This window comes from Ovis canadensis, chromosome 11 (assembly GCF_042477335.2).
Source record: "Ovis canadensis isolate MfBH-ARS-UI-01 breed Bighorn chromosome 11, ARS-UI_OviCan_v2, whole genome shotgun sequence".
NCBI lineage: Eukaryota > Metazoa > Chordata > Mammalia > Artiodactyla > Bovidae > Ovis > Ovis canadensis.
Window position 1 is genome coordinate 59,719,241 of NC_091255.1, and position 137,966 is coordinate 59,857,206.

General features: G+C 58.8%; 3 protein-coding genes and 3 long non-coding RNA genes across 16 annotated transcripts in view; 4 read left to right on the plus strand and 2 right to left on the minus strand.

The window, feature by feature from the left end:
* Positions 1-5,360: 5,360 nt before the first annotated feature.
* AATK (apoptosis associated tyrosine kinase) lies at positions 5,361-45,082 on the plus strand. Of its 6 annotated transcripts, none has more exons than XM_069543821.1 (14): positions 5,361-5,468; positions 28,741-28,874; positions 31,840-31,987; positions 34,248-34,327; positions 34,955-35,073; positions 35,248-35,335; positions 36,254-36,387; positions 37,658-37,742; positions 37,815-37,936; positions 39,311-39,460; positions 39,904-42,559; positions 42,652-42,799; positions 42,936-43,142; positions 44,610-45,082. In XM_069543821.1, the coding sequence occupies exons 1-14, from the start codon at positions 5,414-5,416 to the stop codon at positions 44,876-44,878; spliced, it is 4,395 nt and encodes a 1,464-aa protein (XP_069399922.1). In that variant the 5' UTR covers positions 5,361-5,413; the 3' UTR covers positions 44,879-45,082. The 6 variants fall into 6 exon arrangements, with proteins under 6 accessions (XP_069399922.1, XP_069399919.1, XP_069399920.1 ...); XM_069543818.1 differs by lacking the exon at positions 5,361-5,468 and adding an exon at positions 11,134-11,352 and having other exon boundaries at positions 42,957-43,142; XM_069543819.1 differs by lacking the exons at positions 5,361-5,468; positions 28,741-28,874 and having other exon boundaries at positions 31,304-31,987; positions 43,993-45,082.
* Positions 45,083-45,783: 701 nt separating this feature from the next.
* BAIAP2 (BAR/IMD domain containing adaptor protein 2) lies at positions 45,784-109,715 on the minus strand. Of its 6 annotated transcripts, none has more exons than XR_011247187.1 (16): positions 109,539-109,692; positions 95,116-95,191; positions 93,520-93,606; positions 71,949-72,010; positions 71,387-71,458; positions 70,699-70,836; positions 61,911-62,063; positions 58,972-59,196; positions 58,624-58,825; positions 57,769-57,970; positions 56,753-56,821; positions 56,245-56,407; positions 54,428-54,462; positions 51,911-51,958; positions 47,378-47,509; positions 45,784-46,552 (listed from the first exon to the last, which is right to left on the minus strand). XR_011247187.1 is itself a non-coding variant. In XM_069543826.1 (15 exons), the coding sequence occupies exons 1-14, from the start codon at positions 109,590-109,592 to the stop codon at positions 51,931-51,933; spliced, it is 1,566 nt and encodes a 521-aa protein (XP_069399927.1). In that variant the 5' UTR covers positions 109,593-109,692; the 3' UTR covers positions 45,784-46,552; positions 51,915-51,930. The 6 variants fall into 6 exon arrangements, 4 of the variants coding, with proteins under 4 accessions (XP_069399927.1, XP_069399926.1, XP_069399924.1 ...); XR_011247186.1 differs by having other exon boundaries at positions 47,378-50,258; XM_069543826.1 differs by lacking the exon at positions 47,378-47,509 and having other exon boundaries at positions 51,915-51,958.
* LOC138415338 (uncharacterized) lies at positions 101,346-103,765 on the plus strand. Its single transcript, XR_011247188.1, has 2 exons — positions 101,346-103,184; positions 103,325-103,765. It is a non-coding gene; the product is annotated as an uncharacterized lncRNA (long non-coding RNA).
* Positions 109,716-110,135: 420 nt separating the features above from the next.
* Positions 110,136-111,330, plus strand: LOC138415340 (uncharacterized). Its single transcript, XR_011247190.1, has 2 exons — positions 110,136-110,348; positions 111,045-111,330. It is a non-coding gene; the product is annotated as an uncharacterized lncRNA (long non-coding RNA).
* Positions 111,331-116,306: 4,976 nt separating this feature from the next.
* Positions 116,307-118,971, plus strand: LOC138415339 (uncharacterized). Its single transcript, XR_011247189.1, has 3 exons — positions 116,307-116,674; positions 116,802-116,921; positions 118,198-118,971. It is a non-coding gene; the product is annotated as an uncharacterized lncRNA (long non-coding RNA).
* A 17,026-nt stretch (positions 118,972-135,997) lies between these two features.
* CHMP6 (charged multivesicular body protein 6) overlaps positions 135,998-137,966 on the minus strand; it is a 7,580-nt gene continuing 5,611 nt past the window's right edge. The window contains exons 7-8 of the mRNA XM_069543827.1: positions 137,545-137,599; positions 135,998-136,906 (exon numbers count right to left, since the gene is read on the minus strand). Of these exons, the coding sequence (XP_069399928.1) occupies positions 136,851-136,906; positions 137,545-137,599 (111 nt within the window). The 3' untranslated portion in view covers positions 135,998-136,850. The remainder of the gene's footprint in view (positions 136,907-137,544; positions 137,600-137,966) is intronic.

Here is a 137,966-nt window from a genome sequence, read left to right on the forward strand (position 1 = left end):
CCTAATCCCAGGACCTTGAATGGGGACTTGTTTGGAAACAGGGTCTTTGCCAATATGACCCTTAAGACAAGGTCACACTAGGGGAGGAGGAGCCCTGATCCAGCGACTGGGTCCTTATAAGAAGAGCGACACAGAGGAGAGGGGAGGGCCATGTGGTGGTGGAGGGATAGAGGCAGAGGTTGCGATGGTGTGGCCACCGGTCAAGGAGAGCCTGAAGCCACTGGGAGCTGGAAGAGGCAGGAAGGGCCCATCCCTGGACCTCTGGAGGGAGACCAGTCCTGCTCACACCTCGGTTTTAGATTCTGGCTTCCAGACTGAGAGAGCATCCATTTCAGTTGTTTGAAGCCCCACCCCAGCAGCCCCTTCTTTCCCAGGGACCCTCTCATGGGACCCTGCTTCTGGCCTGTCTCCCACCACTGTTGGGCCCCATCCCAGCCCGCTCTCCACTCTGATCCCCTTCCCAAGCCTCAGGTGAGGATATGAGTAGGATGCAGGCCTGGGGCCCGGAGGGACACAAAGGCAGCTGCGTCCCCCAGGCTGGCCGGGTGCCCCACAGGGCTGTGGCTTTTCTTTCTGTTTTTATGGCTCTGTCGGGTCTCTGCAGCCATACGGGCTCCTCTCTAGTCGTGGCGAGTGGGGCTGCTCTCTGGCTGCAGTGCACACAGGCTTCTCGCCGCAGTGGCTTCTCTTGTCGCAGAGCGTGGGCTCTAGGTGCACGGGCTGCAGCAGCTACGGCTCCCGGGCTCTGGAGGACAGGCTCGGCATTTCTGTGGTATGCACAGGCTTAGTTGCTCTGCAGCATGTGGGATCTTCCTGGATCAGGGATCAAACCCGTGTCTCCTGCACTGGCAGGCAGAGTCTACCACTGAGCCACCAGGGAAGCCTGGATTTTATTTTTTTAAGATCTATTTATTTTATTCTTTGGCTGTGCTGGGTCTTTGTTGCTGCATGCTGGTTTTCGCTAGTTGCCGTGAGTGGGGGCTGCTCTTCATTGCATCACACAGGCCTCTCATTGTGGCAGCTTCTCTCGTTGCAGAGCAATGGGCTCTAGGCGCTTGGGCTTCAGTAGCTGCAGCCCATGGGCTCTAGAGCGCAGGCTCAGTAATCCGTGGCATGCACAGGCTTAGTTGCTTGGCAGCATGTGGGATCCTCCCAGACCAGGGAGCAAAATGGTGTCCCCTGCATTGCAGGGTAGATTCCTAACCACTGGGCGCCAGGGAAGCCCCCGGGCTGTGGATTTAAGGGGTGTCAGGCTGACAGGTGAGCAGTCCTGAGCTTCCCTGGCCTCGGGCTCCAGGTCGCTCAGTAGTGTCTACTCCTGCCTTGGTTCAAATGTGGGATATGTTGCTCATCATGGATTTTTCTCAACAATTGTGATTCTCTACGATATTGCATAATATGCAGTATGTAGGATTTTCCTGGACCAGGGATGGAACCCATGTCTCCTGTCTCTAAGATACTACAAAAATAACAGTTACCTCGATGGCCAAGTTTGTTTTTTAACAGCTTTATTGAGATATAATTCACATGCTGTGAAGTTGACCATTTTAGAGCCTACATATCAGTGTTTTTTAGTCCCAGGTGGTGCAACCATCACCTCTATAAAATCCCAGAGCATTTTCAACACCCCAAAAGAGGCTCTATACTCCCATTTTCCCCTCCTCTGGACCTCTGACAAGCGTCAGCCCTCTTTCTGTCTCCATAGCTTTGAATAGGCTAGGTCTTTCCTATCAGCGGAATCCTGTGGGTTTTGCCCTTTTGCTGGTTTCACTGAGCACTGCTTCTGAGGTTTATCCATGCTGCAGTGCATGGAAGCGCTCCATTCCTCTAAGTTTCTCTCCCTTTCTTTCTGGCCGTGCTGCGTCTTTGCTGCCGTGTGGGCTTTGTCTCTGGCTGCAGTGAGCGGGGCTGCCCTCTGGCTGCAGTGAGCGGGGCTGCAGTGAGCAGGCTTCCCACTGCGGTGGCTTCTCGTTGCAGGACACAGCCTCCAGGTACATGGGCTTCAGCACTTGCGGCTCCCGGGCTCTAGAGCGCAGGCTCAGCAGTCGTGGTGCGCGGGCGCAGCTGCACCGCGGCCTGTGGGATCTCTCCGGACCAGGCATGGAACCCGTGTCTTCTGCTTTATCAGGTGGATTTTTTTTTTTTTTTTTGCCACTGAGCTACCAGGGAAGTCCCCGCTTCACTCCTTTTCACTGATTGCAACACTACCCTGTATGGACCCACCACGCTTTGTGTATCCATCTGTTGGTGGATGTTGTTAAAAGTTTCTGGTGCCCTGTGGTGCCTCCCTCACTCCCCTGATGCCCTAGTCTGGTGCCGGTGCCGTTCCTGACTCGGGAGGCCTCTCCCCTCTGTCCGCCTCTTGGACATTCTCTGGGCCCAGACCCCCTGGGGGGCAGCTCTTTCTAGGGAAGTTGCCCTCCCCCTACTATACCTGGCTTGTCCTTGACCCCATATTGTCTTCCCTGAGGCTCCTGCCCAAGGCCTCGGTCTCCATGGGCCCGGGTGCCTCAGGTCCACGAGAGAGAACCAGCAGCCCCACCAGCCTGGCCTTGAGGGTGGCGGTGCCTGAGGCAGTGGTCACTTGATGTGGGGCACCCAGCCCCCACCACTGTCGGGCCTGGCCCCCACCCGGGTAGCGGAGGGCTCCGGGGCTCCTTGCTTCCGTAGGGGGATGGCCACATCTTCAGGGATCTCTCTCAAGGGAGTCCTGAGGCAGGCTGACCACTGGGCACCCTGTGAGCCCTCACCCCTGCGCTCCCTGCCCCCAGCACTGGACAAGCCAGGCTCTCAGTTCAGGGGCCTTGCCCCTGGGGCTCGAGTTCCTACCTTCTCTGTCTTTTCTCAGAGACGTGTGTGAGCGCACGCATGCACCGGTGCTGGGGACAGGCCTTCAAGTCCTAAGGCTGAGGAGAGAGCCGCACACACTGAGCCGCTCACCTCTGCCCTGCCCAGGGCCCAGCACCCAGCACCCTGTCCTGTCCATTAGACCTTGTCATGCCAACGGAGGGTCAGGCTCATGGCTGGCCTGGAGGCCTTGGACTCAGGGGACCCTGCAAGCACAGCAGTTCTGTCCCAACCCCAGGAAGAGCACAGATAAGCCCTTCCCACTAAATTCCAGCCCGTCTTCCAGCACCCTCACTGGTTGTCAGTGAGTGCTGGTGGCCAGCCACACACCGGAATCACTGGTCAGAGGATTGGATTAATGGTAGGGGGGTTCAGGGCACCCCTGGTTCAATAGTCACCATGTCATGGAAACAGCAGGGCTCCTGGTTTGGGCGGGGGAAGGTGTCCCTCGGGTCAGATGGAGTGACAGTGCTGGGCCTGCAGCCCAGGTGGCCTTGTCCTGCCCTACCCGGACCCCGGAGGACATCTGCAACCCTAATGCTCCTGGGGTCTGGCCGTCTGCGTGCCCAGGTGTGCACACACATATGTGTTCACAGGTCAGCCTGTCACAGAGGTTTGCACAGAGGGTCTTCGGACCCTGGTCACTGAGGCTGGCCGTGAGAATCTGAATAGGGTCAACTTAGGGCCACTGGGCATTTCCCCTGCTTGTCCCCAGAGAGTCCCCCGGCTACATCGAGGTCCAGGTGTCTGGGGTGCCTTCCTGGTGGGCAGAGACAAGGCCCATGGTATGCGAGTGGGCAGTGTTGGGCTTTCCTCCTGGGTGGGGAGGGGAGACCTCCACTAGGGATCTAGCCCCTCAACACTGCACACTCCTGGATCACAGCCCTCAGCCATCCTTGCCCCCCAACCCGCCTGGGTCCCTGCCCCTCCCACTGGCCACCTTGGGGAGGAGCTCCTTCCACCCCAACTGCAGCCTGGAGGGCAAAGCTGCTTAGAGTAGTGGCCACACCATCAGGGACAGTAAGAAGGTTCTGGATGCCTCATGCTCCTCCATAGGCCTGAGGGGCCTGGGACTGCCCATGGCAGGGGACCCCACAAGTCTGAGAGCAAAGGAGGCCCCTTCCTTTGCCCATGGGGGAACTGTCTACACAACAAGCCCCCCTAGGGTAAGAAGAATGTGTCCTGGCACCCTCTCCTGAGGGCTGGCCCTCACCATCCTTTCTCTCCGTGCCCACCCCTGTGCCATTGATCCTTGCTCTCCCCAAAGGCTTCCGGGCCCCCACACCCCCTGTCCTCCCGCTGGGTCAACCAAGAGGCTTTGCTCATCTGGCCAGAGAATGAATGGATGGGTGCAGAGTGAGTGACTCAAGTTACATAAAACTCAAATCCCAGCTCCGCTGTAACTCTCTCCGCTCCCAGCGGGTGGGGAGGGGCCGAGCCCCAGCCCCCTGGGCTCTCAGCCGGCCGGGCCTCCCGCAGCCGCTGCAGCCGCTGCAGCCGCCGCAGCCGCGCAAGATGGCGCGGCAGGGCGCGCGGCCGGCGGGGAGGGGACTGTGCCTCGGTGCCCGGCGCCGCCGCGCCCGCCCTAAACGCCCGGCACTGTTCCCTCCCGGGCGGGGGCGGCCGCTCCTTCTCCACGGTTGTCGCAGAGTGGCACAGGCGCGGGCGGTTTGTGCAAAAATAGCACCCCCACCCCCCACCCCGCCGGCGCGGGCGCCGCCCAGAGGGCGCGGGGCAGGACCGGAGCTGCCTCGGAAACCGGCGTGTGCAGGCCGCGTGCCAGCCCCCGACCCTCGCGTGCCGGGGCCCGCGCCTCCCGGCCACCCCGCGCGCGCTTTCGTATTGCTCCTGCGTGCCACCGTGCCCACCCCCGTGCGCGCAGCCGTGCCCCCGCCTTCCCGCTCCTCCTCCCCACGCCTCTTTGCCCACCCCGCGCCTCCAGGTGGCCCCCTCCCGAGTCTCCGTCCCGCCCCCCCCCCCGCACCTTTCCCTCCACGGACCCCTCCCCCATTATCCGTGCCCCCGAGCCCTTGGGTCTCCCATCCCGCGTCACTGAGCCACCCTCGGGCTTCAGTATACCCCTCCCCGCGTTTCTGTGCACCTTCCGCCTCCCAGCGCCCCCCAGCCTCCGTGCCCCCCCATCCTCCGTGCCACCCCTGCGTCTCCGGATTTCCCATTCTGCATCTGTGTCCCCCCGTGCCTTTGTCCCCCCCGCATTTCCATGCCCCCTCAGCCTTCGGGTCCCCCCTGCGCGAGTCTCCGTGCCCCCCAGCCCGGTAGGGAACCCCCCCCCCCCCCCGCCACCCGACCCCGCGCGCGCGCTCCCGCCGGTGTTTTCGGACTGCACCGGCCGGGGGAGGCGCCTCGTCTGTCGCCGCCGCCCGCACCCGCACCCGCACCCCGCCGGCCCCGCGGCTGCGGCTGTGGGTGCTGAGCGGGCGCCGCGGCCAAGGCGCGCTCGCACCTGCGGCGGCCGCTCGGGTGATGGCGCGGTGCGGGCCTCGGGCGTCCTGAGCTGAACGCAGCGCCAGTCGGGGGATGCCAAGCCGCGCTGCTGGCCCTGGCCATGTCGTCGTCCTTCTTCAACCCCAGCTTCGCCTTCAGCTCGCACTTCGACCCTGGTGAGTCCCCTGGCCGCGCCCCTTGCCAGCCCTCTGCCCGCTGCGGCTGCCCCTAACCTGCTTAACTGCGGACATTGATGCTTCCTGAGCCGCTGGTTTTCTATTTCGCATGGAAATTAACCCTTTCCTCTCTCTGAGCGGAGCTGCAGACGTAACTGCTTTCCCGCAGGAACCCCTGGAGGCCCGGAGGTGGGCAGGCCTAGGGGTTGGCACCTGCTTGAGGCCTCCAGCAGCCGGGGTGGGCAGTGGGGGCACTGCCTGTCCCTGTGGAAGCTTCGATCTCGCGTATCTGGGGCAGGAGGGCCCGTGCTGGGCCAGGTGTCCAGGGGAGGAGGCAGCCAGGACTAAGGGCTCCAGGGAGGGGTGGGAGTGTTGCTCCCTCAGGCCCATGGACACCCTTGCTGGGACTAGGGTGGCAGGCTCCTCCCTAGGCTGGGAATGCGTTCTGGAGAGCCCTGCCGGGCCACCCAGCCGCCTGCATGGGGAGGTGGGACAGAGCACAGGCTCAGAAGAGATGGGCCTCAGTGGATGCCCAGGCCCTCAGGACAGGGATGAGGCCGAGGTGGCGCTGTCAAAGCTGGCTGCAGGAGACATGGGGCCAGGCCTCTTCCCCCCGCTTCCCCCAGGCTGGCAGCCCTGGCAGCTTGTTTACCCATGGCTGCCTGACCTCCTGGCAGGAGTGGGCCGCCATGGTGGGCAGTGGGGCCGGGGGCAGCTGGAGGCCTGCCTGCGTCGCCAGAAGGTGGTAGACTTTCTTCCCTCTGCTTTCATAGGCCCCGCCATCCGCCCCTCCTTGGCCCTAGTGGGAGATAAGCCCCTGCCCTGGAGCCGTGGCCTAAGGACCCAGAGTCCCACCCACTTGTCACTGGGGCTCTGGCACAGGCTAATCCAGCCAAAACAAAGCCGGGTGAGCACGTGATGGGCTCTCCTGGGTCTCCCTCCCTGGAGTAGGGCCCAGTTCATGCAGTGATGCACAGGGTCCCCTGGGTCCGGCCCCATCTGAAGGCATTTGCTCCTGAGGGAGGGGAGCAGACGGCAGGTTTCTCTACTGGACTGAGGATGTGGGTGTCCCTGGCTCAGAAATAACTTCCCAAGGCGACTCCCAGAGCTTGAAGAACATGGAGTCCCAGTGGATGGCCCCCAACCTGGCAGTGACAGCCCTGCTGGACTCTGAGGGCGGGGGTTGGAGGTGGGGGTGGAGGTGGCCCTGCTGAGCAGTCAGTCCCAGGCCCAGACAGCCTTTTGGGACAGGTATCCAGGTGGCTCCGGGCCAGTGTTCGAGGCAGCGTGGCTCCTGGGCAGCGAATGTCCAGCCTTGGAACCATAGGTAGGGTGAGTGTGTGTGTGGAAGGACTGACCCAGGGATGGGGGACACCCTTCCCCATGCCCTGCCTCTTGCACTCTTTGTAGGGCCCAGACCTGCCCTGTGTGGTTGGGTTCAGTACACTCCCCCACCAAACACACACTTGGGTGTGTCCCAGCACGAGACCCTTCCCCCATCTTAGAGAAACAACTAAGCTGGTTCCTCTTGCAAATGTTTCTGTTAACAGCTGTGATCAGTGTAATTATAATGTGTCAGTTTAAGGACTTAGCAGGGGAAAAAGTTGTCAGGAGGCAAGAGGAGGTCTGCTCTTTTCAGGCGGAATGGAGAGAGCCCTGCCTGGAGAGAGCCCTGCCCCACTGTGCGAGGGGCCCCTGGATGGTAGAGGTGTGTTGCGGGTGGGGTGTGGAACTCCAGGGCTCCATGCTGGCCCTCATGTGGGCATTGGGAAGGAGGAGAGATGGGGTCCTCTGCCCTCCCGCTAAATGCCTAGCATTCAGAGCCCGGCTCCCACCCCTTGGAGTCCCCCTGCCCACCCTTGCCTTCTCGAGTCTCAGTTTTCTCATCTGTAAAAGGGGATAGCAGCGCCTACACCAGGCTCAGTTAGGGGTTAAGCACCCAATGAAAACCTGACCCTCCATGAACACTGGCTGCTCTTTTGGAGGGGGTGGTGTATGGAGACAAGGCCACAGTGGCATGTGGCTTTCCTCTGTCCCCAAAATGGGGAGAGATGGGTTTTGAGGTTGACTCCTGTCTAAATGGGGACCCTGCTTGGGATCCACCACAGAGGGCAGGGGACAGTCATGTTTGTGGCTATCTCAGAGTTTGTTTCTGTGGTCGCTCAACACTCTGGGGTGGACAGAGGGACCCGGCCTGGGCGAAGGGTCCTCAGAGTGTCACCAGGCCAGTTTGTTGCCTACTGACAGTCCTGTGCCCATCATGGATGCTATGGTAGTTCTCCATAGAGGTGGTGACAATGGTGGCAGTTATGGAGAGTGAAGGGGGCTGAGTTTGAGGCTCCGGCTCTCGGCACGTGCTTGAGTGCAGTATGGGTGCTGGGGGACCTTATTTAAACTCAGCTCCTGCCTGGACCACCATCACCTATCAGAGATGGGCAGGGCAGGGCAGGCCACTGGAGGGGGCCAGGCCCAAGCATGTTCTTCTGGAATCACAGGCTGGCACAGGTGGGCATCTGGAAGGGCTGCCTCTTCTGGGGTTCAGCTCATCCCACGATGTGGGTAACTTTGGGGGATTTCTGGGCAGTCACAGACCTCTGACCTCAGTGCTGTGTGGCCTTGGGCCAGTCACTCAACCTCTCTGAGACTCAGCTCCACACAGGTGAAACTTCACTCTGAGGAGACTGGGTGGGTGGGATATGGAAGCCAAGAACTGAGGGGTGAGGAGGGTGCCATGTGGGAGCCAGGAGCACCTGGGCGGAGCTGGTGGGGAGGCGTGGCTTTGAGGGGGCGGGGCTTGCCTCTGTCACATGCTATCTTTGTCACCATTCCCAGGAGTGATCAAGGCCCCCCGGCGCTCACTGAGGCAGAGGGCCACCCTTGTTTCTCACCTTCTCAAGCCCTGGAGGGGCTGGGTGCAGCCCAGGCCCTCAGCAGGTGCCTGGCAGGCGCAGGCCTCAGTCAGAGCTCTGCAGCCCAGGGCTGGAGCTGCCTTAAGACCCCTGGGGCAAGTAGTGGACCAACCCCTCCCTGATCCCATGGCCCTCTCTGTGCCTCTGGTTCTTCATCTGGAACATTAATCTGGTTCATTAATCTGGAGGTGGGCATTACTGTGGTGCCCACCCCAGAGGGTGACTGGAGTGCTGGGTGCAGGCCAGTCCCCAGGCAGCGCCCGTCAAGGCTGACCTTGGGGCAGGGGTCACTGTGGACCATTTGGGGGGACTTGGAGTTTGAGGAAACTCATGGAAGCCAAGGCATCCCCCAGCCTCTTGGTCACGTCCTGCCGCCTGCCCACATTCTTGCCCTGAGCCTGGCTCTGTCGGGAGCACACTCCACTGGCATTAATACGTGTGCTGTGCTGGCTCAGGGCTGGGCAGGCTCGGGCTTTGGGGTGAAGGCATTGCTGGGGGACAGGGCGCAGGGAGGGCGTTCCGGCCAGGCGTGGTTTGACCTGCATGGGGGCAGGTACACTCGGCGACTTGAGTGCTGAGAAGGACCCCGGGAATGAGTTCTTGCGGCCCTGGGGGTCCCGCTCCATGGCTGATGGCCATGCGCTCATGGTAATTCTCGAAATTGGTGGCCCACCGTTCACTGCCTGATGCCAATGGGGCTTGGCTGAAGGCAGATGCTCCCAGACGGGCTTGGCCCAGTGTGGGGAGGGCATCAAGAGCCAACTCTTTGACATGTGTCACCGCCCCTCCCCACGCCCGAGAAAGGCTGGCCCCAGAGTGGAAGCTGCAGCTATTGGGCTGAATCTGGGGGTGTAGGCCAGCTCAGGGCAGGAGGAAGGTTGCAGTATCCCCAGGGCAATTTCTTTGTATTCTGGAACATTCTCTAAGAAGCCAGACTGTGCCTTTTTCTCAGAGGGGCTGTTTCTCCCCCACACATCCCTGTGCAGCTTTATACACGCAGGTGCTCAGGCTCACACACGCACTCACACACGTGAAACACACGAATGCTCGCAGATGCCTTCACGTGTGTGTAACGATGCACAGAGCCTAGGCCGGGCTGTGGTCTCCTGGGGGCGGGCGGTCAAGGGCTTGGCTTGGTGGGGGAACCCGACCCACCCTCACCTTTGACCCTCAGCCTCATCTCTGCTCTCACGTCTGTTGATGGACTGAGCCACCGGGTCCTGGTGGCCTGAGGCTTGGGGAGCCTGGAGCGGTCCCTCCCAGTGGCTGGGCCTGAAGGACTCCCTGCTGTCACCCGGCCACCTTTTTCCAGGGTGGGCCGAGCCTTGGCCCCTCCACCTGCCGTCACTGTCCTTGAGCATGTCCGCTGGTTCTCCATCCTCCTAATGCCCTACCTTCCCTAGGTGAGGGCGCCTGGGTGGAATGCGTGTGTGTGTGTGCCAAGTCGCTTCAGTTGTGTTCGACTCTGCAACCCTATAGCCTGCCGGGCTCCTCTGTCCATGGGATTCTTTCTCCAGACAAGAGTACTGGAGTGCGTTGCCATGACCTCTTCCAGGAGATCTTCGTGACCCAGGGGTCGAACCCACGTCCCTTATGTCTCCTGCACTGGCAGGCAGGTTCTTTACTGCTAGTGCCACCTGGGAAGCCCCTGGGTGGAATAGTATTCCCCCAGATTCATGCCCACCTGGAGTCTCAGGATGGGACCTTGTTTGTAAATAGGGCATTTGGAGCTGTTGTAAGTTAAGATGAAGCCATCCTGGCTTCATCACTCAGTCGTGTCCAACTCTTTGCGACCATGGACTGTAGCCCATCAGGCTCCTCTGCCATGGGATTCTCCAGGCAAGAATACTCGAGGGGGTTGCCATGCCCTCCTCTAGGGGATCTTGCCAACCCAGGGCTCCCGCATTGCAGATGGCTTCTTTACCATCTGAGCCACCAGGGAAGCCCCTCATCCTGGCTTCAGTTCAGTTCAGTCGCTCAGTCGTGTCCGACTCTTTGCAACCCCATGAATCACAGCACGCCTGGCCTCCCTGTCCATCACCAACTCCCGGAGTTCACTCAGACTCCCGTCCATCGAGTCAGTGATGCCATCCAGCCATCTCATCCTCTGTCGTCCCCTTCTCCTCCTGTCTCCAATCCCTCCCAGCTTAGGGAAGCCTAAATCTATGGCTGAGGTCCTTCCAAGAGAGCTGGGGGAGACGTGGGAGAGACGAGGATGTCCTGTGCCCTGTGATGATGGAGGCAAAGTGGGCTGATGGAGCCACGAGTCGAGGAAGGCCTGAAGCTGGGAGAGGTGGGGAGGGTCGTGCCCTGGAGCCTCTGGAGGGAGCGGGGCCCTCACGTGGGGTGTCGGCCTCCGAGCGTCAGACAGTCCTATGTGCTGAGGCCCCAGTCTATGGCACATTTTGACAGCAGCCCCAGGGCACTCCTGCAGGGCAGCTCTGAGCCCCGCGGGGCCTGGGCCGGGGCCGAGCCTGCCTCTGCCTTCATGCCAGCCTCCATCTCCTCTGTGTAAACTGGGCCAGCCCTGCCCACCTGGAGGCGTCTTTGGAGGCAAGCGAGGGAACACGTGTGTAGGCGCCTCTGAACACGCGCGTTCACTGGACCGCGGTGATGGGAGGCGGCTTCGGCCTGGACCAGCGCGCCCTCCTCTGGGCACCTTGGGCCTCGCTCTCCAACCTCTGGTTGCCTCTCGCAGAGGAACCAGCACCAGCAGGACAGGCGGCCGTGGCCTCCCCGCCCCCGGCAGAGGAAGCCGGCAAAGGAAATGAGGGCAGCGGACGCCGGGCCGGAGCCAGCTCCCAGGCGGCCTGTCTGGCACGTCGCGGTAGGCAGTGTCCACGCCGGGTCCCTGCCTTCCTCCACCAGGGCCAGGCTGGGGGGCCGGGGACCCGGGCTCCGGGAAGGTCTGCGAGGGGCGACTCTGGGGTCAGGCCAGCAGTCGGAGCCACACGGGAGCAGCCACCCAGAGCTGGGTATGTGGGGGTTTCTGGAGGCCTGTGGGCTCCCCTACAGCCAGCCTGGGGTTGCAGGGCAGTGAGCAGATGGGGGCTTGTACTCGAGAGGCCCCCAGTCCCTGCTCCGGCTCTGCCAGAGGAAGCGGTGGGACAGGAATGAACACGGCCAGGGCAGGGGGCGGTGCTGGGCGGCTTGGGGGGCACTTGTTGTGGGGTGTGTAAGGAGAGGTGGCAGGGTGCTGGCCAGCATCTGAAGGCTGGGGCAGAGTCACCTCTCATGGTGGGATGTGGCCGGGCCTGGCGTTGCTCACTCCTGGTGAAGTGCACTGGTGCCTTCTCGTCCTGCTGGGAGGGGGAGTGAGCACGTGGGCCAGCTGGCCATGGGTGGCCAGGGATACAGCCTGCCTGTTCTAGGAGCCAGCGCAGGGGTAGGGGACCTGAGCCCCAGACCCGGGCTCTGTGGAGGTCACTGCATGCTGAGGCTGGCGTGCGAGATGGGCAGCAGTATGATGTTTCGGATGCCGTCAGGCACCATGGGGGGGTCTTTGTACAGATGGGGTCATTGTGGAGAGGGTCCTGCAGGGCTCACGTCCTGCTCCTGCTGTTGTAAAATTCTGAATGATTTCACACTGGGCCTTCAGATTCTGACGGGTTTGGTTTCCCAGGTGGCGGCGCTAGTGGTTAAGAACTCACCTGCCAGTGCAGCAGACATAAAGATATGGGTTCGATCCCCGGGTCGGGAAGATCCCCTGGATGAGGGCATGGCAACCCATTCCAGTATTCTTACCTGGGGAATCCCGTGGACAGAGGAGCCTGGCGGACTACAGTCCATGGGGTCACAGAGAGTTGGACACGACTGGTCGACTTAGCACGGGTGCACGCTGCAGATTGTGCAGCTTGTCCTCCTGCTTGGGGACACCTGTCCAGTCTTAGGGTTCCCTTGGGAGGGCCCCGGGCAGGCGGTCACTCGTAGGGGGCCGTGGTGCCCGTGTCATAGGCTGGTTCCCGTCTTCCTGGTGGGAAGCTGCTGTGATCCCAGGCCAGTGGTTTGGCTCCGCTAGCTGTGAGGCCCACCTGGATGTCCTGGGACCACCCTGGGAAGAAGGAACCCCACTTTGAGGGGATGCCGTGCACACAGGGTGTACGTATGAATGCATTTCACTGGTCCTGCTGGTCCTCACCCCCGAGGTCGCTCCCTGCTGACAGTGAAACGCAGGGCTCTCGGCCCAGCCATCGATGGACACAGCCTTCTGCCCAGCTCTGGGCATCCTAACACCGTATCTTCCTGTCTGTCCAGGCTTTATTGAGATATGATTCCTGTACCGTACGATTCATCCACTTCCAGTGTGGTTTTCACCGTGCACACAGACACGTGCGGCCGTGACCATGGTTCAGAACACTTCTGTCCCCCTCGTGAAAGCCCCACACCCACCAGGTGCCCCTCGTCTGCTCTGCATCTCTGGAGGTCACCCATCTGGACACTTCCTACCTGCGGGCGTGCAGCTCAGGGTCGTCTGTGTCTCTCTCCATGTGGTTCTATGGTGGGAATGAGGGGAGTGGACCTGGATCCGGGGGTGGCTTTTGTCGAAACTGAAGGTGGGGCCACGCCACACAGACCCTTGCCCAGCACTCAGCCTCTCGGCCCTGTCCCCTGAGCCTTCCAGGAGCGCCACAAGGCAGCCTGACTCACCTTTTCCCGCAGCCTGACTCACACTTGAGGAGACGCCTCGAGTGCCCTTCTGGGGGCTTGTTGGCCGTTTGGAGTCATCGTCTGGGGTTGCCCGTGGGAGCCAGGCCTGCCCCGCTGTGGGTGGCATTTATATGCTCTGGAGCCAAGCCCTTGGTCAGAGATGGGCACTGGGATGGCATTTCCACGTCTTCACCATCTCGGTGGTCTGGGGCCCTAGTAGCTGCAGGGTGTGTAGGCGCCGCTGGCGTGAGTCTTTCCCAACCCCGTGCTCAGTGGCATCAGATTGGTGGGTTGAGAGGGGCTGTGGTGGGAGAATTTGCACCCCAGGAGCCTGCAAAGGCTCCATGTTGGAAATCCCCTTCTGTCTCTTTTTTCCAGAAAGCTGGTTGTTAAGCATTATGAGAAAATCAGGGGTGTAGGCCAGTTTTTTGTTTTTTAAAAAAATATGTATTTATTTGGCCGGTTCTTAGTTGCAGTGTGTGGAATCTTTCATTGTGGCATGCTGACTCTGAGTTGTGGCATGTGGGATCTGACGGGAGATCGAACCTGGGACCCCCGCATTGGGAGCACAGAGTCTTCGCCACTGGACCATCAGGGAAGTCCCTAGGCTAGCTTATTAACCCCAGGAAGCTGCCTGGAATCCTTTTGACATGAGGCAGGCATCCCCAAGAGGCAGTTTCTGGCCCCTGGGGATGAATGACTTAGAGGGATGGTCCTGCTTCCTCTTGGGGCCACTCAGCCTGGAGGGAGCCCCTGGGTGGGGCCTGCTCGGGCGCGCAGGGCCAGGGCCTGAATAGTCCTGCTCACGGCTGAGGCCACACCTGGCCTGGGCCCTGCCCTGCCTTCCTGCTTCCCCAGCTCGCCTCACACTACTTTCTGTCCCGCAGTGGGGTCCAGGCAGAAACTTGGAAACCAGGATGGCAGGAAGTTCTGGGCTTGGGCTGCCCACCCCTCCCTGAGCAGCTGGTGGTGGAGTGGGAGCCAGAGCATCAGATTCTGTTTTATTTTTCCTTCTCATGTCGGGTGGTCCTGCAAGTCCTCTCTAAGACTCGCTGTGGCTGTGCTGTGTTCCTGCGATGTCTCCTGGGTCTGGCGATGCGCCAGGTCTGAGCCTCGCCACCTCCAGCTTCTGCCCAGCTGCTCCCTGGATGCTCCCCCACCCAGGCTTGTGAGAGGGCCTCCTTTGTCTGACTCTGGACCCTCAGGGTGACCCCATGCCCCACAGGTGTCAGGGTAGGGTCCCCAAGTGAGCAGGATGGGCAGGTCTCACCCTCCCAGAGCGTTGTCCTCAGGCCCCTGCAGGGTTGCGGAGGGACCAGTGGGGAAGCAGTTTGGTGGCAGTGGCCCTGGGGACAGAGAGACAGGGACGTAGGGGGCAGTGTGTGGGTGGGAGTGGGTGAGCACGTGTGTAAACGTGTGAGTGCATGTGCGCATTCCTGTGCGTGAGTGTGAGGCTGTGGGGCGTGTGTGTGAGTGTGGCCTCTCCCTGTTTCTCTGGGGGGGAGGCCCCAGGCCCCTGGCTCTCCTCTGCCCCTGGGGGGTGAGACCCCTTGGGTTCCCTCTTAGGCTCTGGGTGATGTTGTAGCTCCTGACCCCGCTGGATGGCAGGAGCGGGGCTGACACCTGTCATGCCAACTGTCCAGCCACCTAAGCTAAGGGTCTGTGGTCCAGGGCTGAGGAAGGAGCCCTCCTGTGTGGGCAGCTGCCGTGACCCATGTGACCTGTGGCTGCTGCGGGGTGGCCCCTCCCAGCTGCTTTTTCTCGTGTCCGTGGACTTTGCTGGGTCTGGATCCCTCAATTCAGGTTGATTCTTTAGCTGGCAGGGCAGCTGCGTCCACTTAGCCGCCGGACACCTGACTTCCCTTCCCTGGAGGAAGCAGTACCCCTCACCTTCCAGCCCTCCTCTCAGCCCTTGGGGTGCGAGACCATCTGGATTACCTGCTCACCCGCCCCTTCCCTCTGTCCTTGCAGCAGTGGCGTCCACACCTGTCTCTGTACATTAGGCCATCCAGACTGGGCGGTGAGGGGGTCTGAAAGGTTCTGGGGTAGGGGCAGGGGGCACAGCTTCCCCACCCAAGTGCCCCTTCGGCCCCTCTCACCTGCTGGGGATGGAGTCGGGGCAGCTGTGGAGTGGGGGGGGGCTGCATCCCTGGTCAGAGCCGTATCCTGAGATGGGGTGGGTGAGCCTGGAGGGTGTCTATCAGCTGGGACTGCGGGCCATCCATGACTGCCCCGATGCAGTGCCAGTTCTTGGGGTGCGGGCCTCCTGCAGATGCGCCTTCATCCAGGGAGGCCCCCGGGGAGGCGGGGATGCAGGGGCCCAGCGACCAGTGCGTCTGAGCTGGCAGGGCTCTGAGTTCAGTCGCCAGCGTCCTTTCGTTTCTCCACCTGCCCGCGGACATCTGGGGAGGGAGGAGCAAGGACACAGATGGGTTGGGCCTGGGAACTGCCTCGGGGGCTCCACACAAGCGCAGTGACCTGCTTCCCTTCCTCTTCTGGGCAGAGGGCCGCCGCGTTCCCCATCTGAGGATTCTGTTCCTCTCGGGAGGAACTTCCATGTCTGGGCCCTTGGCCAAACCTTTGCCAAGAAATTGCCCCATGGGCCCCCTGGCACTGGGTGCACCTTCTGGATGGCTTGTGGGGTATGGACACCCCTCCTGCTGGCCCTGTCCTGGAAGCCCTAGACTCTTGCTACTTGCCTCAGCTGGGGTCAGGAGGTGGGGGCACCAGGGACAGCTGACGGGCTCCTGGCGGTCTGGGCAGGCCGAGCTCCTTCCCTCCCGCTGTCTGCTTGCCGCAGCCTCATAACTCAGAGATGCCTGCCTGGTTGCACAGCTCCTTCCTGTACAAGATCCTGTTTGCGTCACTGGGCTTGGGGGGCAGGGGCACTGGGTCAGCATGTCACCCAGGTGACGCTGGTGACGCCTGCTGGTGACGCTGAGGTGAGCCCCTATCAGTTGCACCTGCACCAGGCGGGGAGGCTGGGGCACTGGAAGTACTGGGGTGCATGGATGTCTTGCTGAAGCCAGGCTTACTGTTTGGGATTGGTGGAAAGGAGCTCTGGGGGGAGCAGTGGGTCATCTAGGGGCACATTGGGGGTACCCACTCTTGGGGGCCATCAGGGTTGGCACACCCCTGACTTGGTCTCTACAGGTGTCAGACTGCTAATTAACTTTTTAAATTAAGGTGAAATTCATGTGACATTCATATGCGTGCGTGCTAAGTTGCTTTGTTCATGTCTGACTCTTTGTGATCCTATGGACTGTAACCCACCAGGCTCCCCTTTCCATGGGATTCTCCAGGCAAGAATTCTGGATTGGGTTGCCATTTCCTTCTCCAGAGAGTCTTCCTGACCCAAGGATCAAACCCGTGTCTCTTAAGTCTCCTACATTGGCAGGTGGGTTTGTAACTAGAGCCACCTGGGAAGCCCTAAATTCATATGATGTGAAATGAACCACTTTGTAGGGTATGGTCCAGTGTTAGTACATTCATGGGGCTGTGCAGCTTCCATCTCTATTTCCAGAGCCTCCCACCACCCTGTGCCACTCCAGTGCCCCCAGCCCCTGCCCGCTGGACTTGCTTGTTCTGGACACACGGTGCCGTGGAGGAGCTGTGGAAATCACCCATCGCTCCTGCATCAGCTGTGCTGGGGTCCCTCTTTTTCTCACATCCTCACCAACACTGGTTATTTTCTGCTTTAACGATCATGGCTGTCCTAGTGGCTCAGATGGCTCACTTATTTTTCAGAGTGGTGGCCGGGCCCCTCCCAGCAGACTGGAAGACCGAGGCACGGGGCTAACTGGAAATGCTTCCTGAGTGCATGTGTCTTAGGCTCCCGGAGATGTTGAGATCGAGCCAAGCCGAGGGCACATCGAGGGTGAAGGAGCAGCAGAGGGATGGCCACCAAAGGGCAGGCAGGCAGGTAGAGGGCTCGGCGAGGACTTGGGTGGTGCTTTTGGAAGATGGCTTCAGTCCTGGGTGAAGAATCTGCTGGAAGCCACAGAGCCCCAAGGAGTTTGGGCAGGGTCGGGCCGTGGGTTGGAACTCAGTGGCCTCAGCGGGGCTGGACTTGGGCAGTGGACAAGAGGGATCCAGAGGCAGCTGGGGTATCCCACTTGGGGAAGGGATGGGAGGGACCCAGGGAGTGGGTTTGCCTTGAGGTGGACGTGGATTTTATGCTGTGTTTGGTTTGAGATGCCCCAGGACACCCAAGCGAAGGGCTGGGGCCAGGTGGCCGTTGGGGTCTGGGACCCCAGAGGAAAGTGGGGACCAGGGTAAGAGGTAGGGTTGGAGTTGGTCCTGATGGGGTCAGGGAAGGGGTGTAGGCCCAGCCTGGGCCCACTTGGGGAGGAGGGGGAAGGGGTCCAGCCAAGAACAGTGAAGGGAGTGGCTGAGAAGGTAGAGGGTGTGAGGGCCATCCCAGGACCCAGAACACAGCCCAACCTGCTGTCCTTGCTGCACTCTGGCCTTGAGATGAGGCCACAAACAGAGACCCTTTGAGTGGGTCCACTGACCTCAGGATGGCTGGAATCTCTGATCCTTCTCTTGGCTGATCAAGACCACCTCCACCTTCCACGTCTGTGTCCCTGGGGAAACCTTGCTTACCTCCAGCCAGGGAGGCTCCTCTGGGTGGGGGTTGAGTGTGGGAGTGGGGGACAGAAAGAGACCTGAAGAGACCCAGGACCCTGGGACATCAGAACAAGGTCTGGGCTCTAGTCTGTGTATGCTGAGGCCGTGGGCGTCTTTAAAGATGGCAGTGATGGGGATAGGCGTGGGTGACAATTAAATAAAATTATGCACATCTGATTCTAGACGTAGTCTATGCTTATTGTAGAAAATCTGAAAACTGCAGACGAGAAGGTATTAACCACCCAGAATTCTACCACCCAAGACAACAGCCACTGTTCACATTTTGAATTATTTTCTTCCAGGTTTTTTTTTTTTTTAACATGGTTGTGATCAGGACTTATAAACAATTCTATGTCCTGCCTCTTGTTTTCAGCTTTACTGAGGTATAATAGAAACAGACTAAACTGCACATGTTTAAAGTATGGGATTTGATGGATTTTGGTGTAGAGATATGTCAAAACTCATGAAATATATTTATTTGGGAGACCCCATGAACTCTTGACCCTATAGTCAAATAAAAGCATTTGCTTTGAGGCCAATTGTTTCCTTGTGTATCCTCCCCTTTAAAAAGAAAATACTTACTTATTTAGGCTGTGCTGGGTGCGCTGGGTCTTAGTTACGTCATGTGAGATCTTCTATTGCAGTTCCAGGGCTTAGCTGCTCCCTGGGTATGTGGGATCTTTGTTCCCTGATGAGGGATCAAACCCACCTCCCCTGCATGGCAAGGGAGACTCTTAACCCTGGATCATCAGGGAAATTCCCTTCCTTTTTAAAAATTAGCACAAAGTTGTTATTTCCTTGTTTATTTAAAACATTTCCTTAAATTCACTCTCTATGGCTTCTTTTGCAGATGTACCATTGTTTTTATTGAATCCTTCTTTTACTGTGACTATTTAGGCTGTCTTTTACTCTTATAAACACCACTGCAAGGAACATCTCTGTGAGATGTGATTCCTGCCTGCGTCAGTAACATGCTCCTTCCTTTGTTTTTATTCTGGATTTGTGTGCCATCCGGGCTGCTCTCTCATTTGAATTCCCAGACTGGGAATTACTTGGCCCGGGAGTTGGCAGGTCTCCCAGGGCCTTCTCGCACGTCTCCAAGTTGCTTTCTAAAGGCTGCTCTGACTTACATCCACCAGGGCGTCTGGGTAGCTAGCTGGTCCTGGTGTGCGGGCTTTGGCCAGACACCAACTTCTAAGAACTCCTGTGGTCGGGAAGCCGATATCCGGTGTGATTTCATTTCTTTGATTATGGATGAGGCTGCGCATTTTGTTGTGGACTAGACAGACTGTATTTCCTTATTTGTGGCCGACTGTGTGTAGTTTGTTTGTGTATGTTTTGAGATCTTAAAGTATTTTTATATCTTGTTGATTGTGTTCCCCCAAAAGTAGTAACATCAGTCTTTGACAAATTTTCCGTCAGTCATTCTTCCTGGTTTGTTGTTTGCCTCTAATTTGGAGCTCTATGGGGCTTCCCTGATAGGAAAGAATCCGCCTGCAATGCAGGAGACCCTGGTTTGATTCCTGGGTTGGGAAGATCTGCTAGAGAAGGGATAGGCTACCCACCCCAGTATTCTTGGGCTTCCCTTGCGGTTCAGCTGATAAAGAATCCACCTGCAATGCGGGAGACATGCGTTTGATCCCTGGATTGGGGAAGATCCCCTGCAGAAGGGAAAGGCTACCCATTCCAGTACTCTGGCCTGGAGAATTCCATGGGCTCTATAGTCCATGGGGTCGCAAGGAGTCAGACACGACTGAGCCACTTTCACTTATGGAACATACATTTTTATGTGGCCAAACCCGTCGATCTTTCATGATGCCTTCCATTGCTTTCAGCTTAAAAATCCCTCTCCATGAAGAAGGCTGATATTTACCTACTTTTTCTCAGATGCTATAATTTGACTCACTGATGTCGTATCTGAAGTTATTCTGGAGTGTGGTCTGAGATGAGACAGCTGATTTCCCTGGCCCGCTCAAGTCACGGGGCCAGGTGTTCTGTGCGGGTGGGGCTGGGCCTGGCTCTGGGCTGTGATTCTGTTCCTCACCTGTTGGCCCATCTCCGCCGCAGAACCATGTGGTTTTAATGATTGTAGCTTTTAGGCATGTTAAGACCTAGAAAGGCAAGATGCCTCTCTCTGCACATTTTCTAGCTTCTCTCTGCTGTTGAGAGCTTTGTCTGTTACAAGGCTGTGGATCTCGTTGACGGGCGCCTGGGAGGGGATGAGGGAGGTGGGGTGACCCAGGTCACGTGGCAGAGCCCTCTCATGGACGCCGCTCATCTGACTTTACCCCTACTCGTGGGCTGTGCAGGTCACTCTTTTTGAACTCCTATTTTTTTTAAAATTATTTTTAAAAATTTTGACCATGCCATGCAGCTTTGGGATCTTTGTTCCCTGGCCAAGGATTGGAACCCAGGTCCCCCCAGCAACAAAGTGCCAAGTCCCCACCCCTGGACTGCCAGGGAATTCCCACAAGTTGCTCCTTTTACCAGAAGCCTGGCCTGGCCCCTGGTTCCGGAGCGGCACCATACCCCACAGATGCTCTGTTCCCATCTTCCTGCCAGCCCCCCAGAGCCCTCCCTGGAGACAGACAGGCCAGGACCAGAGAACGCCAGCTCTGAGGGCTGTTCACCAGGGGGGCACTGACGGCCATCTGCTCAGGGGAGCACCGCTCCTATGCCGCTTGCAGGGCTGGGTCCCCCAAAACGGAAGCCCCTTGATGAAGGGCCCTGAGACCTCCAGTGTGGGCCATGGGAGGATCTGCTTTCTGCTAGGCATCCTCCCAAGGGACTCCCAGATCCTGGCCCTGCAGCCCCCACCCCAGGTTAAACCAGGCTCCCTCCTTCCTCCCCTTCCACGTGCATCTACTGAGGGCCAAGGGTTGGTGTGACTCGTGCCCAGTCCTGGAGCCCAGACCCCGCTCCAGCCCCTTAGTTACCTGCCCCCCCAGCAGGATTGGACTGGTCCTGGGGAGGGCCTGTCACATGGCAGGTGTTACTGTCATGCACTTGAGGGACAGGGCAGGGGCAGTGTCCCAGAGGCAACACCTGGCAGGCTTTATGGAGGGCTGTGGGATGTCCAGGAGGCAAAGAAGGCCAGGGGACACAGGACCCTGGTCCTGGGGGGTCTCCAGGCCCACCTGTCTCCCCTGGGTTCCCTACCCCAGTTGCGGGCCCTTGAGCTGATCTGGGGGGCAGCAGAGAAGATACAGGAGGGGGGAATCCTCAAAGGAATGTGTTGAACTTGAAAACAGAGCAGGAAAAGCAAAAAGGGGGACAGGGGAGGGAAAGGAGGAGTGGAGGCCCATCAGTGGACCCAGGGTCCCTGCTCTGGGAGGTGTGCCTGGCTGCAGCTGCATGGGGGGCTGTCACCCTGAAACAGGCTGTAGTCAGACCCCTATGTGTGCCTGGCTGAGTGGTGGTGGGGTGGGGCCAGAGAAGGGTAGTTCTAGGGGGGATGCTGGGTCCTCTCTGAGACCCCATTTGCTCATCATAAACTGGAAAGTGGCCCTTCCTGGCAGGGAAGGCATCCCTGGGAGACTGTTGGGACACCCAGTAAGCATGAGTCACTATTCCTAAACGTGGCCGTGCAGTTTTACAGAATATGGTGCTTCCTTGGAAACGGCTGGGCAGCGCCTGGCAGTGCTCAGGCCTCCAGCTGGCGATGAGGGCAGGGTCCCGTCTGAGTGACAGAGGCTGATGGAAGCCATGGGCCTGCTGGGTCTACAGGGAGTTTGCTGTCTGTGGTGCTTCTGCAGTGGATGGAATTATTATTTTTAAAACGGATAATGAGACAGGGTTCACAGCTATCAGTCGCCCACCCCGGAGGGCAAGGCTGAGGCAGGATCTCAGCTCAAGGGGTGGCCAGGGACGTGGGGCAGATCAGGCCCGCTTGCAGCTCTGGCCCGGACGCTGGGTGTGTCTGTGGGTGTTGTGGGAGGCTGGCAGGTGTCAGAGGTGAGCTGGTGAGCATTTGCCACCCCCCAGGGTGTGGACGCTCCCCCCCTACTGCCCTAGGCAGGCAGACGGGCAGGTGCAGAGCAGGTGCAGGGGGCTCAGACAGCAGGCATGCAAGGATTTAAAGAGCCAGCAGGGGGCACCAAGGGGGAGCAGGCGCCAGGGCGTGGGCACTCCCTCCCTACTGCCCTAGGCAGGCAGACGGGGCAGGCGCCTCTGGCTCCACACGCGCCGTGTTTGTTGTGATTGGTAGCGGGTGTTTGTGCTGCAGGATGGCGGCTTTTACAGCCTGTGTCTTACACGGAGGAACTGGACTCTCACTCCCTTCCCATGTCAATTTATCTGATTAAATAGAGCCTTAATCACAACAAAAAGGAACTGCTCTTACTCCTAGAGACATGGCCCCTGCTGGTGGGGAGGTGGGCTGGCAGCTGTGCTCAGGGAGCCCTGGCCCCAGAGACGCCCGCCCCCGCCCCCCCCGCCGTGAGGTTTCCTTCCAGAATCCCCGCCCAGCGCCTGCCTCTTCCAGGCCTACAGGCTGCTGTGGCCCCTCCAGGGGTTTGGGCCCAGGGTCTGCCCTGTGCTCTCAGCCACCCACAAGTACTGCTTCTCCCTGTGATGTCACCGCCCTGTTCCCAGTGTCCTGGCCCCCTGCTCCCAGTTCTGCCCGCAGAGCGGGCAGGGGTCCTGGCTCGGGGCCCTAGGCTCCTGTCTGTAGCTTTCTCACCCTGGCTTCTTTGTTTGGGTGAAGACAGGCAGGCTGTGTGCCTGTCTGGTGACCTTAGCTGCAAGTGCCCCGGAGGGGGAAGGGACTGGTTCATGCGAGTGAGCCCTACAGTGGTGGAGGGGTTTGTGCAGACACCCACGGTCGCTTGGCAGGAACCTCGCCCGTGGGGTTGACTTGCCACCCAGCCTCCTCCCGGTGAAGGGCTTCTATAGCCACCTGTCCCTGGTAAAGCAGCTCAGATCGAGGCCTCCCGCCCTGCCCAGAGTGGCTGTGATGGGGACCACATGCCGCTGCTTAAAGCGGCTCAGTTTGAGGCCACCTGCCCCTGCCCAGGGTGGCTCAGATGAAGGAAGCTTGCAGAGCAGCTCTGGTGTCACGGGCTGCTGGGGATTGGGGAGGAGGGTCCAGGGACTGAATGGGGCACACGATGAGTGAGTGGACCCCGGAGACCCTGGAAGGCAGGGTCCAGGGTTCAGGAGGCAGGCGTGAGTCGAAGCAGTGAGAGCCTCACCCCACTCCATGGGGGCCACACCCTGTGAGTGTCCTGGCCCTGCCTTGGTGGTGCTGAGGCTTAGACAAGCCAGGAGGAGCTCTGCATAGCCCCAGGGCAGACCTGGACAGCGAAATGGACCCTAAGAGAGAACTTTCCAGCACTCAGCCATCCTGCTGTCCTGCCAGCCTTGCCCTGTGTGTGCTGAGAGAGTCCTCCCCAATCCCAGCTGGATGGAGATTGGGGAAGTGGAGCCTGAAGGGGCTCTGGGATCTGGGTACCTGTGGGGGCTACGTTTCCTGCCTGGAGGTGGGCAGGTGCAGGGGTAGGGGGCTCACTGAATGGGGTACAACCAAGGGCTCAGGCTGCAGGGCCACCCCCGACCACTCCCAGCTGATCTCGGTGGTCTGAACTTCACCTGGGTCTGCAGATTTGTTTTTTTTTTTTAATTTAATTTAAAAATTTTTTGGCTGTGCCGGGTCTTCATTGCTGTTTGCGGGCTTTCTCTAGTTGCGATGAGTGGAGGCTACGCTTCGTTGCGGTGCCCGGGCTTCTCACTGCGCTGGCTTCTCTTGTTTCACAGCACGGGCTCTAGACACGCGGGCTTCAGTAGCTGCGACGCGTGGATGTGAGTGTGCCAGCAGTGCTGGTGCAGGGGCTCAGCTGCTCTGTGGCGTGAGGGATCGAATCTGTGTCCCCAGCACTGGCAGGCCGATTCTCCACCACTGGGCTTCCAGGAAGGTCCCATCTGTGGGTTATTTTTATAATCTTGGCGGGCCCTCTGGGCAGGAGTGTGCCCTCTGCTCAGCCAGTATTGTGCCTTTCAGCCCACCCTTCAACCCTTTGCCTGGGGCTGGACTGAAGTGGCGGAGAGCAGGGGGCACTCTACTGCACGCTCAGGGTCGGGTGGCTCCATTTCCAGACGAGGAAGCTGAGGCTCAGGACCCCACAGCTGGTGAGGGGCAGGGCTTCCAGCCCAGGGAAGCCCTGCTGCGCCGACCGCTGTCCTGCCTGTCCCTCCCAGCCTGGTTTGGAGCTGTCCAGCCCAGCCTGGGGAGGGTGAGCAAGTGGCCTCTTCCCACCACAACCCGGAGCCCCTTCATACTGGTACAAGCTCATGAGGGTATACAGGCACGCCAGGTGCCCATCTCTGGTGGGGAGGGCCAAAGGGCTGGGCCCCACAGTGCTGAGTGCCCCAGAAGACAGGGGAGGCTTCTCAGGGAGCTGGTCTTCCTCTGCCTAGCAGGGCCCCCATCACCCCTGGCCCTGGCCGCCCCTTCCTGGAGCTGCACTGGGTACCCTAGCCTGCGGGCCCTGACCATGAGCTGCCCTGGGAGCTACTGCCTCCACCCGCGCCCTCCGAGGTGGCGCCTGTCCACGCACGGCCACTGTGTCTGTGCAGCTTGGCCGCAGCTGTCGGCGCCAGGAGGGTCTGGCCTTGCCTTCCGCTTTGGGGGTAGGGTTTAGGGTCAGGGATGAGACCACTGGTGACGATGCTGCAGAGGTGGGTCCTGTGATGGTGAACAGGACCCATGGAGGCCTGAGGAAGCCCTGAGTGGGGCCCAGGCACAGCCAGCCAGCGGGGCAGCACCTTAGGGAACTCCTGTTAGCTGCGGCCGAATGCCAGGACTCTGGTGGGTCCCAGATACAGCAGCCCCAAGCTTGGACCCCCGAGCGGCATGCACCCCGCTATGTCAGCCACCCCCCCTAACCAAGCAGGGCATTTGTTTCCCACATCCAGGGACCTACCCTGGCCGCCCAAGGGGAGCCTGGCACCTGACACCCAGCCTTGCAGCCCCCAGCCCCAGTCCTGGAGCCCCTCATGGTCACAGAAGGGGGCGGGCGCGGTGATGTGTGTGCTGGCCTTTGCACCCACATCCAGGGCCTGGCGTTCCAATCCTTGCTCACCTGCCCAGTGTCTTCAGGAAGGCTCTCCCTGCTGAAGCCTTGGACATAAAACAGCCAGAGAGTGCCACCTGGTGGGCAGCAAGGACCCCACCAGCTGATGCCTCACTGCCAAGGGTCCCCTGGGCCACTGTGGTCACAGCTCAGGTGAGCTCTGCGGGAGCCAGGACCCAGCTGGCCTGCCCTCCTGCTGACCGTGTAGTCATCCCCCAGGCCAAGGCAGGGCGGCGGGCGTCTGGGCTTGGGGTCTGGTTGGAAGCGGGCCTTCTGTGCTGGGCTCGAGTGGGGTTAACAGTCACACTAGGGTGAGTGGCCACAGTAGGGCAAAGGGCTCAGAGTCTGGGAGCAAATCTGTGACTGGACACTCGCTGCTGCAGAGCTGGATGACCTGAGGTTTGTTCAAATGGGTTTTTCCTTCTTGAAACAAACAACAAAGCTGTTTGCTGCCTTTGTCTTCCTGGGCCCCCATGGTGTTGTGCTGGTGATGACATGATCATTCTGCTGTGTGCGTGGCCTGGCACTGGGGGGATGGATGTGGGGTCATGCTGGAAGTCTCCCTCCGTGGACGGAGCAAGGAGGGACGTGTGTGCAGGTGCGCAGGCACAGACACGCATCTGTACCTACCCGTGTGCCGTGGGTGTGCCAGGCGTTCACAGGCCCGGACACCTCCACCCATGGCGGGCACCTCGGGCTCTTCCTGCTCCCCGTCCTGCACTGGCCACAGGGTGCTGCTTATCTGCTCTGTGGAACGAGTCCCCGCCTGCAGCTGCTTTGCCCCCTCCTCGTCCCCCGCTGCCCCAGCGTCAGCCCTGACGGGCCGCGGCGCCCTTTGTGGCCCTGGCCCCCTTCCCTTTCTGCTGTCAGTCAGCACAGGCTTTTGGTATTTCCAGTCCTGGGTGTCCGCCTGGCCCTTGACACAGAGAGCATTCCTGGCAGTCACCCCTCTTGCTGAGGTTGTCACAAGAATGAAATGAGGTGCTGACTCCTCTTGCCCTCTGGGAAGAGGTGGGTCATGAAAAAGACCCCACACGGGTCTCCCTGGCTGTTAGTGGGTGTCCATCCTGAGGGTACATATGAGGTCTTCCCTGTAGGCGTCTTTAGTGGGTGGTGGAGGGGCAGCGAGCTGGAGTCAGGAATGGGCCCACTCGGGCCCTCAAGGACCATTCCTACTGGCATTCGGATGTGTCCATAGTCTCTCCAAGTCTCAGTTTTCTTACCTCTAAAGTGGGCATGATATCTCCTGAGCAGCCTTATTGAGGGGACTGGAAGAAAGGGTGTGTGTGAGTGTGCATGTGTGTGCACACACAGTACCTGTAGTGTGTTCACGCTGTGTTGACACAACAGACCTTGGTCTGTTTCACGAGTTCATGGCCAGCAGGGCCTGGGCTGTAGGCGCCTGCCTATGAGCACAGAGTAGGGCTCTGCAAGCCAGAGCCGGAGGTGCTGAGGGCGCTGGCGGCTCCCTCCTGGGGGTGGCCGGGGCGCGCGACTTGAGTGAGTGAAGCCTACGTGTGGGCAGGGGTTGAGTGGCCCCCCTGTGTGGCCTTGGGGTCTCTGGGGTGACCCTGGAGGGGACAGGACTGCCTGCTGCCCAGGGGCTGTTGGAACCCTCCTTCTCCCTTCAGGATGGGGGACCAAGAGCAGTCTCCTAGCCCCCACGGGCCTCATGACCTCATGTGCAAAGTGGCTATGAGGGTGCCACTCCTATCACCTGCTGCAGTCTCGGGAGCAGGGTTTTGACTGTTCCAGCATTGGCAGGGCTCCAGAAACTGGCTTGTTTTATAGATTTGAAAATTCAAGTCTGCAGCCTGTCAGAGCCACTCCTGGCTCTGCCCATCTGTTTGGTCTCCCCATCCCCGCAGGTCCACTTTCAGGGACGTGGGCATTGGGTGATGGGGGAGGCCCACCTGCCACCCTCCTTCTGCTGCTGAGTCTGGAATATCATGCTGAATAACCCCTACCCTCGGCCCAGTTCTGTGACTAGGGCCTGCAGAGGCATTGTGGGGTCCCATGGGAGGGCTGCACCCCAGGACTAGCACCATCAAGGAGACTGAGGGTGGAGGCTAAGGCTGGCCACCTGAGGTTGCCTGGTGCCTGCTGCCTCCTTCCAGGCCCTGGGACCAGCCAGGCTAGGGAGGTGCAGGGGTGTGTGTGCTGGCGGAGGTGGCTGGAGGGGAGCCTGCTGAGTGCCCATGGGTCACCATGGCAACGGCACATTCTTGGGGGCTTTTGCAGCTTCCTGCGGCAGCCAGTGCTGCTTGGCACCCTGCAAGTACAGGCTCTTTGGGTGGGAAAGCACAGTCAGGGGAGGGGGGCCTTACACAATGGGTAGGGGTTGTGTTTGCATATGTGCCCATGCACGTATGCATGTAAGCATGTAAGCCTTATGCACACACACCTGAAACCTGGCCTGTGGAGGCCCTTATAAAGGCATCTGCTTGCAGCCCCACAGAACTGAGGGACACAGCCCACGTTCCGAGGTCTTTTGGGGGAGCAGGCTGAGCTGGTTTCCCTTGCCATGGTGACTCTTCCTACCTGATCCCCCCAGCCCTGCCTCTCTTCCCTGTATGTGGATATCCAGAATGAGCTCAGAGGCTTGAGCAGGAGTCCAGGCTGCACTTGCCATTGTTCCAGCCTCTTGGGCTCACACTGCCTCCAGAAGCCCTCCCAGATACCCCATTAGCTGGGAGCGCAGAAGGGCCAGGAGCAGAGGCACATCAATGAGAGGTCAGCTGTGACGCCTCGGGCAGTCTCCTGGCCCTCACTGAGCTTCCATTTCTTCCTGTTCAGTGGACAGGCATGGCAGCCACCTCGGTGCCCATTAGTACCCAGTGAGGTGCTGCTGAGACCTGCTGTGACCTGAGGGACCAGTGATGGCAGGTGGGGTGCCATGGCCCTGAGGGATCAGCTATTGGGAACTGAGGGGTTGGGGTGCTTAGTGGGCAGAGGAGCTGGGGGCAGGCAGGAAACCTCAGGGGCTGAATGGTAGATGGGCAGACAAAGTCCTTGGGGAAGGGGCCTGCATTGGAGCTGGAGTGGAGGGACAGGGGTGCAGTCCAGGGGTGGGGCTGCCAGCCCAGAGTTTAGGGGACACCTGGCTGGCCCCACCATGACATCCTAACCACAGCGTCCTGTGGGCACCAGATGATCTGAGCTTCCCCAGAGCTCTGGCTCAGCGGGGGCATGAGGGCAGCTTGGAACCCTATCTTGGGGGCCATGCTTGTGTGTTGGGGAGTCATGTTCTGCTGTCCTGGGCACTATAGTTTCCCCATCTGGTGAGGGTGAGCCAAGAGGGACTCACATGGAACAGGTGTTGCAGAAGACAGGATCCCACTGTCCTCAGAACAGAAACAGCACTGGGGGCCCCTCGATGGGCAGTCAGTAAGAGGGTGACTTGGAAATGCCAGGCTGCATGGAGGAACTCTACCGTCTGTCCTCCTTGGGGAAAATGACATCCCCGTCCCCAGAGATCGTACAGGTCTTGTGTCTCCTGGCCCAGAGCCTGGCATGTGGCCAGCAGCCCTCAATCTCTCCCACTTAGTGGGGCCTGGGTCCCCCTCCTACACCCTCAGGGTCTCATGGCCTCTACCGTGCTACCCCAGAGCTAGGGCAATGTGACAGCCCCAGGGGCCCGCTCCAGAGGGCGGTGTGGGAGGGGGTTCCTGCAGTCCTGAGAGCCTGAGCTCCCGGGGGGCTGTCCACGAACCCCCAGAAATGGGAGCTCTGCCAGCCCTCTATCCCCTGGCGAGGCCAGTGCGGTGTCCAGGGGCCAGATGGCAGGCTTGGGCTGCTGTGGTCGCCCCCAGGGTCCACCTGCCCTGGGCCTGGCGGCTGTGCCTCCGAGCACCGGGTCTTGGAGCAAGGGTGAGGGTGCCAAGGCTCAGACCGCAGCAAGTCGGGGAGGCTCAGAGCCAGGGATAGGGTCCAGCTGGCCCCTGGGTGCCCCTGGGGGCCGGGTGCAGGTGGGGACGGGGACGCAGAGCTGCTCGTCACCGCTCTCTCCCTTGGCAGACGGCGCCCCACTCAGCGAGTTCTCCTGGTCATCCTCCCTGTCTGTGGTGGCCGTGTCCTTCTCCGGGCTCTTCACCGTCGTCGCCCTCATGCTGGCTTGCCTGTGCTGTAAGAAGGGCGGCATCGGGTTCAAGGTGAGGGCTGGGGGCGGGAGGCCGAGGACGGGATTCCCAGGGCCGGCCCTCTGGCGTCCACTCGGCACTGGCCTGCCTTCCCTCCTGGGGCTGCCTGGGGATCATGGAGACCCAGGCCTGGGACCCCATAAGCCCCTCTTCTGGGGGCAGCTGACAGGCGTAGGGGTTGTCGGGAACCTCTCCCACTGCCTCCCCCAGTTTGAGTCCCCCCCCATGGGGACAGGGGCTCATTACCATCACCCCCCAGCTCAGGGCCAGGCCTCCGTGGGCAGTGCCTCCAGGGACAGTGAGGAGGGGCCTGGGGAGGGGGGCGGGGGCTCTGTGCTCAGCAATTCTTTGAATATCTGCTCATTCGAATCAGCAAAGGAAGACCAAAGTTGCCCAGACACACTTGCCGTCCTACCAAGCGGCTCTCTGGCTGGGATCACCTTACCCTGGGGTTTTTCTGCCCATGAGGAAAGGATTGTGTGCTGCGTAGGAATCGCGGAGCAGGGATAGCAGGGGTCATCACTGCTGCTTCTGGAGCATCGGCTGGATGCTGGGCTGGCTTTCCTCAGGCTGCTGCCCTGGCGGGGCTAAGCTCCCGGGTCATCCTGGGCTGCATCCCAGGGCCGAGGTGCCCTCCTAAGGAGGGTAGCCAAGGGCCATCCCCTGGGGTGCTGTTCCTCAATCCTACAAGTGCTCTCGGCTGCCCCCATGCTCAGCTTCTGGTCCTCTGAGCGTGGAGGACAAGGGGAAAAAGCTGGGAACTGCAGAGCCCATCCAGGCCCCCCGGCCCCAGCTCCGTGGGCCGGGTTCTGCAGACTTAGCACATAGTGCCGCCTGTGGTCATTCCCCCGCCCCCTTGGCTGCCCCACCCTGGGCTGGAGGTCAGATTCCAGGGCCGGCAAGGTTGGGGGCAGGGCTGTCCTGTGGCCCAGCATAGCGCCACTCCCCACCGCCGTTCCCATTCCGAGTGACCCACACTGCAGCCACGCCACCCTCATTTTAGAAGATAGTGCCCTTCCCACGTGTGTCTCCTCACCTGGGGGCCGGGAGAGCTGAATCCGCCTGGTGCTTGCCTTTTACCAGGGTGTCTCTGCCACACTCCATGGCCGGGTCATCCTCCCAGAGCCCTCTGAGGGGTGGGCCAGGGAAGCTCAGGGCCTGGGCAGCCAGGCCATGGCCCCAGGAGCTTTGGGTCCACGTCCAGGCCCCTGCGCTGTCTCCCTGATCGGCAGGCAGTGGGCTGGGCCAGGCGATGCTGGCATTTTCCTGGAGGATCCTGGCGCCAGGCGAGGTGGAGGGGGGGAGGGCTGGGCTGGGGGTGGGGGCCCGGGTCGGGTTGTATAAGTCAGCCCCTCCTCAGGGTGCTGTGAGAACAAGGCCTCAAACAAGGGCCAGTGCGGCCCCCTCCTACCCGTGCCCTCCTCACCTCCTGGGAACATGGTGCCCGGAACATTCCAGCACCAGCGCGCCTCTGTGGGAGGGCCGGCCTGTGCAGCAGGCTCCTGCCTGGGCTCCCCCACCTGGAGCTGCACTGGGGGAAGGGGCTGGGCCACGATGCTCACACTGTCCTACCTGATCACCCGCTGCGCTGGCTCCATCCGGCGGGCCTCCAGGTGGCAGCGTCAGGTAACCAGCTGGGGCTGGGGTCAGGCCCCTGGGGGTGGGGGTGGGCATCTGTGCCTCTTCAGAGTCCCATCTGGGATTACAGGGCGAGGAGAGTGGTTCTGACTGCCCCAGGGTGGTCGCCTGGGGAGGGGGAATCCCTTGTAGACCTCGTCCCCAGCGGCTCCATTGTCTCAGGGTGCAGTCCAGGACAGGTCCACAGGGACACCCCCAGAGGGCTCCCAGCCTCCTCCTTGCAGCCGAGGAAGTCGAGCCCCAAAGAAAGCAAGGTCCTTGGGTCTGAGCACTGGGGGAGGAACCCAGGCCTCCTGGCTCCCAGGCCGGCTGCCTGTTCACAGGGGCGGTCCCACTGCAGCTCCGGGGAAGTCCTGCAACCCTTGGCTTCTGTTTCCTGCCTGGCAGTGGTCAGTCTGGGTCAGATCGGCCTGTGGCGCTGGAACTGGGGTTCTGCTTCTGGCCCGGGGCTCCTGGGGGACTTGGCTATGGCTCAGGAATGTGAGGGGGCTTCCTCAGACAGAGGTGGGTGGTAGGTAGTGAAGTTCAACATAGCAGCCAGGCCCAGGAGGGACCCAGCCTGGTGCCCAGGGCCAGGCTCTTAAGGAGTCCGGGGAGAGGACAGATGCTGGCCTGCCTGGGTCAAGATCCTGGGGCCCTGCAGGCAGACGGCTGTAGCAAATGACAGCGCCTGTCTGGGTGTGAAACTGGTTGGGGAGATGGGCTGTCAGGAATGCTTCTTGTCTGGGAGGGGTGGGGCACTTAGTTGCTTGTTCACTGGGGCAGGGTTGGGGGGATGATGGATCTCCAGCCATGACCCTGAAGCGACTGACCGTGGGTGCCCCACCCAGGGCGAAGGCTGCAGGGAAGTCGGGGTGCTGAGACGAGTGGGGGCTGACTCTGGATGGGCCAGGGCAGCTGGCCTCCAGCCGCACCCCACCCTACTCCCTGCCGCTGGTGCTGCCCGCCTCAGCCTGAGCCTGGTAGGCCTGGTGTGGACGGGCTGAGGCCGGGGGAGGCGTGGCTGCCCTGGGGCTCATGGCCCCCAACCTTGAGGCTCTGCCTGTGGGAGACAAACTGTCACCCCCCGCAACCAACACAAAACAAACCCTGCCCTCCTGGGGCAGCTGGTGTCCCTGGGGGAGGGGGGTGGCAGGGAGTGGGGTCTGTTCTCTGCCCCGAGGAGAGGAGGTGGGTGGAGGAGGCAGCTGGCAGGGGTGCTGGTGGGAGCTGGGCCCTGGGAAGAAAGGGGCCTTTGAGAGCTGGCCTGCACCCCTTGTTCCCTCCCTGCCCTGCCCCTCGACCCTCCCCATTCTGGGGAGCCCTGGAGCTCACCGCGTGCGTCGCCTGCTTGGCCCAGGAGTTTGAGAATGCCGAGGGGGAAGAGTACGCGGCCGACTTCTCGGCACAGGGCTCCCCGGCCGCAGCGGCTCAGAACGGGCCTGACGTGTACGTCCTGCCGCTCACCGAGGTCTCCCTGCCCATGGCCAAGCAGCCTGGGCGCTCAGGTGAGTGACGCCCCCCTGCCCTGTGGGCCCAGGTGGGAGGCTCAGGGGAGGCACGGGATTGGTTGTATCCCCTTCTGCTGGGACCTGGGGTGCTGTGAGCAGGCTTGGGCCAGCGGGGGCTGCTGGGCGAAGGGGCAGGGGTTGCCCCGTCTGGTCCTGGGATAGGCACTGGTGTGCTGGGAGGAGGGGCTTCTCTGTGGTTCCTAGGACATGGGCTCCGGGAGCAGGGCCCACCCATTGCAAGGAGGGGCTCTTCGGGGTGGAGCCTCTCGCTCAGGACCCTGGGTGGGGGCAGGAGAGGCCGGGGTGGGTGTGTGCAGGCACAGGCGGGAGCCTTGGCTTCCTTGCTGTTTCTCCCACCAGCCCCATCCCATGTTCCCCCACCAGGGTGGCCACCCCCTGCAGGGCCCAAACCACAGAGGTTAAAGGTCCGTGGCCAAGCTGGGCTTTGCACCTGCCTTTACCTGATCCAGGCTCTGAGAACTCCCAGTTGTGTCTCGAGGCTGTCTCCAGCCCTAGGAACCCTTCCCGACAGCTTCACGGCCAGGCCTGGGCCTGCCCCCAGCTCCTCCAGGCGCACTGAGTGGGATGTGAGGCGCTGTGGGGGGGGCTCTGTTGGCACCAGGGCCTGTGATACTTGGCCTGTCCCACTGGCTTATGTTCTGGGCCCTACTGGGTCCTGCCCACAATGTTGCCCACCCTGGAGCCCAGCCTTCATCCTGGGCTGGGGGCTTCCAAGATACAGGTCTGGGCCCTGCCCCCAGGCCCCATGACTATCACTCCCCACCCCCACCAGTGTCTCCTGGAGGAGAACTCACTAGTTAGGCAGGAATTTCAGGGCCCACAGGAGCACCCTATAAAATCTTGAAGGAGGGGTGACTGCTATAGGAGGCCCTCCAACCTTCCTGGGTGACCGTGGGGGTCTCTGCCTGTGCTGACACTGGGAGCCAGTATGGGCCAAGGGGTCCCCTCAGGGGACACTGTACATCTGGCCTGGGCCTGACAACTGCCCCTGGCCATATGTGTGCCTGGGACCCTGAGGAATCTTTGAGACCCAGCTTCTCCCATCCCTTAGGGGACTGTCCCTGGGGATGAGGGGGACAGAGACCCAGGGGAGGGCAGTGATCACATTTTCCATTTTACAGCTCTGCTCTGCTCTCTGTTGGGTACCCTGCTTCCAGGGAGGGAGGGAGATTTGGGTGGGCAGCAAGGGCCACCCCTCTACACTGTGGGAGAAGATGGCCCAGCCAGGCCCAGTCTTCAGGCTCCCTAGCATGGCTCCGTGGGCGCTGCCCCTAGGGTGCAGACCCCAAGACCCCTGGCCCATCCCGCCTTGCCCCCTGCAGCTCCCAGGAGAAACAGCTTTTCCACTGGCTGGCAGTCAGCATGCTCTCCTCCATCACTGCCCCAGGGTCCACTGTCAGGCCTGCTGAGCCTGCCTGGGGAGATGCCAGGCTGGAGGTGGAGGGGGCAGCAGGCTGGGGCCCAGGGGGAGGAGCCCTGGGACTCAGGGCCCAATGGGACCCCTTACCCCCAATTCTGCTCAACATTGAGGTCAGCACTGCCTGGGGGCTGCAGTCCCCGGGAACAGCCCCTCACCCTCCGAGTCTTCTGGCTGGCCGGCTCAGCCTGCCTCCTGGGCCCTCTGGGCAGCTGGCGTGGGAGCAGAATTCGGGGAATCCCTTGGGGCACAGGCAGTGTGTGGGTGGGCTCAGCAGCTCTGGCCCTTCCTCTGGGGCTCTCTCTGACCCTTCCTCCCTGCTGACCTCACCCCGCCCAGCCTGCAGGAGAATGGGCCCAGTGTGTTCCGTACAGGGCTGTGCCAAGCAGCCCCCAACAAAGGAGCCTTTGGGGTGCCTGGCGCTGGAATGCCAGCCTGTGGCAGGGGTGAGGGGACGGGCCACTCCACTGCCCTCCTCCCCAAGGCCTCCACCCCAGCCACACTGCCTGCCCAGCCTTGCCTGTGCGCTGGTCCCGGCTCCAGGCCCTGCTGTCTCCAGCCTGGCTTGTCCCTGTAGGTGGGGGCACAGCCTTCCCAGACCCACTCAGAAACATGCCCGGGTGTGGCTTGGAGGTCCACAGCTCCCCTGGGAAGCAGGCACCCTGCTCCTGATGGCAGCCCCCATCAGGAGGGAGCAGGGAGCTCCAGGCAGCTCCCCAGAACAGGCTAGGCAGGCAGCCTTTTTAGGGGACAGGTGAGAGAAGATGGGGTGATGATGGAAGCTGAGCTGGCATTCCTGAGCCCCCTGCCCTGTTACAGTGCAGCTGCTCAAGTCCACAGACCTGGGCCGGCACAGCCTTCTGTACCTGGAGGAGATTGGACACGGCTGGTTTGGGAAGGTGAGTTGCTGTCCCCAGGGTAGGTGGTGGCAGAGGCTGGCAGCATGGTCCCTTTTGCCTGGCAGGTGGAGGGGGGGGGCTGGAGACCTATTTCCTCTAGAAACCTCCCCAGTCCTGGGGTCCCCTCTTAAGGTGCACCCACTGAGCCCTCTCTGGGGGCCTCCGGGTCTGGCACCCCTTCTCCGCAGATCCTGGTATCATGATGGGAGGTACCTCTGACTGGGCAGAGACAGGGAGCAGCATCTTGGTCCTGGCTTCGCCCTGAGCACCAGGCTCGGGGGGACAGTGGATCCATCTTCCTCACAGCAGACCCCCAGAGCTCTGAGAACAGCTAGGGACCTCGGGGGAGGCAGATAGCAAAGACAAAGTATTACAGCCAGGAGGGTTTGCCTAGAAGGGATCCAGAACCCATTTTGCAGATGAGTAAATTGAGGCCTAGAGGAGCCCATGGACAGAGGAGCCTGGAGGGCTACAGTCCATAGGGTTGCAAAGAGTGGGACACAGCTGAGGCGACTTAGCATGCACCCAACTTGCACAGAATGAGCCAAGCTTTGGCTGGAGGAGCAAGGCTAGGGGCGGAGCCTGGGGAGGGCGGTGTCTGCCCACCTGGTGATGCCTGCCCCACAGGTATTCCTGGGGGAGGTGAACTCAGGCATCAGCAGCACCCAGGTGGTGGTAAAGGAGCTGAAGGCGAGCGCCAGCGTGCAGGAGCAGATGCAGTTCCTGGAGGAGGCGCAGCCCTACAGGTGGGTGGCCCTGGGGACCGGCTCCGCTGGAGGGGCTGGGGCACTGCCCGGGAGGTGGGGGCGCAGGCCCTGCAGACAAAGGCGAGCTCTGTGCCCTGCAGAGCCAGCCCCCTCGCCCCCTCACCCCCTCCCTGCCCTGAGTGCGAGTCAAGGGTGGCTTGTTGGCTCCCGCAGGGCCTTGCAGCACTGCAACCTGCTCCAGTGCCTGGCCCAGTGCGCCGAGGTGACGCCCTACCTGCTGGTGATGGAGTTCTGCCCAATGGTGAGTAGCCCGCTCCCCCCAGTCCCTGCCCTGCGCTTCTGGAACATGGGACTGGCATCCTGCAGAGGGGCCTTGGCGGAGCCGGGGACCCCTCAGCCCCACCCTGTGGGCCTCACATCCCCTTCAAAGTGGGCCCAGGCGGCCCTGCACCACTGCCTTCCAGAGGTGGCCTGGGGCAGGAGGGAGGTGACCCCACCGCCACAGAGACAGCGGCTCTCAGGGCTGGGCCTCCATGGTGCCCGGGGTGGGGGAGGGGGCAGCTGCGTCCCCGGTCTGCCTCTGCTGCTCGGAGTCACGGCGATTTTCCCGAGGGGCACCCGGCCTGTTTTGGAGGCTCAAAGCCCTCACGTCTGGTCCAGTCTCACGCATACTTTAGTCTCCAGCCGTGACTGAGCCTGCTAATGGCCTCGCAGAGACCCTCTGACCCAGTCAGACAGAGGCACACACGTGCACACACGCACAGCTGAGCCGCCTGCCCAGGGAGGTGCCCTTCCTCAGACACGCGTCCCCCCACTGTCTAGTCTCTGGACTCGCAGGGCGTCCCCAGGAGGGTCGGGGGCCCTGGAGCTGGGCGGTGTCAGCAGGTCAGGGATTTGCCCGTGGACCCTCTGGTCACCTGCCCTGGGTTCTGTCCAGGCTTGGCGTCACAGCTTACGTGGCCCGACGCAGGATGTGGCCCTGCTGGCCCTCAGGGCTGCCTGGGGCCAGGGGTCAGCTTGGGGAAAGTGTCCCCTGCCCATAGGATCATCCTGCTGATGGCTGGCCTCTGGGAGGCGGACACAGGGGCTTCACTGGGCAGCAGCGGCCCCGCCGAGTTAGCAGGATGCCTGGTCTCCCACGGGCCCTGCTGGGGAGGAAGGGCCCGGGGGCGGGCAGCCGCTTCCCGCTGGCAGGTGACGGTGCTGCCCTTCTCGACAGGGGGACCTCAAGGGCTACCTGCGGAGCTGTCGGGTGGCCGAGGCCATGGCGCCCGACCCCCTGACGCTGCAGCGCATGGCCTGCGAGGTGGCCTGTGGCGTCCTGCACCTGCATCGCAACAACTACGTGCACAGGTGAGGGCGGCGGTGGCCCACTGGCTCTCAGCCCGGCCTCCACCCCTGCTCTGGGGCCACGGGACGGGGGGGCCTCAGTGAATTGGCTAGTCTTTGTTCAGTCTCTCGGGACCACCGTGCAAAGGGATTTTATCAAATAAAAAGCACCAGGCAGAGGGGAGCTGGACGCCTACTTCTGCAGGAGGCTTAATCGAGGGGATGCCCTCTGTCCACCTAGCCTGGGGAGGTACCCGTCCTTGGTCCCCACGGTGGTCAGCGCTGGCCAGCAGCCCATGCTGGCCCCCGCCCTCCTCTTGTCTCCCTCAGGCCTCGGGGGGAGGGGTGGCTCTGCCCTGTTTCCCGCCCTGGCCCCCAAAGTCGGAAAGATGGGCCAGGGTCTGGCCTAGGGGGGGTGTGCCTGAAGAAGTGGCGATGGACGTGGCCCCGCCAGCCCTGGACAGCGCACGGGCCGTCCTCCCCAACAATATCCTGGTGCTGAGTGATGACACACGCAACTCCAGCATCAGTGATTTTGTTGAAGAGGGCAGCTGCCAGCCTCCCGACTGCCCGCCGAGCCCACCCCACCCCACGCCACCCCACCCCAAGTGCCCATCTGTGGCTCCTGGCACAGCAGCACTTTGGCCAATGGGTGCTGAGCCCACGTTTGCCCCAGTGCCCTGGGCCCCAGACTCCCATGGGGCCACCAGGCAGGCAGGGGAGAAGCCAGTAGCCAAGGCTGGCCTGGGTGGGAGATAAAGGTGGGGGTGAGCGGTCCCACTGGGTGGGCACTCCACAGCACCCTCTGCCTGGGGCCCTGTGTGGACAGGGCCAGGGCAGGACCCCATGGCTCTCCACTTCTCCACTGACACCTGCCTCCAGGGAGCGGAGGGTGGCAGTGTAGTGGGCCGGAGCAGACTGCTGTGTCCCCGGGCTGGCCCACCCCCAAGGGACAGGTCAGCAGACTGGTGTCTGAGGAGAAGCAGGGGAGTGGATCGGCTTCCCGTGAGGGAGGCCCCGTCCAAGGAGGGCCCTCGGGTAACTTGCAGCCAGCCCTGGGCCTTGTGTCCCTTGCCTGCATTCTAATGTGTGTTGCCCATCCACTCAGACCCTCGAAGTGTCCAGGCTGGTGCTCTGGAAAAGGGAGGGTGGGTGGGCAGCCTCTCGGATGCCCCTTTACACTCACCCACCGAACTGAACCCAGGACAAGCAGCCCAGCCCCCTCGGTGTCCTGGACGCGCTCCCCCGCCACACACACTGGCACTGCCGGCTGACCCCACCCTCCCGCCCCCAGTGACCTGGCTTTGAGAAACTGTCTGCTCACGGCTGACCTGACAGTCAAGATCGGCGACTATGGCCTGTCTCACGGCAAATACAGGGTGAGTGGGGGGGCCGGGCCAGGGCAGGGCCAGCCGTGCGGCCCAGGGTGACCCTGTCCCACGTGCCAACAGGAGGACTACTTCGTGACGGCTGACCAGCTGTGGGTGCCGCTGCGCTGGATTGCACCTGAGCTGGTGGACGAGGTGCATTGCAATCTGCTGGTGGTGGACCAGACCAAGGCCAGCAACGTGTGGTGAGTGTGAGCCCACGGCCCCCGTGAGGACGCCAACAATGCCCTGCCTGTCTGCGCCCGTAGCCCTCACGGCTGCCCTGCCTGAGCCGAGTGAACGTGCCATGAGGACCCGGGGCACGGAGGGGCTGAGTCCCACCTGCCCACCAGCAGCCTCCCTGCTGTTGGCAGGGAGGCACACTGGCCACTCAAGGCAAGGGCACGTGTGTGAGGCTGTGCTTGTCTGTCCAGCCCTGTTGCTGTGTAGGAGGTGGCCAAACACGGCCCCAGGTGAGGTCATGGGGGTTCTGGAGCCACCTGTTGCTGCTGGTGCCAAGGCTCACGGCAGCAGGGTGGGCAGAGCTCCAGGGTCTGTGGAGGAAACCCTGCACCCCTCTCCCCTCCCAGGATCTACTGGGCCGATGCCCAGAGACGGCAGGGTCAGAGTAGCAAGTTGATGAGACGTGGGGCATCGTGGTGGCACCTGTTCCCGTGAGAGGGGTGGGTAGGGGCTGGGGGTCTCCTGTGACCACAGCTGGAGGCGCTAGGCTGGGCAGGTGTTTGGACCCAGTACTGCAGCCTCTAGATGCTTGGCCATGGTGGTCCCCTGTTCCTGGTCTTGACCCATCTCTGCTTCCCTCTCCTGCTCCCTTCCAGCCTGAGACCTGTCTGGCTTCCCTCTGCTCCTGATAAACCTTCAGGGCCTGGATCCAGGGTTCAGCCCTCCTTCCTCCAGGGGTCTCCCCTGAGCCACTAATTGTGCCCCCGACATGGACACTCCACTTCCCCACTCGACTCTCCATGTGGCTGACTGTCCCCTGCCTGCTCGCTCACCCACACTGACTGGTGTCCCCAGATGGCTTTGGCCAAGGCCACTGTGACTTCTCTGTTGCCAAACGATCTCTGTCCCTCATGCCCCCAGACTCCCAGGATGGCCTGGGGTACCCAGGAGCTGGCAGAAGCCACCACCCACTAGAAGGATCCCAGTTGCCTTCTCCCAGCCCTCAGTGTGCTGACTGCCTGGCCAGTTCCCCTGGCCCACTCACGCTGATTGGGGTGTCCCTAGACGACCCCCCACTCCCTCCCTCCAGCCTCCACAGGAGCCTGGCGGGACTGGAGCTTCTCCAGGGCAGCTCCTGCCCCTGGCAGTGTCTGGGTTTCAGCCCAGCATGGGGATGAATGAATGAACAAATGGAATTGGTTGGTGGGAGGCCAGTCTGGCTTTTATTTGTCCAGGCACCCTGGGCATGGGCTCAGACCTGCTCAGGTGGCACATCCTGTCCGTTTACTGAAGGAAGGCGCTGTCTTCTGGTCACGGGTGTGATGATGGGAGCTGCCCTTGGCATCCAAGGCTTTGAGAACATGTGGACAGCCCTCTGATAGCCGTCATCCTCACAGGTCCCTGGGCGTGACCATCTGGGAACTCTTCGAACTGGGAGCGCAGCCCTACCCCCACCACTCGGACCGGCAGGTGCTGGCCTATGCTGTCCGAGAACAGCAGCTCAAGCTGCCCAAGCCTCAGCTGCAGCTGACTCTCTCCGACCGCTGGTGAGGCCCCTGGTGCCAGGCAGGGGCGGGGTGTCCCCGGCGGGAAGGCCAAGGCAGAGAGGGGTGCTCTGGGTCCCTGGAGCCTAAGTGGCTCTTCCTGACTACGTGGGTTCCCAGCTCGCCCTGGCTGCCCCCTGGCTAACAGTGACCTCTGGGCCACTTCCCGTGCCCTCAGTGGAATGGCTTCTTTACCCAAAACGCAGATTTGCCTGCAGGCCTGGCAGGGATGAATGAGCTCGGGGAACTGTGCCCTGATCCATGCCATCTCCCATTTTAGGAGACTCCCTTAACTACCCCCAGGGGCTCCTGAGTGTGAGCAGGAGGGGGAACCAAGACTGGCTGAGGGCAGACTGGCTCACTCCTTAGGGCTGGGGTCCTGGCTGGGCAGTACCACCTGTTGGGGGGTGGGCAGGGGCTGAGCCCCAGGGCATCCCTTCGCGCAGGTACGAGGTGATGCAGTTCTGCTGGCTGCAGCCTGAGCAGCGGCCAACGGCGGAGGAGGTGCATTTGCTGCTGTCCTACCTGTGCGCCAAGGGCGCCACCGAGGCGGAGGAGGAATTCGAGCGGCGCTGGCGCTCACTGCGGCCCGGTGGCGGCAGCGCGGGTGCCGGGCTAGGGGTGGCAGGCCAGGCCCTGGGGGGCACAGGTGAGCTGCTCGCCACCTCCTCCTTCCCGCTGCTGGAGCAGTTCGCTGGCGACGGCTTCCACGCGGAGGGCGACGACGTGCTGACAGTGACTGAGACCAGCCACGGCCTCAACTTTGAGTACAAGTGGGAAGCGGGCCGCGGCACCGAGGCCTTTCCGCCACCAGAGGGCGCCCTGAGCCCGGGCCGAGACGCGCGGCTGCAGGAGCTCTGTGTCCCGGATGGCGCGCCCCCGGGCGTGGTGCCGGTGCTCAGTGCTCACAGCCCCTCGGTGGGCAGTGAGTACTTCATCCGCCTGGAAGACCCTGCGCCTGCCGCGGACCATGACCCCGACTGCACTGGCTGTGCCCCCAGCGCGCTTGCCGCCGCGCTGGGCCCCGATGGTAGTGACCACGATGATGACTCTGACGGGAGCACGGCCGCCTCGCTGGTCATGGAGCCGCTGCTTGGCCATGCGCCGCCCGTGGATGGCCCCTGGGGCCACTGCGACCACTACCCCTGCAAGAGCCACGCCCGTGACCTGTCCTGCGCCTCCCGCTCACCCTCACCGGAGACTCCGATGCTGGCGGAGCCTGGAGCCGAGGATATCGACTGGGGTGTGGGGGCCTTCTGCCCCCCGTTCTTTGAGGACCCACTGGGCATATCCCCCTCGCGGAGCTCTGGGGACCGACTATCTCCAGGTGGGGAGGAGCTGAGGGAGGCTGAGGCGTCCAGAGCCGCCCAGTACAGACACTGGAGCTCCAACGTGTCTGCCAACAACAACAGCGGCAGTCGAGCACCGGAATCCTGGGTCCCAGGCCTCTCAGGCTACACGGACTGCTGCCCTGGTGCGAAGCAGACTTTGTGGGCCATCCCTGAGCTGGGCCATCCTCTGACCCCAGAGGATCCCAGAGAGTCTCTCCTTGGGCCAAAGGGGGCCTCCTTGGGTCAGGAGCTGGGCCACTGCCTCGGCCTCCCCCATCTGTATCCTGCTGAGGGCCTGACACCTGCCCCCTGCCTGGTCGCCTCTCCCTGGACAGAGGCAGCCGTAAGTGGGGGTGACAGCCCCCAGGCAGAGCCCAGGCTCGCAGAGGAGGCCGAGGGCTCTGCTGGACTCCAACTGCCCCTTCCCTCTATCCCATCCCCATCCCAAGAGGGAGCCCCACTTCCTGCTGAGGAGGCCAGCACCCCGCCCACCCTGCCTGCCTCACCCACGCCCACTGGAAGCCAGGCACCTGCCACCGAGCCAGCCCAGACCCGTGACAGCGGCAGCAGCTCCCCTGAGCTGGAGGCTCCAGGGAGTGAAGATGAGGACACAACTGAGGCCACTTCTGGTGTCTTCACTGACTTGTCCAGCGATGGCCCACAGGCTGAGAAACTAGACGTGACCCCAGCTTTCCGCTCCCTGCAGAAGCAGGTGGGGACCCCCGACTCCTTGGACTCCCTGGACATCCCGTCCTCGGCCAGTGATGGCGGCTGTGAGATCTTCAGCCCATCAGCTGTCAGCACCCCTGGCGGGCAGCTCCGAGCCCTGGACAGCGGCTATGACACGGAGAACTATGAGTCCCCCGAGTTCATACTCAAGGAGGCGCATGAGCCCTGTGAGCCCGAGGCCTTTGGGGAGCTGGCCTCAGAGGGTGAGAGCCCAGGGCCCGAGACTCAGCTCTCTGCCTCCCTAGGTGGCCTCAGCGAGAAGAATCCCTACCGTGACTCTGCCTACTTCTCAGACCTGGACACGGAGCCAGAGCCCCCCGTGGGCCCCAAGGAGAAGCATGGAGGTGTTCCGGTTCCCGGGCCGAAGCCTGATCTGGAGAGCCTGAAGAGCCCCAGGATGCAGTCTGCACAGCCCTCCCCTGAGCTGGGGGTGCCCGGGGAGGCACAGGGCACTGGACCCAGGGAGGTGCCACCACTGCCACTGTCACCGCCTGAGGACTCTTCCCCAGAGCCAAGCGCCTGCCCCACAGGCCCCAGGCAGGAGCCTCCCTCGCCCCAAGACCCAGCTCAGGTGCCGCCCATGCCCAGCCCCGTGAGTTCTAAGATTTTCTTGCTGACTCCAGTCCGGCCAAGCTCAGAAAGCCACCACCCGGAGCTCCAGGAGACCCTGGGTCTGCTGTCAGGGTCGAACCTGCAGGAACGGACTGGGGGCCCAGGTGCCTCCAGAACCCCGCTCTGCCTGGCCCTGCCTGGACTCCCTGTGGCCCCGGAGGGGCGGCCTGAGGAGGAAGAGGAGGACAGCGAGGACAGTGACGAGTCGGATGAAGAGCTCCGCTGCTATAGCATCCAGGAGCCGAGTGAGGAGAGCGAGGAGGAGGTGCCACCCGTGCCAGTAGTGGTGGCAGAGAGCCAGAGCGCGCGCAACCTGCGCAGCCTGCTTAAGATGCCAAGCCTGCTGTCCGAGGCCTTCTGCGAGGACCTGGAGCGCAAGAAGAAAGCTGTGTCCTTCTTCGACGACGTCACTGTCTACCTCTTTGACCAGGTGGGCAGCTGCCCTGGGCTTGGCGTGGGGAGAGGGGGCTCTGTGGTGGGACTGGAAGCCTTGGGCGACAAGTGTTGCTTTGATTCCCCCAGGAAAGCCCCACCCGAGAGCTCGGGGCGCCCTTCCCTGGTGCCAAGGAGTCACCCCCGACGTTCCCAGCGGGCAGCCCAGGCTCCCCCAGTGCCTCCTGCCGGCCATGGCGGGCTGACCCCTCCCCTGAAGCCCCTGGGACTGAACAGGGTGAGCTAGGGGCGGGGCGAAGCGGAGGGGCGGGCCCTGGTGGAGGCGGGGCGATGTGGCCTGTGGCTCATTTGGTGGGCGTGGTCAGGGCGTGACATGCTCTGGGCGGGGTCTCCCCATCCCATCCTATCCACAGCTGACTACAGGTTTCTCGCAGACGGAGAGTTCGAGTGGAATGATGGCCTCATGCTGACGTCGGCCCAAGAGCCAGCCTCGCGCATCCCCGCCGAGACTCCCAAGTCCGTCGCGCCCAGCCCCTTCTCGCGCTTCACCGTCTCACCAGCGCCTGCGTCCCGCTTTTCCATCACGCACGTCTCCGACTCGGACTCCGGGTCCGTGGGAGGTAAGACACTGGTTGGGCGCCGAGGCCCTGTGCTCATTATTTCTTGTTTTCTGGACAAGCTCAGTTTTCAGATGGGGGAACTGAGGCTCGGAGAGGTCAAGTCACGTCAGGCCTGTTTGTTGTGGCCACCTTGGTGTGTGTTCTCTCCTCCCTGGGGAGATGTAGTGCCCCAGACAGAGCTGACTGGGCCCTCCCAGGACTAGGCTAGATGCCCGCTCCCTCCCAGCACACCTCATATCTGATAGCTCTTGTCCAGGGGAGATGGTGACGGTGGTGGTGGTGGTGGTTCAGGTTCCCAGGTGGGGCCCTACTTAGGGGCCTTAGCTCACCCCTCCCTCCACGCTCCGCCCGTGTCAGCGTCAGACCAGGTTGGCTCATCCCTGCCCAGTTGCCCTCGCCTCCCACCCCCATTCTGCTGGGCTTCCCTGAAAGCTCAGCTCCACTAGTATGCCCCTAGTCATCTCGTCCCCCAGGCAGACCCAGCCCTTCCCCCTGCTGCCCTTGACCTGTGGGTGCAGCTGCTAGCGAAGGACCTGCCGGCCTGTCACACAATGTATCCTTAATGGATGTCTGAACAAGCACAGCTCACCAGGAGGTGGGTGTGTGACCCTGGCCAGCCCAGCTCTCTTTGGGTCTGTTGGGAGAATTTCAGAGGGCTGATGCTGAGTTTTGTTGGGCCCGGTCCTTGGGGATGCAGTAGGAAGAATATATTATCTAGCTCCCACCTAGACAAGCAGGCTGGCAGGCCTGTTGCAGCCTTAGCTGTTCAGTGGCCCCCAAGCCAGGGATGGAGGCCAGGTGGGAGTCCCTGAATCCCCAGTGTTTCCTCAAACACTCATGTGTTTGCCAGGTCCTACAGCAGGTGCTGGGGGCAGCTGTAAAGAGGCTTGAGCCCCAGGCGGCCCCTGCCCCCCTTGGAGCCTCTGCTGGTCCTGTCCCTGGCAGCAGCGAGGATGGACTGAGTGGTGGGGACTTTGATCCTGGCCGTGGTCAGCAGCAGCAGCTTCCAGCGCTTTGGTGCCCCCTTGCCGTGCCCTGCAGGAGCAGGGCGGGATGAGGCCCCTCTCTGGCCCTGGTCGGTGGAGCATCTGTGCACGGCAGCCCCATGCTGCCCTGGGGGCAAGATCTGTCCTGGACACTTGGGTTTGCTGCTAGCCCCTAGGGATGCCCTACAGCCCTCCCCCCGCCCGCCGCAGCTGCCCCCTCTGCCCTGGCCCCTGCTGTCAGACTGCTTGGCCCTGCCCATGGTTCCTATGGTGCACTGCAGGCTGCTGTGTCCCCGCTGCAGGTGAGAGGGCAGGCACAGGCACGCTGGGACGGCCTCTCCCTGCCTGCTTCATCCCTTCTGCCGGTTCAGGGTTTGCTCAGTGCAAGAAGAGGTCACCTGGCTCAGGTGACCCTGCTCCAAGTCAGTGGCTGTTTCCCTTTCACTGAGTCAGCTAGACCATAAGCTCTCCCTTCCTACAGGGTCTGGACCAGCTCCTGTCTGGGTCCCACTGGAGCCCTGCGAAGGGGCCGAGGTGGGCAGCCTGAAAGATGGGGGCTTTCAGGTCGCAGTCTTGCCGCTGCAGCCCTGTCTGGAGGTGCCCATGGCTCCCCTCTGCAAGGTAGTGCCCAGCCCTACCCAGCTGCCAAAGCAATGTGGGTGCACCCATGGTCAGCGTCAGGGGACAGATTCCTGCTGCAGGAGTCGGGCAGTGGGAAGGGGTGGGGCAGCACAGGGCGTATTTTTGTAACCGCTGTTGTCAGAGCCAACGGATATGGGACGCTTTTAAGTTATTGTTGCCAAAGAGACGTAAAGTTTATTGTTGCTTTCGGGGTGTGGGCGGGGACTTGTTTCGGGTTTTTTGTTTATTAGTTTGAGGCTTAGGATGCTGGTACAATGATCTTGTTCCTTTTTTGTCTGTTTTTTAAGAGAAATCAAAGCTAAGGAAAAAGCCTTCATGCTAAGCGTGTGTGTTCTTTTGGAGTCTGCAGATGAAGCCCTGGGCAGGATGGGGCCTGGGCTGTGCTGGGATGGGGGCGAGTCCCTGTAGTCCCTTGTGACCACTGGGTCAGTGCAGGAGGGAGGCCACTCTCTTTAGCCCGCTGTCCCTGGCACACCTTGGTGAGGGAGACAGTTACCTTGGGCCCCCAGTGTGCCTGGGTGGGGGTGTCTTCCCAGAGCAGGGCGGGGGCACTGACACCTACAGCCCTCGCTTCCTGCCTGGTAAGCAGGCCCTGCCTAGGTAAGGCTGAGCGGGGGGACCCCTCTGGGAAGCTCTTCCCCCTGCCTTTCCCTCAGCATGGGGTGGTGGGGGGCGGGGTGGTGAGCCGGGAGCAAGGTGGGATGTGAGGAGGTGGGGCACCTGTGCACCCTCACCTTGACCATCTGTCTTAGGACCTTGCCTCACTCCACCTGGCCTGCCTCCAGCTTCCGCCAGGTGAGAGACCTCCGGAGTGCCTCCCAACCCCAATCCCGGCTTTGTGTTCTGGGGTGTGGGCAGGCTGAAGGTGGTGCAGGGCTCCTAAGCACCTCCTTGGAGGGTCTGGGAAGTGAGCGAGCGCTGCCTGGGACATCTCCTGATGTAAGGACTGCTGTCACCAACGTGGTTAGCTTGGCTGTATTTCAGCCTCAAACGTCAAATACCACAGACCCAGAAAAGTTTCTAAAATCTTGTATTTCAGCTGAAATAGGGAAGCAGCCAGGGCATCAATGGGGGAGGCCCACCCAGGCCAGGACGCACACAGCTTGGGGACCCAGGCCACAGCACTGATCTCCCTCCTTGGGGCCAGGGCGGAGAGGCGGGCCCCTGCAGCCATTTCTGGGTGGGAGTTCGGGTATGGGCAGGGAGAAGCCCCCCAGACTGCCGGTAGGCACACGGAGACCCAGCAGAGCCCCAGGCAAGAGTCTGCCAGGAGGTGCACGTCCTTAATAAATCCGTCTTCTGAGACAAAGGGGCAGGCCCGCCCCTCCCCGCACCCTTGTGTCCTGCCTGCAGGCACGCACAGGTGAGTGGCCTCATGATTGACCGGATAGGGGCTCCCCTTCAGCTACAAGCCGATGGGATGGCGTTCTGGGCACCCTGGAGGCTCCCAGGCCCACACAACAGACATGCCTGATCCGAAAGGTTGGCTCCAGGGCCCGGGGCCAGCCCCCCTCATTCTCCTCAACCATGGCCCAGGTGCCACCTCCTGACCCTGTGGGGAGAGCCAGGGTTCAGCCCAGGCCAGACTGAGGTAGGGGCAGAGGGTCTGGAAGGAGGGAATTCTCTAACAGGGAATAAGCCGATTGTAACAAAACAGGTTGCAGGGCAGGGCAGGGAAGGGGACCCACAGGCAGTGGGTGCAGACGCGGCGGTCAGCTGAGGAGCGGGGCAGACCTGTCGTTGGTCACTGTCGGCTTTAGCTGGACGCTGGCGAAGGGGTTCCTGAGGAGAGGAGAGAAGAGCCATTTCAGTGGTTTTCAGGAGAGGTGCTGCGTGCTGCCCTAGGCTGTGGACAGCACCAACCCCCGCCCAGAGGTCAGCCTCCCAGCTCAGAGCTGGGGTGGTGGAGGCCCCGCCTGCACGGCCCGCTGAGCCCCAGTGCACCACCCTCTGCTCCCAAACCTGTCCTGCCTCGAACCACAGGCCCTCCCAGGACAGGGCGGGTCAGCGTGGGGGGCCCTCTGCTCCTTCCACATGCACCCCAGTCCTCTTTGTGGCCCGAGACAGCCCCCTACGAGCTGCATCCGAGCTCAGCGTGCAGAACTCCCCCAAGGCCCAGTGTCCCCCCCACCCGCCTGAGCAGCAGCTGAGCCCGTCTGCAAGGACACGGCCATCGACACACAGATAGCTCAGCAGAGCACACAAGCCCGGCCCATGCGTCCCGGGGGCTTGGAGTGGCCGGTCCCACACCCACATGACAGACAAGGCGCAGGCGGTCGTGGCGAAGGGGCTGGCAGGGGGTATGCCCACAGCCCCTGCGGAGGGGCTGACCGTCTCCTCAGAGAGGAGCCGTTCCACCCCTGGGTGCCGAGACGGCGGCTGACGGACAGACAGATGCGCCAGACAAGGGGCTGAGACACAACGAGAGGAGTGCAGGGTGGGGCCGGCGTCCGGCCTCGAGCTCATGAAGGCCTGTCCTCCTCGGGCTCCCAGTGGGCTCGGAGGACCCCGCCCGGGCGGGGACAACACAGGACATCAGGCAGCCCTGGGGCGACAGCACGGAGGGCACGGAGGACACGGAGGGCTCAGCACGAGCGGAGCCGTTACCTGGGGTGGGGGTGGCCTTCGGCGCGGCCGGGTGTCCGTGGGAGCTGGGCAGGCACTCCATCCAGGTGCCCAGGAAGAGCACGAGGAGGGGCACCCTCGTGTGTGGCTGAGGACCCGGCACTTTCTGAAACACTGAGGCACACTGGACTTAGCTGTTTAAAGGTCAACTAGGGAGAAGAGGCTGATGCAGCAAAGCATGGCTTCCGCGTCTCCAAGACACTGCCTGACAGCTGGCAGCACCCACGTCGGCCTCGGTTCCACCCCTGCCTTGGCGCATCTGCACCCAGCTGGTGGGGCCGTGGGCTCCCTCTCTCAGGGCCTCTCTCGTCTCCTTGGTTCTGGTCTGTGCAGATACGCTTCGGGCAGGGACCGCCTGGCGGTTCTGCTGTGACCAGGGTCATGGCCCCTGGGACAGGGTGCAAGGCAGCCATGGGGGCTGCTGCCCTGATGCGACTCTGGTCCTGGAGGAGGGCTCTATGCCCTTGGCTGTCCCCAGCCAGGGTCAGGGCAGGCAGTCCCGGGGGGCCTAGAAGTGGGGTAGGTTTGTCCATCCAGAGCTGGGGACCCAGCAGAAGTGGGGACCCAGAGAAGGGAGGATGGCACGTGTGCTGATCAGAGTGGGAGGCAGAAGGGGGCGCTGGCCAAGTGTGTCCCGACACACCTGCAGTCTCATCAGAAAGGGTCGGTGACCAGCCTTGTGTAAATTAGCGAAGTCAGAATGCACCCTCACACCCTATACAAAGACGAAACTCAAAATGGTTGAAAGACTTAAATGTAAGACATGACACCATCAAACTCCTAGGAGAAAACATATGCAAAATATTCTCGGACATAAATCATACCAATGTTTTCTTAGTCTCCCAAGGCAACAGAAACAATAGCAAAAACAAACCAATGGGACCTAATCAAACTTACCAACTTTTACACAAAGGAAACCATGAACAGACAACCTACGGCCTGGGAGAAAACATCTGCAAATGATGTGACTGACAAGGGCTTAATTTCCAAAATATACGAGCAGCTCATATACCTCAACAACAAAAAAGCAGCCCAACCAATAAATGGACGTAAGACCTAAGTAGACGTTTGTCCAAAGAAGACATACAGATGGCCAAGAGACACGAGCAAAGATGCTCAACATCACTAATTATTAAAGAACTGCAAATCAAAACTACACTGAGGTACCAACCTCACACTGATCAGAACGACCATCATTAAGAAGTCTATAAATAAATGGTAGAGTGGGGGTGGAGAAAAGGGACCTCTCCTACACTGTTGGTGGGAAACTGGCGCAGACACTATGGGAAACAGTATGTAGAGTTGCCCTGTGACCCAGCAATCCTGCCCCGGGGCATCGAGCCTGAGGAAGCGGGAATTCAAGAAGATAAACGCGCCCCTATGTTCACAGCAGGACTATCCACAATAGCCAAGACACAGAAACCTAAACGTCCACTGACAGATGAATGAAGCAAAAATGATTATATACATAGTGGAATATTACTCAGCCATAAAAAAGACCGGAATAATGCTATTTTGCAGCAACATGAATGGACCTAGAAATTATACTAAGTAAATCAGAAAGACATCATAGGATACCACTTATATGTAGAATCTAAAAAATGATACAAATGAACTTACCTACAAAAGAGAAACAGACTCACAGAGAACAGGTGTGGTTGCCAAGGGGGAGGAGGGATGAGTCTGGAGTTTGGGATTAACAGATGCAAATTATTATTTATAGAATGGATAAACAAGGTCCTACAGTAGTGCAGGCAATCATATTAAGTATCCTATGATAAACTATCAGAAAATAATATAAAAAAGAATGTACATGTATGTATAAATGAATCACTTTGCTGGATGACAGAAATTAACAGCACCATAAATCAGCTACACCTCATTTTAAAAACCGGAAGGACTGGTGGCAAATCCACACTGTCACCTGCACCAGGAAGATCTTCCCCAAGGGGATGCCCAGCTCTCAGTCACACTGTCTGTGTTTCCTCCCCCAAAACAGTGCGGCCATGGGAGCGTGTGCTGTGTACACCCTGCAGGGTCAGAGGAAGCAGGCGGCGGCTGCAATTGCTCCAGGCCTCTGGGGCAACTCTCTCCTGCAAGCCCTGGCCAGAGACTCTGGGGTGGGACACCCTTACCCTTTAGCACCAGGGGAAAGGGCGAGGCCCCCATGGGTGCCCACTACCTTTTGGAACATTCTGTGAAAGAACAAGCTTATAAGCCACTCCGAGGAGGACACTTTAGTGACCCAGGGTGGGTGGCTGGGGTCAACGCTAGGATGACAAAACAGGACAAGATTTGGACTGAAGCCACTGTTGATCCTCCTGTCCTGCAAACATCTGTCACGGCTGGGGGCGGATGCCGGGGCCAGTCAACAGCGGACCACCCAGACACAGAACAAGCGCTTCTTAACCCAAATGGGAGACATCGGTATGCGCGAGGGTCAGAGCTGTCAGGGTGCTGGGGCTCCTCTCCCAGGGAGGGCCACGAGGCACTCTGGCAGAGGACCAGGGGCTGGGCTCTGTCCCCCTGAGCAGAGACATAGGGACAGCGGCAGCTTTTCCACGGAATCCATCTGTCGTCTTGGATGGGGGCAGGCCTGAAGTCCTGGGTGTGGTGAAGGCAGGGGTGAGCCAGGCCCCCTACGCTTTGTCCCCTCTTCCCAGTCCTCTGCAGACCCCCTGGCCTGACAGGGTGGGACCCTTGCAGCTGAGCAGCGTTTGGGTCCAGCCTTCTGAAGACGTTCGTCACTGAGGATTTGGGGGAGTCACCTCCGGTTATCTTCTGAATCCACTTCTTGAATGAGAAAGGGGGTGGTTCTGAGAACACCTGGGCAGCGCGAAGTGCGGCTTGTATCCTGGAACGACTCCAGAGCAGAGAAGGCACGGAGGGCAGTTACAGCACATATTTCAACTTGCGCCCAGACCTTTTCCTCTTACAACGTGTCTTCCACACTTCAGAACGTCGGCCCTTCTGGACTTGATTTGGTCTCTTCCCCAGAGCTGTAAGCTTGGGCAAAGCTGAGCAAGGTCCCGCAACCAACCAGAGGCGCCTTGTGACACCCCTGCCCCGGGAGAACCATCCGAGGACAGGCCGCGGCCAGCGTGCTGTGTGCTCCCCAACCCACTGTGCCCCTGGGGCTCTGTTCCAGGCAGGGGCCACGCCAGCCTCCCTGGGCCTTCACCCCCTTCCAGTACCTCCAGGGGATGAGACCCACTGGGCCCTGATAACTCAGAGGGACCACAGGGGCAGCAGAGGTGGGGGTTGCTCGGCTGGGGGCAGGAGATGCAGGTGTCTCAGAGCATCTCGTAAAGGGAGGGACAGAGGCAGAGGAGAAGGATAGCCCAGGTCATCATGCTAAGCCAGCGTCAAACTCATTTCCCCCCACACCACAATCTGAGGAGCACTTGTCTCCAGAGAATCACACTGCAGGAATCCAGGAATCACACTGCAGGAATCCAGGAATCACACTGCAGCTCAAGAGAAGGGCAGCAACATCAATAAACACCAAACAACTTATAACCCTGGTGGTTCAGTAGTTAGGACTCTGCACTTCCATTGCCAGCGGCCTGGGTTTGATCTCTGGTTGGGGAACCAAGATCTCACAAGCCACGCAGTGTGGCCAAAACCAAACCCAAAACAAAACGCAACAAAGGTAGCAAAGAGGGAGGGTCCAGGCCCTGCTGGAGCGGCCCAGATGCCCATAGGGAGGTCAGCATCACGGTGACTCTCAAGGGGGTGAAGAGACCACCATCTTGGTAAAGGGCCATGTGTCAGCTTCACACGGCAGTCTTCCCAGGGAGCGGGGCTGGGGTGGGATGGGGAGAGCAGCGCCGCTCTGACCCAGGCACAGGCACCCAGAGCGGTGGGTTCTCCCCACCCGGCTGCCAGTGCTTGCTTTCCAGAGGCGCCAGGGAAAAGACCATCACCAGGTGGGAGCTGGAGGCGGCCACTGGGGCTGAAGCTGGAAAGCCTGACATAGCCCCTCAGGCACTTTGGGGCAGAGGGGAGGTGAGCGTGGGCACAACGGGCAGCAGGGCCACCGCCTGCCGGGCAGAGGCGTGTGCCTGCTCCCCCCACATGCCTGTGGCTCTCTCCACAGCCATGGCAGTCCCCAGACCCGTCCTGGTCTCCCTAGCCCTCAAGGGGCTTTGATACTCACCAGCCCAGGAGCCAGCCAGGCCAGGTTCAGATCCATGCCCAGAGACTGGTCTGAAGGGCACCCAGCCCAAGGAGTCCAAAGCCAGCCTGGCAGCTGATCACCAGGCTCCACCCCGATTGTGGCCAAAGCACCCAGCAGAGGCACAGGGAACCCAGACAGAGAGGCAGGCCAGACCCGCCAGCTTCCAGAGAGAGGAAACCCAAGAGCCCAAGGACAGGTCCAAGGGAAGCGAAGGCCGGAGCTGAGAGCAGAGGCAGGCTCAGCAGACCCCGGACCCCGCTCTGGCCCAGGTCAGAGGGTCTCCGGAGCTGCTGGGAACATAGGCTGACCAGCACAAGAAAACCAGGGCAACTTACTAACTCTAGTCAGGGGCCGCTCAAAATCTGGCCACTTCCACATCGGCACTGCAAGGAAACACAAGGGTTGGTTGGTGCAGGTAGAGCGGCGGGGAGTGAGGGCTGAGGATCCCGAGGAGACGCAAGCTGGATGGAGGATGGGGGCTCCTGGCAGTTAGGCATGCTGCCTGGAGCCAGAACCGCCGAACGCAGGGTGGAGCTGGTTGTCCAGCCCCGGGAGGGTGACCCGGGGTCAGGCCCACGCAGCTCTCACCGGAGCGGGGGCCTCCCCAGCTGTGCCCAGGGAGAGCCATGTGGGCCAACACTATCTGCACCTTGGCTATTCTGTCGGCAAAGTGGCCAGGCTTGCACGAGGCCCAGAAGCACGCAGCAGGGCTGGAAGGAGGCGCCACACTCAATTAGATGCAATAAATAAAACTTTTATTCAAACAACTGCAGTACAGGGCACAATTCAGATTAAAAAAAAAAAAAGGGAAAGGAAACAGGAAAAATATTTTCAGCACTTTACATCTTCATACAAGTTTTGCGGTTTTGTGTCTACATTCATCCATTGAGCATGGAATCCCCTGGATTTGAGATCTTTTAGCAAAATGAACACCAACATAGAAGGTTCCTTTTTTTTTTTTTTTTTTAACAAAGGTCCGTGTTCTGGCTTTGTTTTCTCCTTAAATTATAAAACAGGGTCTGTCTGCGTCTTGAGCTGCTTCTCTCACACACGCTACCAGGCACGTCCTAGTCCACGGGAGGGGGCAGGAGGGTTTGGCTAAACCACATCAGAAAAAGGAGCGTCCACAGCTTCACGGGGGCTCCCGCGGTGGGAAGGGCAGAGCAGCTGCGCCCTCGCTCACTTCCCAGATTCAAGGCGTGAAGAGGCAAAACCAGTAGCCACTCAGTCCAGCGTGTCTGCTTCTGAAGCCACCGAGACACACAAAGAGACGAGAGCGTTTAGGGAGGATGTGGCGGGGTGCCCAGAGCCGCCCTCGCTCCGTCACAGGCTGGTTAAGAGAAACGATTTCCAGAACACGTGGGGGCGGGGGTGGTCTCTGGAGGTCTTTGGAATGTCCGAGTGCAGCCGGGCCCCCTCCCCGCCAGCGCCCTGTGCGGTCGCGGCCATGGTGCCCAAGGCTGGCACCGCGCTCTGGTCTGCCCATCGTTCAGTGGCGTCGGGACCAGGGAGCCGTCAGGGGCCCGGCCTGGCAGGCAGGTGTGCGGGGCCGGGGCCTCCCTCACAGGAGCGGCCAGCTTCCTCAGGAGGCTCCCCCGGCTCAGCCCCAGCCCCTCTCTGGGTGCAGCCTGGCAGGGCGCCCCGGGGTCCAGAGCCTCTCGGAGCCTGCAGCACCCACTCTCCCGACACAGGTGCCAGTGTGCGCGGGGTCGGGTGCGAGATAACAGTGCGCACACCGGAGTCCATGCATGTCTGCTTTTGTTTTTCAGGAAAAAAAGAAAAAGTCCTTTTCCTGTTTTTCATCTTTTTGTTGTTTTTTTTTTGGCTTTTTTGAATTTTTCTTTTTCTTCAAACTTTAGACCTGGCTCATGGTGAGCCTTCAAAGAGGGACAGCGCGTCATGAGCACGGCGGTGGAAGGGGGACTGCGGCGAGGACGCCCCGCCTGGCGGGACGCGTGGGGGCGGGTGTGTAAACACAGGGAGCGGATATGGGGCAGCACCATGGACCCTGGGGGATCAGAGTCTGGGGTCACCAACCGAAAGGCGGGGAGGGGGCAAGTGGGAAAGAAAAACGACCCAGGAAGACACCGACGAGAGCGGAGGAGGAGACCGATGGAGACCAGACAGCCCGGGGGCGGGGGGGGCGGCGGGAGCTCTTCTGAGCAGCTGCCCGGTCAGCGTCCTCACACTGTGGACACCAGCGTGCCGCTGCCGCTGTGAAACAAAGCACAGGACGCTGCCGGGCCGCACGCCTCCCCGGCCGGCCGCCTGGCCCTAGGGAGTGGGGCAGGAGACCCCAGGGCCAGGGTGCAGCCCAGCTCGGGGCACGGGCAGACGAGCCCCGCTCCTGGCCAACAAGAGATGCCTGGACGCCAGGAAAGAGCCGGGCCTCGAAGCAACCAGGCCAAGAGGTCACGCGGCGGTGGTGGGCAGCCCAGGGGCCTCCCCAGGAGAGGAGAGACCCGAGAGGGGCTGCAGTGGGTCCCTGGCTCCAGCCTGGGCACAGGGCCAGTCCTGGCTCCCACTCACCCACAAGGGGAGCACGAAGGCAGCTCCGGCAGGGGCCTCTTTCCCCATGAGGCGATATCCGGGGACCCCCGGCTGCTGCCAGGGGTCAGGGCATCCTGCACTGAGGGCCCTGCCCTACAGAGCAGACTGGGGAGGGCACAACAGGGTGAGGGTCAGAGACCAGGCACCCCAGGCCCCGCTCACTGTCTCAGAGTGGAGACACTGTGGTCTCCAGCCAGGCTCCAACCGAGGAGGCCTGGGAGAGGGACCACCCGACTCCAGCTTCCGGTGGGACGGCTCCCCACCGCCCACAGCTCCCGAAGACGGGTCTGAAAATCTCTTACCTGCTCACGGCCCGCGCCCCATAATCATCCAGACCCTGGTGAGGAAAAGACAGAAAGCGTCAGGCTGGGGAGCCAGGGGCTGAGGCGGGGTCTGCAGGACAGGGGTCCCTCCTGACCCCAGGGTGTGTGATGCTGCCTGCGGCTGAGGACACGAAGCGCCCCTCCCACCCCCAGCAGGGCCCTCCCCGATTCACAAGGATGCTTCCTTATCTGGCCAGTGGCCAATGGAGAGCTCACACAAGACAGGTCACCTGATGACCTCCTTCCGCACATGTTCCCTGTGGCCCTTAGCCGTGAGGGTCATGTGATGAAAATCCCGGCATGTGAGGGCTTCCTAGAGAACCCAGAGCCTGAAACCGTGGAGGGTGGAGAGTGGAGGGTGGGATCTGGGTGGGGAAGCTGGGCTGGCAGAAGCTGATGCAGGGAGGGCAGCCTGCCTCATAAAAGCCTGTGCTGGACCCTGGGCCAAGCGTCCCCCTGAGCCCCAACATTCCCACTGTAGCTGCCTGGCCCCAAAGAAGCTGCTGCCCCAAAGCCACTGAGGGGTACTGGGGACACCTTCCTCCACTCTCTCAGCTTCAAAACCAAGTCCAAAGACTGGAATGCAAGAGCAGCAAGCAGTGGCAGACCCCTCCAGGCCTGGCCAGCTGTGCCATGCGGCCTGGGTAGGGCTGGAGAGGGACTGGGGTGTCTCACAGCTCAGCAGGTGGGCCCCGTGACCCCTGAGGTGCCACAGCTCCCCCAAGGCTGGATCCGCCTCGCCCTCCCTGCTGTTCGCCCTGACCCAGCCTCACTATCTCCAAAATGTTCCATCCAAAGGCCCAGCCACACCACCCACCTCACCCCACTCACCACCTAAGTTGTCTCAAATCACGTGCTCACTGTGCCTAAATCATCAGTTCTCTAAAGACACCCTGGACACCTCATACGGTGCGCACCAGCTAAGCCCTCCTCGTGGCAGCGAAGGGTGGGTGAGGCCGCTCATGACAGCCACCAGCCACGGACATCTGGACAGGGCGAGTCGGCCACCATGTACCCAGAGCCCTTCCCTGCCTTGCCCACTTCTGATGGCACACTGTCAACATGGGAGGCCCCCGGGAGCACCCCCACCCCCCGTTGTTGGGTCAACTCTCTGCCCAAATTCTAGAGAAATACAAGTTCTCTCTGATTCCTCTCCCCCGACCTGGGTCCCCTGGCCCCCAGGTGGAGTGAGGCCCCGACCTGGACACCAGCATGGAACAAAGTTGCTGGCCCCTGCCCACCATGCCACCACAGCAAATGTCCTAGAAGTCTGGGCCCTCTCCAGCCCATGAGCTCCCCAGCAGAGCTGTGGGGACCGTCCACACTCACATCATGGGCCCACCTTGACCTGAAGACCACCCTGCACTGGAGGACCCGCTGGGTATCAAGGCCTTGATCTTCCCCCTCTGGCTCCCTGGTTCCAGGTAGGCTGACCACACATGCCTGGTCCTGCCTCCTTACAGCCCAGACGCATGCTAACTAGAAGGTTCTGGTCACATCTCAGGCAGAGACAGGGCACTCAGCCATGACTGCAGGAGCTTCCTGGGTCTCAGGGAAGGGGCTTCTCCTCCCAAGAGGTGGCGTCCAGAGTGATCCCCAGGCTGGGGGGAGGGCAGACAGAGGGGTTACCATGCTTCTCTGGAGCCCTGAGACTACAGAGGACGCTGGGCTGTGACCTCTGAGCAGATCACTACAGGGGTGTGAAGGCCAAATCCAAAGCTCCAGAGCACCAGGCCTTTTGGTGGAGGCACCCTGAACCCGCCCACCTACAGACCCCGCCACGGCCCCGCACTCACCTGCGAAAACGCGGGCACGGCCACGCTATAGGGCCTCTGCTTGAAGGCGCCGGCTGTCTGGGTGGGGAAGGCCCGGGAGGACGTCCCGTAGTCGGGGGGCGGGAGGGCCAGGTCATCCTTGTCCAGGAGATTACCCGTGCTGCTGCTCTTGCCCTGCTGCAGGCTGCGGGGGTGGGCAGGGCGGTCATCCGGGCCCACCTGGGCCCCCTGCTTCCCTTGGCCCCACAGGAGGGCAGAATGGAAGGCAGCAGTGATGCTGCCTGGGTGGGCCTGGGCCTCCCCCAGCCCCCACCCCGCCCGCTCTTAAGAGCAGAGTGTGAGGCATGCCAGGGTGGTACGGGGAGCCCAGTTCACCCTTGCAACTGTCTCGGGTGAGTCCCCGCCCCACCCCACACAGCTCTCAGACACCTCCACCCCTCACAGCACCTCCACACCCCTGGACCCAAGGGTCTCAAACGTGCAGCCCCTACCCCAAGCTACAGGCCACCTGCCCCGTCAGCATGCTCACCTCATGTGCAACCTATCCCCGCCGTCATTGTCTAGGACTCGGGTGTAGGAGAAGGGAAACCAGCCCCGCCTGGAACAGGAGGCCCCGTCAGAGTGCGTCAGCTGGCCCCAGGTCCCACCCGTTCCCCCGCCCACCTGCACGCATCTGAGGAGGCAGTGCAGCAGGGCCTGTAGGTAGGCGGGTTCAGGGTGCCTCCACCAAAAGGCCTGGTGCTCTGGAGCTTTGGATTTGGCCTTCACACCCCTGCACACACTCCAGGGAGACCAGGAGACCCCACTGGGGCATCCATCCAGCTCTGAGCCACCCTGCCCTGGACGGGAGTGGGGCTGTGGGTGAGCAAAGGTGCCAGGACCGAGCAGGGCTCTAACTCTTCAACAAGCAGGATGGAATTCCTGGCTCAGCTCCACATGGCTGCAAAGCCACAGCCCCAACAGGAGAGGCTGCCTGGAGCCCCCATGGGGAGGGTGCCCCTTGGCACTCAGAACTGCCAACCCAGGGTGGCGCTTGCCAGGAGGCCAGAGCCAAGCTCAGCCCAGCCTCTCCCTTCCTGGTGGAGGCAGGCTGATTCTGCCCCGGGCAGGGGTCTCTCAGCCCACCAAAAGACACACGCACGATGGTGGTGGGTGGTGGGGGCAGTCGGAAGGGACAGCCCCTGACCTGGGCATCTTCTGGCTGAGCGAGAGCCAGGCGTTGGCATAGCCTCTTGGCAACAGGTGTCAAACTGAGCTGTGAAGGTGTGGCCTGTGACTCAAGGCCACTTCTAGAACCCTCACAAGGGTGGCTCACGTGCACAGAAAGGCTCTGGGGTGGAAGGCTGGCTTCTGACTGGGAGGCCACGTGCACATGTGGGGTGCCGGGCTGAGTCAAGGGACATAGAAGTGAGGGCTGGTGGGGGCCTGCGGACACGTCTGTCCCTCCTAATGGACCTGTGGGACCTGGATAGTCAGTCTGAAGGAGGACCCAGAGCCAGGACGCAGGCACCCAGGTCAGGAGGCTGACGCCCCCGCCAGACTCACATCTTGGTCTTCTCGCTCTCGCCATAGTGCCAGCCGTCTCGGGCCTCGGGCACCAGCAGGGTGATGAGGTCGCCCTCCTTGAAGCTCAGCAGGGTGCTGTTGTCCCCGGCCGCGTGGGAGAAAATGGCCTTGACCCGCATGCGGCCGTTGCGCTCCAGGCCAGCGGCCATGGAGCTCGAGCGCGGCAGGGTCTTGTTCTCGGCTGCCAGGAACGTCAGGGCAGGTGTGAGGGGGAGCTCCACCACACGCGGGAAAGGGCGCGGTCACCCTCCCGTCAGCTCAGCTGTCCAACCGTGGGACGCTTGGAGCCCCCAGGTGGGCCTGGAGGTGGGCGGCCCACCCTCATGGATGACTGCCAGGCCTCCGGGGCTGTCTGGCTCAGACTCCGGAAGGAGCTGGGAGCTAGGGTGCGTGTGGATGTGGCCTCTGACCCGCCGCTCATTAGCTGGGGCAGTTCTCTGGGTCTTAGGCTCAGCTTTCCCATCTGCTAATGGGGAGACCCTCACAGGCCAAGGCCCACTGGTGGGGCTGCAGGAGGGGGAGTGCTGTCCATGGCAGACAGGCTGGAGGCAGGGCAGGGAATGGTCCCACGGTCAGCAAAGTGCCCTCCAGTGTCACCCATCTGCTCCTGTCACCGGCTGAGCTGCTGGCGTCCCTGCACCGCCCTGCCCTACCACACTCACTTCACGGGGGAGCCTGGTCAAACTCAAGGATCCGGGATGGAAATCTCAAAGCGGTCCCCAGGGTGCTGCACACACGTGTGCCTGTGAGCCTCTGGGCTCCCCCCAGCCTCCCCTCGGGGATGCCGTGACTGCTGTGGGCCGGGTGGGCCTGGGGCCCCAGTGGAGCGCTTACTGGTGGCGTAGCTGTTCTTGGGCGCCACGCTTTTGCGCACGGGAAGCGTGTTGGAGTAAGAGTCACTCAGTTTGCTCTGAGACTGCGGGGGAGACGTGGACTTGGGCTGGGCAGCCTTGCGGTCAGCCCATGGGTTGTAGTCCTCGCTGTCTGGGCCCGAGACGCCGTTCATGACGGGTGCATTCTCCTGGGCAGACAGCCGCTGTTGAGAAGAGGTGGCGTGGGTGCGGTGTGGCAGGAGGGCCTGGGCCCGGCAAGGCCCCCTCTTAGGGCACCCCAGGATGCCAACCACCGGCACCAAGGGGAACCATCCCCACACCCACAGAACTTTCTGAAGCGAGGACTTACCCCCACAAACGGGGCCAGTTCGGGGGGCACTGGCAAGGGCTTGGCCCCCGGAATGGGGTCTGAGATGACCAGGCTGGACTTGGAGGCCGATAGGCCACTGGGGAGGACGGAGCCGTTGCTGTTGCCCATCTGCTGCATTAGCTGCACGGCACGGTCGGGGATCTTGTTGGGGTCGGCGCAGGCCTGCTGCCATAGCGGCAGCTTCTGCGCCAGCAGCTCCTTGCCCTAGAGTGGAGGAAGCCGAACAGGGTGGGTGTGAGGGCCAGCCTCAGGCTCCCGCAGCCGGGGGGCTTCCCCGCAGGGCTGGGAGAGGCCAGGGCTTGTGGTCCACCTCACGGACACAGCCCCTCGACTCCCAGATGGCACCAGGCGGCTCCTGAAGAGACACACCCAACCCCAGGTGGGCACACCTGGCTGGGGCTGCTCTTCGCCAGGTGGGGTGCCTCAACGAGGTGAGCCACCTCTAAGTCCCTGACTCCCGACCTGGGAAGGGGCCGGGTATGGTACAGCATGCCCCCCAGCTGAGAGACCCTCAGAATGAGGTCAAACCAAGGCCTGACCCAAGAGGGGCCTCCCCAGGGGCCTGAGGGAGTTGAAAGAACAGGGGCCCACGTGGTCAGCCGTGGAACAGGACAGGCTCTTTGTGGTGAGGTACCAGGAAGAGTGCTGTTCAGGTAGACTTGAGGGCCAGGAAACCTCACAGGGACAGAGAGGGGACTGTGGGGAAGGGACAGAGCTGCCCAGGGCCCAACTGCGGTCCGCGCTCCCCCACCCCAACCCAGGGGCCCTTGAGCCCAGCTGTCCCTCCAGTGTGCTCTGGGGTCTGCCCAGGACACAGGGGGCTAGAGGGCACAAGGGCCTGATAAAGCACGAGGAAGCCCCAGGCCTGACCAGGGTCCCAGGGTGGGGGTGTGGCCAAAAGCAAGACACTAGCCTGAGACCCGCTGCAGCCCATTCAGGGGGCCCGGATCCACGGCATGGACACACTTAGGGCCCTGGAGATGGCTCTGCCTCCCGTCCTAGCCCTCTGGACAAGGCGGGCTACCCTCCCTGCGACATGTGATACAACTGTGTTTCCACGCAGATCCCAGACCCACCTTGGGTGGAGCTTAGGGCAGTCAAGGTCTCCAGGACCTTGGACGGGTCTGTCCGGCCCTCACTGTCTCTCCTCATTTATCTTCCCACTTCTTTTGGCCTGTGTCTGGGGCAGGGAGGTGGCACCCACATGGGAAAGCTGGGGGATGCTGGACAAACAGCCCTTCAGAGCAGGCCAGGGCCCCTCCCCCAACTTCTGATTTAATCCTGGGGCCAGCAGACCCCTGCATGAGGGCTGGCTGCTTATCTGCATAGAATGTTTAACTGGAAAACAGCCAGGGCAGTTGGCTTACATGTCAGTGGCCACATTCCCTGTGCACTGGCCCAAACCGAAGACAGTTACAATCCAGCCTCTGGCTGAAAGGAAGTTTATGGGTCTGGGCTGGTGGTGAAAAACTGGGTTGGCAGGAACCCTCACCAACAGGGACAACTCAGGGCTCCCCCTCAGTTGATGGCCCTGTCACTGTCAGGCCTGAACCCAGGCAACAGGGAAATGTTAGCTGCCTGCTGCTAGGAACAGCAGGTGGGGCTCTGCCTTCACGCCCTGGTGCCCCAGACCTGGAGCTTGTGCCTTTCTCAAACCTCCTGGGGGGCTGGGGTCCAGTTTCTTGGGAAGTCATCTCGCATACACACGATCTGCCCTCCCGCAGGAAACAGAGATGGTGACATCCTGGAAAAGGATGGCTTTCCTGCTTTCCTTCTAGCACGGATGGGTCCACGCTCTGCTAAGCAGCCATAGGGCCCAGCGGCCACCAGAGGGCGCACATGCCTGCCGCGTCGCTGCTGGAGCCGCGTGGGCGCTGCGGTGGCCTTGCCGGAGCACTGCGGCTCTAGCAAGCACCTCCCCGCTGCCAGCCAGCCCTCCAGGCACAGGACCTGAACGCAAAGTCTCACGCGGCGGGGTGGCCCCACCCTGACCCTGCAGAGGACAGAAGGCCCATCACTGTCCTTGCGCTGCACCTGTGGCAGCAGCAGGCCCTCGGGCAGGCCCAGGCAGGTAGGAGCCTCTCCGTGGAGGCTGAGGCCATCTGTCAGCCTGGGGACCAGAAGCTGAGTCAGATCAAACACGTGTGAGGTGCTACCCCCAGAATCCCTTTATGGAAAAAAGGACACAAATGAGGGTCTCCTTGATTGGCTCGGGCTGCCTAACCACACCTAAGCTCTCAGAATGTTCTGGAATGTTCCAAATGACACCTCTGACCCCACTCCAGTTCCTACCTGTGGACTACGGGGAACAGAAGCCCCACTGAAGCTATCTGTTTTTTCAGGGGAGATGTGTCCTCTGGGTGGTGCTGGCCTCAGGGGGCTAAGCTGGCCTCTATAGGGGCTGGTACTGCAGCACCTCCCAAGGAACTTGCTCCCTGGAGAAGACCCTCTCAGTGGGCTACTGATATGAACAGTGAAACTTTAAGTGTTAGTTGTTCAGTCGTGTTCCACTCTTTGCGATCCCATGGACTGTAGCTCGCCAGGTTCCTCTGTCCATGAAATTCTCTAGGCAAGAATACTGGAGTGGGTTGCCATTCCCTTCTCCAAGGGATTTTCCTGACCCAGGGATTGAACCCTGGTCTCTTGCATTGCAAGCAGATTCTTTACTGTCAGAGCCACCAGCAAAGCTTGAGTTACTGGTGTAACTGCTCTCAAAAAAAGCACCTGGCAATTTCTGCTGGGAGTTGTAGAACATCTGCAGCCTTGACCTGGTGACTGTCCTTCCAGAACTCTCCTCCTGAGGAGATCGAAAACGCAGTGTTCCCTCATCACAGCTCAAGGTGGGGCACGCCCCCATATTCCCCAGGGAGGCAGTTTGTGCCAGGGAGGGCCCAGCCCCGCGAAGAGCAAGTACCCACCTTGGAGTGGTAGGCGGCAGAGTTCTTGGCCACGGCGCACTGCTTTTCCACCAGGAAGCAGAACCTCCGCCTCTCCTCAGTGAGGGCGGTCTTGTAGCCGTCGGACACGTAGCTCTCTAGCTCACCCTGCTTGTTGCCGATGGCATCGATGTACTGGGAGTGGGAGAGGCAGATAAGCCCGAAATGGGACAACACTTCATCACCTCCCGTTCTGAGCAGCCCCACAGAGGGGGAGGACACTTCTCGGCCAGCCCACTGGTGTGGGCGCTTGGCCGTGTGACTCACTTTGGCCATGAGGCTATCCCGCTGAGCCACTGCCCCCTGGTCCCCTGGCAGCTGCCTGTGTGGGGACCACGTGGCAGACTGCCCGGTCAGGCTGGTGTGGCACCTCCCTCAGACCCCGACACCAACCATAAAGGCCATCCCGATAGTCGGAAGACCAGGACAGCTCAGCTGGCACTGTGCGTTCGAGAATGACTAGTTCACGCGCGAATCCCACGGGGGTGGGCAGAGCGCACAGTTCGATGCTACAGCACACCAGAACACTCTGGTTCTGCAGGATGGAAAGTTCCAGTAACAGTTCCACCGAGACTGGGGGCAGCTGTCCCAGGGAGGCCTGCAGGCCCCCCATGTCTGTGTGCAGCCCCGCCTCTGGGATGCAGGAGAGCCTTCCAGCCCCCTCCCTGTCTCCCCTCTCTCCCCCAAGCCCACTCCACGCTCCACAAGGGGCACAGACTCCTCTGTCCTGAACTGGGATCCCTTTCCACCGCGCCGCGGCCGGCTGGGGGGACCAGCCTTCACAGAATCAAGCCCCATCCTGCGGCAGGGGCAGACCCGGGCCACGAGGGGGCGGCCTCCCCCGCCTGACTCACCACCTCCCCCACAGCTCTGACTCAGCATGGGTGGGTGGTGCGGAGCCGGGTGGGCGCAGTGCAGGCTGTTCCTGGCCCCTCCCTGCCCTCCCCCCCACATCGCAGCAGCACGCAGCTGGAGGGCAAACGCCTGCTGGGCGTGGGCTGTCCCCAGCCCTGTCCCTAGCTCAAGCCTCTGCCAGTGTGAGCCTGCCTGCCCAGCACTCTCACCAGGACAGGGACCCTGCTCCCTCTGCACCTGCAGACCACCCTGCCTTCAACACTGAACTCCACTCTCCTAGCCCTAAGAGAGCAGCTTAAACGGGCCTCCACGTCCCCCACCCTGGAGGAGTCTGCCCTGGCCCTCCTGAGCAGCTGCAGGGCCAGCCAGGCCACAAGGTGTGCCTAACAAAGTCCGAGCAGGAGGGGAAAGGCCCTCAGGCCAGCCCTGCTGGCTGCCTCCACCGCCCCTCCGCACCCGTCCCCGAGCCCCACGTTATGAAACACGTGCGCACCCAGACCTCCAGCCTCTGCCCTTCCAGCCTGCAGAGTGGCTCCTCCAGGAAGCGGGAGAGTCTGCAGATGCAGGGTGCCATGGTGGGCAAGGCCATGCTGTGTGGAAGGACCCCTCAGATGCCACCCACCAAGGGGCTGGCTCACACCCCAAAGCCCCCACGTGGGCAAGAGGCCTGAGGGTAGGAACACCTGCTGGACACAAGGGCCTGGAAGGGACAGGGCTCACTCAGAGACGGGGACACTGATGCAGGCCCCTGCTGCCGCACCCCATCACCTAAACAGCAACCTGGCACTAGACCGAGACCCCCCGAGGGCCTCCGCTCACTCTGCTCCGTGGCTGTCCTACCCGCTCCGGGGGACAGTGGAACATCGGTGTGGCCTTGCAGGCTTCAACCAGCCCTGGACCAAGATGCCTCCCTCGGCCTGCTCTCGAGTACATGGGCGCTCCTGGGCTCAGCTGTGATCCGAGCCCCCTAAGGGGCTTCTAGAGTCTCTGCAAAGCTCTAGAAGGGGAAGTTTGGGGTTTAATCCCAGTAAAAGCCCCAGCCAGCCGGTCCCTGGGGTTACCACCTCCCACCCTCCTGGGGCGCCGCTCCAGCGCCAGGCAGGCCTGGGAGGCAGGGCGGGCGTGGAGTGAAAAGGTTGAGGCCCTGAGAAGTCAGCACAGAGCCTCGAGAAGGCAGGCCCAAAGGAGGCACCCACGGTCACCTAAGCAGAGACTTTGGGGGCGGAGGAAGGCACCTCTGTGAGCGGTCACCCCAGGACAGCAGTGTAAACCGGGACGCGGGCCCCCCGGGTCTAGCCACCCTGAGCCCGCTGCTGAGGACGGCTCCTCCTTGCACCGCCCGGCGTCCCTGTCCGTCCTGCAGCCGGTTTCTGGGTTTTCAGGCTGCGGTAACGTCTTTCACCTCAACGTTCCCACTCCCTAGAGGGGAAAGAAACCGGCTCCGGGCGAGCTGGCGCGGGGTGCTGGCCTCATTAGCTGCCTGGCAGCCTCCCGTGCCGGGGGAGGAAGTGGCGGTTTATTTTTAAGATTTCCATTTATTCAAACGAGCCCCAAGATCAGCCAGAAGCAGCTCAAGTCTCAGGCAAGGACCCGGGGGCTCTCGGAGCCACGCAGTGTCTTTCCAGGACCACACCTGCCCAGGATGGGGCAGGAGACACGTCGGCCTGGCTGGGATGCCCGGCCCAGGAGAGCTGACCCTTCCTCCTCCCCCAGCATCCGGCCAGGACCCAGGCTGCCACTTCTGTCGAGGAATAACTGCCAGCCCTCCTGACCTCCTTCCCCAAAGCTGCCTCCTTGCAGAGGGAGGCCACCACTTTGAAGGGCAGACCCTGGAAATCTAGGCCGAGTGAGGAGCTTCGCGTCCAAAGGAGCTGGAGAGGAGGACACCCCAGGCCACACTGGCCGCGGTGGGCAGGGGACATTCCCGAACATGCAGGAGCGCCCACGCTCTCTGGGACGGGCAGAGGACAGAACGTGCCTCACCCGACAGACCTGAGGAGCTCCAAACAGGCCACAGAAAATGGCCTGAGCCCATCCCCGCTGCAGGCGGGCACCATGGCCAGGCTCCCAGCGTCCTGCCTCCCCACCCCCCACCCCTGCTCCTGGCTTAGCGGGTGCTATGGCGACGGCACTATAGAAACACCCAGCTGAAAGCATTTAAGACCCACGGAACGCTCCCACTTAGTCACCCTGGGCTGAACAGCCCTGTAATCCGAGAAGACAAAAGTGATCAGGACGCATGTCTCCTCTGCGGAGCGGCCCAGTGACTCAGAACGGGGGAGGGGCGCTCTAGCAAACACCCGGGGCTCTGGTCTCCCTCACCCGATAGGCCACCCAGCTTTCCCACGTTTCTCCAAATTTCTTAGAACCCCCATGTGGTCCCTAACCGCTGCAGCTGGGGAATGACAGTGGGATCCTTGGCCCTCAGCTGTCACTGCCCATAACCATCACTCCAAGCAGACAAGGAGAGAACCCTGGCAGCTGTGATGGACAGAAAGGAACAGCTGGAATGGGATGCCCCCAGCTGCATCCAGTCACTGGGTACATTCTGGGGGCAGCCAGTGGCTTCCCTGGAGCCCGCTGACCAGGGCTGTGTCCCTTTCTGGTCTGATGCACCCTGTGCCCAGGCCAAGAACAGGACGGCCAGCCTTCGGTTCAGGGGATTGTTAAGAATCTCTCTTAAGCACAAGAGCTCCAAGCAGGGCTGGGGACCAGGGCTGAGCAGAGGGCAAGTGTGCCCTCCTTCCCGTAGGCCAGCAGGCGGAAAAGCCAGCAGTCAGCGGTATGGGGCACGTGCTGTGGGCACATTCTCAGGCAGAGAGCGCAGTACCCCTCGCAGGCGACACAGACCTGGGGGCCCAGGCTGCCATTTTCCCGAGAAGGAGCCCACAACCATCACTAGATTGGCAAGGGGTTCTGTGACCAAACAGATCCCACCGCCCACGCGCTGCCGGGTGCACTTACCCACTGGAGTCCAGGAAGAACGTGCTGGGAGGGGCGTGCCCACTGCATCCCTGTGCCCAGACCCCAGGAAAGAATGTGGGGCCACTTCCGTCCACACCAGTGGGCTGGACACGCTGACAAAAGCCTTGAGGCCCAAGGGGACGGGTCTTAGTAACCTGTGAGCACCCTGAGCCAAGGCCTTCGGTGGCTGCTGGGATCCATGCCACCTGGGTCTGGGGTCTGCTTTGCTGCCCTGGGACCTAGAGGAGGGCAGAGCCGGGGCTCCCGTGCCCACTTGCTGGGTGGCCAAGTCTCTGGACCCTTCGGGTCTCAGGTTCCTCAGGGGCTGAGCCAGAATGTCACCACCCAACTAGGCAGCCCCTCCTCACGTGACCCCAGAGGTTTTGCAGGTACGGAATTCACATCCAATTTCAAAGACTCAGCAGGAAAGAGACGAATGCAACCCACATCACTAGTATCTGTTGCAATGATTACGTGTCTAAATAACACTCTAGACGTGTTCTGCCCAGTAAAACGCTTTTCCTGTATCACATTTATTATGTGCCCACCTCTCAGTGCAAAAAGACAGGTACCACGTGCCTGGCGCTGCCCCCAAAAGTCCTCTCAGCCCTGAAAGCAGAAGATGCTCCAGATTTCTCAGTGTTATCTAGCCAGGCAGCCCACTGGGGGGGGCTTAATCTGGGGAACTGGGGGTAGGTACGGGGCGGGGGGGGCAGAGTCCCCCAGAGGACCGAGCAGCTGATGCATCTCTGGACCCAGAAGCCCTAAGAGGATACTCTGGCTTTTCAGTTGCTAAACCCAGAGGGCCTCTGCTTATACTCCAAGGAAAGAAAACATCCCACTGCTGGGATGTCTTGTCCATAGATGCCTTTTGCACTGAAGAGCTCTTTAAAACGAGAACAGCAGACATACAAGGGGCTTAAACCACTGCAGTCAAACCTTATGTGTTATCAGGACCAGCCTCTGCCATTACTGTTTTTGAAGATCCAAATTATGGTTATTTTGTTTTTGCTTTGTTAATTACACATCCCTTTAAATAGAACGAATCTCTCCCCTTTCTCAGACCGCAATCTGAGCCCAGGGAGAGGGAGCCGACTGCCGGAACCGCCTGCTTCAGTCAACACCGGCCCCGGCAACAGCCCACATCTCACAAGCTAGAACACCCGAGGCCCTGCTCTCAGCATCTCAGAGAGGGAGAGCGGAGGATGGCTCCGGACGCAAGGGGGGCTCTCGGCAGTTCTGGGTCCCCTGGCAACCCCAACCCCAGTGGGTGGGTGGGCTGGGGTGGCTGGGCCATCTGCTCTCCTGACAGCAGGAGCCTGTCAGAGTCAGCAGCTCCAAGGACCAGGCTGCTAAGGACCTGGTGCTGGGCGGGCAGGGATGGTCGAGGGCCCTGGCCCGCTGCACTCAGGTTTGGCCCACACTGGGGGTGACCCTGCCCCACATCTATGCCCACCCATCTGCCTCCAGCCTTCTCTTCCTGGGCTCTCACCTCTCCACTGCGGTCTCAGCGGCCCCTCCCTCAGAGCCTGCACACGGGTAGGAAGGACATGCTGTGTCCCCATGACCCCTGCTGGTCACACGTCACACACCAATGTGAATCCCAAAGGCACGCTGACTGCTGGGTTTTCTAACAGTCACGGTGCCCCCTTGGAGGCCGAGGACTCCTACCTAATCAGAGCTGGGCTTGGGGTGGGGCCGAGGGAAACAGAAACGGAAGAAATCCTTGGCCAGGTCCTGCAGGATCTGTGAGGGGGACGCGTACCCAGAGTCTGGCCAGCCCCACCTTCCCAAAGGGCTTGACCTGGGACGGCTCATGGCACAGCCACACCCCAGCCCAGACCCTTCTGTCAGAAGCCCTGGAGACCACCGAGAAGCCAGCGGGGCAGCTGCCCATCAGAATCACCTCGAAGTTGGAGAACCTGACGCTCAGGCTACGATACAGCTATGCACCCAGGCCTGGGGAGGAGGACCCCAGGCCAGAGACGGCGCCAGACAAGGCCTGTGACCACACACTGTCAGACACGCGGTGCGTCCTCCACGACCGCCCCCTGTGGCACTTCTGCGCCTGTGAGCACAGCGGTGACCAGAGGTGTGGAGCGTGACCTCACCACGTGGTCAGCACTTGGGGCGCTCCCTACTTCTAGAAAAAAGCCTGCGTCCTAGTTTGCGCCCCAAATGCCTCTAAGTGCCTAATTCCTGACCTAAAATCAGTTCTCTTCATGGAAATCCCAAAACACAGTCTCAATTACCAGCAGTTCCTGAAGCTGGCCGGCTCTGACCCAGTCCCCGTCACGGGGAACCCGTCACAGACTGACTGGCGGTCAGTCTCCCCCCGCACCACCCATGGAGCGTGACCCGCGGGCACAGCCCCACCTCAGTGCTCAGCGCAGACGGGCCACTCGGCAGCAGTGGCGCCTTGGGGAAGCGTGTGGCTGCTCCAAGGGTTGACCTCTGCCTGGCAGGTGCCCAGAAGCCTCTCTACCCTCCCTGGTGAGTGTCCTGTCCACACTGAGGTCTAGTCAGAAGCGGAACATGTGGGCCAGGGGCTCCAGAAGGCTCACAGGTGACCCCAGGGATTGCGCCAGGCAAGCCCACCTGTCTCAGGAGCTCTGGGCGCACACCCAGAGCTGGACACCAGAGCCACAGGGCTCCATCAGTCTGGGTGCCCCATCTCCTCTGCCAAGGGGTGTCACAGTTCAGGTCAGCCCAGGCTGTGGCTTGGGGATGCCCAGGTGGGGCCCCTGTGCCAGCCATGGGGCTTGGGATCACCCCTACCTGCACATACTGCCCACTGTGGCACATACTGCCCACTGGGCCACACGTGGCCCAGACCCCGGTGAAGGTCCCAGGGTGCAAGAGACTCTGGGGACACAAAGAGGCTCCGAGGGAGCCAGGGGTCGCCAGTGCCTGGGGTCCTTGCCCACTTCCCCAGGGGTCCACAGTCCGGAATCCACCCCCACTCGGTGACAGTACACGAGTACTCCTGCTTGCAGCGAGCACGTCTAGCGGCAGAGTCTACTGCGGTCCAGGTGAGGCCGGGCTCTCCAGGGCAGGGCCGTGAACGACAGTCTGGATGGGCGGAGCTGCCCCCACGGCTCATCTGCTACTGGGTGGCCTGTGTGGGAGCACTGCGGGTGGAGGGGCGTTCTAAGAAACAGACGGGGAGGGCAGAGTCCTGCTCCCCCCTCAGTAAGTCTTTAACAAGCCATTTCCTGTAACTCGCAGGACCTTGACCAAGGCAAAGGGCCAGGCCAACTCAGCACGCCTGCCCTGCCAGCCAGGCACTCTTCCCAGGGAAACGGTGGGGAGGGGAGGGCTGTCACACCAGAAGGGCCCAGGGCCTGTCCAGCCCCCAGCAGCCGCACCTCAAAGCAGACATCGGAGCCTGGCTCCTGGGCCAGGTCTGCAAAGGTTCCAAGAATCAGAACAGCCCCAGGTGCTGAGGGGCCCTCAGATGCTCGGGTGGGCTGGGCATCCCCACAGGACACCAGGCAGACCAGAGCTGTCCACGGGACCGGCAGCTGGTGTCCCTTCCACCGGCTCAGAGCACACCAAGCGCCCGCCCCCTGCCGCACAGACATGGGGTGAGGGACTCTGACGACCCCCAGCCTGGCCTCTCAGGGTCAGCGTCACCGGGGAACAAGAAACACTCGTCGGCCTGCCGCTCTGCTTCCTGCCCTTAGAAGACAGCTGGAACAGCATCACGTACTGCCTGTTACCACGTGAGCAGCCTGCGCTGGACGCCGGGAGGGACAGGGTGGAACACAGCCCTACTCCGCCCCTGACAGAATAACCGAGGCTACTAACACTGCAATAGCACCCTCAGGAGGCTAAGGCGCAGGTAGTGAAGAGGGATGGGGGTGGGCTTGGGAAAGTGAAAGATGCTAGAGAGAGGCTGGAGCTGGGTTATCACTGCAACTCTGTGAGAAACTCGTGAGGAAGGGGCTGCAGAAGCCTGCTCCCCTGCAGGCGTGGCTGCTTCCCGCATGGCGGGTTGCGGTACTCAGCTGTCACCCCCTGTCCATCCTCTCCACCAGGAGCCCCAGGCGCAGAGGGCGCAGAGGCCGGGCCGCTCTGGGGGAGCAGGGGGCCTGCTTGTCCACACCTTACTCAAGTGGCCAGGAGCCGCCTCGTGGCCCCGGATGGCTCCAGAGGTGCTTGAGGGCAGTGGTGTTGGCACCAGGGTTCATGCCATGCAGGGAGGCCCTGATGGTGTAGGTGGTGCCCCCAGACTTGCTGCCCTGATGGCCGGCAGGAAGAGCAGGGCTTTAGGAGCGGAGGGTCCACCCCAGCGGTCACCCCATGCTTGTGCCCAGGAGAGCTTCCACTGCTGACCGGGTTGGGGGGTGGCTGTCCTGTTTCTCCTCCTCGGACGCACGACCTTGGAGAGCAGCGTCTGGGCCCGATCTATGTCAACTGGCGGTGGGGTTCTGGTGAGTCAAGTGTATCGGGGCCATGCCTGTCACAGGCCATGCTGTCCTAATTCCTTGCCCCCTCCCCAGCACACAATGCCTGCAACCAGGGCTGTGCCTCCTGTGTCCTGCAGTGCCATCTGCCTCACACCGCAGGGCCCCCAAGATGCTGAACGGGCCAGTGTCTGCCTGCTGGAGGCTCTGAGCCCACGCTGGGCGTGGGCATTCGTGAGTAGCAAATCAGAGTAGCGGTCTGAGGTCTCTCTTGGAGGCAGGAAGGTTCCTTGTGGGTTCTGTTCCTTTGGCGGAGAGCCATGGCACCCACCGAGGCTGCAGGACGGGGCTGCCAGCTCTGGGATGTAGGGCACCCCCACTGGAAATCCCCGAGGAGAGTGGAGCCTGGGTCTGATCCATCAGGAGGGCCTGCCCTTCACTGCTCTCTGAAAGGACCGAGAGTCCTGACACCGTAACAGGGGCCCGAGCCCTCCGGCGTGTCCCTGCAGGCAGAGCGCCCAGCCCGTGCAGCTGAGTCCTACCTGCAGCTCCTTGTCCGAGTATTTCTGCGGGTTTTTGCTCCCTTGGCTCTTTTTGCGGAGTTTCTTCAGCTCAGCTTGGCACTTGTCCAGTGCGTCACCTTTGCTCCTCTGCTCCGTCTGGTATTTCTTCAGTGCAGCCTGAGAAACAAATGCCAAAACAATGCAGGCAGTGAGCCAGCGTGCCCCTCCCGCTCTCCACAGGGCCACAGCAGCCCAAGCGCGTGGATGGCAGGACCTGCGCACCCTGGAGATAAAGATCAGGGCTGGGACTGCCAGCTGGGCTTCCCTCTTCCACCCCAGGGCGGGAAGGGTGTGAATTCGTGTCATGAGCACTGGCTGACCCCTCGCCCTCCTGGTAGACCTGGGGGAGGGGACGGGACCAGGAAACTCATGACAGCAGGTCAGACGTGTTCGTGCAGGTTCCACACTATGGCCACTGCACATCATCGTTTTTACTAAAAGCAGCTGAGAGGCAGGGGCAGAGGACCAGGGCACGCGGGGCATCCGATGCAGGAGTCTACCCACGGGGTCACGTTTGGTCTCAAAGGGGTACGAAACGTCAGAGGAGCTGCGGGAAACCACAGGACGCAGAGCTCACGGGAAGCTGGAAACCCCTTGGACCGAGGGAAGTGCTCACACAGAGCCCGAGCAGGGCAGGCAGACCAGCAGGTACGCGTGGGCTACTTACACTCAGGTACCGGGAGTCCAGCTCCACCTTCTGCTCCAGCTGCGTGAGCAGCTCGTTGTGAAAAGACTTCAGCTGGTATGGAGAGAAAACAGAGGTTAGCTCTAACGTACGCCCCGAGGGAGGGAGCCGCCTAGGAGAGGGGGCCGGTCGCCATGACAAGGGTGCCCAGGACGCTGGGTACCCCCATGGGAGAGAGGAGCTGTCTGACCCGTGAGCCAATGACCCTGGTGGCCCCGCGGAAACAGGCGGCCCCGGGAGAGAGTGCTGACCTGGAGCCTGGCCTTCGTGGCCAGCTGAGTGTGAGACCCCATCTGGCCTGCGCCCTGTTCTCTCAGGTCCTCCTGTATACCCCTGGGCCTCACGATGGTCACCGCCTTCATAGGTGACTTCTGTCTTGGGCCCTGGGTGTGCCCCAGACCCGAGTGTGACCCAGGGCGGCACAGGCCTCCCTAGGGGATGCACGGCGAAGCACACGCTCACCTCCTCCCCTGCCCTCCGACAGCGCCGGCCCACCTGCAGCTGCCCCTCCCTCCCCGGGCCTCCCTGGGAGGCTGCGACTCACCATTTCTTCCAGCTGATTCTGAATCTGCCTGTGGACTTCGGCCATCTGGAAGAGAACGTCCCCTGGAAGGCAGAAGGCAGGAGAGAAAAGCAGAAGGGAAGCGAGAGCCTCAGAATCACTGCCCCATCACCCCTCCATGGCTGGGGAGCACACACTGGCGGGCTGGGCACTGGGGTTGCAGTGGTCTGGGGACCGGCAGGTGGGCAGGGGTGCCCTGGGGGCAGGGGGAGGGGTGCCTCTCCAGGTGATGCCACCCAGAGAGATGGGAAATTCTAGAACAAGGACGCACAGTTGCTTGGTGTCTCTGGGGGCTTGCGGGTATCTGCATCGGAGCCGAGGTTCACGGTAGAGGTTGGATGAGAGGCCCTACTTTTGCAGGTTTCAACCCTGCCTGCGATCCCACGAGCACTGGCATCTCCTCTCACTCGCAGGCGCCAACTACCACTGGCCCACCCACCTCGGGCCCAGGCAGAGGCGGCAGCCTCAACGAGTAGCCCGTGTGTCCTGGGACATGGTGCGGAAGGCGGGGTGACTGCAGAGGGACGGACCCCATGGCCCAAGACACGCTATGGTCAGCAGAGCCCCAACACCCAGCACCCCAATTCAACGCCATGGTATCGAAGCTCCAGGCTGGGGCACACACAACAACTGCCTCCAGTGACCCTCGGGGCCACCGCCCACACCCACCGAGTCAGCACAAAGGACCTCCCTGGACAAATGGCTCACTTCCTCCCCGGCAGAGTGGGTCTGGAACGGGCAGTGTGGGCTGCATTCATTTCACTGGCAAGTATTTGCTAAACAGGTGCTGACCACGCACTGTGACCACATGGAGGAAGGCCTGTCCCTGCCCTTGGGACCTGCTGACTAAGTGTCCCGGAGGTGCTGCCTACACCAGGATGTCCCTCCCCTCATGGCCAGGCCACTCAGGGCTCACATGATCCAGAGAATTCTTTGGGGGGCAGCCATGAGGAGCAGCCCTGGTCTCCACAAGGCTTGCTAGAAAGCAGAACAGTTCCTGTGGCTCCTGCCCTAAAGGGACAATGCTGTCTGCCCTCCAAGGTCACATGGATGGCAGGCAGGTGATCCCCGGGGTCATGTTCCCTCCCAGAAACACAGTGGGCTTTGGGAGAAGCCAGCTCCTCCTGGTCATCAGGCCATTCTACCAGCTGCTCTCAGCCCTGATGACCACAGGGCATGGTGACCACTGACCACACGTGGTTAGATCTCCACCAATCCTTGGGGCAGGCTGCCCAAGGTCAGTGGGCTGTTAGGTGGCTGCAGTGCCCACTTCCACCCTGCAGGCCCTGGAGCCCTGCCTCCTGTCTGAGTTCTGAGTTCTCACTCTCAGCGTGCTGCTGGACTGAGATCCCAAAAGACAGGCTTCGCCTTGGACATACGGATGTCTATTGAGGGAGGAGGAAGAGAGGAGAGTGCCTCTGAAGGAGCCCCAGGGTCATCTGGCGGCTGGGAGGAGCTGTCGTGTGCTAGGGAACAGGCCCTGCAAGGCCAACCGCACATCCCCATCAGGAGACATGGTGGGGGGCAGTGGTTTTCCTGGTGGTCTAGTGGTTCAGTTCAGTCGCTCAGTCGTTTCCGACTCTTTGCGACGCCATGAATCAGAGCACGCCAGGCCTCCCTGTCCATCACCAACTCTCGGAGTTCACTCAGACTCACGTCCATCGAGTCAGCAATGCCATCCAGCCATCTCATCCTCTGTCGTCCCCTTCTCCTCCGGCCCCCAGTCCCTCCCAGGTTAGGACTTGGCACAAATTCAACCCCTGGTCTGGGAACTAAGATCCTGCGAGCTGTGGGGTGCAGCCAGAAGGGGAGACAAGCATGCTGGCAGGGCCCCTTGGCCATGGGGCAGGATCATACATGGCTGGGGTTCACCAGGCCCTGGGCTGAATGTCCAGCCTGCCACCTGCGCCGGTGGAGAGGAGACCCCCTCCCAGGCAATACGTGAGGAAACACAGACCCCAGGCTGGCTTCCTCTCTCCCGTGTGGAGAGAGGAAGACGCCCAGACCCAGCCTGAGGCTGCGAAGGGTGCTCGCGGGCAGGGCCCGCACCACAGTGCGTGAGCGCGAGTGAGCACGTGGGTGTGAACGCACTGCCTGTGTGGGTGTGAGTGGGGAAAGGCGTGTGCATGTGGGTACATGGGGTGTGTGTGGGAGTGAGTGCCTGCATGAATGCAGAGAGAGTGGGTGTGAGCGTGTGTGGCCATGTTGCACGTGGGTGTGGAGTGGGCACACTTGTGGCTGTGTGTGTGAACCTCCGTCTCCCTTCTCTCTCCCAACAGCACCCCAGGGCTATATTCCCATAGACAAGCGGCTCCAGGAATCTAAGTGACCAGAGGGACCAGGGCTGGGCCACACAGGGTCTGCCTCCAGGACCATGCTCACCCATGAGCAGGGGATGAGAGGATGGGGCAGGGAGATGCCACAACAGGGGCAGACCCTGGAGCTCCCGGGACACGACCCCCAACCCAAGATGATAAACGTTACTGAGCCACCAGGACGCCAGCTCTGGGACCAGGGTACGGGGGACATCCGTTTGGGACCAAGAGTCCCTGGAAGTCACTTCCTTCAGGGTCCAAAGAACAGCCTGACCTTGTGTCTGATGGTGCTGTCTGGCGGAGGGTGACAGGGAGGGGCAGTGCCTGGGGACGAGAAGGCCCCGCCTCAACCGTGCCCGCCCGTGGTCAGCATGGTTGATGGTCAACCACACGCCCAGGGCTGAGCTGAGGTCGACCTGGCCCAGCAGGATACTGCTCAAGTCTTACTCATCCTCTCCTAGCCCTGATCCACTTCTCCACCCCAATCCCAGGGGCCTGGCCAAGGACAACAAGGGACAGAAGGTTCCTGGTCCCCGTCCTTGGCTGAAAACGAGCCACTGAGACAAACAGAAGCAGGTAGCCCAGAGGACAAGGCCAGGCTGCCGCCACCCTGACCCGCCTGGCACAGACCTGCAGCTCCCGAGCAGGGTAAGGATCCCCCAGATCTGATCTGCTCCATGGGGATACTGTCCTGTGTCAAGAATGTGTGCAGCGAAGTCTGGACCCACAGGTCACCCTCGGGCCCCAAGGGCTCTCTCAAGTGACACGAAGTCCATAAATAACACAGAGCAAGTGGCGTTGTCGGCCATACTTGAGGCCCCAGAATCATAAGTTAACATCCGGATCAAACTGAAAACACGTATTTCCTTGAAAGGCTGTACACAACTAATTCAAGACCATTTGAAAAAAGGCAAAAAGAACAAAGAGCAAATCCTTTAAAAAAGGAATTTTTGTTGCCAAGAAGAGTATGCAGAGATTCTCGAGGATTCTGGCCCCTGCACCCAGGCTCCACCAATGTACTGGGACGCACCGAATCGCCTCTGCTGGCCAGAGGCCCCACCTGTCCCCGGGGAGCATGCAGGGAACAGCAACATGGCTCTGAGCTAAAAGCCAGTGGTTGCACAAGCTGGTCCACTCGGGGAACTTATACAGTGTGTTTTACAAGCCACTGCAGTAAGTCCCGTGAACACGTCTGCAAGGTGGCGGTGTGAGCGTGTGCGAGCCACTGGGTGGTGGACCCGGAGCATCATGGGGGCACTGGGCCAGCTGCAGGAGATGGTCACCCCACCCCAAGATGAGACTGTGCCCTGAACTCGGCTCCCCAGGAAAGCTGGGAGCCTCAGGCGTCGGTGTGAAGACTCACTGGTCCTTTTTTACCCAAGTCCCTTCCGGGTCCTAGGAGGTGGGCTAGTGAAGGTCCTTGGAGCCAGGGGGCCAGCCAGAGACGCATCCCGCCCCTGGGTTCCTTGTGCCTCCCCGCTTCTTTGAGCTCAAAGGACAGCACGAGGGGGCACAGCTTTGCAGGCCCACCCCGCCCAGGGAGGAGGAGGCCGCGGGCTTTGAACCAGGCCTGTTTGGGAATCCAGGTCCGGTTCTACAGCGCAGGTGGGTCCTAAACTCAAAAAAACAGGTTTAAGGTAGCAGCTCAGACCTGGCCTCACCAGAGCAAACAGTGGGTGAGCAGGGTAACCAGCTCAAGTGTTACCAGCTGGTGGGACTGCCAGGGTCCCGAGACATGTGAACACAGGGGGCAGTGGGCAGGTGGCCAGACCCCTGGGTGCTGCAGAGGGGGTGGTGGGCAGACCACCCTGGCACTGAGGAGGGTTCGAGCGTGGCCCTTTGGGAGCAGAGACAGGAGAAGGGCACACACGGGTGCCACGAGGCTTCACTGGGGACAGAACCACGTCAGAAACACACACAGGCACCTGAGAACTGGGCGACGCCCTCCTCGGCCCTGCCACCCAGTGTTTACCCTGCGAGGAGGCCGCCAGGTCAGTGGTGAGTCACCTCCGGCTGCACACCCTTCAGCTCTGAGTTTAAAAATTCCTGATACTCCCGGTAACCTCATCAAACACCCGCCTCCCGGCTTTGGGTTAAGCATGGAATCCGGTACACACGGCAGCTCCCTGCCCCCAGGGGAAGGTGGGGGCTGGGGCAGTGTGTACAGACACACACACACATATCAGCACACGAGCTGTGCTTCCTCACAGACACAAGCAATGTGCCAGTCACCACCTTTCCCTCCATCACAGTCTGGCTGGTGGTGCAACCAGGACAGGACAACGTCAGGACAGTCGCCGCCCACTTTGCTCTGTATACCTGGGGCTGGGAGCCCAAGCAGCCTGCAGATGGTGTGTGGGCCCCTGAAAAGAGGCAGGGCGGCAGCCTTGGGAGCCAGGCAGGGCCCTTGTCCCTCAGGGTGGTGGCCTTGTCCTGGGTGACAGACACGAAAAGAACTGGTCTAGCCTCTTAGTAGGGACGTGGCCCCCAACAGGGACACAACCCTGGAGCCGGGGTGGCTGGAGAGCCCCGGCCTGTGGGGGCCTCAACAGGCCACTCTGTCCTCAAGGGCAGTCACAAGGTCGAGCAACCGCCGCTCCTAATTCCAGAAGGTTCTCGTCACTCCAGAAACCTGTTCCCATCAGCAGTCACTCCCCTTCCCCTCCAGCCCTGGGCAACAACTCATCTAGTGTCTATACAGATCCCCCTGTTCAGGCTGTTTCGTATCAAGGGAATCCCATGATGCAGACCTTTGTGTCTAGCTTCCTCACTAAGCATGCTTTTGGTTTTTTAGGCTCACCGGCGGCACTGTGTCAGGGCTTCATTCCCTCCCTAGTCGGATGACATTCCAGGGAAGAGACCACACTTTATTTAGTCATCCACTGATGTCCGCCGGTGGACATTTGGGTGTTTCCACTTTCGGGCTGTTACAAACACTGCTGCTGTGACAATCAGCTCTCTCCTTAGGAAGCAGTTTTATAACAACCCTAAATTCTGTTTGTAAACAATCTTCATAACACGATTTTTGAGGTTTTTCCCATCTTCTTAGAGAAAGAAAGTCCACCAGCCAGCAGATCTGGGGTGGGGGCTGGGGAGTTGAGTAAACAGGGGGCCTCTGGCCAGCACCATGACCACGTAAGGGGCTGGAGCCTCAGTGCTGCCAGGCCCTCTGAGGTTCCTTCAGACCCAGTGTCCCTCCCAGGCACCCACTGCCATCTCTGCAGGGCCTGCTCCCTGCTCCAGGCTCGTCCAAATCTCCTGGGAAGACGAGGCTGCAGATACTAATAGGAATTGATTCTACAACGAGGAGCCTGCCTCTCCAGCAAGTCGGGGTGACTCAGCATCCCCGTTGCTTCAGAGCTCAACCAGGAGGGTGGGGGCTGTCCCCAGGGAAGACTTTGCCCCCCCCACCCTAGTAGGAGCTAGCTTCTACCAAACCCAGGGATCGTGAGCCAGGGAAAGCACCAGGGCTGTCACTCTGCTTCTATTTCACCACTGATACCAAAAAATTCCCAACAGATTCTTAAAAATGGTACACAGCCCCTGGCAAGAACCTCAGTTCAAGGACAAGGTGGAAGGGCCCGGCATCAGCCAGGGTGAGTGTTGGCCAGCGCCTGGGGCCCAAAGGCACCCACCAAGGGGAGAGAAGGCAGAACCTAGAGACCTCGCCAGCACAGACGCAGCGTGGGGATGTGCCGGAAGGTGAGGGCACGGCTGAGGAAAAGGGGGCCCTGGTGTGGGAAGGCCCCACACCTGAGAGGACGGCAGCGGGGCAGACCCTGAGCAGAGCAGCGTGAGCAGGACCAAGGCCCACAGGAGGCCAAGGGCTGGAGCTGCTCGCTTGGAGCTCCAGGCCAGGTCTGGACGCCCAAAGGGCGGGGCCCTGCTGTGATACGGGAGGAGCGGCAAGAGTCAGGAGTGAGATGTCTTCACTCACTTTATACGTGTTCGGGGATGTAGGACCCACCGCTGATATCTCAGATCTCCGAAACATTCAAGTGTTTCCCCAAACTGGGATCTTTGGGAGAAGATAAAAGAGTCCAGGAGACTAGAGAAAGTTACATGTACCAGATGTTTAAAAGGCACAGACTCTAGAAACTGCAGGCTGGTGTCTTGATGTGGGAGTTGTTACTGTGACGAAGGTGACCTGCTCGCAGCCTGGGGCACTCGCTCACCTTCATCTTACCCCTCTGACGGCTGTTCCGTGAGCAGGTGCCGCTGCAGGTGAGACAGTTAACCAGACGCCCTGCCTTTGTGATGGCCATGCTCTTTCTCGGGAGAGGAAGACAAACCATGGGCCGGTGAGGAATGGGGTGGAGTGAAGGGCGAGTGGGCCAGGCAGGTCAGGAAGGAGAGCTGCCTGCGGGCCAGGAGGACAAAGGAGGCCTGTGGCCCTGGATGACCCAGAGATGGCGGGGTGGAGTTCGGCAGGGAGGCTCATCTCACTGATTCTTAAGCCTGAAGTCAGCCCAGGTGCAGCCCTGCCTCCCATCCGAGCTCCACAAGACATCAGGCAGTCCCCCAGGGCACTGAATGCTGACCCTTAGGGGACTTGAATGGAGGCCAGTTCTGTAGCCACACCCAGAGGTTCCACCCACAGCCCTTCGAACAGTGTGACCGTCAATCTGTTCTCATCGGCACTGAAAAGACAAAACACTTCTCCCAGCTCCACCCTCCAAACCTCCCAAAAGCCTCAAAAATAGCGAAGCAAGTACCCACTCACCCTCCACCAGGCTCCCCAGCTCTCTTCCCAACACACGAACATTATGTACCGCGCATACACTTTTTGGCTGAACCATCCAAGACAGTAGTGAGCACCGTGGTGTGGCCAGCAAGTCAGCTTCTACAGCTGGAGCTCGTGACTCATGTGTACAGGCCTGCGGCCATCCTGACCCAGGGAGGGCGGCCACTGACACAGACCCTCTTCCTTAGCACCTGCATCGCGGGGCCTGGCACCCTGATGTGCCACCGCCTGAGAGCTACTCCCCAACCCAGGACCGCACGCCCAGCTTTTCAGGTCTTTCTCTCAATAAATCAGCATTCTGTTTATCTAAATGCTGCTCCGTGAGCATCTGGAACAAGTCAGTCATAAACAGGCTAAGTCACGGGTTACGAGGAATTAACCTCCAGCGGCACCAGAATTCTTATCTCTCCTCCGGGAGTCGGGAGTCTTCAGCCTCTTAAATCCAGAAGAGTCCTCTCCACTTGCATCTCTGACAACGCTGACATTTTTAAAGACTAAGGCTGCTTTTCTTTTTTTTGCAAAAAAAAAAAAAACCATGTTCTTATAATCTGCAAATGACAAGAAGCTGAGGGGGAGTGGGGATCTGGGAGACTGGGAACAAGCCAGGATGGTGGGAGGGGTGGCCCTCGTCCCCAGGGTCTGGCCGTTCACAGGCCGGCGTCTAGCAGACCTCGGCAGCTCCACTCCCCCTCTGTGAGCTGAGGGGGCAGACTCCACTTGAGGGCCCCTCCCAGGCCACAACACTAGGCTCCTTATCCCAAAGGAGTGAAGACAGGATTTCAGGAAGGATTTGAGTTCTCACCCACTTAGGCTTAAAAAAGAACACGTTTTTTTGCCAAAGCAACACAGGCCTGAGGAAACCAGCTTCGCACTGGCTCCCATGGAGACGGCCAGTGGCCTGAGCTGACCCCCAGCAAAGGGTAGCGACAGCGTGGGATGAAGAGGTTAAAGATCTGGCTGCCAGACCCCAAGGCTAAGCACACTGCATGGAGGGCCAGTCCCCTCTCCATAACACTGTGACTGTCATAGGAGAGCAATGCTTCCAATGTCAGTGTCCAGGGGGCAACCCAGTGAAACTTCTAAAACCTGATTTACATGAGGAGGAGGAGAAGGCTGGGGCCCCAGGGTGGGGGAGGTCACAGAGGGCAGTTCCCATCTCTGGAAGATACAGGTGCGCTGAGCCCTGGCTGGGGGGTAGGGAGGGAGTCCAATAACCACCTATGGAGCGGCCTCCCCAGGGACCCACTGCCACACAGCAGGACCACCTCCCAGAGCACAGACTAGCCTCTACCCTGGTGTGTGTCCACCAGCTGGGGGATGTCTATCACAGGGGCGACAGGTTCCAACAGTCCGGGCATCCCAGGAAAAGGGCTCCAGGCCTGGGCTGACCTGTCTCATCGGTTATGTGTACACATTTGTACCCCATCCCAGGATTAAATCAATGAGACCACAAGTCTCTTGATTAGGGGGCTGGACTGGCAAAGCTCACGGCACAGTCCCCGCCCCAGAGAAAGAGCCAGCAAGTGCCTGCCCCCGACAGTAACAGTGACCTTGACAGCCAAGCATCTGGGTGCCATTCATCTAGACATCAGAGGTCCCACCACACCCTCCTTTAAGCGGGAGGATGGCAGGTGTAGTGGTTCAGGAACTGGGCACCAAGACAGGCCGTCGTTCTGCAGAGCCCAGCCCCAGCAGGCAGGAAGGTACCACCCACCTGTGGTGCCCTTTTCTCTCCAGTCTATGCCCTTCTTCCCTGGTGACCATGTCTGGCTGGGGCAGGGGTCTTGACTGTATGCTCTCTTCCTCACCACCCTACCCCACACCTGTGTCCTTCCCACTGAAAGAGGGCTGTGCCAGTCCCCGACCCTGGCTGTGAGACGAGCCTTGCATAAAGCCCTGTGGACAAGAGCACAGGGTAGGGGGCTCTTGGAAAGGCACAGTGTGGAGTTCAGGGGAGCTGATGCGACAAGAAAGTGGGCACCTTCAGCAGCATCACAAATGTGGGGGACACTGATGAGAACTTGGCTCCCCAGCTGCCTGGACCTGGGCAATGTCCAGTGACCCCAGATGCGCTCCCAGCACATGAGGCTTCTAGGATGGACCTGAACACATGGGAAAGACGGGAATGTCCAGCGTGGAGTCCCTGCCCGCATGGGTCCCTAAGGGCTCCCTGGGCCACCGCAGCCCAGAAGGCCAGTCCTGTAACCTGCTGCTCCCCGCCCCCAGCAGATGTCAAGCTGTGCCACCCTAGGACACGAGCAACCCAGCCAGAGGCGAGACCAAGACTGCACGGCCGTGACTGCAACCACGAGCCTAACTTGTGTGTGCACTCCGGTGGGGAGGGCAGGGTTGCTGGCGTTCCCTACCTCCTCCCAGGCAGAGCCCCATGCCGGAGTAGTCCTCAGCAGCCCCAGATGGTGCTTGAGGCTCAGAGAGGGCCTCCGACCCTACTTGGGAACCAGACCTCCAGCCCCGTCCTCCCAGAGCCAGACTTCAACCCGGCAAGCAGGATGCACCATCACTGCTGAGTGATCATGATGTTCCTCTGGGCCACCGGCAGCCACTGAGGGGCCAAAACACTCGTTTCTTGAGGATCTGTCATTCCAGGAGGTGCCGGAGCTCACGGCCCCTGCCGGTGGCCAAGGGGCTCTGAGCCAAGGGGTCAGCTGCTCAAACTTGGCTGGGAGTGCCCACCGCCTCCTGAAGCCTTCTAAAGCAAATTTCCATAATGCTCAATTATTCTGGTGGCTTCCAGAGCGGAAAGGCGCCTCTGAGAGCTAATTAGCATACGCCTGAACAAGGCACGAATATAGAACTCTCGTTCCAGGAAGACAGACAGCCAAGGGGCTACGGGGACGTCGCGCCGGCTGTGGGAGCCACCAGGATGGGATGCGGAGCTTAGACAGCACCGGGGTACCCCTCTGGGACCAGCCACCAACCCTCCATCCTCCCTGCTGGCCTCAAAGCCTCCAGCTCCTCCCTGGGAGAAGCCGTGTTCTTCTCCTGCCTACAAAATGGCAAAAAATGGCAGGTGGCCAGAGGGGTAACCAGGACAAAAATCGATGGCTGTTACCATGGTGATGATAGCGGACACTGACCCTCCCTGACTGCCGCTCTGAAGCGGAGCAAGACCAGATGGCTCCTTGAGGTCAGTGCTGTGCTCACAGCTGGACACCCGGGCACCTGGGTGTTGTGGAACGAGGTGCCAACCACACATGGCCCAACTGTCCGGGCTGGCCTCCGCCCTACCTGCACTGGGTCAGGTCCTGGACTGGCACTGGCCACTCTGGTAGTCTGCTTGGATCTCAGAAGCTCAGGCCCCACCCCACTCCTCCCAAAACCATATATACATTTGGATGCATCCCTGGCCAATTCACAGGCTCTCAGGCATCCACAGTCACACTGGGGGTTCTCAGGCTGGCCACTCAGGCCAGCTGGGGGTGCTGCTTCAAGGAACTGGATGATGGGGGGCTGTGGAGCAAATGGGTTGAGCCTGGGTGACAGGGAGGCAGGGACTTCAGGTCAACCTGGTGTCCTCTCCCCTCAGTCCCGGCAGACCCTGGTTGTACCAGGTCAAAAAAGGATCAGCAAAGGACCACTTCCTCACTCTCACCTGCAGGGGTCGGGGTGGGGGACTGCAGACACTGAGCGCACTCTGCGGGAGGTACCTCAACTGGGCGGGAGACATGGTGGGGTTGCAGGACTGGGAGCCCCCAGCACCCTCCAGACACACAGGCCCTCGAGTCAGGTTGGCCAGGCCGGGAGAGCCTTTGTGGGCATGCTGCTGCACCTCAGTGTGCCTCTGGCTGCAGACCCCGGACAGGCCACACGTCCGCCCTCGGCAGGAACAAGGCCCAGGCCCGGTCCTCAGAGACCCCATCAGCCCCTCATCACTGCCAGCATGAACACGGCTGAGGGCCCCCTTCCCCTCCTCCCCCGCAGTACCCCCAGGAACCAGGTCAGAGGGCCTGGGGTCCCCTGCCCCCCCTCAGGAGAAGACCTAGCCAGGCACTGCTGTTCCCTGTGAATGTCCCCACCCCAGAGGGGACCCTTGGACACCGAGGAAGCATGAAAACACGCTGAGCCATCTCTCCTGCTACAGCCAAAGCCACTGAGAACAGGCAGATCCAATTAAGACGTTCAGTAATCCCTCCCGACACAGGCTTGAGCCAGCCCCATAAAGCTCTCACCAGGGCGGGCAAAGCGGATACACTGGAGCCCCTAGCCCTTGACACCAGGTATGTGAGTCCAGGGGGCCCTGAGGGGGACCCCTCAGACTGCAGTCCCCCATCCCTGCTCAGCCCCTGTGATCTGTCTAGCATCCACACAAAGCCAAACTTGGAGACAGAGACGCCACCAAAGTCCTGCCTGGTGTCAAGAGGCCTGAAGGAGGCTAAGAGAGCAGAGACCCTGGTCCTGGGGCTCCAGTGACTGTCTGTGTGGCAGCCACTCCTCCTGGGGGCTAACGGATAGCTCCTCCATGTGCTGCGGCGTTTCAGCTGTGAAGGGGAGGTGAAGGCAGGATGCAGGTAAGAAGTCCACTCCAGGCTGGCCTGGGGACGCTGTCCTGCACAGAGGCCTGTGGCCAGCATGGGACCACAGTGTGGGGCGACACGGTCCTGAGTGGGGACCCTCAGGGATGTGAAATGGACACGGCTCCCACTGAGGGGTCTAATAAGTCCTCCAAGAGGTGTCTCGTCAGGAGGGCCCAGCAGTCACAGTCAGGTCCTGTTGTTAGGGTCTGACAGCAGGTGGTCGTGACAGACTTCACCCACAGACGTCACCCACCTGCAGGGGAGGCTGGGACACCCTCGGGCTCCCTGGCCAGGTGTGGCCGGTTCTGCCTGACATGGAAGGGACCAGCCTCCCGGAGGGCACAGGAACCAACCTGGCGGGCAGCCCCCAACCTGTGGATGGCCTGTGGTGCCATCTCAGAACCATCTCTGTGAACAGAATCACCCGGCAACAGTTGTGAAGGTCCTTGGGGCCATGTGGCCCCTGCACTGCAGTGACCCGCACGCAGGGACTGGCCCCCAACGCTGCTAAGCAGGAGGCAGCTGTGGGCAAGTCGGCAGCATCGGCAGGAACCAGAAGAGGTAGCTGGGTCCCACAAGGCCAGTCTCCAAAGGTGGCACAGGATGGCCTGCCTGTTCTTCACTTGGGCAGCCAAGCATGGACGGCAGCCAAATGCTCAGGGGAGTGTTCAGGCCACACCTCAATCCAGTGACTCACTGCCAAACCTGGCCCAGGTTCAGGTGCAGGAGAGCCGCCTCCCTGCCCGAGGCCCCGCCCAGCAGGGAGCTCCTGCCCTCTCCTGGGCATAGGGACGGATCTGGGTACTCAGGGTGCCTGCAAGCATGAACATGCCCAGGTTCACAAACAAGCGAGCTCTTCAAAGGCAGAGAACACAACAGAGGCCTCGGGAGATAGTGAGGGCCAAACAAAACAGCTGCTCGGTCGCTGGCCCTCAGCTGCACAGGCGGACAAGATGGCCAGGGTGAGGCCCTGAGCACAGGCCCCGGACAGTGGCTCTGGAGGGATGGGCCCGCTGTGAAACTCGGCCACGTGCCGAGGAAAGAGGGCTCCAGGCAGGCTGGGCCCTTTGCTAATGACAGCCTCATGTCAGCGCTGCCGGCCAGGAAAGCCTAGAGTGCTCGTGGGAGGTGTCACTTTAGCCTCCCACACAGCCAGAGGAGCCAGCTGACCCCATCTCACACGAATGATTCCAGCACAGAGCACCTGAGTAACCTGCCCACATGTGCACCCTGTGCCCGGAGCCCAGGTGCACAGGGACCCTGGCCTCCACCTCCCACTCCCGCCCGTGCTGGGCTCAGCCCCACTCTGCACAGTCGCTTTGGGGAGCGGAGCCAGGGGCCTGGCTGCAGACAGCTGCCCAGTGGGCTGCTCAGGTGTGCCAGCTCCCTGGGGGCTACTGCACATGGTGGAATGGCTGTCAGGGGGATGGGACGGCGGCCTCGCCTGCACAAAGAACCAGACCAAGATCCACAGTGGCACCCCCAGGAGCCAACACTGGGGAAGAAACCAGCCAGCTGGACAGACGGTGATTCTGCACAAGTGGACATGAGGGTGGAGTAGAGGGCCCGGATGCCAGCCTGCCCGCTGCCTGGACTGGGGGACCTGCGCTTTCAGCAGGGCTTGGGGACAGCTCGCACGGAGGCTGGGTGGAGAAGTGAGGAGGAGCCACGGTGCTCACCCCAGGGGAGCAGTCACAGGGCATGGGTGAGACGCCATACCTGGTCTCTGGCAGCAGGGGACAGGCACTGGGGGATCCCCACCTGCTCTCTCTGCTTGGACATGATTGAGAGGCCCTGTTACTTAAAGTTTAAGGCAGTGGGACACGGCACTGCTGACAGTACCTAGTGGCTCCTGCACTGGCCACCTCCAGGGCTAAAGGAGTTGACCTGGAGACCTGACCTCCCCGACCAGGCCTGGAGCCCACACTGGAGCTCAGACCCGCGCTCTGCCTTGGGCTCCCCACCACGCTGGCTGCCCATGTCGGTGGGGTGGGAGAGGGTGGGACCAGCAAGAGGACACCTGCCCCCTCTACCCTGCAGCCTCCAGGCAGATGGAGAAGCAGGAGAAATGAACGTTTTCACTCTTAGATCTCAGCAACCCCCAAATTTGTGGTCTATGAGCTTGGAGCGTGAGCCTCCACAGAGCGCCGTGACTGGGGTCACCTTGGCTCCTTGGCCTGGGGAAGGCGCAGGTTTGCACACACCGGGGACTGGTCTAGAGCTTTGGACCCAGACAGCATATGCCCTCTGCCCTGAGCTGCCAAAAGCCATGAGGAGAGGGAGCAGATGGGGTCTTCGGCCCAAGTACACAGATCAGAGATGTCATCCCCTGCCGCGGCATGCCCGGACAGAGCAGGGAGGGTGGTGGTCCGGGGATACACCAACCGCAAGTGTGGGTGGCTGCCAGCGGGGAACGAGAGGGAGGTGAGGCAATGAGAAAGGCGGCCGTCCCAGCACCCTGGCTAAGCCACCTGCCTATCAAAGCCGATCCAGAGCTGAGAGGGGGGAAGATGAGACGCTGTCTACACTGTGAGGTCTGCAGCTGCAGCCTCAAGCCACCTTCCCAGCCGTCGGACCAACGGCGGAGCGGCCACTTGCTCTCCATGGGAAAGGGGAACAAAGGGACAGCTGCCCGCTGCTCAGCTGCAGCATGGCGACTGGGCTCTGACCTCTGACCTCCAAAGGCCTCAGCCTTGCTCACAGCAGGAGACTGCACAGCGGAAGCCTCTGCCCTGGCAATGAGAGGTCCAGCTCCGGGGAGTACACTGCGATGGAGGTGTTGGGGGCGCTGTGCTGCTCAAGATCCTTACTCTATGCAGGAAGGACAGGGCACAGGGCTTGCAGAAAGATGAGGGGGTTCGGTCCACTCAGGGTCAGCATGGCTGAATCCCACACCATCCTAGCAGGCTGCCAGCCCTAGGAGCAGAGCCTGAGCCCTACGTGGGAAAGAAAAGGGCTCCTGCCCTTTGTGGGAAAGAAAAGGCAGGAAGAACTGGAAGAACGGGGCAGGGATTGGCAGAGAAAGGAGGGTGACCAGGGAGTGGCCAGGGTGTCTGCCACTGCTTGGCTGGCAATCCCTGACCCCACAGCCGCCAGGGGCCACACCCAGAGGGACCCTGGCGGGAAGCGGGCCATGAGAAGGCAGACAAAGCCCCATCAAGATGACGTCTCTGGTCAGGAGCCCGGCGCCCAGCCCGGGATGCTGCCAGTGTGAACAGAGCTCCCTCCAGGCCGCCACCACGCCTCAGCTGGAGCACCGCTTCCCTGGAGGCACTCGCCCCTTGAGGGCTCTGGCTCATCCCTGGGAAAGCAGAGGTTCCACACCTCTTCCCTCCCCCCCAGGGGAGGAAGGTCTGTTGAGAAGAAAGTGGTCAGAAACTGAGCTTTTCCCCCGGGTTGCAGACAGGAAGGGCGGAGGAAAACGAACTCGGCATGAAACAAAGTAGACTGGAAACAGGACTGGTGGGGACAGGGGTCCCCTCGCAAAGTTCAGCTCATCAGGAAAACGCAACTGCGTGTAACTCGCCATTTACACACTTAGTAACACAAAAACCACACAGAGAAACCAAAGAGGCCGCCATCCCAGGGAGTAAGAGGGACACCTCTTCTACTTACTAATTAGGAAGTGAAGTTACTGAAGACCTGAACAGTTAGAAACCTTGCACCCAGAATCAGAGAACAGTTGCGGAATATAAGTTCTCTTCAAACGTTATAGACATCTATAAATATGGGCCACATCTCATTCGGCCATCAGCACAGGCCCCCCTCCCCAGGGTCCTGATCAGCACTGGGGGAGGGGAGCTCATACAGATGCCCAAGGCCACGGGCAGAGCCAATGGGACCAAGGAGCTGCCAAGAGAACATTTCCTAAGCGACAGTTTCACTGTCGGATACTGTGGCCAAAATGCACCAGGGCACCCCATTCCTGCAACATTACCGCCACAAGCAAAGGATCCCAAATCTGAAAATCTCTACCATTTCTACCAGAGTCTTCAAGCAGGGAGCAGAAGCAAGCAGTGCAGAAGGACCCAGAGTCCTTGGCTTTCTCAGCAGGTCACTGCAGGGCAGCCCAGTCAGGCACCCCCCTGGGCTGGATCACCCACCCCAGTACATGGGTGCCCAGCACACCCCGAGCTGTAACCAGGTGCAAACTGTCATTCTGCCGTGCCCAAGATGCTGGTCCTGGGTTGGTCTTCCCCTCCTATCCAGGAGCCAGGTAGACCAGAGCTGCTGCCTTGGCACCTGGGAGTAGGGTGGCCTGCAGGACAGGACTCGCCCACACAGAGGAGGGCACGAGGGCACAGGAGGAGAAGGCAGCGGTGACCAGCCTCACTCAGATGGGAGCACTGTAGATCATCACACGGGTCATGTGGGAGGATGACGAGGCCAGGAAGGAGAGACCCAGGACGTGGCTGTTGTGGAACCGCATGGAGGTCACCCGTGGTGGGCTTGGTTGGCATCACACTCCCAAGGACCAGCTCATTCAGAGCAGCAACCCCTCCACCCCCCCATCCCAGGGAATAAGCTGGGCACTGAACGAAAAGACCAAGAAACACACTGTGTTCGTCACATGTTCATGGAATAGTCTACAGCCGTGAAAGCATAGCGCCTGCTGCTGCCAACAGGTGGATCCCAGTGCAGAGACAACAAGCAGGCTGCACAAACCCGGCGTCCCAAGGGCGAAGCCCCACCCCACCCTCAGCCTTGCTCCCTTCCTTGGCTCCAGACTTTCCCACTTCTCCCAGGATGCCGCCTCCTTGTCCACCCTGCACTGGTGGATGTGCCCTTGCTCCTGTCTTCCACCCGTCCGGTGCCCTCGCTGTCCTCAGGTCAGGGCTGCAGCTTAACTCTGGCCCTCGTTATCCCTCCCATGGCCCCAGGAGGCTGCATGCCTCCTCCACCCTTGGGATGCTTTGTTCTCCAGGCCCCCTGGGGCCCTCCCTCAACATACACAATGGAGCGATGTCTGAAAATTTCACAGCACCTACCCAAGGATAAGGACCTCAAAAGCTTCCAGGAGGGGAAAAACAGAAAACTCACATTAAAAAAAAAAAAAAAAAGCCACCAAGCACTGAAGACAGCAACACCGGGAGTCAGAAGAAAGGAAGCGATGCCTTCCAACTCTGAGGGGTGTGAACTTCCACCTGGAATTCTAAGCCATCAGGGTGAGACAGAGACATATCCACAGACATGGGTTCAGAAATATGTTTCCCCTTCTCCTGCTGAGGAACCATTAAAAGGAAGGATGGTAGCCCTAATTGAGGGAGTAAGACAGGACCCAGGATGCAGAAAATAGAGTCCCAGGTTGAAGAAGGGTGTCCCCTGGCCCTGGGGAGGTGGCAGGGGTGCTCCAGGAGGCAGGTTTCAAGAGGGGGAGAAGCAGCCAGGTTAACAGGACCACCGCCAGCTGGGAGGAACCCCAGAGTGCAGTCTCAGGTTTGGGACTGAGTTCATGATTGCAAATTGACAACTATGCCAAATGAAGGCAGGCAATTATTACCTCTAGGAGAAACAAAGGGGTCAAAATAGTAATGAAAACCTATGGACCATAGTTCAGGAAAAAAAAAAAAATCACTCAACTGGACTTCATTAAAACTAAACACTTCTGTTTTAAAACTACTGTGACAAAAATGAAAGGCCAATGAGTCTGGGAGAAAATATTTGCAAAGTGTGTATCTGACTGAGCACTTCTACTTAGAATACATACATAACTTTTACAACTCAATCAGAAGACAAAAACCCAACCAAAAAAAGGGGACAAAGACCTGAAGAGACATTTCACCAAATAAGATAAACAGCAAACAGCACATGAAAAGATGCCCGCCATCATCAGTTCGTTAGAGAAACGCGGATGTGGAAATGCCCCAAACTGGAAACAAGCCAAATGTCCGTCAACAGAAGAACGTATAAACAATAGGGCATGTCCACACAGCGGAAACTACTCGTCGTGAAGGCAGGATGGTCTGGAGGTATGTGTAACACTGGGATGACTTTCAAAACAATCATGAGATTAAAGAGGCCAAGCTGAGAGAGCGCAGCACACACTTTGTGAGTCAATTTATAGACTCCAGCAAACGCGCGCTAAGTCTCAGGACAGAACGAAAGGCAGCAGTTGTCTGGAATGGGGCGGGCATGGAGCAAGAGGGGCAGGAGGTGTTCTCCGGGGCTGATCGCTACCTGGGCAGGTGTGTGCTCACATCTGTCTCATCATGCTTCCATTTCAGACCCGCCGTCCGCTGTGCTGTGGGCAGACTGTTCTGAACTGAGGACTCCCGCCAGCACCGTACAAAGGCTATAATGGGCACTAATCAGCAAAAGTTGTCATTGTTCTCTTGGGTGGGGAGAGAGGAGCAATATAAAAATGCTAAATCCAAATCCTCTAGAAAAAGATTCATTAAATAATGTCCAAAATTGAACAGAAGAAACAGCACAAACTTGCTTGTTTACACGTATGGAAGCAAACACAGGCAGACAACACGCACGGCTGAGAAGCGGGCCTCAGGCATGTGGGGGGCAGGGGAACTTATTTTTAAGCCCGGGCTGCTTTAATAAAAATTCAACCCCAACCGTGTGACTCAGCAGTTTCCCTTCCAGCGATATATGAAGTGTCCACACAGACATTTGTGCAGTCTGCTGACACCAACAGCATTGAAACTGGTCAAAAGGTGGAAACAGCCCTGACGTTCATCAGCTGGGGAATGGAATAATATTTCCCTGTGTGGACAAGGGAATATTATTCAGCCATAAAAAGAGTGGAGCTGACACACACTACAACACGGATGCACGCCGAAGACACGCTTGTCAACTGAAAGAAGCTGGAAACAAATGGGTTGCCACCCGTCAGCGCTCGCTTCCTTCTGTATGAAACGTCCAGGTAAAGCCACGGACACAGACAGCAGGTCAGCGGTTTCCAGGGGCTGGGGGAGGGGGAGTGACTGCTAACGAGGATGGCTTGGGTTCTGGGATGAAGGAAAGTCTGGGAATGAGACAGCTGTGATGGGTGCACAACTCCCTGAATATACTAAAACGCACAGAGTCAAACACTTTCAATGGTAACCGTATGGCAGGTGAAGAATGTCCTGATAAAGCTGTTACCTAAAGAAAAAATGGAGCCATGATGTGAGAAGGCAGGCATGCTGGGCTCTGCCCCTCCCCCACCCCAGCTTCCTGATATAGAGCTCCTAATCCCATTATCTCCTGGTGATAGCAATGTCCTTTGTTCCAGAGGCAACTCTGCCTGGGCTCCTGGATGGGGGCTGGTCACCAGAAAGACCCAGCCAGTGTCCGAAGTAGAGGCCCCACCCCATCCTCTGGGACAGGGGCTGGAGGCTGAGCTAACAACTGCTCATGCCTGGAAACTCCTTAAACACGGGGTTCGGAGAGCTTCCAGGGTGGTGGACACACCCATGTACTGGGAGGGTAGGGTACCCCAACTCCACAGGGACAAAGCTCCTGTGCTTGACACCCTCCCAGACCTCGCCCTGGGCATCTGCTCCTCTGGCCGCTCACCTGGGTCCTTCATGACACCCTTAAGACAGTAAGCCTGCCCCTGAGTTCTGTGAGCTGTTCCAGCACAGAGCCAGACCCGAAGAGGGAGTGGTGGGAAGCCCATTCATAGCCAAATTGGACAGAAGTGTGGGGAACTGGGGACCCTCCAAGTGCTGGCCTCTGGGGTGAGGGGGGAGCAGTCTTTTGGGACAAGGGTCTGCACTGACACTGGGGAGGTGGTGTCAGAAGTGAGCTGAGCTGTGGGACCCCCGGCTGGGGTCCTCGGACACTGGAGGGCTCGCTGGTGCTGGAAAACCCACATCTGGTGTTAGAACTGTCGTGAGTGGAGGAAACAGGGTCTCCCCTTGGCTGGCGCCTCCCTGGACACACACGGTGGGAACTCCCATTTGGTGATGGACCCCACACACCACAAGCCCCTGGAGAGAGTTAAAAAAAAAACCCACAGGTAAACCAGAAGTTCCTGGATTCAGGCCGGAGCCCAGACAACAGAGTGGTGGGAGGAGGGACAGCCCTCCCGCAGCACCCAGTGTGGCCCGCGCCCCCTCCACGAGCAGATCTCATGGCAGGAGACTGCCATCCGCTCACCGGGCCTGCTGTAACCACCCCCAAGGACTCTGGGAAATTCGAGAATCTCATACAGATTCGCACATGTTCACCCTCACTATGGGGCCAGGTGGGACTTGATCTCCCCGCGGCAGCCCCTCTCCTTCCGCACGTGTGTGTGACCACAGGGAGAAGATACATGTCTCCCCCCGGCTGCCACAATCAACCATGATAAGAAAAGTGCCCCTCTCACAGACAGGAGTCATGTACAAACACACAGGCTCACACACAACACCCGAACTTCCTCTGAGGCGCCACAGCTGGGAGGCCCAGGAACACCAGGCAGGGCCCACAAGTGGCCTCTGAGCTCAGAGCCGGCTGGTTTACAGGCATGACTGGTCACCAGGGAGTTCAGGCCTCCATCCACCCAAACAGCCAACACATCACCAGCCAGGCCCATCCTGCAGGCCTGCCCACCAGCGGTACCCTGGCCTGACGTCCAGGGCAGGTCGGCTCAGCATCCTCAAGAGGCCACGAGAGCCCCTCTAGAGCTGCAGAGGCCTTCCCCGCTGGCTCAATCAGCAAAGCATCTGCCTGCAACGCAGGAGACCCCTGTGTGATCCCTGGGTCAGGAAGATCCTCTGGAGAAGAAAATGGCAACCCACTTCAGTATTCTTGCTTGGAGAATCCCAGGAACAGAAGAGCCTGGCAGGCTATATAGTTCATGGGGTCTCGAGAGTCGAACACGACTTATCAACTAAACCACCACCACCTAGAGCTACAGAGCTGGAGACCAGCCAGCTCTGTGGACACTGAAGAAAGGCCCACATCCATGTGAGCAGAGCCCAGCCTCTGTGAGGAGAGGGGCCCTGGTCACTCATTCTGCCTGCCCTCGTCTCCACAGTCACCAGCCCCTGCTCCCAGCCCAGGAAGGTCCTGTAGTTGCTTTGGTTTTTACACTGGCCTCAGGAAGCCCAGATGCTGCTGTTGCTCTGCCAGGGTGGCAGTCAACACACACAGCACACCTGCCAGGCCTGCCAGGGACGGCGCTGACTCAGGGCTGGGCCAGCAGGGCCAGCTAGGCCACCGTGTCCTCAGACAAGGGAGTGGCAGAGGGCACCACAAAACCCTGTGGTGGGCCGGCCCGGCTTTCAAGGCAGGATGGTGTGAGAAGGTGGGCTGCTGGCGAGAGTGGGCGGGCTCTGCTGAAGACCACGCAGTGGGCGAGACACAGGCACCTCTGGGAGCCAGAATGAATGGGCACACAGAGAGACCAGACGCCCTCCCACCTGCCGAGAACCTGGGGTGGCACCGAGGAGCCCACAGCTCTTTACGTTCCATACCATGTGCCTCGATGATAAAAGAAATGCGAGCTGCTGTTGGAAATGTGTCAAACAGAAAAAGCGGAAAGAAAAGAATCCCACCCAGAAACTCTACCTGTTAAGCTTCTGGGGTCTCCATCATGAGATAAGCATGCTCCCAGGTCATTTTTACAAAATCTGGTCATACCATGCCACGGGTTTGTATCTTTTCTTGCTCATTTTTATACCAGAAACATTTCCCCACACCATCAAAGGCCATCATCTCAGTCCACCTTTCCACATGGCTCCCCTATGCCAACCAATTCAAGTTTTGCCACAAACACCTATAAACGTGGATCTGCCTGTCTCCTCGCCCCCAAACCACGCTTCTAAGGGGCCTGGAGCTGCTGGTGCACCCTACGCAGCCCACAGCCCTCACTAGCTCCGAGGGCAAGAGTCTGGCAGTTTTGGAAGTCTTTTCTTACTGGACAGGGAAGACATGATCCCAAATGAAAGAAGGACCAGGCACAAGGCAGGGTCCCCGATCTGCCTGGGGACATCTGACTTCAGGACCTCTGGGGTCTCTGCCACGGTTCAGAGTCTTACCGAGTTCTTTGGAGCCCTGGCTCTCGCTGGCCAGCTCGCCCATCTTCACCAGGGCGTCAAAATAGCCTTTGGCAGCATACGTCACACCTGAGAGAGGAGAGGAAGGGGTGGTTACTTCCCTCACGAGGAAATCACCACCTGCAGCACCTACTCAGCTGCCCTGCCCGCCTGCCATGCAGCCGCCTCCCCTGTGCCCAGCAGGCTCCAGCCGAGGCAGGACCTCCGCCCGTCTCTTGTTGATGGCCTCTTGTCCCAACGCTGAGAGCACCTTCTCTAAGGACACTGTGTACTGCTCAGGTCCAGAGCTAATCCAGTCAAATTACAGGGTGCCGCCCTGCCCATGAGGCCTGGTGCCCCTGACGAGACAAGCACCAACCTCCAGCTGGAGACCTGCGAAGTTGGTTCGACAGGAAGGCCCCCCCCACAGCCAGCCTGGGCTGAGGACTCTGACAACGTCCTCCGTCTGAGAGTTGAGCCTTGCAAGTGGGAGTGAGTCACACACTCAAATCAGGCTAAAGGCAGCACGGCTAGGGGTGGGGGGTGGGGCCTCACACACCACTTCCCAGGGTGACTTCTGCTCAAACCAGAGGCAGACCTGACTTTGCGGGGGATTTGGACGGCAAGCTCCAGGCCAGCTGACTTCCTGGGACTAAGCCCAGGGGCCACTGCCTGGGGCAGAGCTTCCTTCAGGAACACAGAGACCCTTCAAAACCTTGGGTGTGCCCACAAACCCCTTCATCGGAGGAGCATCCCCACACCGCCCTTCAAGGAGGATGAGGGCACCTCCAGAGTGGGGCTGTGGGGAGCATCCACCATTACTAGTTTCTAATCCGCTTTCTCCAGAACCTGGTTAGGGGCTTGTAACTGGGCTCTCGATCAAGTTTCATTTCGGTAGTTTTCAATTAAGTGCACACAGTCTGCTCTGCAGCTCGGGAGCTCGTATGGGCCCCGTGCCCCAGGGGCTGGAGGGCCCGCTGCTGAACAGGGTGGGCTCCTTGGAAGAGACAACAGGAAAGCCTAGCAGGTCCCGACCTAGCCTTGGGGAGGCCGAGGGCCGTTGAGGGGCTCCATCCTTTGGGGAGGTCCAGGAAAACAGGGATTGGAGGACACCTTCAGACCTCCTCCCACCCTAGTCCACGCAGAACTCATGGGGGGTCCCCCGGTGAGGATGGATCGGCCTGGAAGGAGGCATGTGCCTCACATCCGAGCAGCCCGGGCGTGTGAGCAGGAGCCCCCAGGTGGGCCGTGATGGGTTCTCCCAAGGCCGTCGACCTGTGCAGCTGAGAGTAAAGCGACGTCACTCTGAGAGAAAGCCCACGGCGTGAGACATGTCCTTGGTTGTTCCTTTCAGAAAATGAACTGCTATCAGCCTGAAACATGCTGGCTGACCTGCCCACTTTCAGAGTTGGCCCCATGTCCACGTTGTGCACAGAACATCACAGGCCGCCCGCGGTGCGGCACCTAGGGCCTACACCCTCGCTCAGCCACATCGGGCTTCTGGAAACATCTTCGTCCCTCCCTCATCAGGGCCCGTGAAGGAGTCTACCTGCTCGGGCACCCTCACTCCCACCCACAGGCCAGGGACCCCAGCCTCACCTGCCAGTGCCTTCTCGTAGTTCTTGCCCATGGCGATGAAGTTCCGCAGGCTGGGGTTGAACTGCTCCATAATGGTCTGGAAGAGAGAAGAGAACAGCCTTAGGGGCAAGGCACCTGGCTGCTTGGAGGCCTGAACGGTGAGGGAAAAATTCTGCAGGCATCACACATGGGTCAAGCCCACGAAGCCACAGCTGGGCTTCAGGTCCAAACCACAGCTCGGTCCCTGTTGAATGTCCTCTGGCAAGTGATGTTCCAGAGCCTCAGTACCAACACCTGTATAATGGGGGAAAGGCCAGAACCTGCTCCATGGGGGCCTGGCAGATCAAACAAGTGAGCATGCGCAGGATGCGAGCGGCCGCACCCAGCATATAGCTAGCGCTCAGACACGCTGCGCTGAGGAGCCATTACCCCGTCTGGCAGGGCTGAGTCAGTGAGGAAGGGCCCCCAGCAGGCCACACACAAAAGGCTCATCGCCGCCTGGAGCCCCCTCCCACCACGATCTTCACTCAACACATCAATTACCAAACATCAGCTCTGATTAGAGCAACGCGCAGCCTGATTGCAAACACCGCACGATGAATAAGCCAGCAGCTCTGGATCCGCGTGCCCGATGGACTCAAGTCTTGGTGCCAACAGCACCAGTTCTTAGACTGAAGAAATCAGATTTTCACTGCGAAGGCCAAATAAATGTTTTAATTACGAGGCATAAAAACAGGCGCACACAAACAACAGCCAAATGTGAGCTCCACTGGGTAACGTGCCCTGACGGTCGGGTGCCAGACCCAGCCGGTGAGAACACCGCAAGGGACTTCTAAGGAAAACCCCGTCTCAGCCACATCCCACATCTCCGGGTCAGTTATCATGATGTGCGTCTGATCTTTCCTGAGGGTAAGAGACAAACGCCGCCAGGGAGGGGAAGTCGCCTGGCCCTGTGGGCAGACCATGGAGGCCCAGATGCTTCTGCATGAACATGGGCAGTGCCAGCCCCTGCCCACCTGGCACACGGGCAGTCCCAGCCCCGCTCTCCTCCGTGCTCCTGGCCCTCAGTCAGTGGGACCAACACAGATTCCAAGAAGGGCTGTGGGATCACACCGACATGCGCCCCAGTTCACAGGGCAGGCGCACCTCCCTTTCTGGACATGGCAAAGCGGGGGGCACCTGCCCTGTGCTGCACCCAGGGCTGAGGCACATGGGGGACGCAGCAGTGACCCCACAGGATAGAGTACTGGGAGGGGAGACAGGCCCACGCCACACACTGGGGAGGATCCCATGCCCAGAGAACAGGAGAGAAGGACTGGGCTCAGCCCGGAGGGGACACCGGGGAGACAAGCATGTTGTCGAGAGAGGAGGGCTTCAGGCAGGAGCGTGAAAGGCCCTGAGGCCAGGGCCTGCTGGTGTGAGGCACAGCATGGTGGGAGCCGGGGAAAGGGTGGTGGGAGGGAAGAACAAGCGGAGTGGTGCAGTAATGGCCAAGCCCCCACCTCACAGCCCGTGGCGGGAACGCCTCTTTCCCTAAGCAGGATGGGAAACCAAGGGTCTATCCGAGCATTTCAGAAGGAAATGTACCCCCTGGCTGCTCCAAGAAGACCAGATCATAGCCAAGACTACTCAGACGCAGGCGGCCCCTCCGAACTGCTCAGAAACCTAAGAGGTGACGGTTCAGTGGAAAGTTGGCCCTATCACAACGAGGGACGGAGCTCAGTGGTCTGGAGACCACTCTGGGGGAGAACCTGAGTCTAGATTCATCCAACCCAAGGAGGGCCTGGGAGTCAGGACAGGGTGTCAGGTAACAGGCAGTGGACGAGGGACTGGTGTCCAGGAAGGCTGCAGAGGGGCCCCAGGTTAGACTGCCTGCCGAGGGTGCACGCACAGGCTGGCTGAGCCCTCCGCCTCGCTGCTCAACGCCACCCAAGCCTGTGTTGGGGCAGAGAATGCTGGCGGGTGCGTGTGTTTGCTTGTTCAAAAGAAATGGACCTGAAGCAGAGTACAGACCTAGAGAGGGTAGCTTCTGACCCCGATTCTGTGTTCCAGACATGCACACGAGTATGCATGTGTGTGTGCAGTTTCAGTGTAAGATGTGTGTCTCACTGCAGTGACAGGCACGGGGCTGGGGGCCTGTGAGAGCCAACCCGGGGCGCAGAGCTCTAGGACCACCCCCAGGGCAGAAGAGGAGGCTCCGCAGCTCCCACCCGGAGCCCCACACGTCCTGAGTGACGGCAGCAAACAGCCTGCGGCCGCCCAGGCCAACAGAGGGGCCACCGCGGCAGCCGCCCACACCCGCAGTGACACACGGGCAGAGCGGCCAGGTTTCGCTTCCTCAGCGCAGCAGCTGAGCTCATGCACGGGGAATGTGGATGCGAGGGGGCAGGGCAGGAGGGGCGCTGCGGTGCCAGCCAGGCCACCTGGGCAGGGCACTGCCTGGTCACACGGGTGCTGCTGACTCGCCTGCCTCAGGCAGGGGCAGAGACGTGAACGCTGTGGGGCTGGGGAAGCAGGAGGCCCTCCTGCCCTGGCCGGAGAACTGTCCTTCCTTCCAGCTCCTCACAGACACCGCCCTGGTGGGAGAGCAGGCTCCCAGCTGCCTCCAGGTCACTGAGTGCTCAGAACTGGGACCACCAGACACAGGTCAGGTCCAAGACCACCTTGTCTGGAGGGACCCTGGAGGCCTGAGAAGGGCCTGGCCCCTCTGGTGGGGCTCCTCCCCGTGGGGACCTTCCTTTGAGAGGGGGCCCTCTCAGAGCCCGAGCCCAAGGCTGTCCCAAGGCTCAGGCAGATGCACTTGGACCCAGGAGGCCATGCTATCCCCAGGCCCATGACAGGCCCAAACCCACCCTCAGAGACCTGCAGTGGGGCCCTGGCACCCCCACTGCAAGTGAGCGCTCCCCTAACTAGGGGCCTGTGCAGCCCCTCCACACATCGCAGGGCCCTGGAGGGGCAAGTCAGAGGCCGACAGAGGCCCGGTGAGCAGGCCAGGGGGGCCCAGGGGCTCTGCTACCTGTTACCTTCTCAGAAGTGAGGGAACTACGGGGTCGTTCTGTGGGACTTCACTGGATGGACAGAGGGAGTTGAGATTCAAACCCACAGCACGTGCCGGGGCTGGAGAAGGGAGCTCGCTTCCTTACTGATGCCAAAGGGCATGTGCAACAGAAGTCCAGCCCAGGAGGGCGGCCTCCTCGCACACACCTCTCTGTACCATGAGGCCAACCTCACGCCTGCTGTGGAACTTGGGGGAGCTCAGGAGAGGCCTTGTACCGAGACCAGTTTCCTGCAGCCAGGATGGAGACCCAACGACATGAGCAATGACCAGCGCCTTCTGCAAACTCATGCCTGTGTTGTGCAAGTGAAACCAAATCCCTTCAAGTGTGGCACTGTGGCACAAGGTCCAGCGCTGTGGCACACAGCGACCCCTGCCCCGGGCTGAGCGCCACGCTCAGAACCAGCATCTTCTTTCATTTACCTCCCCGGCTGGCTCAGGATCTATGAGGGGCCGGCGGGGAGCAGGGATTGCCACCCCCACTGCACACACGCTCCAGAAGGGTCAGGGGGAAGAGGGGGGTCCCTGCCAGAGACACTTGCGAGCTTGGCGCAGTTCCTGGTGGCCCTCTTGCGAAGATGTCACACAGTCCATGTCCCTGCCACCCTGCAGTCCCAGGAATCCAGACCTTAAGGCAATCTCCAAGGCGGGGTCAGCCCTGCCCCACCCGGGGCCCCCAGCCCTGCCGGGCATCAGTGGGAGGAGCCAGGCCCGGCTGCATGGGCAGCGCTGGCAGGTCCCCAGCAGCCTTCCTGCCTGGCTGGCTCCTGGGCATCCCAGCGCCTGTGCAGTGACGCCCATTTTGGCTGACTCGGGTCACAGGTCTGCCCGGTCAGTGAGGACACAGGGCAGGAGGACAGCCCTGTCTCCACCCTGGGGTCACGAGGCGTGAGGGAGCCCTGCCAAGGGACTGTGCTCCGGCTCTGCCTAGGGCACCCTGCTTGTCATCCTGGGGATCCTGTTTATCCCTCAGCTCTGGCCCCTGGCAACAAACTCCTCCAGAACTTTCCTGGCAGGACCGCCACAAACAAAGAGCAAAGCTTCTCTGCCGACACAGGGAAGTGACGTGCCTCCCATTTCCCCTCCGGTTCTCGTGCAGTCTAGGAAGACGGGCCCGGGGGTCTGCCTGCGCCCTGTGCACACGTGCATGCATGGGTGTCTGCTTGTGTGCCACGGCCAAGCCAGGCTGCACCCTCCCTACACACTCAACCTTTGGAAGGACAGACTCAGGGGACGAGACCACACTGGACTCCACCTATGGCCTGGGGAGAGGTGGCCTTACACCCTTATCACCCTGAGTCCTCAATGGACTGGTGATGGGCACTGCTATCCATTTTACAGACGACAGAAGGAGGTTCAGGGAGACTAAGAGCCAGTATTCTGGGTCCTGGTAGAGCCAATCCCGGCTTCAGTGCAGGCTGGCCACACAACCAGCTGTCCCACTCCCCATATGGGCCTTACTGTTCTCTGGACAGGTCACCATGGCAGGCAGGATAGAACCAGGTGCCACCTGGCAACTCAGCCTGTGCTGGGCTCCCTTAGGACCACGTTCTAGCAACGTAAAGGCAGAGGCTGATGCCAGGACACCTGGTGCCTCATCCACTCTCCCCGAGGGGCCTTGCTGCCTCACTGATGACCACTGGACCCTCACATCCCACCTCTGGCACAGGCACAACAGGCGCTAGCTTTGGGGCCAACAACCCACACCCAGTGGGGCGCCACCATCCACGCTCTGCTGGGGGAAGCTGGCGGCATTCCTCAAAGGAAGCTGTCCTCGCCTGAGGCTGCTGCCCTCTTCAAGGAGCACTGACTGCGTGAGGCTCTGGGCAGAGGGCCCGGCTCACACTGAAGGAGGGGTGGGGTGAGAGGGGCATGAAGGATCACCCCCCTGAGACAGAGAGTCCAGCATCTCGGGGCAGCGCTGTGACTCCCGCCTCTGCTCCGATAACTGGGACCTCTGTCCTGGGGACCTTCCTCAAAGGAAGGAAGCCAAATGGGGAAGTTCCGAGAGTGCTGGGAGGGTTTCCTGGAGGAGGCGGGTCTTCAGCTAGAGTTTTCTTGGCTCCAGCCAGAGAGAAGAGAACAACAGGTTTGCACTTGAGAAACGAGCGGACGCGGCTGCTTCCACTTCCACCTGAAACAGCCTGAGGGCTGAGGACGGAGAGTCAAAGCTGGCAGTGGCTGCAGAAAGGCCGCAAAGGAGCAAGAACGCACCGAACAGCGCTCCACAGCGGCCGGTTTCACTGTAGCGGTATCAGGCTCCCCTCTCCCGCGCCCCACAGACAGGAGCCCCCACCCGACACGCGCATTCTCAGCCCAGCGACCTCCAGCGGGCACACGGGCCAGGGTCCCACCAGGGCAGGGAGCGGCCAAGCTCGCCACAGCCTCCCCAGGAGGGCACATGCGAGAGGACCCGGCCTTAGGAACTAAGGCACCTGGGCTGCCCAGTAGCAAAATGGAGGTTCTCAGCCTCCGTCAGCTTCTGGGGAGGTCACCAGCATTAGAAAAAAGTGACAACTTGTGTCTTGGGCATGGAGCCCAGAGTGACACCGGGGAACACAGTGGCCTCCCATAAGGAGGGACCAAGCAGCAGGTATCCCTTCCCGTTGCCCCTGTGGGCCCTGCGCCTCGGGCTAGGTGACACCAGGAGAAAGACAAACAGGCCAATTCTCCTGGTCCGAGTCCGAGGGTGGGGGAACGGCATGGGCCACGCAAGGTGAGGAAGGAGCTGCCAAGCTCCAGGGCCCCCCAAGTCCCCGGCTCCCTGCAGGGACCAGGCGCCATCACTGGCTCCTGGGGCTGAGGACGCCCAGCTCTCACCCCAGCTCTCTCTTGGGACCGGGATCCTCAGATGCCTCCAGCCTGACCCCTCCTGGAACAGGTCCCGGGGGCAGGAAGTAAGTGGGCTCAGGGTGGGGAAGGGGTCCAGGGAGCACTGGACTGGGGGCTGTCCCACTGGGAGAGCCACCCCCACAGGAACTAGACAAATCCATTAGACCAGGAGTCGCAGAGCAGGGTCCAAACACAGGCCCCTCCAGCCCAGCCACCTCCTTCCTATCCAGAGGCACCTCTGGCAGGTCCTGACTTTGGTGGGGCAGGGCCCTGTAGGCCCCAGACATCTTTCAGCATCCAGGCCCAGCCATACCTGCCCCAACTGCTTGGCCTGGCCCCAGGGCACATGCCTTCCACTCTTTCTGTCCCAGGTCAGTGCTAAGCTGGAGCCCAGGCTCCCCTAATAACTTTCATGGCAAAGCCAGCGTGCTCCTGAGAAAGTCCTAACGGTGTCAAGAACTGAGAGCTGCCATCTGACTGAGTAACACGGAAAACCTTCAGGGGCTGGAAACACAGCTCCCTGTGATTCAGACAGTAGCACCTAGGCCGACTCCTAGGCACCAGCCTGCTGCACCTTGGGGTGGCGGCCCCACGACTGCCTGGTGTCAGGGACTGAATTCCCCCACTAAAGATTCATGTGCTAGGCCTAACCTCATCATCTCATTGTAAAGATGCCCTCCAAAGACAATCACCAGAGACAATGCAGGTAAAAATGAGGTCATGGGGGATGGACCCCAATTGCACAGAACTGGGCCTTCTAAGAAAAGATCAGGACACAGACACACAGAGGGACGACCATGTGAGAAACACAGGCGGAAGTCCGCCTCCACAGGCCCAGGAGAGGGGCTACGGGAAGAACCACCCTGCCCATACGTGGATCCCAGCCTCCAGGCTTCAGATGAGACACACCTGTCTGTTGTCCAAGCACACGTGGTGCTTTGTTTGGCAACCCGAGCAGACCCAATGGCTGGACCAATCCCCGCTTGCCCTGTGAAGACCTAGCCACAGCTCTCTTATTGTTTGGTTACTGCTTGACTGGTTAGACCATTCCAGGGCTGCTGACCTGTCCTTGTCCCTGGGAAGGCTCTGATCTGAGTTTCAAAAGGCTGGGCTCCTTGCTGGACGAGGAACCTCAATGAGCAAGGAAGGACACAGCCCCAGACACTCTGAAGCTGTTCTCTTGCTTCCTGCCTCCCTCCATTGGGTGGAATGAGCCAGCCCAGAACGCTGTCGTGCTGGTGGGAACACAGGCCTCTCGGCACCCGGGAACTCAGACGGCAACAACAGAGGCCTCACCTGGGCCTCCCTGCCCTCACCACGGACTACCTGCTCCTCCAAGAACTTTCCATCCTGAAAGCCTAATGCTCCCTGTGGCCAGGAAGGGTTCTCCACTCCAGCTAATTGTGAAAGAGAAAACGGTGGCACAGAAGCTGAAGATCCTCACCTGAAGCCCACAGGATTCCTAACTGGAAAAACAAAACAAGTTTGAAGCCACAGGGCAGACCTGGCTCCAGCTTGGGCTCAGTTGAGCACCCGGGCTGGGCTGGGACACGCCGCTTCACATCTCTGAGGCTCCCCCACCCACGGGGATGGCCAGGACCCCTCGTGAAGCAGTGTAGAGATAAACAAGGTCACACACACCACTCCCAGCATGGTACCTGGACAGAGTGACCCACTGAAGGCTGTTCACACGATCATTCAGAATTACCACCCCAGGTGGCCACGGCACCTCCCCCAGCAGAGCCAGAATGAGAGGAGCGCGTGAGACCGTCTGGGCCCCGGCAGCCAACCTCAGTTTTCTGCCTGGTGGGATCTGTGCAAGAAGCCTGCAACCAGGCCTCCTGCCTGGACTGGACTGCGGCCCCTGGCTGCCTCCCGGCTGTGACCAGCAAGGTCCTGGAGCCCCAAGCGCAGGGCCGGCCATGGCCTGAGCGCCATCAGTCCCCTGGAGTGCAAACGACATGACTTCCGTGGGAGGGGCAGGAAGGAAGAAACGGAGGTGTGGACCACAGATCACTTCTGCCAGGCTGTCCTCCAGGTCAGAGGGGGCTCCGCTGGCCCCAGAGTGGCTCAGAGGAGCAGTGGGTGTACAGAGCCCCTGGTTCCCTCCACCTGGGCCACATCAGTGACACTTCGGCCTTCACTACACCCCCTTCTTTGAACAGCCCCGCTGGAAACAGCAAAGGCCACTCTGGCTCAGCAGGTAAGCTCTGCCCACGCTTGGCTCCTGGAGACACAAACGCCCTGCTGGACGAAGTCTAGCTCCCAGGGGTGGGGGCATGCCCTCTCTCCTACCAAGCTCCCACCCCCATTCTGATGTCAAGATGTCGACTTCTTTCACAGCACAGACACCTGTGAAATCCTAGCAAGTTCCACAACCCGTTATGTGTGTGTCATCACTCACACAGGCCCACCTAATGGCTGTCCCTAGCTTGGCTGAGCGGGGACATTACGTCCACACACCACTCAGCGACTAAGAAGGAACGGAGATCCTGGCTATCATGGGGGAAACTTCTCCGATCAAGGAACGAAAGTGGCAGCAATGAAAGTGGCGGAACAAGAGTCTGAGGGCTCGGAAGGAACCTCCCCCACCCCGCCATGACCAACACCTGGACGGCCAGAGGTGGGGCCCAGGGGATGCTCTGACCCCAACGACTGTGAGCTGAACCAAAGCTCCTTAGAGTCAGACTCTGAACCCGAAGAGGTTTTAGGAAAATCTTGCCAATTTATTTCATGTACATTTGACATATAGCTTTTAAAACACCTGTCCAAATAATTCTAAAAGGACTGTTTTCATAACTAGAAAACCAATTTCCCAAGCAAGAAAAAGGCACTCTGTTCCAACTGGCAGCCCCAACTCCTCGTGGTCCAACCTCTCCCAGCGCCTCACAACTCAGGGTACTTGTCATAGAGGCCACATGGCCCTCTCACACACACCCCGAGGGTTTGCAGGAGACCCTTTGGCTGCTCACCTAACAGCCCAGGGCGTCAGGACAGGCTCTACCAGACCCTGGAGCCACAAGGGAGGCCTGGAGAGATCCAGGCCCATCCTGGTCATTGTGCCTGCCCCGCCAGTGAGGCTGTCTATGCACGGTCAGAGCCAGGGGGAGAAGAGGCAGGAGCCCCCGAATGTCCCGCAGGCGTGGAAGACCAGACAAGACTTCCAAGGAGACTTCCAAGCCTCCTGCGATGAAACTTGGGAGGAGAGGCCAGAGGCAGCTGGAGGTGCCAACCCGAGACCCCGCTGCCCTGGGCAGCAGAAAGGGGTCCTGTTGACACCCACTGGACACTGAGTCACAGATGGAGATCCCCTGCCTGCCCCCAAGGTGCGCAAAGCCACCTCCGAGAGACAGGACGCCCTGGCTCTCACATGCCCTGGCTTCACATCACCAGCCGTCCCTTGGGCCCCCAGGACACGGCAGCAGCAGGTGCTTCTGGCTAACACCCTGGCCTACCTGCAGGCCCTGAGAAGGAATATGAGCTTGCCACCGCCTCCAGAACCTCCAGGGGTCCTGGGCTACTGCCTGTGGAGCACACAGCTGAGAGACCAGACCCACGACTGAGATGGTCACAGCGATGCACACACGGGGGCCCCAGAACCAGAAATGAGGCTCAGCCACTGCCAAGCACTGACACACATGTCAGCCATTCTTCCAGGCGGGGGGGAGGGGGGGGGCACAGTCAGGAGCCACGTGGGTCCTAAGTCACCACACCTGGTTGCTTGATAGCATGTCAGGTGGGGACAGGATTTTCCCCAGTAAGAGAGGCCTGGGCACCAACCTCCGCCCAGGCCTGCCTGCTGCTGGAGCCCCTGGGTGCAGACCCTCGGGCGCCCCTCCCCTTGTGTTATTTCACAGCTGTGCAGTGCCATCAGGACCAGGATAAATCAGAGCGGGGGCGGGGGGAGGACAGGGGAGGCAGGTGCGGGCACGGTCCATGCCTGCCTGTAATTACCAAGGCCGCAGGCTGCAGACAGTAGCGGAGTGCTGACAGCCCCACTGGGCACCTGGCGCAGGGTGTCCGGTGGGCATAGGCCTGCACCGTAATGAGGACAGCCTCCCCACCCCAAGGCTCAAGAGAAACCACCTGGGCACAGTGGCCATACAGGGCCCTGGTGTGGTGCACGTAAGGGCTGAGAAAAGAGAATGGCAGGCAGGCAACCAGCCGGTGGCCCAGGACACCCCCACGAGATCGCTGCTCAGGCGTGGCTGCCCTTGGAAAGCAACACCCGTCACAGAAGCTATGCAAGAATGAGGGGGGACCACTGAGCGACAAGGGCAGCCCCATCTGCCAACCCTCCATCCTATGAAGGGCTCCCCTGAGCAGGACCTACTTCTGCAAACTGGGGGTGGGGAGTGCCAGGTGGGCCTTGGTCTCCCTGCCAGCCTGCCTTCCTGCTCAGGAGGGGACAGGGTCCTCTGCTCAGTGGCCAGTGCCCCCCTGAAAGGCCCCTGAATCTGGGCAGCCCAGCCAGCACCACCTGTGCTGGGGAGGGAGGGAGGGAGACAGAAGGACCTCTAGGCCCTCAGTGAGCTTCAGGAACCTAAAACCAGGTGGCGACAAGCACACACGCGGCTCCCACTGATGCCCCGAGAGCCCTGGGCCAGCACCCGGAGCCTCAAGTGCACGTGGTCTGTCCCATGAACCAAGGAGCCTCCCCAACAAAAGACACATTCTCCAGGCGAGACCAGTGGGGATGGCAGGGCAGGCAAAGCACTCCTGGCCTGCAAGGAACTCTGCAGCGCCACCACGCCCCGGGGCCCCCTCCCTTATGGCCATTAGCAAGCACCAGCAAGGCCCAGCAGCAAGGGTCCTGTGCTGAGGGGCCCACAACCTCAGGACCATGACCTGGGCACAAACAGCTGCTGAAGCCAGTGGCCCAGAATCAATGCAACAGAGAAAGCACCCTTCGCTGCCCGGGCTACTCCACGGGAGACGGCGATGCACTGCTGCCGCCGCACAGATGGTGGGGAGTGGGCTGCACGCTCCATGAAGGACGGCTCACAGTCTACTTGGACAGCAAGCCCCACGTCTTACTGGAAGATGCTACCCCAACAGGGCACCCTGAGGTGCCTCTACGGCAACACGAAGTCCCACATGCATGCACACACATGTGCACACATACTCACTTGGACACAGAATACTTGTGAATACACAAACACGTACATGCATGGGCTTGAAGTCACACCTGTCTGCACGGACAACATACGCACGCATGTTCCTGTGCACGTAAGCACACACAGAGTCTCAGGTCTGCTGCCAGCAGGCGTTTCTGCTGCTAAGGAAGAGCCTGTCAGAGCATCCACTTCACCACCCTCAACCGCGAGCCCGTGGAGCCCTGTCCATGCTGGGTGCCAGGCTCCTGACAGTGGCCAAGAGTTCCATGTGACTGCTGAGCAGTGGAAGAGGTTCTGGGGTAGGCAGTAGAGAACTTGGGGCCTCCTGATTTCCCCTGCTCCTCTAAACACCTGGAGGAGGGTGACAGGCAAGGCCTGGCCAGCAGTGGGCTCTCACCTACACAGGTGGGCTCCCTTCTGCCAGCGCTGATACCCACCGCCTTGCACCAGCAGTGGAAACCTGACGGGACTCTGGTTGCAGGAACCTACTGGCCACAGCTGTCTTCACAGGACAGATGCAATGAGCTTCCCCACAACGGCCGGAGAGTGAGGACCACCAGACAGCGTCTGGTGACACAAGCCTAAGGCCCACGACACCATGAACAGCCATGCCTGAGGCCTCCCTAGGGACTTTCTTCGCTGAAGCCTGTGTCCATCTTCCCACGTCCTCAGGATAGGATGGAGGCCTGTGGGGCTCTTCCTCCACAAGGTGCCAGAGCACCTCCAAGGTCACCAGGTTGCCTGGAGCCAGGGCTTCTCGTGAGACACAGGACCATGAAAAAGACCACCAACCTGAGAGTCACTCCCTGGAGCTGAAGACTTAAGATTAATTGCTAAAGAAAGTCCTCTTGCTGCAGCACGTGGGGACATCTGGAGGCCTCTCCCAAGAGAGATGCAATTTGGGCTTAATTCTCAGAGGCAGATCCCCACCCTGCAATTCTGTCCCTCGTCCCAGGCAATCACCTAGGGCTGCCTGTAGTCCCATCACGAGGGGCCCCGCCCAGGCTCTACCCTAGGAAGCCCCCAAAGGGCTTCAGTCCCTGTTCCTTGGCCCAGGTTCCAAGGGTAAACTCTCAGTGAATGTCATTTCCTGCCCCTTCATCTTCCATCAAATTCCCCGACAACAAAGCTCCCACGGGAAGTGGGCCACGGGGAAAGAGAGATTAAATCCTGAGATTCGGATTCTTCCAGGGAGGAGAAGCAAAACTGGACATTTTATTCTTGCGTCTGTAATCAGCAAGGCCAAGGCCGGGTGTCCCCACTCTTCCCTTCTCTGCCAAGGCAAACACCACTCAGAACTGCAGCTGATATGACAGGGGCCAAAGCAAACAGCTGAGCTGTAGCTTGGGGTGACGCCGAGCAGGGCCACATCCCTGCCACTCTCCCACAAGTCACCAAACCAGGCACAGAGTTAGCAGTGTCCCCAGATAGGGTGCAGGACCAGCCAGACTGGCCGGGGTCTCCACACAGCAGCTTTGGCTGTGTCCTGAGCATGCCTTGAGTTGGCTGGATTCTGCCCAGCCAGTGTACCAAACTTACCCAACCTGTCCTGGCTCTGCTGTGGAACCCGAGCTCCCCAGTGACGAGCCACAAATCATACGGGAGCCGTACCACAGCCGCAGAGTGGCAGGGGAGCACCACCCACAAGCCCTCCTGTCCACTGGCCCCGCGGCCTCAACCGGCCAGGAGAATGTAAGACACCCAGCGCTGTGGACGCCCACTTCCCGATGTGTCTAACCTGAAAGTCCCTGGTCTCGGCCACACCTTCCAGTGGGAGCTCAGTCATCAGCTGACCAGTGAGCACAGAACGCAGACTAGCTTGCTGAACGTGTGCCCCAAACCCCCAAACACTCAGATCCTAATAGTTTTCTGCCAACAGATTTCACTCCAGACCTGCAAACACATCTTTGCTTCCTCCAGGAGCTGCTCCGCTGGAACAGCATGCCTGACTGCTCTAAGAGTTTTATTAAGACCGACCATGGGGTTCCCCAGAGCAAAGCCACGCCATGCACTCCCTCTTAATTCTGGCCATTAAAGTTCCTGTCTCATGGTTTTGGAGCAAAAGCAGGGAAAAGAGGGGGAAAAAGACCAAGACTGGCACTTCTCTTCCACCCTCTGCAATAATGAGCAAGTGGAAATGAAACTAATGACTAATAATTTAATAAATCTCCCTCCCTGACAACCATTTACAGAGCAACACGACCAAAAAGCGTATGCCACTGACTCAAGTGATACAAACATAAAAACACCAGAGGCTGTTCCTTTTACGTGCTGCTTCCTCATCAGTCTTCACTCCTGTTTACCAGCAGCTCCAACATGGCTTCAGAGCTGACTTAGTCCACCCTGACCCGGCCTCCAGATTCTTCCAGGTGACCTAGCTGCAACTTTAAAAACCTTTATTAGCAGCTGGGATTGACTGCGGCCGTGCTGGACTCCAGCTGAAAGCTAAGGGCCCATCAGAGGCCTCCCTCCGCGCGCAAAGAGGGCTTGGCAGGCCGCTGGCTAAGGAGGCACAGCGTAGTTGTTTAACACAATTAGAAACTGTTGCTCTGCCAGCGCGCTGCAATCCCACTCCGCCGCCATGAACCAGCCGCCGCCTAAATATCAACTCGAAACCCCTCGGCCCCCCGCGTAACCCCCAGACACAGTTTTGAAACAGAGCCTGGCTTTGTACGAAGCCCGCGTGGACCGCCCAGGGCACGACTCTCCCGCGAGGAAATGCTGCCGGGAACAGCCCTGAGCCTCCGGAGCCTGGCTCTGTGCTGGTGGGGGTGGGGGTCCAAACCGAGAAAATGGATGCTAAGAAACGGAAACTCGGGTGTCTGCCAACGTGCACACCGGCGCAAAACCGGCCCCGGGCGGGGGCGGCGAGGGTCCGGCGGGTTGCCGGCGCTCCGACACACACGCCCGCGTTCCGCACCGGGGGCTGAGAGCCGACTCCTCACACATCAGAAGCAGAGGCGGGCGCGCCAGCCTCCCACACAATTAGTCTTCTCCCTCCGCGGTTACATAAGATGACGGATTATCTGTCTACCCATCGAACCTGCCCGCGCGCGACCTCCCACCCGGCCACATCCACCGAGAAGGAGTTGTGGAAAGGGAAAGCCTGTTGAGAAAAAAGTGCCCCAGGCTTGCGTAACCGTGCCCGGCGGGGCCACCGCGGGGCGCAGGGCGACGGACAGCCGTGGCCCCAGACCCCGCAGACCTCGGACTCCGCAGTCCGCACCCCTACTCAACTCGGGTCCGAAGGCTCCGGCCCCCGCGCACGCGGAAGACGCACGGAAGGGCGCGCGGGGGCAGCGAGAAGCTGTTGGGGCAAGCGGACCCAAGCCAACCTCTGCCGGGCCGGCGCTGGGTCCCCGCGGCAGCGCCGGTTAGACCCCCGAGGGCCCAGGGACGGCCCGGGGAGGGCGCGAGGGCGCGTGTGGCACGTAGCTCACCTTGTAGACATTTTCCGTGAGCCGGTGCATCTCCTCCGAGCGAGACAGTGACATGGTGCTGGTCCGGCTGCACCACTGACCAAACGAGGGGCGCAAGTAGCGGCGACTGCGGAAGCGACGAGGAAACCCGACAAACAGCGTACGGAACCTGACCAGGAGCGCGGCGCCCCGCCGGCAGCCTCCTTTATAGTCGACCAGGCCCCGCCCCCTAGAGGCCCCGCCTCCCGTGCGCCCGCCCCCGCCGCACCCGGCTCACCACCCCCGGCCTCCCGCCCCCGCCCAGCCGCTGCTGCTAGGCAACCGACAGGCCCCGCCCCCCGCGCCGTCTTTCCCATTGGTGAATTCCGTAGACGGGGAAGGGGGCGGGGACAAGGGCGGGGTTTGTGGGCCGGCAGCAAGGAGCGATTGGTCCATGGCGCCGTCGATCGCGGGGGAGGAGGCGGAGGCGCGGCGCGGGCTGGGGCCCTGGGAACAGCCTGGGGGGCCGGGGCGACAGCAGTGCTGGGGGCGGGGAGGCGGGGGCGGGGTGGCGCAGGAAGAAGGGAGCAGAAACCGGGTGGGGGCGGAACGCCGGCCGCGAACGCGCGTGGGGGAGGCACTCCGCAAAGTGGCGAGTCAGGGTGGCCGGGTCCTGGGCGCCGCTCCCCCGAAAGCGGTCGGGATCAGGGTCCGCACTGGGCAACGGAGGTCCCTGAACGCTCGGACACTTCCTGGGGAAGGGGGAGGGGGCAAGGGTACGGACTTGGTGAAGGAGGGTGAGAGGCTGGCGTGCTGTCCCAAGGGTCCAGCCTCTACCGGGCACTTTCGGAGGTAAGTCTGGTGGGTGGCTGCGACCCTTGGGCCGGCTCTTCCGGGGAGGAAGGACGCTGAAACGGGTCTCAGGGGAGGGAGGACCCTGGGGAAGACCCTAGAGAGGGGTGGACCAGGGGAAAAGACCCTGGGAGGGGTGCATCGTGAGCGGGGCGGTGGCGGGGGGGGGGGTGCCCTTGGGGCTGGCATTCTAGGGAGGACAGAGCCCTGGGTTGCAGAGAAGGACTCTGCGGAGAGGGGTTTTGGGGGTGCAGATTCTGGAAGGGGTGGAGGAGGGATGGGGAAAGGATCCTGTGGTGAGGATTGAGGGGCGCTCAGAGAAAGAGGACCCTCGTGATGGTGGCAGAAGATCTTCCTTGAGGGGTAGTTTCCCTGGGGAGAGGAGACTCAGGGAAGGGGAGGGGCAGGGAAGAGGGAGGTGGGGTTGGGGGTAGGGAGGTGGGGAGAGGGAAAACCTGGGGGAGGGTGAACCTTCCTGGATGGAAGAGATGGGATCGGAGATGTCTGATTTTTGAAAGCAATTCCTGGGAGGTTCTGCTGAGGAAGTGGACTAAGTTGGCACAGAGGGTTCCTGGTACAATTCCTTTGGGGAAATATTTACATAAATTAGACTAACATAGAGAAATTATTTGCTTTACCTTGTAAAACACCAGATCTAAGTGTTTCTCTTTAATTAAACCTGACACTCTCCACCAGCACCACCAGCATCCCATCCCTGGACAGTCATCCCTTCAAGAGCAGGTGCCCAAGAGACAGAACCCCCAAGATGGCTGGAGGACTCCAGAAGACAGCAGGGGCTGAGACAGGTTTTTTTCCATGGGGTCATTAACCGGAATCAACTACGCTCTGCTTCACATGGATTCAAAGAAAATGGAAGGGATATTCAGGAAGCATTTGCCTTCCCTCCTAACCTCAGAGCCTTCGTTCACAGAGATACTTCTTGGTTTAATTTCCTTTCAACACCAGCGCCAGTTTCTTCCTTTTTATTGCTTTCAGTGTTTTAAGGTAGATTTCAGTGTAGTATGTAATTTCTGGGATTCTTTTGGTTGCAAGTAACAGAAAGCCGGCTCAAACTGGCTCCAACAATGAGGGTGTTGTTGACTCACGTGTCAGAAGTCAGGCCTGTCTTCCTCCCCCAGCTCCCTTTCCTCCAGGCCAGCTAGAGGCAGCTTCCATCCTTCCCACCCCAAGACTGATGTGCATTGACCTGTATGAGGTCACAGGCCCATGAGGAGCCAGGTGGGTACAGAGCAAGAGCTGTTGCTCATCCAAAGGGCCCAGAGTGGCCAGGACGAGGAGAATGGTGGGGGGAGGCTGGCCGGTGAAGACAGGGTCTCAGTGCTCTGGGAGGGGAATTAGCCTGGGGAGAATTCTCTGGGCTGTCTGCTCCCATCAGTCACGAGACAGCAGAGGAAGGAGAGGGGCGTTCCAGAAAAGCTTCCATGGCCCCGAGCCCCACCCTACCCCACCCCCTAGAAGATCCTAGTCTTGATCGCCCTCCTTCTGCCCAACTGGATGCTCGCGTTTGGTGGCAGCTGAGACAGGAGGGCTAATCGCCTCACTTTGGGCCTGCACACTCCAGCTGACATCTGGGCAGGAGATGAACAGCTGAGAGGGAAGCCATCATTCAGAAGAGCATTCACTGAGCACCTGGGGCAAGTGAAAATAAGCATATCCAGCCAAATGGCATTGAGAATGTGGGGCCGATGGCAGATGCAGGGCAGGACTGGAAAGGGGCTTACACCTGGTCCTGGAGAATTGCAGTGAGAAAGTCTGCCCCCTGCTGGGCAGCTTCCTTTCCCCCGCCCATCCTCCAACCACCAGTCTACTGGGGTGCCTGGGCCTGCATGCTGACCCCTTCAGCAGCGAGGAGGTCTGAGCCACAGGCCAGGAGCCCACCAGTGATCCCTGAGGCCTTTCTTACTTAGGTGGGAGCCCTTTCAGACGGCAGCAGTGTCTGAGCGGGGCTGAGCAGTGCCCAGGGCTAGGGGTGGGCTGGGTGCTGAGGTGGTCCCCGTGCCACTCCTGGGAGTCAGAGGGGCCCGCTTAGGGTCAGAGCCACCTCTCTTCAAGACCAGCAAGTCATTGCCATGATGGAGAGGCTCTGCTTGTCTCACTGGCCCTGCAAGGACTAGCGGCAGGGCCAGCACCCCAAGCCCCCTGCCCTCGCCCAGACCAGGGGGTTGTTCTCCCTGCACTATTTAGGGGGGGGTAGTGGGCAGTGGCTTTCTATAGATGAGCAGCTCATCACGAGTCCCTGAGAAAGCAGATGGGCTGGAATCTGCCCACTGCTGGTCTCCCTGTCACTTCTGCCTGCCTGTCCTCACCTCTATGGGCCAAGCAACCAGAGAAGTGTGTAGCCATGGCGACCTGCAGCACCCCACCTCTGAACCTGAAGTCCCCCCATCCCCGGCACCGGTGATGGGGCCTCGCGCACATTGGGTGCCGAGCCAGGGTCAGCGGCAAGACTCTGACCACGTGGTGCTGCCGACGCTGACCCTGGGTCAGCTGACCCCAGCACGGGTGGCCCAGGAGAAAAAGGTTGGAAGCAGGGAGAATCAAAGTGCATCTCTTCATCAGCTTATTTTTAGTCGCGTTATGTAAGTGGCTTCATCTCAACGTCACGTAGGGAGGGGGGGTCTCAGATTTAATTACAGGATGACAGCCTCTGCTTTTCAAGCAAGCTGTTCTCCTGGCAAGGCAGACACAAGGATCTGTGATTTTTTGCTAAACAGAAGGAGCCCTTTCTGAGGTGACCGCAAAACTTTCAGGGTTTTCACCACCATCTCTCTCTCTCTGACCAGCCCAACCGGGTTTCTGCGGAGCTTGGCCTAAGGGGGTGGCAGTGTGTCTCAGATCACAGGGAAATTTCGTGCCTGTCAAGGGAGCTGTTTCTCCACCACCCTCTCCTGGCAGCCTCCCCGTCTCTCTAAGAGAAGGATCCACCCAATCAGAACTCCTCTTCCTTTTCTCCTTCCTGGATTAGAGCACTTGTAATCGGCAACCAGAAAGTTCCAGAGCAGGAGAGAGAGGAGGCGTGGACACTGTCGCGTCTTCCCATCCTCTCTGGCCCTTTCTGCCTCCCCCCTCTATGCCAGGGCTCTATGACGGGGCAGGGCTACCAGGCCGGACTGTCCAAATTGTGTCCAGAGGACTGGTTTCTTGGTCCTCAGCCCACATTCTTCACACTGTCAGCGTTGTCAGCAAGAAGGCGTAGGGGTGCCTGGAGCCGGAAGCTCCGGGCGGGTGTGGTGGGGGAGGCCTGTGTCCTGCCAGCAGGAAGTTCACCTCAGCGGCCTCCAGCACACCATGGCCTAGTACGGCTGCGGCAGGGCCACGTCGCCTGCCACGGGGTGAAGCTTGGTGTCTACCTGGGACTGGTAAGGGCGTGGGCACAGACTTGGGAAGCCCCGTGATGGCCTTGGGAGCCTGGGCAGTAGGTTCCGCATGGGCAGGCTACCTGGGCAGGGTGTCGGAGGAGCTGAGGTGTAGATGGCAGAAGAAGCCTGGCACCAAGAACCATGCCTGGCACATGGCAAGTGGTCAGTGTGTCTTAGAGATCGCCATCATCAGTGGTCAGAAGGGACCTTCCAGAGAGCACTCAAGCGCCCATGGGTGCTGCCCCCTCTAGTGGTGCTGCCGGAGATACCCAGCCTTGGTGTGGGCTGCAAGGCGACTTCCAGGAAACACGGGTGCCAGGAGCCACTGCCGAGCACACTGCAGCCAGGTGAGCCAGGCCATGTCTTCAGGGTGAGCCATGGGACTAGACACGGCCTTGACGTGCTGGGAAAGGCGGCACTCCTCCCCAGACCCGTCATCCCAGGCTTATCAGGAGAAACGTCACCAATCTCAGCAGAGGGACAGTCTGCAGACCCCCATCCAGCACGCTGCCCAAACCAGGGAAGTCTGAGCCCTTCGGGGCCAAGAGGAGCCCAAGAAGATGTGATGACCAAATGTCATCTGGGATCCGGGTTGGGTGCTGGAGCAGCAAGAAGACACCAGATGAAAGCTAAGAAAACCTTAATAAAGTCCAGACTCTAGTGAACGACAGTGAGTCCACGTTGGTCTGTTAACTGTAGCAAACACATCACAGCGACAAGAGATGTTAACAGGGCGGGGCGGGGGGATCTCTTAGGTGTGGGCTACCTTTGCAGTAACTGTGTAAATCTAAACAGTCCTAACATGTAAAGTTTACTCATGGGGGGCACCCATGGCCTTGGCACAAGCCTCCATTTGGCCTTCGGGTCTGAAGGAGGGGCCTGGACCTCAGCCCGGAATCCAGTGTCTGTGGGTTCAGTGGGCAGAGCAGTGGCCCTGTCCCCACAGAGTGCCCCAGGTGCACTCTGCCACCTGCTGCATGACGCCCGTGCAGGAGGCTTGGCCTGGGGTTGGGGGGGGGGGGCAGCGCGTGGGCCTGGCTGATGGCCAATCTCCTGCCTCCTCCCTCCTCCCCAGACTTTTACTGAGATTTGCTCTTCCCTCAAAACCCGCCCCCCCTTGACCTGAACGTGGCTCAGAGGCTTTCGTCTCTCCGACCAAAATGTTGGCTGCAGACAGCACAGGCTTTACTCTGCCTCCAGGGATGGGTGACATTGCTCTTTCTGCCCTCGGAGGGACCTCTGAGCCGGGCCTTGCCTGGGAGGAGACGCCTGGTGCACAAGGGTCCTCTCCCCTCTCCGAGGAGGTGGTGAAGTGGTTCAGGTGCAGGTGGCCTCCCATGTCCTTCCTAGTTCAGCTTTAACCCTCTTATCGAGGCAGCGTAAAAAGTTCCCAGAGCTTCCTTACTGGCCAGGTCGGGAGGGGCCCGCAGGGGCCTCCACTGAGGGGCCCGGGGAGGTGCTGCCCTGTCCCCGCCTGGGTGGGGAGAGGTTCCCCAGCAACGGGCCCTCTTACATAATCCAGCGCATCGGCGTGACTCCAGGTGCCCGTGGGAGGCAGCGTGGGGGTGAGCGCAGGGGCGAGGACGAGTCTCAGAGTTTCACTCGGTGTTTCTCCCCCTCTTATTACATTTCAGCGTCATCCTGCGTCTGCCAGCTCGGTCACCCACTTGCTCGTTAGAATATATTAACTGACAACGTGGATTTAAATAACTCGGGCAGAGCCCCCAGACCTGGGCCTCCCGCACCGGCCCAGGTGAGGCAGGAGGGCTGGGGCGGAGGCAGGATGCCGGGGCGAGCGGCCTGCTTGGGCCTCGGGTCCAGAGCTGATGGGGCGGACTGGGAAGGGCAGCCCAAGCTCAGGGGCAGGGTCGGGTGGGCAGGGAGGAGCTAAAGGCAGGCAGCAGGGGACCCCTCCCCCCAGTCTCAGGCACACTCACCATCTTCTGTGCAAACCCAGCTTGTGACAGAATTCTCTGAGCAGGGGGACTGGAAGCTAAGGAAGCCAACGATGGCCCTCACGCAAGCCCCCTTGGTCAAAAGAACACAGTGTATTAGGCGAGGAGGCCAGAGGTGAGTGACCTAAGGGCTGAGCACCCAGCCGGGCCGCCCCAGGCATACTGGCTCTTGGTGGCCACTCAACTTCATGGGAAAGATGAGGCAAGAGGCTGGCTTCACCCTCAATATCATTATTTCATTTCCCTCTGAAACGCAGTCTTTGTTTTCTTATCCCTTGTAAGTGATCTCAAAGGTAAGTTCGGAGTGGAGAGGAGAAAGTCTGTTGTCTGGAACGTGAACTTAGAGGACATTCTGAAAAACAAGGCTGGACGTGTCCTCGCGGGTTCTTCCTGGAGGGAGGGTGGCCCTGGGCCTGCAGTGTCGGCTCCCGGCGCTGCCAGCGAAGCCCAGACACCGCCTCGCGTGCGCAGATGGCTTCCCTGCCCAGGCGGCTGCTTCTAATTTCAGCTGCTGGAGGCTCTGCGCGCTCTCTCTCTCTTTTTTTAAATCCCATGTTTATTTAAAGCCAGATTTTAAAATGTTGTCTTCAGCCCTGAAACCTGACTTTTTCTTCTTGCTGCAGATCCTAAAACCCCACTTAGGGTCCCACAGCTCCCAGAGGAGGAGCTCTGCGGCCGACTTGGGTGGGTCTGTGGGTCAGCCGGTCAGTGGGACAGAGCCCCCCTCCCCGCTGTCCAGCACTGTGGCATTTGGACAACTGGCAGATGTTTTCCTATCAGGGCAGTCTCATGTGGTGTCGACACAGCCAGAACATGGGCACCTCTCCGCCCCTGGACGTCCTGGGTTCTCAAATGTGTGAGAAGTGGTGTGCGATCTCGGGAGAGGAGCACGACCCCCATGATGCCAGGTGTTCCCAGGAGATGGGAGTCTGGAACCACCCACCTCGTCTCCCCATCTAGGCCCCGTGGCAGCGGGACCTGTCTGGTCTAGGTGTGTCCCCTGGAGGTGGGAAGGGACCAGATGGGCGGTTCCTACCTGGGGAGGGGTGTGGTGGGCAGCAGCTGCCAGTCGGTAGTTTGTGGGCTCCTCTCCCATCTCTGCTATCTCTGGCACCCAGGTCTCCCCATTTCTCTTGTACCTGGGAACCAAGGACATTGAGGGGGGCACTCCCTGTTCTGACTGTGTAGACACCACACCAGACGGCTCAGATAAGAAAGCATCAGTTCACTGTCTGCAGGTTGGTTTGCACAGTGTGGGACAGCTGATGCTGAACAATGGGAGGCTCTGTCCCACGGGCAAGGTGACCCACTGACCCACCCGAATGGTGGTGGGCACTCGAGAAACGGGAGGTCCCGTCCTTTTTAGTGTAACCACTTCATCTGCTTCTGTGGCTCACTCCAGTATGTCCTAGAGGAACTGTAATGAAACTGGACAGTGAGAGGCCAAAATCAGTCAGGGGGCCAGGCTGGGCTCTGGGGGCCTGCGGGGTGGTGGGGCAGGTGCTGGCTGGATACTTGTGAGGACTGAGTTTACTCGTCTGATCACAAGCTCCTACAGCAAGAGAGAGGCTGAGAGCAGAGAGGCTGGGGTCTTTTGAGAACTGTGATGTCCCGAGTCCAGTCTGCAGTGAAAGCCACAGGACTGCCCAGGTGGCTGGGAGGCTGGGTGATCCAGTGAAGACTGATCTGAGCTGATGCTGGCTGCAGGGCCACGGTGGAGCACCCCGTTCCTGTCTGGAACCAGGGAGTTGTCTGGACGGCAATCAAAGCTGCCGCCCAGGCTGTCACAGCCTCAGGAAGCGTGTAGTATTTTGGAATTTCTTCATTGATAGGTCTGGTCAGAAAGTAATAGGATTTTGAAAAAAATTATTTTAGTGTCAAGCTTGAGAATATCATTTGCCCTGTCAGGCTCTTTTTCTTTTTTTCTCAAAAATCAGAAGAAACATTATCTTCGTAGAGGTTCATGGAAAACTTCAGCTGTTGCCTAGCTGTCCAAACAAAAAGATGATTCCATCTATGGGGGAAAAACAATTTAAACGAATCCAGGTGACCTTTAACCCACAGTCCAATCAGACATCGGCTCCTGACCTTTGCAGTGTCGCTCTGTTGCTGGCAGAAACAGGGCCCCTGCAGAGATCTGGCAGCTCAGCCCCTGGAACCTGCTGCTAATTCTCACCCAGATTTTGAGGTTTTCTCTGCAGCTGCAGGAGCCGAGTCCTTTGTGCAGCCTCAGGCCTTGGTTTTCAGAGACCCTGGGCTTGGAGATGTTAGATTCGGTTGTAATTTTCCCTCATTCCTTGGCTTATAGATTTCCCACTGGGAAAATCCCAGAGACCTTGATTCCACCTCAGGTGAAGTCAAAGCCGAGGCTCCCCACCGGGCACAGGCTCCTGCTGGAAAGCTGTGGGCTTGTGGTGCAGTGGAAAGCTGAGGTGGTGCTTTGCAAGCTGTTTCAGGCAGATGGGGTCTCATGCGATGTCAGCTGCAGGAGCACGGCCCTGTGGTGCTTTGCAGGACAGACTCTGGCTTTCAGTCTCCCTGCCTGGCGTCTGGAGCTCAGCCTCCTCTGAGTTAGGCAGAGAGGACCGAGGACGCAGCCACACTCGTGGGCGACGTGACCCCAGCATCTTGGCTCCTGGTCTGCAGAGGACATGGGGTGCTGGCGGGGCTGCTGGGCAGGGACACCACATCGGGGAGCCTCCGCTGCCACCTGGTGGACAGACACATGGCGGGCGATGAGCCGCATGGCAGGCGCAGAGAGTGGTGGCCCAGCCAGCCAGGTGGATGGGCTGCAGGGGGCGGAGGTGATAGGGTGGGACTGTCCAGGCTGGGGCAGTGATCTTGATCTCGTGCTTGCCCCTGAGTCTGGGTAGTCAGCAGGCGGCCCTCAGGGCACCGGCTCCGTGGGACCTGAACTCTCCTGAGATGCATTCTCAGACGGAGAGGAGTACCATCCTGCCAGGACCCAGCAGCGAAGAAAAGACGGTGCCTGGGAGAGGCTGCCTGGAACCTGCAGAGGGAAGCTGGGACTGCAGACCGCTGGCCATTTTCACTCTGTGAGGAAACTGTTTGCTGTGATGCTGATTTTCAAAGGGCCCCATGACATCCTTTTTGAGAAAATGGGGATAAAACTTAGCATAAAATCACCCATTTTAAAGTATACAATCCTGGGGTACTCTTTCTGCCCCCTTCTGATGCCTATGTCAGAAGCTTTCTCTATCTCCTTTATACTTTAATAAAACTTTATTACACACACACACACAAAAATAAAGTATACAATCCTGTCCACTTTAGTGGTGTTTAGTGCCCTCACACTATTGTGCAGCTTGTCTTCTCTATGGCTTCTCACTTTATGCTTTTCATCAGCAGCGCACCAGGATTCCACTTCCTCCACATCCTCACCAACCACTGTTATTTTCTGTTTGTTATTATCATTTTTTAAAATTCTAACCTTGTCTTATTGGGTGCAACACGGTGCTCACTGTGGTTTTGACTTGAATTTCCCCAATCCCTAATTGAATGTCTTTTCATGTGGATAACATTCTGTTTATTTCGTACGTATTTATTTTTACTTTTTATGTTCTTTAAGAATTATTTTTGGAGTTAGTGGCTTTACAGTGTTGTCTTACTTTGTTATTGCTTTGCCACTCAGTTGCAGCCTACTCTTCCGCAGCCTCCATGGACTGACGCCTGACAGGCTCCTCTGTCCATGGGATTTCCCCAGATAAGACTCCTGGACTGGGCTGCCATTTCCCTGACCAGGGGATCTTTCCGAACCAGGGATGGGACCCGTGTCTCCTGCCTTGCAGGATGATTCTTTACCACTGAGCCACCTGGGACGCTTCTGTACAGCAAAGCCAATCAGTTGTATGTACACATATACCCAGTTTTTAGATTTCCTTCCCACTGAGGTCACCACAGATCGCTGAATAGAGTTCCCTGTGATAAACAGGAGGTTCTCATAAGTTACCTAGATTATATAAAGTAGTATATATATTGGCATCATTTTTAAAAGGAACCAGGCTTTTGAAGAATTTCAGCAGCTTTACCTCAGAACTCTGTCAGGGCAGTGAGCCTGGGAGGGGCTCCCTTGTTCCCCCCAGTCAGCTGTGTCTTCCAACTGGGCCGAGCACCAGAAGCCTCAAGGCCCACCAAAACTAATTCTATGAGTTGAGCAATTCCTGTGTGCCTTTAAGATGAAACCCGTGGTGTGATGAGGGTAGAGCGTGGACTGAGGGCTCCTGAGTGGACCCGTATCAGAGAGGTCTGTAAGAAGGCCCTATGGCCCCCACCCTTGGCCATGTGGAGTGAGTGGAAGTCCTGACCGGCTGCCTGCAGACGCCTTGGGTGGGAGCCCAGACCGTCCATGATCCTGGCAGGACTGTGATGCCAGGTGGTGGCCCAGAGCCAGGGAGTCAGGCTCAGAAACCTGCCAAGGCCTCTGACCACCAGCCCTCAGGACGGGAGGGGCGGGACTGGGCATTCATCAGCCTCATCGAACTGGGGCATGGGCTGGGAGTGGCTTTCCCAAGGCCACGCAGCTGGGGAGGAGGACTCAGAGCTGCCCCACCTGGGGCACAGGCAGCTACACCTGCCAGTCCTGGTGGGCAAGAGCCTCAGAAACTTCAGCAGAAATGGGCTTTGTTGAAAGGAGATCGGGTAGATTACTGGTTGAAACTCTGAAGAGCCATCTGAGCCAGGCCTGGCCCGAGGACCACCTACCTATCAAACAGGCCGAGCTGGCCCAGCAGCCCCTGACCCTGGGCTGCTGCTGTTGCTGCACCCCCACACCAGGCACCACGCTCTCCCTGTCTCTCCAGACCCCTCCCATCCTCTGGCGGCCCCAAACCCCCATACTGAGGGGCCCCCAACCTGGAAAGGGGATCTGACATCTGCTGTGCCAACAACTGGCTCCTGAAACCCTCCCTCCTCTGCCCTCTGGCCCTGCACCCTACAGAGCTTCCAAGATCACACTTGAGGACACGCACATCGACTCAGGCAAATGTTTTTAATTCTGGAGACCCCTAGAGGCCCTGACCTTCCTCAATAAGCCCCAGTCTTCTTCAGCTGCTCATCAAAGGGAGCCTGAGCCTGAAGGTTTCCCGTGAAGGGCTGGCAGTATCGACAGGCCTAAGAATCAAATTAATTTCTCAAGGGACTTCCCTGGTGGTCCAGTGGTTAAGAATCCATCTTGCCATGCCGGGGACTCAGGTTCAATCCCTGCCTGGGGAACTAAGATCCCACATGCAGAGGAGCAATGAAGCCCGAGGCACAACTATTAAGCGTGCCACAACTAGTGAGTCTGCATGCTACAATGAAGATCCTCAGTGGAACAACTAGGATCCAACAGAGCCAAAGACATAAATAATCAAAAATTAATTTCTCAAAACGAGTACAAGAAACAGTCGCAGACTGAGGCACCCGAGGGTCCCAGAGCGGCAGGAACCGACCGTGACTGTCATTCACTCCACGTTCTGCACCAGGCACCTCTCCAGAGCTCACGAGGTTGATCCGATTCAGACCCTCACTTGCTGGTGAGGGAACTGTGGCCTCGGGAAGGAATTTCCCTGCAGAGGGGTCTGACTGAGCCGCCAGGCGGGGAGTCAAGAGGTTGCCTCCTGCTCCCCTGGAGCCCCAGAGGGAGCCTGGCACGGGACCTCTGCCTGCAGGGCCGCCCCTTGGTCATCCCAGCTCCTGGTGCAACTCAGTTTTTCCCTTTAAACCGAGATGGCTCCCCAGTTCGTATCTCGTGCCCAGACCTCTCTCCTGGGCTCCAGCTCTGACCACCTGCCCAGCATCCCCGCTCGAGGCCTCCTTTGTGGACCCAGTCCAGGTCCCGTCCCACTGCGGCTTCTCAGCCTTGGGTGAGATTTTCTTGCTTTACTGCCCCCCACCCATCCCCAAGACCCTCAGCTTTGTGCTCCTAATTCTCCAGTCCAGTTCTCCACACCCACCACCCACCCCTCCACCCTAGACCCTGGCACTGGTTTCTCCCCTGATTCATCCTCGCCTGATACATCCACCAGTGTACGAACTGGTCCCTACACTGCAGCCCCGAGAGGCCGACCCCGTCCCATGGTACTGTGGTGCCAGCCCACAGCATCCTCATCCCTGGGGATGAGGACGAGACCCTCGAGCAGCCCCTGAACCCCCACCTCATGGCCCCTTCCCCCCAGGGCCACAAGGATGAATTTGGACTCCTGTGTGGTCCTCAGCCCTTGGCCTCCTCACACTAGGCTGCTCACTGGCTCCCCCAGAAACCAGGCACACAGGAGAGGGGTCAGGGAAGGGAGCCTATGACCTGGGTAGGAAGGCTCAGTCCTCATGGACACTCTTCACAGGTAGTTACCATTAACTAACTTGGTATACTAACTTGGTACACTTCTGGTGCCAAGCGTAGCTTCACTTATCAGCTGAAACATTGAGATGCAGCCTAAATTGCCCAGGATGAAGTGTGAACTGCTCACATCTGCCTGGACAGAGAAGTGTGGGGTTTGGAGACTCTTAAGTGTTGGTTTACATAGACTCCGATTCTCCATCTTTTAATCTACTTTCTCCATCATTTCCTCTATTTAGAAAAATGTCCTGTTTCCAGATCGATCAGAGTTCTTGTCTGCTAAACCAGTGCTCAGATAACCTGTGGACTTGCTGCCACTGAAGGGTTTTTTCCTCTTGGCTTTCGGTCACCTGGTCCTCTGAATTAGTGCTGGTGTCACGTGCTAAAGATGGGAGGGACTTCCCTGGTGGTCTGGTGGTTAAGAATCTGTCTTGCAATGCAGGGGACATGGGTTTGATCCCTGGTTGGAGAACTAAGATCTCACCTGCCGCGGAGCAACGAAGCCCATGCGCCGGCACGCCACTACTGAGCCCGAGCACGGCGCCTAGAGTCAGTGCCTCCCAATGGAAGACCCGGCATGACGCGACGAAGACCCTGAGTGCTGCAAACTAAGACCCAATGTGGCCAGATATTGATAAATAAGTATTTAAAGACAGTGGGAGCAACGGACTGGGGGTCGGCTGACTGCAGCCCAGCAGCCAGGTACCTGTTTCTGTGGTTTTATTGCCATGTCCACAGCCACGTCCATCTGTTTACACAGCGTCGACACGGAGACAGCAGAGTTCAGTAAGTCGGAGATCATACCTCCTGAGACGTTCACTATCTGGCTGTTTAAGGAAAAGTCTGGCAATCCCTCCTCTAGACAACGTTGTGCTCCAGCACAACAAAGGACAGGAAGACAACCTCCCGGAGGTTCCCACACTAGCTCTTTAATTAGCATCCTCACACATTCCTGAATCTGCCAGTCTTAAAGGAAAGATCAGCCCTCAAGTCTCCATTCTTTTCACCGTTAGACAGCCCTTAAATCTTAAATTCTGTCAGTAAAGCCAGCATGAGCCAACGCTTGGCAAGCAGTGTGCGCAGATGGTCAGCTATCTTTCCGTGGTCCTGCCCCTCTGTGGAATCTTAAACCCTCTTGTTTCCATTGCTTCTGCAGTTCTCTGACACGTTTAGAGAGATGATTTATATATTTTGTCTAGCTTCCCTAGTTCTTAGTGGGAGCACTGATCTACCACACACTACTTCTTCCCGCTTGGGAAGTTTGTTTCCCGTGTTTAAACGTCAGTTTCCAGTTGTTTGTTGCTAGTAAATGGAAATAGGTATTGAATTTTGCACACTGACCTGGTATTCTGTGACCCTGCTAAATGTACTGATTAGTTCTAGTGGATTTCTTACAGATTCTTTGGGAGTCTGCATTTTATCTCTTTTCTTTGCTTATTACATGGACTAGGACTTCCAATGTGATGTGAATAGAAGTGGTTAGAGTAGTTCTCTTTGCCTCATTCTCAGTCTTGTGGGGGAAAACATGCCGTCTTTTACCATGAAGTGTGATGTTAGCCACAGAGTTCTTGTAAATAACTTTTATAAAGTTTAAGAAGTTCCCTTTTATTCCTAGTTTGCTAAGAGTTTTTAAAATTCTTTTCCTGCATCTACTGAGATATCATAAGCTTTTTCTTCTCTAGTCTATTGATACACTGAAATATACTGATTAATACTTAAAGGTTGAGCTAAACTTTTATTTCCAAGATAAACCCTATGTGATTTATCCTGTAAAAAAACAGGCTATTCTAAGACAAAGGCCTCACTTTACATACTGCTGGGTTCCATTTGCTAATATTTTATTGAGGGGTTTGTATGTATGTTCATAAGGGATGGATGATTCCCTGGAGGAGGGCATGGCAACCCACTCTGGTATTCGTGCCTGGAGAATCCCCATGGACAGAGGAGTCTGGCAGGCTATAGTCCATGGGGTTGCAAAGAGTCGGTCGGACATGACTGACCAGCTAAGCAAGTTTAGTTTCTTTAATAAGACATATGACTATTTATCTATGTATTCTTGCATAAGCTTTAGTAATTTGTGTCTTTCAACGAATTTTCCATCTAAACTGCTGAATTTATGGACACGAAATTGAAGTAATTCCTTAACATTCCTTTTTTTTTTTGGACCATGCTATGTGGCTTGTGGGATCTTAGCTCCTCAACCAGGGATTGAACTCAGGCCCTCAGCAGGAAAAGTGTGGGGTTCTGACCACTGAACCAAAGGAAATTCTTGCCTTAAAAATATTCTTTTAATGTTTATAGGATTTGTAGTGATGTTCCCTCTTTCATTCCTGATGTCGTAATTTGTATCTTCTCTTTTTTTCCTCATCAATCTAGCTCAAGGTTTGTCAAATTTACTGATCTTTTCAAATAATCAGTTTTTGCTTTTTTCTTTAGTGTTTCTCTGTTGTCATTTTCGTTGATTTCTGCTATTATTCCATTTGTTCTGACTACTTTAGATTTAATTTGGTATTTTTCTAATTAATTAGGGTCAAAGTTTAGCTGATTGGGGACTTTAAAAAAATAGATAAGCACGATCCATAAATGCTGACTTGCTGTGTTTTCATGTTCTGTAGTTCAAAATATTTTCTAATTTCCCTTATGATTTCCTCTTTTATTCATGATTTAATATTTGTGGATTTTCCAGATCTCTTTGTTACTGATTTCTAGAGTAGTCCCATTTAGTCAAGAACATACTTTGTCTGATTTCAATTGTTTGAGATTTGTTAAAGTCCCAGAACATGGGATTTTGGCAAACGTTCCACACGTGCTTGAGTAGAATATGTGCTCTGTTGTTGGGAGTAACATCCTATAAACATGAGTTAAGCTGGCTGACAAAATTGCTCAGGTTGACTGTACCCTTAATGATTTTCTGCTGTCTCTCACTGAGGGAGGGGGGTCTAATTTTTAAGAAGCCATTTGTCCTTTAGTTCTGTCAGGTTTTGCTTTCTGTATGTGGGAAGTTCTATTGTTAGGCAAATACAGTTAGGATTATTATGCCTTCTTTCATTTTTATGTAATTACCTCTAGTGATGCTAATGTAATCACTCTAGATTTTCTTTCAATAGTGTTTCCATAGTATGCTTTCCCCATTTCTCTACATTTAACTTATCTGTCTCCATATTTAAAGTACGTTTCTTGCAGATAGCAAATAGTATTATTATTTTTTTAATTTCCAATTTGACCATCCTGTCTTTAGTTGGTGTGTTTAGATCACTTACATTTAATGTAATTAAAGTAGCTGAATTTTGGTCTACCATTTTATTGCTTTCTGTTTATTTCCTTTGGTCCACTTCCTGATGCCTTCTGGATTATTTGAGAATCTTTTTAGTATTCCACTTTATTTTATCTACTGACCTTTATTAAGGCCCTATCTCTATTTTTTAATGATCATACTAAGGATTTTTATATACATGCCTATCCTTTCAGTTTATTTAGGTAGTGTTGTACCATTTCAACTAAAATGTGGAGGCCTTACCCCCAAGTAATTTCCTCTATTTTCCCCCTTTGTGTTATAGTTCCTGCACCAATTACATTTACATACGTTGAAAATCCCACGAGGCAATGTTATAATTTTTGCTTTCCAGAGTCATACATATTTTTTAAACCTTAAAGGGAAAAATTACCTTGTTTGTTTACCCACATGTTTACCATTTCTGTTGTTCTCTCTTCATTTTCTATCTGGTGTCATTTCCCTGCAGCTTGAATAGTTCAGTATTATAATCTGCATAGTAAATTCTCTTAGTTTGCCTTCCTCTAAGAATGTGTTTATTTCCCCTTCATTCCTGAAGCATATTTTTGCCAGATGTTGAGCTCCCATTGACATTTCCATTCTTTGATACTTTGAAGACACCGTTTCATCATTTTCTAGCCTCTGTGGTTTCGGATTAGAAATCTGTAGTCCTTCACCTTGTTGTTACTCTGCATGTAATGTTTCATTTTTATCTGGCAGCTTTCAAGATTTTTTCTGTTTGATTTTTAGCAGTTTAATTATAATGTGACTTGGCCTGTTTGTCTTTGAATTCATCCTTTTCGGGGATTACCACGCTTTTTGAATTTGTAAACTGATGCCCTTCACTCATGTGGGGAATTTTCCTCCATTATTTCTTCAAATGTTTTTTCCCTGCGGTAATCTCTTTCTCTGCTCCTTCTGGGATTTTGAAAACACGTTAGATGTTTCCCAAAGTTCCTGAGGTTTCCCCCAGCCCGACACACACACCCCCACCCTAATCTTTTCTTTCTTTATTCTCTAAATTGGATGATTTTTGTTGCTCTGTCTTCAAGTTCATGGAGTCTTTCCTTAGCCACCTGCTTTCTGCTGCTGAGCCTGTCCATACTTTCTCAGACATCTGGCATTTTTTTCAGTTCTAAAGTTTTAAATTTGTTTATTGATATAGTTTCTGCTTTTCAGCTGAGACATTCTATCTTCCCATCTTCAGAGGTATGTCTGACCCTACCTTATATGATCAGTCACAATAACCACTTCAAGATTTCTGTCTGATAATTCCGCCACCTGGATCACCTTGGAGCTGACCTCTGTTGACTGTCTCTCTCCTTGCATAATTTGGGGTTGTAAACTGGATATTTTGACTGTTATGTTGTGTAGACTCTGGGTCTGTTACAATCCTCTGGAGAATTTTGCCCTGACTCAGGAGCCCATCAGCCTGGTGCGTTCAGACCACAAGCCCCACGTGCCTTCAGTGGCCAGTGGTTCCACTCTAAATTCAGTTATCAAAAGCTTTCTGTGCTGCTCTGGGTCTTTCCCGTGCACGTGTCACCTGCAGGTTAGCCCACGACCTGCACTGGTTTATCCAGGGCCCAGGTCCCTTTCTCCAACTCTCTCCTCTCCAGGACTCCTGCACTTTCTAGAACTTTGCTCCTCTGTCAGGAGTTCCTCTTGCCAGAAAGACAGAGTTCTACCAGAGTTTTGGTTTGGTGTTGCTGTGTGGTCCTGCAAATGAGGCCACCCAAGGCAAAAAGGAAAGGGAAAGTAAAATGGGAACGCCCTCCCTACATGGGTCGCAGCAGCAAGTCTGAACTTGCCTTCACAATCCACCTGCTTTGGTTCACTTTGCAGAGGCTTTAGGGAGCTGCCTTTTTTATTTTAAACTTGAGTTTTCAGTTGTGATATTGACAGAGAAGGGCTGAAGTGGGCTTCAGTTCAGTTCAGTTCAGTCGCTCAGTCGTGTCCGACTCTTTGCGACCCCATGAATCACCGCACACCAGGCCTCACTGTTCATCACCATCTCCCGGAGTTCACTCAGACTCACGTCCATCAAGTCCGTGATGCCATCCAGCAATCTCATCCTCTGTCATCCCCTTCTCCTCCTGCCCCCAACCCCTCCCAGCATCAGAGTCTTTTCCAATGAGTCAACTCTTCGCATGAGGTGGCCAAAGTACTGGAGTTTCAGCTTTAGCATCATTCCTTCCAAAGAAATCCCAGGGTTGATCTCCTTTAGAATGGACTGGTTGGAACTCCTTGCAGTCCAAGGGACTCTCCAGAGTCTTCTCCAACACCACAGTTCAAAAGCATCAATTCTTCGGCGCTCAGCCTTCTTCACAGTCCAACTCTCACATCCATGCATGACCACAGGAAAAACCATAGCCTTGACTAGACGGACTTTAGTTGGCAAAGTAATGTCTCTGCTTTTGAATATACTACGCTACCGTAACAGAGCTGGCCCCTCTGTATGTTACTTCAAACAGTAGAAATAATCTGGAGATGATGCAGTTAATCTGAAACAATTGATTTGTAAACATTTCTACTCTGCTTAAGGATTCAGTGTTATCTATTATTCAGAGATTCGCTACATCCAAGCTCCCCTGCCGGTTGTGCGCCACATAGCCAGACTTAAAGTGTGTTCGTGGGCATAGAGGGAACACACTTCAACATAATAAAGGCCAAGTATGACAAACCCACAGCTAACATCATATCAACAGTGCAAAGCTGAACGCATGTCCTCTAAGATCGGGAACAAGATAAGGACACCCACTCTCACTACATTTATTCAATGCAGTGCTGGAAGTCCTAGTCACAGCAATCAGAGAAGAAAAAGAAATAAAAGGAATCTGTCGCTGTTTACAGATGACATGATACTGTACGTGGAAAACTCTAAAGACGCCACCAGGAAATTACTAGAGCTCATCAATGAATTAGATAGTTGCAGGATACAAAGTTAATATCCAGAAATCTGTGTACTTATACATACTACCAACAAAATATCAGAAAGGGAAATTAAGGAAACAATCTCATTTGCCATCCCATCAAAAAGAATAAAATACCGAGGAATAAACCTACCTAAGGAGGCCAAGAGACCAGTACTGTGAAAACTCTAAGATGCTGATGAAAGAAATTGAAGACAACACCAACAGATGGAAACATATATCATATTCTTGAATTGGAACAATGCATAGCAGCACTATTCACAAAAACCAAGATGTGGAAGCAACCCAAGTGTTCATTGACAGATAAATGGATAAATGTGGTGTGTATATATATATATATATATATATATATAATAGAATATTCCTCAGCTATAAAAAGGAATAAAATACTGCATTTGCAGCAACATGGATGAACCTAGGGATTTTATATAAATATATATTTTATATATATATATATACATATAAGTATACACAAACACACACAATGGAATATTACTCAGCTATAAAAAAATGAAATATTGCCATTTGCAGCAACATGGATGGACCTAGAGGCCATCATATTCAGTGAAGTAAGTCAGACAAAGTCAGTCATGATCACATATCTGGAATCTAAAAAATAATACAAATGAACTTATTTACCAAAGAGAAACAGACTTGCTGGTAGAAAACAATTATGGTTACTGAGGAAAGTGGCAGAGTGAGATAAATTAGGAGCTTGAGACTAACATATACATACTACTATATATAAAACAGGAGAAGAAAATGACAATCCACTCCAGTATTCTTGCCTGGGAAATCCCATGGACAAAAGAGCCTGGTGGCTACAGTCCATGGGGTCACAAGAGAGTCAGACACAACTGAGCAACTCAACAACACCACACATGAAATAGATAAGAACAAGGTGCTACTGCAGAGCACAGGGAACTGTACCCAATATCTTATAACAATCTATAATGTAAAAGACTCTGAAAGAGAACACCTATATACACATAGATTGAAATGACTTCGCTGTACACCTGAAACCAAACCAACACAATACTGTAAATCAACTACACTTCAATTAAAAAAAAGCGTGTTTGCTATCCCTCACTTCCCTTCACGCCAGTACAGTGAGGGCAGGCAAGGTTACCATGTCCCCATGAGTCTGTTCAGTTGGTGCCACGGGCGTGTGTGATGCACCTCAGTGGGACAGATGAACAGTCCATGGAGAACAGGACTTTCCTCCAGGACATCACCCTTGGACTAAGGAAGGGGCCACTTGCTCTTGTACAGACCAATGTGTTCTCTACACAATCTACAGCTCAATGTGTGTTAAATGCTACTGATTTGGAACTAATGGAGAGAAAATAAGATGAGTATATTTTTATGTTATTTACTTAAAGAAATGTTTCCTAAGAAGTGAAGTAAGGGAAAACTACAGTACTAAGGTGACACTGTGCTTAGAAACATACTGTTTCAAACATGGCCTGGTGGCTCAGGTGGCTCAGGTGGCAAAGAATCTGTGGGAGACCTGGGTTTGATCCCTGGGCAAGGAAGATCCCCTGGAGAAGCGAATGGCAACTCAGTCCAGTATTCTTGCTTGGAGAATTCCATGGACAGAGGAGCCTGGCAGGCTACAGTCCGTAGAGTTGCAGAGTCAGACATGACTGAGCGACTAACACTTTAAACACATGAGGAGGCCAATATATAAAGAAAGAGGTATGGAGACCCTCCCCCAGCCTGCAGATGCCACCAGGAAGGACACATTCCTCATACAGCTCACATTCCTCATAGGATTCCTCATATAGGAATCCTGCAGATAGCCGCAATCTGCCTGTGGAATCAGTGAGCCCTTGGGAAATACCCATCACGACTCTAGCCCAGCTATGGTGATGCCTGTTACATGAGCAGGTCAGCATTCAGGAGACTGGGACACCACAGCAGATGCGTCAGACCTGTCTGCCCTTCTCTGGGGCACTTTGTTTGCTTAAGCAGAACATTCAGAATCTAGCCTTTTCTTGCTGACTCGGGCGGCACAGTAAACATAAGCTGGGGAGGGGACGGCAGCAGCCCACTAAGAGACCCTACTGGTGAAACCTAAGGGTCTCTCGAGGATTTAGTAGCTGCACCCACGGTTCCCGGGCAGAGTTCGCAGGCAAAGTCCCCAGACCGCCTTCAAATGCCTCACCGCCCCACAAGGTTTTAACCTATCAACCCACACACTGGCCTTTCTGGGACTTCACGTGCCCTTTGTTAACACATTGTCAGGGGCTTTGGTTTCCACCGGAGCCATCGTTGTGAGTGCTGCTCACTCTTGCTGCCTCTCCCAGTGGAGGCACAGCACAGGAGATCTTCTCCCTCTGCTGCCTGGCGGCAAACCCACTTGCAATGATGCCGTTATCAAGTTCACATTTCATGATGGAATCCACAGAAACATCATGAAGACTGACGAGAACAGTGAAGGCCAAGCGGGTCAGGTGTTGCCTGGCCTGTCAGCCCCACCACCTCGCCTGGCTCAAAAAAAAAAAAAAAGATGATGAAAAGAGAAAGGTAGGAAAGAACCATCAGGAAAGAAAAAAGAAACAGGCTGGATTTTGTTCCAAAATTTTGTAAGGATTTTGTTCTTCCTGTTTTTTTGGAGGGATGGGAGTGGAATAGAAACATATAAAACGAAGACATCCATTTCTCTTCAACACTGTCCTGGAGGTCTCAGCCAGGGAAATTAAGGCAAGAAAGGGAACTAAAAGGCATCCGGGCTGGGAAGAAGTAAAAGTATCTCTATCTGTCATGACACGATCTTGCATATTGAAAACCCTAAGGGTTCCACCAAAAACCTACTAGAACTAATACATAAGCTCAGCATACAAAAAAAAAAACTATTGTATTTTTATACACTTGTTAACCTGAATAACCTGAAATTGAAATTAAGAAAAAAAACTCTATTTACAATAGCATCAAAAAGAATAAAATAATAATAAATTAAACAAGTATGAAACTTATATGTTGAAAACTACAAAACTTTTTGAAAGGAATTAATGAATAAATGAGAATACACCTGCGTTCATGGATCATAGACTTACTATTTCTAAGATAGCAGCGCTCCCCAAACTGATCTACAGATCAAAAAAAATTCCCATCAAAATCTCACCTGACTTCTTTTCAGAGATTAACAAGCTGATCCTAAAATTCATATGGAAATTCAAGGGACCCAGAATAGTAAACCCAATTCTGAAAAAGGACAAAGTTAGAGGATTCACACTTAACAATTTTGAAACTTACTACAAAGCTACAACAAGGATATAATGATCAACATAGACAAACAGGATAGAATTGAGAGTCTGGAAAAAAAACTCTCACATTTGGTCAATTGATATTTGACAAAGATGTCAAGGATTCAATAGGGGAAGTAACTGTCTTTTCAAATGGTACTGAAATAATCGGAAAAGAATCAGTCAACTTCCACATTAAAGGAAGACAAATGTGTTCATCTTCTCAAAAAACCACTTCTAAAAAAAAATCCACGTGTAAAAGAATGAAGTTGGACTCCTAACCAAACATCATATAAAAAAATTAACTCAAAATCGATCGAAGATCTAAGTGTAAGAGCTAAACTATTAAACTCTTAAAATAAAACGCATAAATAAATTTTCATGACCCTGGATTAGGTAATGGTATCTTAGATATGATCCCAAAAGCCCAAGCAACAAAAGAAAAAAATAAACTGGATTTCATCAGGATTAAAAAACACTTGTGTTTGAAAGGATACTATTAAACATGTAAAAAGAAAACCCATAGAACAGGAGAAAATTTTTGCAAATCTTATATCTGATCAGAGTGTAGGATTAAGAATATATAAAAGAGGGACATGCCTGGGGGTCCAGTGGTTAAGAGGTGAGGTTTCAGTGCCACCGACCCAGGCTCAATCACTGGTCAGGAACTAAGGTCCCATGAGCAATGTGGTGCAGGAAAAAAAAAAAAAAGAATATATAAAGAACTCTTGTAACTCAATAATTTAAAAAAAAAACAAATCCAATTAAAATATGGGTAAAAAGATCTAAATAGACATTTCTCCCAAGAAGAGGTACAAATGGCCACTAAGCACAAGACAAGATGCTCAACATCATCAGTCATTATGAAAACACAAATCAAAACCATGCTGATATAACACTTGAGGATGGCTATGATGAGAAAAAACAAGAACAAGCTAGGGCCAGGCAGGATGTGGACAGAGGAGAGCCCTCACATCTGCTGCTGGGCGTAAAGATGGTATAGCCACTTGGGAAAAAACACGCACTGCTTCCTCCAACGGCCAAACGTAAGAGTCATTACATGACCCAGAGTGAAGTCACTCTAGGTTTATACCCAAGAGAAATGAAAACATGTCTACACAAAAATGCGCACAGAAATGTTCACAGGAGTGTCATTCATGAAAGTGAATGAACGGGAACAATGCAAATGCCCATCAGGTGCCGCACAGGTAGGATGCGGTCCACCTATGCCCAACAGAACATCATCCAACCACGAAAAGAAACGAAGCACCGACACACACCACAACACGGACGAGCCTCAAAACATCACACGGAGAAGCCAGACACTAAAGGCCATTCATTGTGTGACTCTACTTATGTGCAATGTCCAGAATGGGCAAAGCCAGAGAGACAGAAAGCCGATCAGTGGCTGCCAGGGGTTGGGAGGAGGAGAGCGGGGAAGAGGGCACTAGTTAGAGGTGCAGGGTTTCCTCAGAGATGATGGGACTGTTCTCACGCTGACTGCCGCACAAATCTGGGAGCAGAATGCAAATGACTGAACTGCACACTCAGTGAAGTTTTTACCAGAAAAAACCCACAAAGCGCAGCCCACTCTTTGCGGGTCACAGGGCCGAGTGCCTCCCATCCACAGCACAGCTCCCACGGGCCTCATTCCCTGCACCCTTACCAAGTTCATTTCAGAACTCTGGCTTCTTAAGGAGCGCTTACCCCGCAAGCCAGATGAGAGGACAGAGTCCACACTCATTAAGTGTCTTCCCTAGATTAGCGTGCGCCTCCCTCAGGTACAGGTGTGAAAGAACACATCTCCCTTCTGACACCAGTCTGGGACTCCTCAGGGACAAGGGGGCGAGTGGTGAGAACAGCCCTAGAGGCCTCCCCAGCCCCCAGCCTGAGACCTGGGCCTTGGGGAGGCCTGGGCACCAGTGATGGGGCGGGGCTGTGTGTGGGAAGTCACTCGGTAAGTTGGGGTTCAGGGGGTGGGGAAAATGACTAAGGAAGAAAGATCTGGAGTGTTTCCATTTTCTGAGTGCCCCAGCCACATGGCCTCGAGGATGCTGGGGATCACGGAAAGTGGGAGGTGCATGCCGAGGTGGCAGGTGTCCACAGAGGAGGCCAAGGCTGGGTGTCAAGGCTTTGCCTGGGGCCAGAGGCCAGCTCCACCCGGGCTCAGGCCCAGCTCCACCTGCTGACCTGCTGCCCCCACCGCAGTGGCTGAGCACCAGCAGAGATGGAAGGCGTAGTGGGGTTTCCTGCTGAGCGAGCTGGCTCCGTGCCTCTCCTGGGGAGGCAAAGGCCCTGTGTTGTCATGACAATTCTCTGACATCCCCAAGTTCTCTCCATGGGCAGGCAGGGGGCACCAGGAGATCCCATGGGGCAGCAGTGGGTAGGTGGCAGGGCAACCTTGTCCTAGGAGTACCCCACCCAACCCTAGGTGCCCTCTGCCCCCCAATTCCCCATCCCTTGCTTTCCTAATTTCCACATTGCCTGATCACAAACGTGCCTCCAACCAAATGGTCCTGCAGCCTGGGTCCTTTTCCCTATTGTCCTGGTCTGCCTTTTCTGGATGCCAGGCTTGCTGGCTTCCTAGGAAGCCCCTTGTGGTCAAATGGGCCCCACGGTTGCCCCTTAACGCCTCTCCCACCCACCAGGCACGGCAGCTCTCAGGCCCTCTGTGGGTGGCTCACTTTGGCCTCCCCTTCTCCAACCCTCCACCAGGCCCCCACTGATCTTGGGCAGGATACCAGCTCTGCCCCCAGATTTTGCACGCCACTGTGACTGATTTGTCATTATCTTGAGTCCTAGGCGCCCCCAGATCGGGAGGCTGGGTCAGGGTCACACAGTTGGAGCTTTAAGACCGAGGCTCAGCGCTTGGCAGGAGGATGTGTCTCATCCTGGCAGGAGGGACTCCCCCTGACCCGACACGTACACTGGGGGCAGGGGGCCTACGAGCCAGGCGACCTCCATGGCTGGAGGCCCGGAGTCAGCTCAACATCAGCTGGGTTTCAGAGCAAGGCCTCCCTGGGTCCACTGGATAAATTTTTACAAAGAAAAAGGCAGTTTGCTAGGTACATGACATCTTACATGTTGGTGGTGAAAAGATGGGGCTTCTCTTGTCGTTCCAGATGAGGGGACCTCTTGCGCAGGCCAGGAGGCTGGTCATGACCTTCCCAGTGGTTCCCAGGGAGCTGAGCCACACACACCCACAGATAAGTTCTCCAAGCGCTCACTGGGCGGGGGTCAGAGCCCAAAGGCCCACCACAGAGCCCCCGGTGATGAAACCATCAAGGAGGTGGGGAATCGCACCACCAGCGTCCCTCACAGACCACCCTGAGCTCTGGGTGCTGGGAGGCAGAGGGAAAGGGAAGGGACCCACCCTGCTGGGGTGGGGGAGGGCGGTCTGGAGGGGCCGCCCCTCCTTGCACACCCTCCCCTGGCCTGGGACCTACTGCTGCAGAGGGACAGGTCACTGGGGGCAGGAGGGGCAGGGTCTGCTTCCCTTCTCAATTAGAACTGCCGGCAGGATCCTCGCAGTTCCAAAACCAAGCGGGCGGGGCCCAACAGACAGACTGCTGTTGCTGCTATGTCGCTTCAGTCGTGTTCAACTCTGTGCGACCCCATAGACGGCAGCCCAACAGGCTCCCCCGTCCCTGGGATTCTCCAGGCAAGAACACTGGAGTGGACTGCCATTTCCTTCTCCAATGCATGAAAATGAAAGTGAACGTGAAGTCGCTCAGTCGTATCCAACTCTTAGCGACCCCATGGACTGCAGCCCACCAGGCTCTTCCGTCCATGGGATTTTCCAGGCAAGAGTACTGGAGTGGGTTGCCACAGACTGGCACTGGCCAAACCAGTTTCTGGCAAAATCCTGAAACTGGCTGGCAGAGAGCCCTCTCCTGGCTGAGGCATGCACTGCAATCTGGTAAGCGTGCTTTCATATGAAGCAAGACTATCCCCTCAAAACTGGGGTCTCTAGCTCCTCTTGAAAAACCCCAGACCTGGCAACTTGTCTGCATCCTACTGTGCCCTCTGGGTGGAGGGCAAGGATGTCCCCTGAGGTGGAACACCCACCTCTCCCTCTTTGCTGTTGCCTGCTTGCTCCCTGGGGCATCTGGCCTCCCACCCTAGACACAAGACTCTAACCCAGAACCCCTCACCCTGGAGACACTAAGCTGCATAACCTCCCGGCCACCTGCCATGGGAGTGACACGAAGGGTCTCTTCCCTTGAAAGAAACCACCAGCATCCTTTCTAAGGGAGGAAGGGCGAGTACCACCCTGCACCTTGCTGCAGGCCGCTGCCCCAGGGGTGACCGCCAGAGCCTGGAGCCCCGGTCTGCTTTCCACCCACAACTGGGCAGGGCTAGAACCGCACCAGCTCCTGAGTCCCCAGGGCCCGCATGGCACTGACCAACCAAGTGCCCCCAAGTGTCCCAGGAAGGTCAAGGGGCTGTGTGCCAGGACCAGAGACAGGAGCCCCACTAACCCCCACAGGCCCTTCCACAGACCCCAGTCCACAAGGCGGCAGGCTGTATGGGCGTCAACTTTAATATCAGGCTGGCCTGTCTGCGGGCTAGGAGGATCCACTTTGTTTTCTTGTTGGGAGTGAAATCTCAGGGAGATTGTCTTAATTCCAAAACGAATCATGAACTAGGGAAGGCATTTCCATCCTTCCCAGTCTCCGCTTGGCTGCTGACAGCTTGGGGAGCCTCAGCTGGACCTGCTGGCCATCCTGGAATGTCCATCCTGGCAGGACTGGGCCTCGGTGTAAGCCCCAGAGAAGGGGGGCAGGCAGAGCTCTGAGAGTCAGCAATCCAGCAGGCACGTGCCCCTCCTGATCCACCACCCCCAAACGCCAACACAGAAGCAGAGAGGTTTTCACCCCCAAATCTGCATGGAGTGGGCATGTCAGGGAGCTAGACCAAGGCAAGGATCCCTTAGCCAAAACCCCCATGAACTAATGACAGCAGCGGGAAGAAGCGGAAGGGCAGGGCGGGGAGGTCTGAGGTGCCTTGAACAGAAGACAGCGCTGTGGAGACGCTGGCCCGCGGAGCCTCACGACCCGGGTCGGGTGGTGTGACCAGCACCAGGAGCGTCGGGCTTGGCCGTGGCCTGTGGGAAGCACAGCTTCAGAAGCTGCCTTTGGCTGGAGGATCTGAATGTTGCCATTTAATCCAGAAATGAGAGCAGGACAGCAGCGCCAGGGCAGTGCTCCACAGAGTCAACCCGACCAGGAGCCCTGTGCGTGCTGCGCGCTCCGTCAGCACCTGGCCCGCCTGGCCCGGCGCCCGCCTCCTGGGGGCCCGGTCAGGGTTGGCCACGCACCCAAACTGCGGGCCCCAGTCCTCCGAAGTCCCCGAGAGTCCCACGCAAGAGGGCTGCGTTACGAGGCTGCCACCAGTTCCGCCTGCCTGGGCCTGGCTTTGATGGGGACTTTCTCTGTGGAGGAAACAGAGATGCCTGTCGCGTACAGAACACCCCACAGGCAGGAACTTCCCGAAGAGGACAAGAGGCGGCAAGGAGCCAGGTCAGGGCTTGGCGCCCTGAGAGGAGCAGGCACAGCTCTGGGCAAGGCGAGGCATACACAGAGGCCGGGGGGCTGGCAGGCAGCAGGCATGGGGTGCGGGCATGAGGGGCAGCACAGCGGTGGGCGGGCACCCTCCCACGGACCCCGGAGAGAGGCCAAGGAGCAGCGAGCTGAAGAGGAGTCACGAAAGCGGATTTCTGAAGGCGCGTTAAGCGATGCCCCGGGGAAGGTCGTCCCAGCGACGAATCAGGGACGGCGGGTCCTGGGCTGGACTCGGAAGAGCCTGCACAGCTAAATGTGCCTTTTCCTGATGCTTTGGGACTCGCCTCTCTGAATGGGGTTCGGCTCCTATGAAGCTACCCAAACCCCTCCGAGGTCTGGGCCCAACCCCAGGGCAAGGCTGCACTCTGCCTGAGGTGGTGCCAGCAAACACCCAGCGGGGAGGTGGGACCCAACCCTCACCAAGGAGGAAGGGCAGGGCCCAGCAGCCCGGAGATCATGCTTTGCTCTAGGAGGCACCGTTCTACAAAGGACATAACAAGGCGGGTACCTGGGATCTTCTCAGGAAGGGGCTCTGAAGGAACCGCTGGCAGCTCTATCTGTTCCTGCGGGAGACAGAGGGTACAGGCCATGAGACACTCTTGCCTCATCCCTGTCCTGGAAAGGACAGCATCCCGTCCACTTGGCTGCTCTCAGCAGGAGTTTAAACGGCACATGACGCCGCAGCACACACCTTGGCTTCTGGCATTTCTGTCACTCAGATCAGTGGCCGCAAAAGGTGACTGCTCCCAATGACCCGGACCCTGAGGGGTTCCCCGCCCAGAATTCTGTTCTGAGTCTGGGCTGAGGGCTTTGAAACAGGCGCCCATGCAGGTCAGGGGCCACAGCGGTGCCCCAGCTTGGCGTGGTGGTGCCCGGGAGCACCTGTGGTTCCTGGGTACAGAACCACAGAGCACGGGTCTGCCTCTCGGG

Excerpts from the sequence above, each read along its gene's own strand:
- AATK (XM_069543816.1), top strand. The coding sequence starts at position 31,384 with ATGGGCCAGGGCAGCTGGCCTCCAGCCGCACCCCACCCTACTCCCTGC. Across the intron at positions 37,743-37,814 it reads TGTCTCACGGCAAATACAGG|GAGGACTACTTCGTGACGGC; the intron begins GTGAGTGGGGGG and ends ACGTGCCAACAG. Across the intron at positions 42,560-42,651 it reads CTGTCTACCTCTTTGACCAG|GAAAGCCCCACCCGAGAGCT; the intron begins GTGGGCAGCTGC and ends TGATTCCCCCAG.
- BAIAP2 (XM_069543823.1), bottom strand. The coding sequence starts at position 109,592 with ATGTCACTGTCTCGCTCGGAGGAGATGCACCGGCTCACGGAAAATGTC. Across the intron at positions 95,192-109,538 it reads TCACGGAAAATGTCTACAAG|ACCATTATGGAGCAGTTCAA; the intron begins GTGAGCTACGTG and ends TCTCTCTTCCAG. Across the intron at positions 54,463-56,244 it reads CCGTGCCCGCGTTTTCGCAG|GGTCTGGATGATTATGGGGC; the intron begins GTGAGTGCGGGG and ends TTTCCTCACCAG.